The sequence below is a fragment of the Salmo trutta genome, chromosome 33, assembly GCF_901001165.1.
Source record: "Salmo trutta chromosome 33, fSalTru1.1, whole genome shotgun sequence".
Lineage (NCBI taxonomy): Eukaryota > Metazoa > Chordata > Actinopteri > Salmoniformes > Salmonidae > Salmo > Salmo trutta.
The window spans coordinates 12,221,876-12,364,418 of record NC_042989.1 but is presented as its reverse complement, the minus strand read 5'-3'; the positions used below and the strand labels follow the sequence as shown (position 1 = coordinate 12,364,418).

Below are 142,543 nucleotides of genomic sequence, written 5' to 3'. Positions count from 1 at the left end.
ATTAAAAAAATCCTCTCAGCTGGTGTGTGTCTGACACCCTGTACGTGTCAGTTCGGTCCCCTAGCTAGGCTTACACCTCTCCCCTCTCGTTTACAGTTGTAAATACCAAGGGTCCATACGGTTTGGAATAGTGCCACGTTAAAACAATTCAATGCTAGCTATTTGACTCATTGGGCACCACAGCCTGATATGTGCCCTCTGTACAGCTCATGCGTATTGTCTGCATTAACTGACGGGTCAATTCTCCCGACGACTCTTCTTTTTACAGATGAAGTGTGTATTTCTTCTTTTCTTTTTCCAGTTTCAGTTGTCATTATGTGTGTGCTCTGAGGTTTGTAGCAGGCCAGTGATGGGCCTGAGTTCTCTCTGTGCAGCAGGCCAGTGATGGGCCTGAGTTCTCTCTGTGCAGCAGGCCAGTGATGGGCCTGAGTTCTCTCTGTGCAGCAGGCCAGTGATGGGCCTGAGTTCTCTCTGTGCAGCAGGCCAGTGATGGGCCTGAGTTCTCTCTGTGCAGCAGGCCAGTGATGGGCCTGAGTTCTCTCTGTGCAGCAGGCCAGTGATGGGCCTGAGTTCTCTCTGTGCAGCAGGCCAGTGATGGGCCTGAGTTCTCTCTGTGCAGCAGGCCAGTGATGGGCCCGAGTTCTCTCTGTGCAGCAGGCCAGTGATGGGCCCGAGTTCTCTCTGTGCAGCAGGCCAGTGATGGGCCCGAGTTCTCTCTGTGCAGCAGGCCAGTGATGGGCCCGAGTTCTCTCTGTGCAGCAGGCCAGTGATGGGAGTGCTGCTCTGCTCTGCTCAGTGGAGAGACCGACGCTCTTGGCCCTGAATCTCCAACTGGAGAGGAGAGCAACGGATTGTTTAGAGCAACACAGTGCTCTGGAGAGGCTGGCAGCTCTCTCCTCCTGGCACACTCACTCCTTCATAACGGGGAAGGAGGGAGGGAGGCCGGGCACAACAAAAAGAGTGATCAATTTGGAGGCTATCAGCAGCAGCATGTTCTGTGTGCTGAATTAACACAACGCCAGGGAACTGTTCCTGTAGCCCACCACGGTCCACACACACACACAGCCTCCACCACACGCGCACACACACTCTCCACCACTGATAATGTGCTAACAAGCTCGCTTCTGGTGTCTCTTCACTGGCAATTTGTCCTCTTTCCTCCGAAAGCCGGGAGTTGAGCGCGGTGACAATGACATGCTCGGTAGGAGGCGGGGAGAAGCCAGGTGCATTTTTCCCTTGTTGCCTTTTTGCCTTTCATCCACAGGGAAAATGAGTTTCTGGTGATACACAAAAGCCCCCTTTCTTTTCCCCCTCTCTCCTCTCCTGCTCCACTCCCCACTCGAGAGACTGGAAGGCTGGAGAGAGAACCATGCACATTCTCTAAAGACACTTTTCTTCTTTAACAAGCTGTTAAAAGTAATGCCCATCAAATTCAATTCCAGTATATTTGTAGCCGGCCAGGGCATGTTTGATGGTTGAAAAGATGTGTAATGCAAAAATCTGTTTTTCTCTTCGCCTCGTTTTTTTTTTTTTTTTAAGACACAAAAGAGCATCTCAAGTCAACAGTGCAGAGGATTAGTTGTCGTGGTGATGGGTGGCATTAGTGACGCAACACCAGGGCGAGTTGGCGGACACACGCAGAGCAGGGACAGGCGAAGAGGAGAAAAGGAGGCTGAAATGATTACCATTAAATAACCCAGCAGTGGCGCTTCTACGGCTCACTCCTCTCAAAACTGAGGTCAGCCACAGCTACTGTTGTCAGACAATGCATGTTGGGCTACCTACATACAGGTCCCCCAACGCAGCACTTCACACAGTAACGTGTGTGCAGTGAATGAGGGTTATGTACAGTACTGATACTATACACTCAGACAGGCATGTGTCCTAAGAAACACAGGTTCTGCTACTGGGTTGGAACATACTTCATACAGTAACCTGCCTGGGTGTCGTTGAATGAATCAGGGTGATGCACTGATGTCAAGACCCAATTGACACGCGCGCACGCACACACACACACGCACTGATATGTTTTTCATTTCATTGGAGCGGTTAAACTGTAGAAAACCTGTTGACTTGATGAAGCACTGTGTTGCAGAATCTGCCTTTTCCCCTCCATCTCAGACATCCATCCAGAGAGGTGATTGGTTGTGTTGTTTTCCTCCCGGTGTTAGTGTGCCCTGGTGTCAGAGTGACGTGTTGGAGCCGTGTGGGGCGTCTTTGTCTCTAAGTGGCATGAAGAGGTGAGGTGTTGGCGTCTCATCTGGTGGCTGCTGGCTGACGTGCATTAACTTGTTCCTTCATTATTACTTTGACACACACACAGGCGCTCACACAGAACACACACCCTGCTCCAAGGCCTTCTCACAGCCCTGAGTGGCGTCTTTGATAGCTTTAACAGTGAGCAGGAAGTGGGGTGCTGGGAAAAGGCAGGTGGCAGATCCACTGGAGTGCTGTCCTCCCCCCGCTGTGCAGCCTATCACACTTTACCATGTTAGACGTCAAACTGTGTGTGTGTGACCGTTTAACAATGTTTTGCTGCTGTTCCTTGTGTCAGCGATCGCCAGGTGGCTCCTCACCCTGCGCAGTGAAACACTCGGCTGTTCCCAAAATATCCTCTCCTCTTCCTCACTCCAGCAGGAGAGGGTCCTCACCCTTTGTCTCTGTCACATGCGCTCTCTTTCTCTCTGGTTGTCTTTACCTCCCTCTCTCCACTTCTCTCTAGCCCCTCTGCCTGCTGTGTTCATGTGGGAAAGCCATATGCAACATCCTAACTAATCCAATTCAATCCATTAACAGAATACCATCATTTTTACTTAACTGGATAATAGAGACAGTAAAAAGGCCATTGTTGCCAAATGTCATGATATTGAAAAGCCAGTGTTGGGTTCCTAACACACTTTTGATATTCTGGGTTGGACGGAGATGGTTGTGACTTGTCTCTCTTTACCTAGGAGCTTCTAATGGCAGTGGATGGTTGTCATTATGAGCAGAGAGTCTCTGATTAGGGAGACTTATTTGGTTCACACACACGGGAAGAGAGGGTAAGATTTAATCACAACTCTGTAGAATAAGTATGTGGGTACAATGCTGCACAGGTAATGCAGTCCCGAAGGGCATTATTTACAACCTCATTTTTTCCTCCTGGTCAGTTTCACATTTTCTATGAGATTGTATCTCCCTTTTGTCTTCCATACTGAATGACCTTTGACCCTTGACCTGTGGACCAGCTATGAGGAGAGAGCCCGTTACCTGGAGACCATCGTCCAGCACCACCTGGAGCCAACCACCTTCGAGGACTACGCAGCGAGGGTCTTCTGCCCAGCCCCCTACCACCACCATCTCTCAGACCCCGGTATGACACACTCTCTACTCCCTCTACTCGGTCTGTAGCCCATCACAGTCCATCTTTCATATACTGCAACCAGTGGTGGAAAAGGTACCCAATTGTCATACTGTAGTAAAAGTAAAGATAACTTAATAGAAAATGAAAGTCACCCAGTAAAATACTACTTCAATAAAAGTCTTAAAGTATTTGGTTTTGAATATGCTTAAAGTATCAAAAGTAAAAGTATAAATAATTTCCGATTCTGTATATTAAGCAAACCAGACTGCCCAATTTCCGTGTTTTTATTTTTTTTATTTTACGGATAGCCAGGGACACACGCCAACACTCAGACATCATTTACAAGTGTGTGAATTGTACCATTTTCCTGTCCTGCTAAGCATTCAAAATGTAATGAGTACTTTTGGGTGTCAGGGAAAATGTATGGAGTAAAATTACATTATTTTCTTTGGGAATGTAGTGAAATAAAAGTTGTGAAAATATACATACTCTAAAAAACTAAGTAGTACTTTTAACGTGTTTTTACTTAAGTACTTTTGTAGTGTTAGTTAGCAGTAGAGAAGTTTGGCCTGTTTGAGAAATTATCCACAAATTCTTCTGTGTAGTTACGAGTTTTGGCGTTGAAAACCTCCTTCACTTACTGCAATAACCTTAACCACACTAGTTCTGTCTATGCACCTGTCGTTTCTTTATGTATTCTGTAACAATGCACACCAAGTGTTTCCCCTGGACAGACCCACCCTCCCCCCCACACACTCACACGGAGCAGTTAGCCACGTCTCACACTCCCCTCCATAGCGTAGTGCCCTCTCTCCCTCCACAGTTAGGGCCCCTCATGGAGTGATAAGTGCTCTGCCAGGACCTGGACTTGTTTGGCTGACACACCTGGTCTCATGGTCCAACATCACATTGATTCTCTCTCCAGCTTCATTGTCTCTGCTCGGTGGCGACAGGCTACATCACATTGATTCTCTCTCCAGCTTCATTGTCTCTGCTCGGTGGCGACAGGCTATATCACATGCATGCCGGAAATGAAAGGGTCAGTCAGCCGGAAGACTTGTTCTTATATCCAATCTTAAAGCAGAGCATTATACTGTGACACAGAGCAGTTCTCTCTGTCCTCTTCTTTCTAATGTTAGTCATGGATGTAAGGTGTGTGCTTATTAAAAGCAGTAGCTTACATTAAGACAGTAAAATAAATACAATATTGAATTTTTTTCAAAAATCCCTAAAGATTTTCAATCTGTCCATGACATTGCTTTTTGACAGTTTGAATTTGCGACCCTTTCATTTGTAAAAAGATGCATGTGTATTGTACATGGGTTTTTGTTCCGCACAGTGAGAAAAATAAGTATGTTTTGTGGCTGAAAAATACCCCAATATTATTCTGGTAATGTAATTATGTCATTGACCTGTGCTTTAACACACGTTAGTCTCCTAGTACAGAATGTGATGAGTGTCTTTCAGCCCTAAAACCTTGCCTTTGTGTTCATAACACCAGTCCACCACGGACTCTGTTCCTCTTAACCCCAAATGATCATATTTCTGTTTTGTTTCTTTGTTTTTTATTTTTATTCCCTTTCTTTTTTTTGGTTTTCCATTTTTATTTTTTTGTTTTATTTTCCTTTGTTTCCCCCTTTAGATCATAATCTATCACTTGTGTATATCTAAAGGTAAGACTCCTGGAAACCCCCGCTCCCTTCTGATTCACTTGTAACAATGTTATGAGCACCCTACTTTTCCCCATACCTATCTGTCTCTCTCTCTCTCTCCACTGACCAAATCTGCTGATCTCAATCGTTCCCTGTTTCTTGTTTCTTCTCCATCATGTTGTCAGATGAGTGTCTTAACTTTAACATTGAACCACAGACCTTGCATGCTTCCACCATAACAGGCTCAAGCCTTTTCTCGTGTTGTCCTCTGTTCATCATCACTCCCACTCTGAATCCTGTGTTTGATTCTAACCACTATCTTCCTCTGTGTGTTCCTGAGCATGAATTTACTGGAGCTCTGCTTTACCTTTATACACGTGTGTTCACTACATCTGAAATGTTCAGTAATTGTTAGGCAGTCAAGTCTGTTTTATGAGCGCAGTCAAGTCTGTTTTATGAGCCCAGTCAGAGCACAGTACAGTTGCTCTCTATACTCATGGACTGACAGACGCACACACGTTATGTAGCCATTGAAGATGGCTGGCCCTGAAGATCAATATTTAAACAGCGTAAACGTTGGTAAGTAAGTGGAATCATTGCATTAATGCGCCAGTCAACGTGTGTGTGTGTGTGATGATGTGTTTAGGTGGTGCTTCTGCTGTATTTGTTCTCTGTGCACCTTCTATTGATTCCCCCTCTGCTCACACCTCTTATCTTTTCTCTCTCCTGTTGTCTTCTTCTTTTTGCGTTTTTCCAATCCTTTCCTTGCTTGCTCTACCCCGCTGTACCGCTCCATCCCTGCCTACTCCTTCAAACTGCTTCATTACTTCCTCTTCCCTTTTCCTCTCCTTACCCATTTTCCAATTCACCTCTACTGACCTCTGTTGTCCTGTTGTCTCCTCTTCTACTTTCTTCTCCTCCCCTCTCCCTTGTGGCTTTGTGGCTTCTCTTCATCTTCCCCACCAAAGAGAGCTTGATATTTCTGCTCCTTCCCAAAACTCCACTAGAAAACATTGGGCTCGGCAAGGTAAAGGGCAAAGGCTTGAAACGGAAGGTCTTTCATGCTAGCTGTGAATGGTACGCTAAAACATGAACACGGCAAAGTACCTTTTTTTCTTGTTCCTTCTTACCCTGTTTCCTTCTTCTTTAGTGTCCTGTGTATTGTTCTCTGACGGTCTAGGTGTCATATCCCTGTGTTTTAATATTACCACCATAGTTGTTTGGATTCATTTCATGCACATTGATGCTTTGATTCATCACAGTTAAAAAGAGCTAACTGTATTCTCTGTATAATACAGTCACTAAAACACAAGTCAAAACAATGATTTTCAAAGAGATGTAACACCTCTACCACTACAGTAGAAATTAAAGTGCATGTACTGACTTTCCCCTGGCTTTCCTTAGACTAAGGCTAATATGAGCTGGGGACTAACCTCAGAAAGGCAGGGTGTAGACTAGAGGAGTATGATCCAGTAGTATTTGGCGGGGGGGGCAAGCAGCTGGCCCTGCTTTCAGCATTGCTGTTTTATTATTGACTGTAGTGGGTTGGCTGGGCAGGTACGGGGGGACTCTTAATGCCTGTGCTCTCCTTCCCTCCCTCTGTTTCTTCCCCTATCCTTCATCCCTCCCTCTCTCCTTCCACAGGCTCATGCCTCGAGAGTCAGGAGGGAGGAAGTCCAGCAGCAGTGCAGCTAGACGGGGCCGACCAGTTAGCCTCGCCAATGTCTCCTCGTACTAGCAAGAGCCGCATGTCCATGAAGCTCCGACGCTCCTCCGGCTCGGCCAATAAGACCTGATCGGACATTCCCTCCGCTGACCGTCCTCCACGCAACACCCTGCATGAGGTCACAGCCTTCACTCTCTGTACTGAACAGCTAGGACTGCACTGCAACTACCAGCCTTTACCTGCTAACAGTGCTGCATCGCATGTTATGTACCCCCACTATATGGACATGCCTGCCCTGCAGGGTCAGAATCAGCATCACCCCTACTGCACCACCCTTCCTAGATGCAGGATAAGGCCTTGAACAGAGCCAGACCCTCAGGGGCCAGCCCAGGGGCCCCCAGGACTTGTGCTAGCAGGGCCTCCAACAGAATAAACAAGTCCCCTGGGCAAGGTTAGCTAACTATGCTCACTACCACCTCAAACTTTACGCTAAATATAATATACTTGGATATATAAAAGAAGCAGCATCGGTTTGGTTTTGTACAGAAAGCATAAAGGCAACATTCATTGTAAGTCGCATTGTTGATGGTTGAAATCACTTGATATTAGACTGAGATGGTGAACTACAGTGTGGTCTTTCTCTGCTGTTGTAGCTGAGCAGAGTGGCTAATATCCTGTCCTCCTGGTTCTCTGGGCCCCTGGCTCTGGGCCCCTGGCTCTGGGCACCTGACTCTGCACCCACTAGGAAAGGGATTGTAAGAGTTTGTAAGAAAGGACAAAGAAACACAAAGTAAGAAAAGCTTATTTGTCATATTTGGTCACTGTGTCCACCGTGAGACAAATGTGTATATATATATTTGTACTATATTCTGTATATACAGGAGTTGTCACTTTCTTTACGCTTGGACTGAAGCAATGTCAGCCAGTGTTCAAAGATGAGATGAAAGTTTTGAAGTTGGAAGAAGTTTCTTTCTAGAATTGTGAGATGGAAATTGTTTGGTTAAAGTGAAGCACTTACGTTTTGGTTTTCACGCTGAATGACCAACTGAGTTTGACTTTCTGAGTATAATATTCACTACTGTTCTTTTGAGGGTCACATGTATTTTTTTTAATCGAGATTGTAAAATTGTTTTTCACCTGATAAAGAATGTTACTGATTATTTAGTTTTGTTCATATACAATGTGTTGTATTGAACCAGCCCTTTTTTCACTCATGATGACTTATTATATATATATATATATATATGAGAATACATATTTAAGGTGTGTAGTGTTGAGGACCATATCTGGTCTGTACATATTTGAATATAGCTGGCCAAAAAAAACTAAACGTCTATTACCTTCAAGATACGTAGACCAACGGTTGGATGTGTGATCAGGTCTTCTGCCTCGGACGTCATCACAAAGCTTGCCTGCTGAAGTTGGCCAATACAACACTGTACTGTAGCTTTGTCCACAGCTAGAAGAAAAAGCTCATTGCTGTTATGGTCGAGTGTCTGTCTGTGCAACAACACAAATGAGGATGGAAAGAGGACCATCTCCTATGTTATGGAGACATTCCCTCCTGTAATGTATTGGTATTAACACAGTATGTACTGTATAGGAGCTTAAACAACCATATACCGTTTCTTGACTCTCCAGCTCACTAATAATCACCTAAATTAAATCTAGACAGGAAGTATTGAAAATTAGCAAGACGATTGTCTATTTTTTGCAAATTTGGACTGCGAGGGAATATAACATGTTTTCAGTGTGGCCCTCTGGACCTCGTTGAAGACCGAATGCCGTCCCTGGGGCAAAATGAATTTGACGCCACTGTTATTTATTTGGGTTCTTCTGAAACTCCAGCTAGGGTCTGCAGGTGGGCTTCACAGCAAGCTAATGTGCTACCTGTCTAGAACACTTCTCTACTGTCCACTTCATGTATTGTAGCAGGTCTTAATCGTGGTCTTCCACCCTGGCCTGCTTCTCAAACAACACCTGTACCTGGGTCGTTCTTGAGTTCCGATCGTATTTTGGGAAGAAAAAAATATTTTTTCTGTATATTTTTTATTTAAATGTATTTGGGTACATCTTTCCATTCTAAATCAACTAATATGGCAGCTTAATGACTAAATAATGTTTACCATTATGATAACATTGTGCCACCAGTAGGAGGAGTAACACCGATGAGACATTTTAGGTTGAGGATTTTCTTGTAAGGTCATTAAAAATATAAATAATTTACTAAAGTGATATGATTAATAATTTTGCTCACAATGTAATTTCCCTTCATTTAAATTGAGTAACACCTGTTGGATTTAAACACCAAATTATCAATGGAATCCTCAAATTTATGACATACTAAAAGGGTGTGATTCGCTCAACATTTTCTTTAACATAGACCCCTCCCCCAATAGGTTTGCCACTGGAGGGAATGCTCAAGGTCGTTGTATATCTTTGCAATGAGTGATTATCCAGGCGGTAACACCACTGACATAAAACTGATGGACAGTTTGATCTATACCAGGGGTGGGCAAGTCCAGTCCTCGGGGGGCCTGATTGGTGTCAAACTTTTGCCCCCACCACAGCTAACACACCTGACTCCAATAATCAAAGAATCATGATCTTCAGTTTAGAATGCAATTAGTTTAATCAGCTGTGTTAGATATAGGGATGGGGGAAAAAGTGTGACAGCACTCCGGCCCCCGAGGACTGGAGTTGCCTATCGCTGATCTATACAATCTATTAAATACTTTTGTTCACTTTCTAGCATTCAAAATAATCGATCTCTAAATCCTCAAAACATGTCAATACAACTTTACATCACTACTGGAAAAAAGCCAATTTGCTTATCCTAAATGCATTAAACAATGCATAAACATAACGTTTTGCAGTATACAGGACTTAACATTGTTTTACTATTGATAAACCGTTCCCTATAAACAAAAACATGTATGATGTGTAACTATTTGTCATTTTAAAGTGTGTTTCGTGGTTGCGAAGGCAAGGGAGGCAAATCCCACTGCAATTCAAGAACGACCCACCCCTTTGTCACTCCAGTTGCCAACTGTGTCCAACTTTACGACACACTAGCAGAGCAAACACGCATTTTTATCTTTGAATTCTGCTATTATTTTGTGCTATACTTTATCTTTATTTGCTTTCAGCTATAGGTTCTCTCCTAGAGAGGAAAGGGATTGTAAATACCTGTTTTGGATCTTTTTGGTTGTAATATCTTTTAAAAACTGCTGCCATGTCTAAGGTCAAATCCATGTTCTTTTTGTGTTACGTTTGAATATATGAGCTTGAAGTCCGTTCCGATAGTTATTATTATAAGATGACCGAGGATAAGAACTTGCCAGAGAGAGTGAGGAAATCATGCTGCATTCTTACTTAAAGCTGAGGAGATTTGGATAAGATTGGTTTGCTCTCTCCCTACACTCAGATGTGACTGAAACTTGTACATAGTGTAAAGTAAAAAAAAAAAAGACTTGCTCATTTATGGAGTTATACTGTATGTTACTACTGACCAAATACTGCATGATGCCAGTAGGCCTACTAACTGCATGTGTTGGTATAACATCTACACACACGCGCGCACACAATCACACAAAATGAAATAGTATTGGCATACTTGTATCTATACATTTGTAATGGCTGTCCAGAAAGGGAGTGGGTGTGCAATGGAATTTGACAATAAAAAGTATTCTTACCACCTGCTTGTTATTGGAATAGCTCTGTGAAAATCTAATCAAATACTGTATAGTAGCCATCATTATTATGCACAGACTTGTGTTTATTGACAAAGTAAGTTTTGTTCATGTTCACTAGGCTACATATTGAAATACAACATAATTGTAACCATCGTCATCATGAAGGCATTTATTGAGCAATTACATTTTATAGAATAAATACATTTTTAAACTCACTAAAACAGTTTTATACTCTAACAGGTAAGCTTGATTTTCTGTATGAAAATACATCTTGATAGCCTTGCTGGTTTAGAAATAAATTCCACAACTATACTGAACAAGCACATTCAATTTCCATAGGAACTACATGTAAGATAAAGGTGGTGAGGTCTGATACTCTTGAGATGGCCCATTCACAGGACCACCCTCTTATTTTCATTACATGCTTAAAATGACAGCTCTTGGTTATTTAAAACATTGTATATACCCATTTTCAGTGTTAAATGTTTCAACAATCATTACACTGTAAATCAATCAATGTACATTAGTGAATAAAGGCCAAAAGCAAGTGTTAAAATGTGGTCCTAGTGGGCTGTCGGCTAATCTGTCATTGCAACAAACCAAAAAATACCATTTTGTAATGAAAATAGGCTATTGTTTTTGACCTGATCAGGTAGTATAATAAGTTACAATACAATCACATGGTGTACAAAGAAAACACATTCATACTTTCATATGTAGTAATGAATGAATCCACTTGTTGCTCATGGGTTACAGTAGACTAGGCTACTAGCAGCCTGGCCGGACTGCCATCTGTAGCAGCATCACCTGCCGGTTCTCTGTAGGGTGAGACTTGTTGATATGCCTCGTGAGCCCAGGAGAACTGAAGAAGGTAGAGGGGCAGTGCTTACAGGTGAATATCTGTTGATCTCCCTGTGTGAGGTCTGGTCTTATTAAGTCTGGTCTTACCAAGTCTGGTCTACCCGCAATCTTCCCTGGATTCATTAGAATGTCGTCTCTCATTGCATGCCAAACTCTGTGCTTGTCCCGAATTTCAACGGATGGGAAATGGGCACCGCACAAGTGACAGGGAAACGTGATTTGCCCACTCTCTATCTGGTTATAGGGCGAGACTTTGATTGTCTCGTGCGCCGCAAGATGTTTCCTCAGATACGCTTGTCTTCGGAACTTCTTGCTGCAATAGCGACATTCGTAAATCTCCTCAACTGTCCCGGAGTTCTGTAAGAAGGGAGAGGCAACGTCAGTCTCCGGACAATGCATTGTGCTTGAGCTGTCACCCACTCTGATGTGCAGGTCCATGCTTTTCTCTGTGACCCGGTAGCGCGGATCGAAGGGCGGCGGACTCTCCTGTGCCCTCCTGAGTAGCTGCTCTTGTCTGTGGGAGCTGTCCACCGTGATGGACCGCTGACAAATGGAGCTGTCCAGAGAGACGTGGTGCTGATTGTTAACTCTCAACTCGCTCGCATTCTCTTTCCCTTCCACGGATGTCCTCTCGTGCAACTGTGCCTCCGGTTGTGACTTTTTTGCGCTCTGTGCCTCTCCGTTGTTAACCGGACGAGGCTTATGCCACCTGCGATGAGAGGCCAGGTTGGCAGGACAGCTGAAAACTTTGTCGCACTCGGGACAGCGGTACTCTATGCGCACAATCCTGGAGCACTTGTGTTGTGCGAGGGAGAAAGGGTCAGGGTATTCCTCTTTGCAGAGCTGGCAGATGAATTCTCCCAACGGTTTCTTATTACCAGAAGATGCTGTTGCTGCTTTAAATTCAGGGGTCTCCTTCTTAATTCTCAGCCCAAGCACTGGTGAGGTGGAGATTTCATCCTCTAAACTGAGCTTCCTGATCACTTTAGGCTTTTTGGATGCTGGCTTGGTCTTGCGCTCCGGCTCCATGTACGTGCGTTTCATAGCATGATGGAGAGACGGGTAGAGGTGCACAGGTGGGTCGAATTTCATATCAGAGTGTCCAAAGGGCGCGTGATTTAGTAGAAGTCTCTCTATTGAGGACACGGGCGTGCTTATCGGGAACGGCTCTGTCACGGTTGGTGAACTCATACACCGGTCGAAGAAAGATTTTTCCAGCTCGGTGCCAACTGGTTTTATCGGGCTATAGGAGAGGTCAGCCCGGCCAGGAGATCCGTCATGGTCCGGTTCAGTGAGGGGATAGTTTAGGGGGTATTTCCCAAAGTCCTCCCTGATCTCCACCTTGTCTGCGCTCTCCGGCAGCTGAACCTGGTCCGCTTCAGCCGGGTCGCTGGTCCATGGCTCTCCAAATGTACCATCCTCGGATAACGGCACAATTGGGCACGCATTTGGCACACCAGTTCGCCCCTCCGGTGTATGCACAGGCATGTCCACTTTTGGAAGTTCGTTGTCATTACGAGTTCTGTAAGAAGCCGCTGAGCCGCGTTTGCTCCTCTTCACTAAAAATCCTCTGGGCATCTTAACGCCGGAACAGAACAGTTCCTGGGTCAACTTTGAAGTGCCGTTACGCGTGAAAGAGCACTCGCGGTCGCTTTCTGATAGGCGCGCGGGCGAGGTGACTACTGACAGGTGAAAGGGACAGAGGACACTGCCACATCGACGATCGTGGCTTGTTTTTTATCTTTGGGGTCGCCTTCTGTTTTTTTTGTGAAGTCACGGTTTGTGGCCAAGCCCTGTCCAATCAGCACGGACAGTGGAGTGGGCGACGCTCGAGCGTTTAAGAGACTATCCAGTTACAAAGGCATTACTAATGTGGAGTGGATTATTATAAATCAGTTACACACTTAACATTTTATCATCCCATTGGTTTTCCATGTTCTCCTTAATAATAACCCATCAATAACGTTACAACGTGCCTAGTGATTCACGATTTGCAAGATCGGATCAGAAGATGCCCTAAAATGTTAAATGAACGCTATCCATATTACATTGACATTAGTAATGTATAACAATAAAAAAACGGACCATGCAGTTATATGGTTTGTGATTTTTCAATGTTTTCTCTGTGATACCGAGATGCTTTGGACTATACTATCTCGTAGACAGTCAAGTTTCTGCAAATACATGAATGTCCTTTAGGAACAGTATGTGTTTAATAAACTAGCCAAATGCAAGAAAAAGCAGACTGACCTCCAGAATTTGATCAAATATTGTTGGAAATTACAAAATAAGAAATAGCTCATAACATTTTTGTTGAATCCTAATAATGTCATTGCATATGACTAATATTAATATTATGCCACAAATACAACAAGGATAGGTCGTTATTTCCTAAATCATGTTGATTATAATGGAGTGACTCCCTCTCTCCAAGCAAAGTGCGTAATGAATGAATGATTTGCTTCCTCACGCGCCTAACCTTTCTGGGAATTCTTTATTAGGATTTGAATTATCCTGCTGTTGATAAGCGACTAGCAATTAAGATGACATGATTGTTTTCGTTTTCTGTTCTGTTGGCATGCCGCGTAATTTATAGCATTTATGAGAAGTCTGTTGTCTTAATCTGTCCATTTGATGCACTTTACCTGCTTTCTCATTTGTTTTGTGGGGCTGCAAACTGTGCGCGCAGTAACGAATGTAACCGCGCGATTAAGCCGTTTAATTTGAGAGGCAGCTCTTCCAGATGCAATCTTTCAACAGCCATTAGTAGGACCTAACCTATGCCAACAATGTTACAGCAACATCCATTAGACTTACGAATGCTCCCGTTGAGTAGCCTATATACGTCTCCTTAACAGACATCTTCATGTTTTACATTTGTGCGTGATTTTACCAACTGTCATTAAAACTGGGTACAGTGACTCGGATTGGAGGAGCCCAATTAGGCCTATCAACAATAAAACACAGATGTTGTCCCTCCAAACCTTTTATCTGTCGCCTGAATGCAGATAGTTTTTATTCAAACAGATCCCCATATCAGAATGATATAGCCTAGGTAGTGCCTAAGGTGGTAAGTACACCTACGTTCATCGATAGCCCTGCCCTTCATGTTAATGTATTCAGCCTTTAGGTCTACTGTGTTTTTACAAATGGCCATCCTAATTTGTCAGCATTCAGAACCAGCCTATATAAACCTGTAGGCTATTTAATCAGTTAAGGTCATAAGATAATGAGATGTGCTATTGCTTTTTTCATTAGGGACGTAGCACCCTATCTGTCCTCTCTCTGTTGCGTTATCGATGGGAATATCTAACAGAATATCTCCGTGTCCGTGTTCCCTAGTGAGACCAACGCGCTATCTCCGCTGCAGAAGGTTAGGGATGCTCACGGCACTGACAAGAGAAGATAATTGGTGGCGGAGACCCAACCCACCGATAACCTGCCAGCGGGAAAGAGGGCATTTACGTTTCTCCTGCCCTCCTTGCGAAGCTGGGAACGCAGATAAGAGATCAGAGAAGCAAATACATTTTTATCCCGGGGGAGCGTATCGCTCTGGCCCGGGTGGTTTACAATATGCTGTGCCGAGTTGGTTCGTGGTTAGGGGGCGTCCCTGGAAATTAATCAAAGCGGATGAGCGTGAGAACCGGCACTTCCTTTTGACGTGCGCTTGACAAGGGCCACCTCGGGAATTAACATCCAATGCAAATTCAGTGGAAATCAAAATTAGGCTTTGCATCAAGTAGTATTAAAAACATCTAATATATTTTAATTGTGGGCCTACGTTTGCATTATTTATTATAGGCTATTTTAGCAGGCTATGTCATGCATAGTCTACGCCTTGTTTAATGAAAGGAATCTAATCAACATTAGGGAAACATTTACAACACTATTTGTTCATGACACTCATAGGCCTATGCTACTTCGTTCAGAAATTGAACTTTTGAAATATTTTTCATTGTCAAAATGTTTAAAAAAAATTGTTTAGACCTTGGCCGGATTTTTGAACGTTTCTTCTTGCTAGATAGACTTACTGCTTGACAAGATTAGCCCCGATGTCAGATTATTGAGATGTTATGTTTGATCAATGCCTTCCTCTAATCCCACAGACTGCTGAAAATGAATTTATTGATTTTTCTTTTTCATCCGTTTTAAGTATTACGTCTGGACTACAGCCTGGCATGTGGTCACAGTGGCCTATAATCGCTTAGTCCTTATAATAATATGCATTTTTTCTGATGCTCTTTGTTTTTATGTAATCGCTGTTGGGGACCTCGTACTACTAGCATTATATGATGTTTAAGTGTGTGTGTTGGATTCAGAGTCGGCTCTCTTGTTAGTGCGCGGTGCGGTGGACTTTCAGCACCGCGGGAGACGGACAGCTCCAGCCTCAGCTCCAGCCCTGCAAGATTTGGCAGCTCCCTGGCCGACAGATTGCTCAATAATTACATTTTTGATTGTTCTTAATTAGCACTCATGTTCTGCCCCGGCCCGTTAGAAAGACATGGACAGTCTTGTTTATGACTTAAACGGAAACATATTACGTTCTTTCTCTTTTTTCATTATTTCATTATTTCTCTCTGTCTACATGTAGTCCTACCTAGCTAGACTAATATAGGCCTACTGCTGTAAAGGTCGACTGTTAAATCAAAGTCTTCAGAACATGCATAGGCTTTTTTTCTTCTTCATGAACTAAAGGAATATGTCTGTCTTCTGTCGCCATCTTCTGGTGTCTTGTGATTAGTTCGTGCTTAAATTAGTGCATGTAGATGACATTTTTCACTTTATTTCAGAATGTCAGATCCTTATGTTTCTTGTGCTGTGCTTGAACTGAGAGGTTGCTGTTGTGTAGCTAGTGATATCTTTTCAACCCAATACATCACACGTATCCAAATCAGGTGTTTTCAGTCTGCCTTTAACCCTGTGTGACCCACAGTTGCATTTGTCCTAAACTGCATTCCGTACAGGTCCTAAACAACAGAATTATGTCAAACACTACATAGTGCATCTCTTCTGACCCAGATGTATCTCTTAGTAATATTTGTTGTGTCAATATGATTATTGTGGCATCAGTAGCCTCTGAAACATTAGAAACCTGTCCACCGGTCTGAGACCACACTGGTCCCAGACACAAGCATATGTTGTTAGCCATCCATGCCGAGTACATGCCTTAAAGAGATGGCTGAAGAGATGGAGAAACAAACATTCTGAGCTAGAGAGGTAGTTTCATAAGTGTTGTAAAAACGCATCATTGGGCTTAAAGGGTTGTCAAACTGAGACTTAAACTATGTTTCCATCCACAGTTTTTTTTTATGCGAGGAAAGTCATACCTGCATAAAAAAATGAAATGATGACATGATGAAAAAAATAACATTTCATTTCGGTAGAAGTTTATAAATGCAGACAGATAATTTGTTCATTTGACATGGTGGGACCATTTTGTGTTGGTAAAATTAATTATGCGAGAAATGGTGGTGGAACGCCTTTATGTGCAAATATTTATATAATAATCATCATATTGAAGTCAACTTGGAGTCCCGCGATGATATGGTGTGTGGTTCTCCAACTCGGGAAACCATGCTTAGGGTACAGATTAAATAACTTATGATGAACTTCACAGGGTGGAGAAAGTGTTGTGCTTGATGCTATACTTTACAATAAATATCAATGGTTTTATTCTGGTGACATAATAATCGACGCTTGACTGCCATTTTACAAATAAAAATATTATTGTCCAGAGGACATACTAATAAAAAAAACTAATATTTCCCTCATTATGTCGAGATCACGATTTATCTCATGATCACAAAGGTTGTTTTGTTCACAAGAACATTTTGTTGTGATCATGACATAACAAAAGTTGTTTTGTGGAGATCATGAGATAATCAAAAATAGGCTACCACGAATCATCCATTAATTTGTTCAGATGCACCATAACCACCTCATCATGGAGCCCTGTGGCTGCTGCTGCATTGAATGCAATGAGCTCGTGGGGCATTTAAGCCCTGAAAGATGCCTGCCTGACAGACAGCACTGTCTCCCAGGCTGCATGCCACCCCCAAGACCACAGCCATTCGCATACAAGGTACAACACAGCTAACTTGGCTAGTCTTGTGAGCTGTCTAATTAGCTAGGTAGTTTTGTTAACTATCTAGTTTGTTATCTATGCTGTTTGTTATCTTCCATAACTGATATGTGTATGGGGACACTACATGTTTTGTGGATAATATTAATATTTACAGTGGGTGAGCTGCATTCCTGACAGGCGGATGAGATTCAATTTCAGCCTTAGAGGCTCACCCACTCTGTACATTTAAATATTATCCATAAAACACAAAGTGTCCCTTACAATTATACACATATCAGTTATGCAAGCAGACAACCAGCACAGATAACAAGCTAGTTAGCTAGCTAACAATAATACCTAGTTAGCTATCTTGCTAACAAGACTAGCCAAGTTAGCTGTGTTGTTGCTTGCATGCGATTGGCTGTTTGTCTTGGGGGTGGCAACGATCAAATGCCCCACGAGGGCACAGATGCCCCAAAAGCTCTTAGCTCAAGGTACGGGACATTTAGCTTGTTAACATTGTGATTTATAAACTGATGAGCTCCAACCACAAATGAAAGCATGATGTTAGCATGAAATGTACCATCCCATAGTGTATCAATCATTAAAATGTGTGCGTGATCCACCATGTTCTCTGCCGCCTCAGCCATACTGTCAATCTATCATCAATACTTACACTCCTATTTAAAGATCTTGTGACCTCTACAAAACAAAATTTTTTTCTGTTGTGATTATGAGATAAAGAAGTTGTGATCTCGAGGGAAATCTCGGCAAACCGTAGTCTGGCTTTTTTTTATGGCGGTTTTGGAGCCATGGCTTCTTCCTTGCTGAGCGGCCTTTCAATTACGTCGATATAGGACTCGTTTTACTGTGGATATAGATACTTTTGTACCTGTTTCCTCCAGCATCTTCACAAGGTCCTTTGCTGTTGTTCTGGGATTTATTGGCACTTTTCGCACCAGGGTACGTTCATCTCTAGGAGACAGAACGCGTCTCCTTCCTGAACGGTATGATGGCTGCGTGGTCCCATGGTGTTTATACTTGCGTATGATTGTTTGCACAGATTAACGTGGTACCTTCAGGCGTCTGAACCACACTTGTGGAGGTCTACAATTTTTTTTCTGAGGTCTTGGCTGATTTATTTAGATTTTCCCATGATGTCAAGCAGAGGCAGTGAGTTTGAAGGTAGGCCTTGAAATACATCCACAGGTACACCTCCAATTGACTCAAATGATGTCAATTAGCCTATCAGAAGCTTCTAAAGCCATGACATCATATTGTCGAATTTCCAAGCTGTTTAAAGGCACAGTCAACTTTGTGTATGTAAACTTCTGAAAAACTGAGTTTAAATGTATTTGGCCAAGGTGTATGTAAACTTCCGACTTCAACTGTACAGGCGTCCTTCCTAACTCAGTTGCCGGAGAGTAAGGAAACCACTCAGGGATTTCACCATGAGCCCATTTGTGACTTTAAAACAGTTACATGGTTTAATGGCTACGATAGGAGAAAACTGAGGATGGATCAACAACATTTTAGTTACGCCACAATTCTAACCTAATTGACAGAGTGAAAAGAAGGAAGCCTGTACAGAATACAAATATTCCAAAACGTGCATCATGTTTGCAATAAAAAAAAAAAAATGTGGTAAAGCAATTCACTTTTTCTCCTTAATACAAAGTGTTATGTTTGGGGCAAATCCAATACAACACATTACTGTGTACCACTCTCCATATGTTCGACCATAGTGGTGGCTACATCATGTTATGGGTATGCTTGTAATCATTAAGGACTGGGGAGTTTTTCAGAATAAAAAAAGAAACAGAATGGAGTTAAGCACAGGCAAAATCCTATAGGAAAACCTGGTTCAGTCTGCTTTCCACCAGACACTGCAAGATTAATTCACCTTTCAGCAAATCTACACTGGAGTTGCTTACCAAGAAGACAGTGTATGTTCCTAAATGGCCGAGATACAGATTTGACTCAAATCTGCTTGAAAATCTATTCAAAGACCTGAAAATGTTTCTTTAGCAATGATGAACAACCAATTTCACAGAACTTAAAGAATAATGGGAAAATGTTGCACAATCCAGGTGTAGAAAGCTTAGAGACTTGCCCAGAAAGACTCACAGCTGTAATGGCTGCCAAAGGTGATTTAGGGAGTTGAATACTTATGTAATCAAGATATATTAGTGTTTTATTTTTTATGAATTTCTTACATTAGAATTTTTCTCCCACTTTGACCAGAGTATTTTGCATAGATCATTGACAAAAAATGAAAATTAAATCCAATATAATCCCACTTTGTAACACAACAAAATGTGGAAAAAGTCAAGGGGTATGAATACTTTCTGAAGGCACTGTATATATTTTGGTTATACTGTGCATATGTATGTTGTATTATACAGGGCACATTTGATAAAGAGACCTAGGTCTCAATATGTCCTCCCTATTAAAATAAAGGTTAATTAAGAAAATGAAGCATTTCCTTTTATTCCATGTTCGACTAGAGAGCTGATGGTATGAAAATGTTTGGTCACTGTTGTTAACATGCTACAATTATATCAGAAAGCAATGCAATCTGTAAATACAAAGTTCACACAAAATACACAGTCATCCATTTCCTAAACAGACTTTATTGTTTTGCAATGGGTTGCATTGGGTTAATGTTTGACAAGGCATCACACTCATCACTACTGTACAATTTGCTTGTGTTTTGATTCAGTAATTCACTAGTATTAACTATGAGTCACCATTCTTGTCTGCTCTTAGCCTTTGCTCAGTGTTTCAGAAACTCTTGTCCTGTGGAGTTTTAGATATTCCCATCAATGCCCACCCCCACCATTGTCCTCCTCTACCAGTGAGATGTAGATTATAGGTTCTTACCAATGATATGTATTCACTAGATGACTGACAGGGGGCACTGTTTGAAGACGCCTCCACCATTACGATACTCTTCATAAGGAACAACCTCCATAGGTTTCATGGGATTTTACAGAATATCAACATAATGTTTCAAGGACAAAAATACATGCATTTCTTTTGATCTAGTGGGGACTGCAACATAAGAACTCTTTTTTCCCTCTTTTTTGAGAAAGGATTGGTTTCTATTCAGCTCATACAATATTGGCTTCTATTCAGTTCATACAGTACTATGTATTGTTTAAGAAATGTATGTATTAGTGTCTGTAATGAATAAAAAAAAAATAATACATATTCATCTTCCAAAACCTGTACCTGTTGAAATGAAAACATGTAGCTCATCTCTATACACTACAAAGCAACACAATGTAGATTACTGTCATGTACAGCTGGAGAAGTTAATGCATTGTACCAAAATAATATGTTTTTAATACTGCTGACCAATTTAAGATCCATCGTGTTACTCCCCCATGAAGCCACACAATCTCCTCTGAACAGTTTGTATTTTTATTTATTTATCTGAAATTCCGTGGTATCTAATTGGTAGTTACAGTCCTGTCTCATTGCTGCAACTCCCATACGGACTCGGAAGAGGCGTGCATTCTCTGAAACACAAACAAGCCAAGCCTTGACACAATACTGCTTAACCCAGTAGCCAGCCGCACCAATGTGTCTGAAATTGTACAAGAAATTGAGATTTTACACCTGGCAACTGTGTCAGCGTGCATTGTGCCCGGCCCGCCACAGGAGTCGCCAGGGCGAGATGAGACAAGAACATCCCTGCTGGCCAAACCCTCCCCTAACCCGGACAATGCTGGGCCAATTGTGCGCCATCCCATGGGTCTCCCGGTTGCGACCGGCTGCGACAGAGCCTGGACTTGAACCAGGATCTCTAGTGGCACAGCTAGCCTTAGATCAGTTGATGTTGAGATGTGTCTGTTACTTGACCTCTGTGAAGCATTTATTTGGGCTGCAATCTGAGGTGCAGTTAACTCTAATTAACTTATCCTCTGCAGCAGAGATACAGTTGAAGTCGGAAGTTTACATACACTTAGTTTGGAGTCATTAAAACTCGTTTTTCAACCACTCCACAAATTTCTTGTTAACAAACTATAGTTTTGGCAAGTCGGTTAGGACATCTACTTTGTGCATGACACAAGTAATGTTTCCAAAAATTGTTCACAGACAGATTATTTCATTTTTATTCACTGTATCACAATTCCAGTGGGTCAGAAGTTTACATACACTAAGTTGAGTGTGCCTTTGAACATCTTGGAAAAATCCAGAAAATGATGTCATGGCTTTAGAGGCTTCTAAATGGCCTAATTGACATAATTTGAGTCAATTGGGGGTGTAGCTGTGGATGTATTTCAAGGCCTTCCTTCAAACTCAGTGCCTCTTTGCTTGACATCATGGGAAAATCTAAAGAAATCAGCCAAGACCTCAGAAAAAAATTGTAGACCTCCACAAGTCTGGTTCATCCTTGGGAGCAATTTCCAAACACCTGAAGGTACCAAGTTCATCTGTACAAACAATAGTACGCAAGTATAAACACCATGGGACAATTGCAGCCGTCATACCAATCAGGAAGGAGATGCGCGCTGTCTCCTAGAGATGAACGTACTTTGGTGCGAAAAGTGCAAATCAATCCCAGAACAACAGCAAAGGACCTTGTGAAGATGCTGGAGGAAACAGGTACAAAAGTATCTATATCCACAGTAAGACAAGTCCTATATCGACATAACCTGAAAGGCCGCTCAGCAAGGAAGAAGCCACTGCTCCAAAACCGCCATAAAAAAAGCATTAAAAAAGCATAAAAAAAGCCAGACTACGCTTATATCGTAGTTTTTGGAGAAATGTCCTCTGGTCTGATAAAAAAAAATAGAACTGTTTGGCCATAATGACCATCGTTATGTTTGGAGGAAAAAGGGGGAGGCTAGCAAGCCGAAGAACACCATCCCAACCGTGAAGCACTGGGGTGGCAGCATCATGTTGTGGGGTTGCTTTGCTGCAGGAGGGACTGGTGAACTTCACAAAATAGATGGCATCATGATGGAGGATATGTGGATATATTGAAGCAACATCTGAAGACATCAGTCAGGAAGTTGAAGCTTGGTCGCAAATGGGTCTTCCAAATGGACAATGACCCCAAGCATACTTCCGAAGTTGTGGAAAAATGGCTTAAGGACAACAAAGTCAAGGTATTGGAGTGGCCATCACAAAGCCCTGACCTCAATCCTATAGAAAATTTGTGGGCAGAACTGAAAAAGCATGTGCGAGCAAGGAGGCCTATAAACCTGACTCAATTACACCAGCTGTCAGGAGGAATGGGCCAAAATTCACCCAACTTATTGTGGGAAGCTTGTGGAAGGCTACCTGAAACGTTTGACCCAAGTTAAACAATTTAAAGGCAATGCTACCAAGTACTAATTGAGTGTATGTAAACTTCTGACCCACTGGGAATGTGATGAAAGCAATAAAAGCTGAAATAAATCATTCTCTCTACTATTATTCTTACATTTCACATTCTTAAAATAAAGTGGTGGTCCTAATTTTTACTTGGATTAAATGTCAGGAATTGTGAAAAACTGAGTTGAAATGTATTTGGCTTAGGTGTATGTAAACTTCCGACTTCAACTGTAACTCTGGGTCTTCCTTTCTTGTGGCGGTCCTCATGAGAGCCAGTTTTTTGCAACTGCTATTTAACTTTGAAAGTTTTTTTTTTACATTTTCCGTATTGATTGACCTTCATGTCTTAAAGTAATGATTGACTGTTGTTTCTCTTGGCTTATTTGCGCTGTTCTTGCCATAAAATGGACTTGGTCTTCTACCAAATAGGGCTATCTTTTGTATACCACCCCTACCTTGTCAAAACTGATTGGCTCAAATGCATTAAGTTAAGAAATTCCACAAATTAACTTTTAACAAGGCACATCTGTTAATTGAAATGCATTCCAGGTGACTTCCTCGTGAAGCTGGTTGAGAGAATGCCAAGTGTGTGCAAAGCTGCCATAAAGGCAAAAGATGGCTACTTTGAAGAGTCTCAAAAACTAAATATATTTTGATTTGTTTAACACCTTTCTGGTTACTACATGATTCCATATATCTTATTTCATCTTTTTTTAAGTCTTCCCTATTATTCTAAAATGTAGAAAATAGTAAAATAAAGAAAAACCCTTGAATGAGTAGGTGTGTCCAAACTTTTGACTGGTACTGTTGACTGGTACCTTGAATTGGTGCTGGCTGCATCCATAGGCTGCACATCGTGGCATTGTTGACTAAGTTGGCTATTTTTATGAAGGAGATATAGTTTTTCCCTGATTCACTCCCATTAATCAAAGCCAAGAGAAAAGAAGAGTATGATGGCTGCGTGGGTGTGTGCTAGGCCAGCGGTCAGCTATCCAGGGTTAATACACAGTATACAAAACATTAAGAACACCTGCTCTTTCCATGGCAGACTGACCAGGTGAATCCAGGTGAAAACTATGATCCTTTATTGATGTCACTTGTTAAATCCACTTCAAATCAGTAGATGACGGGGGAGACAGATTAAAGAAGGGTTTTTAAGCCTTGTGATAATTGAGATATGGATTGTCACTTCTGAAAAAAGATTGCAGTCAGAGTGCAGTATGCAGCAAATACTGCATCAAAAATAACACTTTTTTTGCAGTGTAACTGCAGTTAGAGTGCAGTATAATTACAGTTCAACTGCTGTACACTGCAGATAATCTGCAATTACTTCATCCAAAATACTACATTCAAGTGCAGTTACTGCACTTTTACTGCAGTTTCTAAACTGCAATAGTTTTTTGTAAGCGGTGTATGTGTGCCATTCAGAGGGTGAATGGGCACGACAAAAGATTTAAGTGCTTTTGAACGGGGTATGGTGGTAGATGCCATGCTGGGTTTTTCACACTCAACTGTTTCCCATGTGTATCAACAATGGTCCAAAGGACATCCAGCAAACTTGACTCAACTGTGGGAAGCGTTTTAGTCATCGGTCAGCATCTGTTGAATGCTTTCGACACCTTATAGAGTCCATGCCCCGACGAATTAACGCTGTTCTGAGGGCAAAAGGTGGTTGGGGTGGGGTGGGTGTTCCTAATGTTTGGTATATTAAGTGTACTGTATGTCATTGGTTCATACAAGGTTGAGTTTCCTCTGAAACTCCCATCCACCCATCACACATTCTACCTGCAGCAACACTTGTTGTTAAGTGTTTCTATTACAATGTCAGGTGAGACATTTTCTCTTGAAAATTAATATACTGCATTTCTTATACTTAGGCTGCAACGTGTGTGTGTGGGCACACTCATTAGTGCAACAAGAGAGTCTCCCACCCCCCTTGTTATTTACACACAGTTAGCTAGAGACAGACGTTCTTGTTGTTCCTCAAAAAGTACTCCATGTGCCGGGAGTTTCCTACCACGTCTGGTTCACCCAGTCATGTGTCTCAATAGAATATCTCAAGAGAACATTCCATACAAGGCCTCTCATAATAGATCAAAAACGTGATGGCCTCCCGAACCTAGACTTTCAAGTCAGATTTAACATACGGTCTTGTGTCACAGGGAAGTAAACATGACTTCTTTCCTTTATTGTAAATCAGGTATTTTTCTGCCACATCAAATGATTAGTTGTATTGTTATACTGGTTATTGATCAAATCATGGTTCAACCATAGTCAGACGGACAGACTCAAAAGCACCATTTATATCTGGTTGTGTCTTTTGTCCTGATCTTGTCGACATTCTGATTGTGCCCACGTTTTTAGACAGGTGTAGACAATCAAAAGGAACATTGTGATCTGATTGTGAAATGTTCATCCTGCCCACCTCTGGAGGTACAGTAGTCAGACACTCAATGTGTCTGGATATCTTACAAGTGTAGACAGAACTGAACAGAGAAAACAACATTTAAATGATCATTATTCGGTTCTCTAAAATCATTGACAGGTGACACCATTGACTGATAACATAAATGCGTCTTACAATAAATATAATTTATAAAGAATAGCTGTGAAATAATTTGCATAAAGGAATGGACCAGGACATCTGGTCACAATGCAGACACAGTGGATAGATAACAGACACATTTTAATACCATATGTAGACACATTTATGGAAATGTGGGCACGATCAGAATGTAGAGTAGATCGGGACACAGGACCCATGTTAGCACCAGGTATACACAGGCCTGGAATGTCAACAAATGGGTCTTCTTTTTTCCCCCAGTTCAGTTGGGTCCTATCAGAGGTATTAGTCATGTGTTGTCAGTCTATGAAGTCAGACGAACAGTGGTTACCACTAGAGTGCGTATGTTCCTGCCAGTGTGGTCTGGTAACATGGAGAAAGTTGCTATCTTTCTGTTGCTATGATTTGAAGAGAAATGTACCTTGATGTGTGTGATTGTGTTTCATCCCCTGTGTTATGCAAATAGAAATACCCCTAGAATACCCTGTGTTGTTCAGAACCGCACAATTTGAACAGTAAAGTAAATTGGCACCCAGGATAAATAAGCAAACACAGGACTTTCTCTTAGAACTAACTGCATTACAATTAGGAAATATTATGTCTGTCATTAGACATATCATTGCAGAGGGACAAAATATATATTTTTAATAAAAACATTTGATAGGTCTACTCAGCCAATAGGCTATGATCTATTCTGCTAGTAGCCTATAATCCCTATGCATAAAATCATATTTTGTTTTCTTTTAATTAATTTCATGAGTGAATTTATTTGTTTTGTTTTTCATTTAGACTAATCTTTGCTTTTATGTAGGATTATGCAAAAAAATATCCAAGCCCCTTTGCAGTGTTCTAACATAAACCTAATCTGTTGCCACAAGTATGAAAACGCAGAACTGAGATATGTGGGGCCCAAATTTCCCCATGGAGACCGTTTGGAGTCCTGCGTTCCGCCTGGAAATCCCCCACCCTGTGTTGACTCCTCCCCCTCTGGCACTACTGACAATTTAACGCTGGTGCATGTCAAGTTCCGAATTACAACCAGCACAGCAGCCAGTGTCAACAATGGACCTTCATCGAGCTAGTATCCTCAACCACATGGATTATAACACTGATGGTCGACATTCTAAGGATAGGAAAGTGCAATCTATCAACGAAGAGCGGCTGGACAGCGGCCTTGACTCTCTCAAAGACGAGGAATATGAAGTTGTCGCCACTGAGCTCGAGCGTCTTCGTGTGGATTGTCCCTCACCGCAGAGAGACGAATGCTGCAATGAACCCTGGAAGGAACACGTTTTAGAGGACGGAGACACGTATGTTGAGATACTATAATCAAATCAATAGACATTCAAGTTTTGTTTCCAGATTTACATTAAATCGACTGTTATTTCTAGGTTATATAATAAGCTCATTTTTGTAGTCGACTAATTATAGCGCAATTATGGTTGTCTTCCTGTGTGCAAAAGTTACGTTTGCATGCAAAGTAGCTGCAATCTAAACAATGCACAATGAAGGTATTGGGGGCGAGTGATTATGGCCATTGTGGGCTTTACATAAACAAACCTTTCAGAACGGAATGTACTATGGCTGGGGGTCAAAGAAGGCGGCGCCACCACTCAGCTGGTTGGGAAAGTCCCGGGCCTCGTGCCAGAAACGCTGCAACGTGCGCCAGTGCGTCAAGCCACCACTAGTAGAAATAGCTTGAGGGAAAGGTGTGACGACTATAAAGTGCTGCCTGTTTTTCATTCTAAGTTTTAACCATATGTCATATTCATGAATCATGTTCATTTATTTTTGAGTAGTCTGAGCAGTTAATAATTCCCCCTTCTTTTCTTCTATGCAGACTTCTCCACCTTGCCATTATCCATGAAGCCAAGGACTGTGCAAGGAAGTTGATAGAGCTGTCATGCAATGAGCCTTTCCTCAATCAACAGAACTACCAGAGACAGGTACATACAGTTAAAAACCTGCACAATTACAGTAAATGCTTAGATTGAATACAAGGTGTGTGTATGAGAGAGAAAAAGAAGTAGATACACAATAAAAGGTGTGTGTGAGAGAGATCGAGAGAGGGGCAGCGAGAGACTCATAATTCCAGTACCTAACCATACCCGCCCTGCTCCCCTATACAGACTCCGCTCCATCTGGCTGTGATCACAGAGCAGGCTGAGATAGTGGAGCGTCTGCTGAAGGCTGGCTGTGACCCAATGCTAGTGGACGACAGTGGCAATACAGCCCTCCACATCGCCTGTAGGAAGGGCTCTCTCACCTGCTTCAGTGTCCTCACCCAGACCCAGGGCTGCTCTACCCAGCTCCCAGCCATCATGGCCACACCAAACTACAGTGGTAAGACACTGAAAAACATATTGTTTATTTTCTGTTACTTGTTTCAGCTGGTGGGGAAACTGTGGCCATACTGGAACTAAGCAATTACAAAAATAATGTCTAACAACAATGTTACTGTAGTAATTGCACAGGTATAAGAGAAACTTAACGTAAAGTATTACCCTGTCCTCTGACCATTGGTCTTCCTCTGCTCTCTGTTTCAGGTCAGAACTGTTTGCACCTGGTCTCTATCCATGGCTTCCTCTCGCTTGTGGAGAACCTTGTTGCTCTCGGAGCTGACATCGATGCACAGGTAGGCTATGCAGCAAGTTAGCCTTTTTTAACCCCACCCTCACAATAGTCCATTTGATTATGTCATTCACATTTCCTAAAAAGCACCCAAATGTTGTGCATTTCCCAATTTACCACTTGTTTGGCATTCCAGGAGCAGTGTAATGGCCGCAGCCCTCTCCACCTGGCTGTGGACCGACAGAACCTGGACTTGGTACGGCTCCTGGTCAGTAACGGGGCTAACGTCAACAGCCTAACCTATGGAGGTCACACACCATACCACCTGACCTACGGTCGCCAGAACGCCGCCATCCAAAGGGAACTGTATGAGCTGACGGCTCAGGAGCTGAGAGAACTGCCAGACAGTGAGTCTGAGGACAGTGAGGAAGAGGGACAGTCTGATGAGGAAGAGGTGAGTGTGACTGGACTGTAGGTGTGTGTGAGGCATCTCTACTGTGTGTGATTGCTTATGCAGCGTAGGGTTTTTCCATAATATTCTCTGGTGAAACAGCTGTGAAAACGGTTCAGCATATCTAGCTGTATGTCATGAGTGAACCTAGCAGATTGGATGTTTTAGATAATTTAACTTTGGCTCTGACTAATCCACCTTTCCTTTCCTTTCACAGGTAACATGTTGGTATGATGACATTCAATGGAATATGCACAAGTAGGAAGTAGACCAAAGAACCTGTAGAAAACAGTAGTACAGACAGGGAGAAGCTCTGCTGCCCACAGGCTCTAGCTATGGTACAGTGGCATGCCCAGCAGTGGTGCCAACCTCAGAGGTTGAGGATGGCAGAAGGCTGGGGTATACCCTAGGACTGACATAGTGATGATGGACAGTGTGAACCAATGAGAAGATGCCAAATAAACTAAATGGATGCCAATAAATAATGGTCTTTATGGCTCTCTGAAAGATACTCATTATCACAAAGCTTACATCCAACCAACGATGTAATAGCATCTGCATGTATTATATTGTAAATGGCTGTGAATACAAATACATATTTTTTTATAACTGTAAATGTATAAAGTTTGACATTACTGTAAATGTTATCCATTGCGTGTGGAAAGGTAAAGCAAGCCACAACCTCCAGTAAATTAAAACATGACATTTAACTTCGCCTTGATTTCTGGTGTTTTTCCATCAGTGTGGGAGATAGTGATGAAAAAGATTAGCTTTTTTATTTTTCAAGTACTTGAAAGTGCAGGTAACATGCCCAATGGACTATTTGGAATGTGACCATATCTCTGAGACTGAATTATTTAATTATGTTAAATCAAACAGATCCTGAAAGGTCAGTGTTCAAGACAAACACATTATTATGAAGATAAAATGGCAAATCACGAATGCCTGAACAGAATAAGGGACTGAAGTGTAAAGATGCTGGTGATCAGGCTCAGGCTTGTGAATGAGTCGCAGGCATATGATGAGCTGTAAAATATATCCATATTATTATACCCAATTTGTAAGTCGCTCTGGATAAGAGCGTCTGATAAATGACGTAAATGTAAAATTATTATTATAGCTGAGTACACTGGAATTTCCTGTAAGGGAAGGGCCAAGACCGGCAGCGTTGAAAATTCCGCTGGGGAGTCATAGTTCCCAGACATGAGGAACTTCACGGAATTCCTCACTTAGTCAGAAGAAGGGATTCTCCAATGTAATTAAGGTCATGTGATGAGGAAGATACAGTATAGCTAACTGCGTGTTTGAACAAAGTCTGCTAGAAATCTGAGACTAGTGCCAGTGTGGTTGTACAACCTAAAAACCTCACGGCATTCTACCATAGCGCTACTAGTGTTTATACTACAAAGATGAGTAATTTTGCCCCCGTCGCTCTACTTTTCAGTGGTATATTCTCAAAGAAACCTCTGCGAGTGAAGGCAAATGATTTAGTCATAGCATGCTCCCTCAAAGCCCTAAGTGAGCAGGAAACACATAGGGGCAGTCAGGCAATTCAGAAAAGAGCCCCAATGGGGGATATGAGGGAATCATATGACTCAGCATGACAAGGAGAAATGACAAAGCCTTCGGATGGAAAATCCGGACTGTCTTCATGAAGGGGAATATATATACAGTATTCAGACCCCTTCTACTTTTTTCAACATTTTGTTGTTACAGCCTAAAATGTACAAGATAATGTTTTCCCTCAATCTACACACAATACCCCATAATGACAAAGAGAAAACAGGTTTTTAGAAATGTTTGCAAATGTATTAAAAATTAAAATAAATACCTTATTTACATAAGTATTCAGAACTTTGCTATGAGACTCAAATTATTATTATTATTATATATTTTATTTCACTTTTATTTAACCAGTTAGGCCAGTTGAGAACAACTGTGACCTGGCCAAGAAAAAGCAAAGCAGTGCGACAAACACAGAGTTACACATGGGATAAACAAACGTACAGTCAAAAACACAAAGAAAAATCTATATACAGTGTGTGCAAATGTAGTACCATTAGGGAGGTAAGGCCATAAATAGGCCATAGTGGCAAAATAATTACATGTTAGCAATTAAACACTGGAGTGATAGATGTGCAGAAGATGAATGTGCAAGTAGAGATACTGGGGTGCAAAGGAGCAAAAAAATAAATAACAATATGGGGATGAGGTAGGTGGGTGGGCTATTTTCAGATGGGCTGTGTACAGGTGCAATGATCGGTAAGCTGCTCTGACAGCTGATGCTTAAAGTTAGTGAGGGAGATATAAGACTCAAGCTTCAGTGATTTTTGCAATTCGTTCCAGTCATTGGCAGCAGAGAACTGGAAGGAAAGGCGGCCAAAGGAGGAGTTGGCTTTGGGGATGACCAGTGAAATATACCTGCTGGAGGGCGTGCTACGGGTGGGTGCTGCTATGGTGACCAGTGAGCTAAGATAAGGTGGGGCTTTACCTAGCAAAGACTTATAGATGATCTGGAGCCAGTGGGTTTGGCGATGAATATGAAGCGAGGGCCAGCCAACAAGAGCATGCAGGTCGCAGTTGTGGGTAGTATATGGGGCTTTGGTGACAAAACGGATGGCACCGTGATAGACTACATCCAATTTTCTGAGTAGAGTGCTAGAGGCTATTTTGTAAATGACATTGCCGAAGTCAAGGATCGGTAGGATAGTCAGTTTTACGAGGGTATGTTTGGAAGCATGAGTGAAAGAGGCTTTGTTGCGAAATAGGAAGCCGATTCTAGATTTAATTTTGGATTGGAGATGCTTAATGTGAGTCTGGAAGGAGAGTTTACAGTCTAACCAGACACCTAGGTATTTGTAGTTGTCCATATATTCTAAGTCAGAACCATCCAGAGTAGTGATGCTAGATGGGCGAGCGGGTGCAGGCAGCGATCGGTTGAAGAGCATGCATTTAGTTTTATTTGCATTTAAGAGCAGTTGGAGGCCACGGAAGGAGTGTTGTATGGCATTGAAGCTCGTCTGGAGGTTTGTTAACACAGTGTCCAAAGAAGGGCCAGAAGTATACAGAATGGTGTCGTCTGCGTAGATTTGGGGATCTGGGGAAGGGTACCAAAGGGTACCAAAAATGTCTGCAGCATTGAAGGTCCCCAAGAACAGAGTGGCCTCCATCATTCTTAAGTGGAAGAAGTTTGGAACCACCAAAACTCTTACTAGAGCTGGCTGCCTAGCCAAACTGAGCAATCGGGGAAGAAGAGCCTTAGTCAGGGAGGTGACCAGGAACCCGATGGTCACTCTGACAGTCTCAATGTCCTTGAGTGGCCCAGCCCGAGCCCGGACTTGAACCCGATCGAACATCTTCGGAGAGATCCATCCAACCTGACAGAGCTTGAGGGGATCTGCAGAGAAGAATGGGAGAAACTCCCAAAATACAGGTGTGCTAAACTTGTAGCGTCATACCCAATAAGACTCAAGGCTGTAATCACTGGCAAAGGTGCTTCAACAAAGTACTGAGTAAAGGGTCTGAATACGTACGTAAATGTGATATTATATTTTTATTTTTAATACATTTGCAAAAAATTCTAAACCTATTTTTGATAGTTTCATTATGGGGTATTGTGTTGATTGAGGGGGTAAAAAAATATTGAATGCATTTTAGAATAAGGCTGTAACGTAACAAAATGTGGAAAAGGTAAAGGGTTCTGATTACTTTCCGAATGCACTGTATCTTACATTAGTTATCTTTTGTTGGTCTTTCGTGCCAGCTTTCAGCTACCCTCAACCCCTCCCATCTATATCTGAAGACCATCCAGTCACAGTCTTCAGCTACCCTCAACCCCTCCCATCTATATCTGAAGACCATCCAGTCACAGCCTTCAGCTACCCTCAACCCCTCCCATCTACAGTTGAAGTCGGACGTTTACTTACAGTTAGGTTAGAGTCATTAAAACTCGTTTTTCAACCACTCCACAAATTTCTTGTTAACAAACTATAGTTTTGGCAAGTCGGTTAGGACATCTACTTTGTGCATGACACAAGTAATGTTTCCAAAAATTGTTCACAGACAGATCACAATTCCAGAGGGTCAGAATTTTACATACACTAAGTTGAGTGTGCCTTTAAACAGCTTGGAAAATTCCAGAAAATGATGTCATGGCTTTAGAAGCTTCTGATAGGCTAATTGACATAATTTGAGTCAATTGGAAGTGTACCTGTGGATGTATTGCAAGGCCTACCTTCAAATTCAGTGCCTCTTTGCTTGACATCATGGGAAAATCTAAAGAAATCAGCCAAGACCTCAGAAAAAAAAATGTAAACCTCCACAAGTCTGGTTCATCCTTGGGAGCAATTTCCAAACGCCTGAAGGTACCACGTTCATCTGTACAAACAATAGTACGCAAGTATAAACACCATTGGACCATGCAGCCATCTTACCAATCAGGAAGGAGATGCGTTCTGCCTCCTAGAGATGAACGTACTTTGGTGCGAAAAGTGCAAATCAATCCCAGAACAACAGCAAAGGACCTTGTGAATATGCGGAGGAAACAGGTACAAAATTATCTATACCCACAGTAAAACGAGTCCTATATCGACATAACCTGAAAGGCCACTCAGCAAGGAAGAAACCACCGCTCCAAAACCACCATAAAAAAAGCCAAACTACGGTTTGCAACTGCACATGGGGACAAAAGATCGTACTTTTTGGAGAAATGTCCTCTGGTCTGATGAAACAAAAATAGAACTGTTTGGCCATAATGACCATCGTTATGTTTGGAGGAAAAAGGGGGAGGCTTGCAAGCCAAAGAACACCATACCAACCGTGAAGCACAGGGGTGGCAGCATCATGTTGTGGGGGTGCTTTGCTGTAGAAGGGACTGGTGCACTTCACAAAATAGATGGCATCATGAGAAAGGAAAATGATGTGGATATATTGAAGCAACATCTCAAGACATCAGTCAGGAAGTTAAAGCTTGGTTGCAAATGGGTCTTCCAAATGGACAATGACCCCAAGCATACTTCCAAAGTTGTGGCAAAATGGCTTAAGGACAACAAAGTCAAGGTATTGGAGTGGCCATCACAAAGCCCTGACCTCAATCCTATAGAACATTTGTGGGCAGAACTGAAAAAGCTTGCGCGAGCAAGGAGGCCTACAAACCTGACTCAGTCACACCAGCTCTGTCAGGAGGAATGGGCCAAAATTCACCCAACTTATTGTGGGAAGCTTGTGGAAGTTTACCTGAAACATTTGACCCAAGTTAAACAATTTAAAGGCAATGTTACCAAATACTAATTGAGTGCATGTAAACTTCTGACCCACTGGGAATGTGATGAAAGAAATAAAAGCTGAAATAAATCAATCACTCTCTCAACTATTATTCTGACATTTCACATTCTTAAAATAAAGTGGTGATCCTAACTGACCGAAGACATGGAATTTTTACTCTGATTAAATGTCAGGAATTGTGAAAAACTGAGTTGAAATGTATTTGGCTAAGGTGTATGTAAACTTCCGACTTCAACTGTATATACGCATAGATTGCATTTGGATTACTGAAAATGTGTTATTTGGGATAACTGGATTTGTTCTGACATTTGTGATTTATTATTTGTGTACTTGTTTGCCATTTTTGCTGTACTGATAGGAGCTAGGAGCAATCAATTAATTCTAATATTCTTGTGTTGTTGCATCACTAATGTATTAAGCTCGTGAGTATCTCTCATGCTTAATACTAGAGTGGCCCACAATTTATTCCAGAAGAGCTGAAACCACATGTCTGTTAGTAAGTTAATTTAACCTTTATTTAACTAGGCAAGTCAGATAAGAACAATGACAATGATTTGTTTAACACTTATGGTTACTACATGATTCCATATGTGTTATTTCATAGTTTTGATGTCTTCACTATTAGTCTAGAATGTAGAAAATAGTAGAAATAAAGAAAAACCCTGGAATGAGTATGTGTGCCAAACTTCTGACTGGTACTGTATATCTTGAAACTTCTCAGCTACACCGGTGTTTTTTTTGACAATTGTGTAACACTTACAGAAACCAAGAGGTCTCATCTCAGCACTCTGTGTGTACACCTGAGAAATGTTAGCCATCCTCTTACACAGCATATCCACTGGGATTTCATAACCGTACTTGTACTTGCAGCCTCGTAACGAGACCTCCGGACTTGGGACTTGCTGTCAGCTGAACACAAATGAATCGGTCACGATTAGTCATTATTACAAACATTAACTAATACCTTTCATAAGGTTCATTTAGTGTGTATTGGATATTTCAACATTAACACGTTTCTTACCCGTCATTCCAGAAATGACACAGCCAATGTTTTCTGTGATTCTGAATAAGTGTGTGACTGTGGATGGCATCAACAAGCTTGTCCTATGGGAGAGATTGAAGAGTACATCTGATGACTGCATATAACATCACATAGGCATATTGATAACTGAGTACTGAAATAGTCATAAAGGGTGTTCTTACTGGAATTCTGTGTGATGACAACTGCACAGTCTTGTCCTCTGATAGCTACTGAGGTAAGGCCACCTTGGTTGATTGCCTTGAATGCATATTCTGGGAAAATAAACAGAACAGGGGAAAATTATGCATCACTCCAGACTTTTGTTAAGGTGAGAGATCAACAGCTTCAAAGCTGTCACTGCATGTCATGATGAAGGCTATTCATCACATTGACGGGCTCAGACCATGAACGCACCTGTGCCAATGACAACTCATTACTGAACAGCTAGTTGCTACTAAGTTAGCCTCCTATGGCCATGGTGTAATGGTCTACTTCTGTCAAATAACTTGACAGGAATAGCTAGTTCTAAAAGTTAGCTTGCTATAGTAACTGTTTCAAACTCAGCATGAATAGTGGCAGATTTGAATTTGATCAGCTTACAACGTTAGCCAGCCAATTTAGTTAATTTCTTAACTGCTGTAGTTAGCAAACATAATCAATAAGCTAGCTGTTAGAAATCTGACAATATTAACATACTTTATCCATTCACTGACATTATAAAGCAGCTAGTTAGCATTAATATTTTTAACTGAGCCAACGTTAGCTATGGCCAGGTTAGATAACATTAGCTACCTACTATAGTTGGCTACAATAATGGCTGGGCAAGTTGGTATTTTCATTTCTTCAGAACTATCCCATACTAACCGACTTTTTTAGAGTCTGCTCTCCGGAGAGAAGATGGTAATATGTTGGTCAAATCCTGCACTCGACCCTCGGGACATTGTGTTGGTAAACAAGTAAATGTGTATAAAAGTTGCAAACTGAAAACAGAACTACTGAGGAAAAAGCATGCAAGATAATGACCCCGGAATTGGTTTAGGAACAGTAGTTGAGGTCCGGGTCAATCCAACAAACGTTGTTTTAAGACACCTCTTGGTTTACTGAATGCATTTAAAAAATATATATTCTAGGACTACAAGAAAAGTACAAAACTTTTTTTCAGTCTTTTATTCTTTTTCACATGCTATAGTTTCATTAACGAACACTGTATTGACAGGTTTGTGAAGATCAAACAGTTCTAAGCGGGTCCTTATTTTGCTTTGGTGAGACACAGCCACTTCTGTGGAACTTCATAAGTGCATCTCTCTGCCCCATTCTCATCATAGGGGATGTGCCAGGAGCCTCCATTTGTCTGGACAATGGTGTCATAACTTAATATCCTCTGGAAAAGATGTACAGAACACAAGAATTGTAATAAACATACACACGCCATATTTATTTGTTTATCAATGTGCCTTTTAGGTCCTCATGTAGACAACAGATACTATACTATGCATTGATGTGTAATAAATAAGCAAGCTCCATCTCCCTGTTACTCTCACCTGGAATCGTACTCTCTTTCCCGGGGTGTAGCTGCTCAGCACCAGCTGGTGGCCTCTCTGCCACTTGAAGAAGAGGCGTCGGGTGGCACCGTCTGGCAGGCAGGCCTTGTGGTCCCTCATCAGGTCCCGGCTAACAAAGTTGCAGTGGTTCCCAGAGTGCAGTGTGGCATACAGCAGGAAAGGGTCATCTTCAGAACTGACAAACAACCAGAGGTGTCAACATCCAAACAAACCCAAAGAATCCTCATTGGTTACTTTATCCAATGTATTGCACAAAAACATTTTCTTTCAGCCTTTAGTTATCCTCAATGAGATAAAGTCTCACCTGTACTCTTATAATATGGATATGAATGACTTACCAGAAAGCTATGGTTTGTAAGACACATAGGGCTGAACTCACATGTTGTCAGTGAAGAAGCAGTGGGCCTTCTGCTGGACCAAGCTCATGTCATGTCTGTCCCAGCTGCGTGAGGGCCGCTGCATGTGCTTCCTCCCCAGGACCAGGATGACTAGGCCCTGGCGCTCCAGCTCCGACACCACCTCCAGGAGCTGCATAGAAACACCAACACGATTAGTCATCATCACATATAATGCATTCGGAAAGTATTCAGACGCCTTGACTTTATCCACATTACAGCCTTTTTCTAAAATTGATTAAATTGTTTTTGTTCCCCCTCATCAATCTACACACAATAAATACTTCATAATGACAAATTGAAAACAGGTTTTTAAACATTTTTGCAAATATATTAAAACTAAAATATAGAAATACCTTATTTACATAAGTATTCAGACCCTTTGCGATGACACTTGAAAAAGAGCTCAGGTGCATCCTGTTTCCATTGATCATCCTTGAGGATGTTTCTACAACTTCATTCGAGTCCACCTGTGGTAAATTAAATTGATAGGATATGAAAAGGCACACACCTGTCTATATAAGGTCCCACAGTTGACAGTGTGTCAGACCAAAAACCAAGCCATGAGGTCGAAGGAATTGTCCGTAGAGCTCCGAGACAGGATTGTGTCGATGCACAGATCTGGGGAAGGGTACTAAAACATTACTGCAGCATTGAAGGTCCCCAAGAACACAGTGGCCTCCATCATTCTTTATATGGAAGATGTTTGGAACCAGCAAGACTCTTCCTAGATCTGGCCGCACAGCCAAACTGAGCAATCGGGGGAGCAAAGCCTTGGTCAGGGAGGTGACCAAGAACCCGATTGTCACTCTGACAGAGCTCTAGAGTTCATCTGTGGAGATGGGAGAACCTTCCAGAATGACAACCATCTCTGCAGCACTCCACCAATCAGGCCTTTATGGTAGAGTGGCCAGACGGAAGCCACTCCTCAGTAAAAGGCACATGACAACCCGCTTGGAGTTTGGCAAAAGCCACCTAAAGACTCTAGGAACATGAGCAAAAAAGTTTCTCTGGTCTGATGAAACCAAGATTTAACTTTTTGGCCTGAAACCTGGCACCATCCCTACGGTGAAACATGGTGGTGGCAGCATCATAACGTGGGGATGTTTTTCTGTGGCAGGGACTGGGAGACTTGTCAGGATTGAGGGAAAGATGAACGGAGCAAAGACCAGAGAGATCCTTGATGAAAACCTGCTCCAGAGAGCTCAGGACCTCAGACTGGGGCGAAGGTTCACCTTCCAACAAGACAACGACCCTAAGCACACAGCGAAGACAACACAGGAGTGACTTCGGGACAAGTCTCTGAATGTCCTTGAGTGGCCCAGTCAGATCCCGGACTTGAACCCGATCGAACATCTCTGGAGAGAACTGAAAATAGCTGTGCAACAATGCTCCCCATCCAACCTGACAGAGCTTGAGGGGATCTGCAGAGCTCGGGAGAAACTCCCCAACTATAGGTTTGCCAAGCTTGTAGTGTCATACCCAAGAAGACTCAAGGCTGTAATCGCTGCCAAAGGAGCTTCAACAAAGTACTGAGTAAAGGGTCTGAATACTTAAGAAAATGTGATATTTACATTTTTTAAACATTTTTTATTTCACCTTTATTTAACCAGGTAGGCTAGTTGAGAACAAGTTCTCATTTACAACTGCGACCTAGCCTTGATAAAGCAAAGCAGTGCGACACAAACAACAACACAGAGTTACACATGGAATAAACAAACATACAGTCAATAATACAATAGAGAAACTCTATATACAGTGTGTGCAAATGAGGTAGGATAAGGGGGGTGAGGCAATAAATAGGCCATAGTGGCAAAATTATTACAGTATGGCAAATTAAACACTGGGGTGATAGATGTGTAGAAGATGAGTGTGCAAGTAGCCGTACTGGGGTGCAAAGGACCAAAATAAATAAAATAAATAACAATATGGTGATGAGGTAGTTGGATGGGCTATTTACAGAATGGCTATGTACAGGTGCAGTGATCTGTGAGCTGCTCTGACAGCTGGTGCTTAACTTCTCTAGGGTAGGGGGCAGTATTTTGACGTCCGGATGAAAGGCGTGCCAGTAGTAAACTGCCTGCTACTCAGGCTCAGAAGGTAGGATATGCATATTATTAGTAGATTTGGATAGAAAACACTCTGAGTAGTGAATGATGTCTGTGAGTATAACAGAACTCATATGGCAGGCAAAAACCTGAGAAAATCCAACCAGGAAGTGTGGAAATCTGAGGTTTGTAGTTTTTCAAGTGATTGCCAATACAGTATACAGTGACTTAGGGTTCATTTTGCACTTCCTAAGGCTTCCACTAGATGTCAACAGTCTTTAGAACCTTGTTTCATGCTTCTACTGTGACTGGGGAGAGAATAAGAGCTGACTCAACAAGTGGACTGCCTGAGGCCAATGAGTTGTTTACTGCGCAGTCACGCAGGCGCGCCGTTCCTTCTTTTTCCTCTGTAATGAATACGCTATTGTCCGGTTGGAATATTATCGAATATTTATGATAAAAAGACCCTAAGGATTGATTGATTGTAAACATCGTTTGACATGTTTCTACGAACGGTAATGGAACTTTTTGACTTTTCATCTAGGGTTTTACGCTCGCGCATTGTGCCTTTGGAATAGTGATCTGAACGCGCGAACAAAACGGAGGTATTTGGATATAAATATGGAGTTCATCGAACAAAACGAACATTTCTTGTGGAAGTGGGAGTCCTAGGAGTGCATTCCGACGAAGATCAGCAAAGGTAAGTGAAGATTTATAATACTATTTCTGAGTTTTGTTGACTCCATAACTTGGCGGGTAACTGTATAGCTTGCTTTGATGGCTGAGCTCTGTACTCAGAATATTGAACAATGTGCTTTCGCAGTAAAGCTATTTTGAAATCTGACACAGCGGTTGCATTAAGGACAAGTGTATCTATAATTCTTTCAATAACTGTTGTAAATGTTATCAACGTTTATGATGAGTATTTTTGTAAATTGATGTGCTCATTCACCGGAAGTTTTGGAGGCAAAACATTTTCTGAACATCACGCGCCAATGTAAAACGGGGTTTTTGGATATAAATATGAACTTTATCGAACAAAACATACATGTATTGTGTAACATTGAGTCCTGGGAGTGTCATCTGATGAAGATCGTCAAAGGTTAGTGATTAATTTTAGCTGTATTTCTGTTTTTTTTGACGCCTCTCCTTGCTTGGAAAATGGCTATGTGGTTTTTCTTGTCTCTGGGCTGTCCTAACATAATCTAATGTTATGCGTTCGCCTTAAAGCCTTTTTGAAATCGGACAATGTGGTTGGATTAACGAGAAGTATATCTTTAAAATGGGATATAATAGTTGTATGTTTGAGAAATTTGAATTATGAGATTTTTGTTGTTTTGAATTTGCCGCCCTGCTATTTCACTGGCTGTTGAATAGTGTGTCTCGCGGGTAGGACGCTAGCGTCCCACATACCCCAGAGAGGTAAAAGCTAGTGAGGGAGATATGAGTCTCCAGGTTCAGTGATTTTTGCAGTTCATTCCAGTCATTGGCAGCAGAGAACTGGAAGGAAAGGCGGCCGAAGGGGGAATTGGCTTTGGGGGTGACCAGTGAAATATACCTGCTGGAGCGCGTGCTGCGGGTGGGTGCTGCTATGGTGACCAGTGAGCTGAGATAAGGTGGGGCTTTACCTAGCAACGACTTATAGATGACCTGGAGCCAGTGGGTTTGGCGACGGATATGAAGTGAGGGCCAGCCAACAAGAGGATGCAGGTCGCAGTGGTGGGTAGTATATGGGGCTTTGGTGACAAAATGGATGGCACTGTGATAGACTACATCCAATTTGCTGAGTAGAGTGTTGGAGGCTATTTTGTAAATGACATTGCCGAAGTCAAGGATCGGAAGGATAGTCAGTTTTACGAGGGTATGTTTGGCAGCATGAGCGAAGGATGTTTTGCTGCGAAATAGGAAGCCGATTTTAGATTTAATTTTGGATTGGAGATGCTTAATGTGAGTCTGGAAGGAGTCAGTCTAACCAGTCTAACCAGACACCTAGGTATTTGTAGTTGTCCACATATTCTAAGTCAGAACCGTCCAGAGTAGTGATGCTGGACGGGTGGGTAGGTGTGGGCAACGATCGGTTGAAGAGCATGCATTTAGTGTTACTTGCATTTAAGAGCAGTTGGAGGCCATGGAAGGAGAGTTGTATGGCATTGAAGCTCGCCTGGAGGTTAGTTAACACAGTGTCCAAAGAAGGGCCAGAAGTATACAGAATGGTGTCATCTGCGTAGAGTTGGATTAGAGAATCACCAGCAGCAAGAGCGACATTGATGTATACAGAGAAAAGAGTCAGCCCGAGGATTGAACCCTGTTGCACCCCCATAGAGACTGTCAGAGGTCCGGACAACAGGCCCTCCGATTTGACACACTGAACTCTGTCAGAGAAGTAGTTGGCGAACCAGGCGAACCAGTCATTTGAGAAACCAAGGCTGTTGAGTCTGCCGATAAGAATGTGGTGATTGACAGAGTCGAAAGCCTTGGCCAGGTCGATGAATACAGCTGCACAGTATTGTCTTTTATCGATGGCGGTTATGATGTCGTTTAAGACCTTGAGCGTGGGTGCACCCATGACCAGCTCGGAAACCAGATTGCATAGCGGAGAAGGTACGGTGGGATTCGAAATGGTCGGTGATCTGTTTGTTAACTTGGCTTTCAAAGACCTTAGAAAGGCAGGGTAGGATAGATATAGGTCTGTAGAAGTTTTGGTCTAGTGTCTCCCCCTTTGAAGAGGGGGATGACTGCAGCAGCTTTCCAATCTTTGGGGATCTCGGACGATACGAAAGAGAGGTTGAACAAGCTAGTAATAGGGGTTGCAACAATTTCGGCGGATAATTTTAGAAAGAGAGAGTCCAGATTGTCTAGCCCTTTTGATTTGTAGGGGTCCAGATTTTGCAGCTCTTTCAGAACATCAGCTATCTGGATTTGGGTGAAGGAGAAATTTGCTAACATTTCTTAACACTTTTTGCTTTGTCATTATGAAATATTGTGTGTAGATTGATGAGGGACAAAAACAATTTAATACATTTAATTATAAGGCCGTAACGTAAGAAAATGTGGAAAAAGTCAAGGTGTCTGAATACTTTCCGAAGGCACTGTATATGGCATTATGTGGGCGAGCGGTTTGCTGCCTTCAACATTATGAACAAAGTGCCCTGTGGTGGCAGTGAGATTATGGTATGGGAAGGCATAAGCTACGGACAACGAACACAATTGCATTTTATCGATGTCAATTTGAATTCACGTCGCAAGGATCTGTACACAATTCCTGGAAGCTGAAAATGTCTCAGCTCTTCCATGGCCTGCATATGGGATGCTCTGGATCGACGTGTATGACAGCTTGTTCCAGACCCCGACAATATCCAGCAACATCGCACAGCCATTGAAAGGGAAAGGGTGATACCTAGTCAGTTGTACAACTGAATGCTTTCAAATGAAATGTGTCTTCCGCATTTAACACAACCCCTCTGAATCAGAGAGGTGCGGAGTCTGCCTTAATCGACATCCACGTCTTCGGCGCCCGGGGAACAGTGGGTTAACTGCCTTGCTCAGGAAGAGGAGTGGGACAACATTCCACAGGCCGCAGTCAACAGCCTGATCAACTCTATGCAAAGTAGATGTGTTGTGCTGCATGAGGCAAATGGTGGTCACACCAGATATTGACAGGTTTCTGATCCATGCCCCTGTGACAGCCGCACCACGAGCCACACAGTAAAAAACCCTGCCTAACAAATATCCCTTTCATTTTATGTACTCAGTTTGCACTATATACTGTATATGGCGATACATATAATATATAAATGATGACGTGACACATAGCTTGTTTCTTATATCCCATAAATAACTTTATTGCAGAAATACAGTTTGACATTTGCTATCATTGTTTCTATGTTGAGTGCATGATCCATAGTTTACGAGGTAACAGTCATTGGTATAATTTAACTCAATCATCTAACTTTATCATTTAACCATTCTCAAGAAAATAGTCACAGCTCAATGTAATGTCTTGTTTACCTCCGTGTCCCAGCAGTCTTAAAGGCGTTACATGGTCAATCTGACGTTTGCATTTATCGTGCAGCATTTACGGTGATATGGCCTCTGCAGAAGTCAGGGCATTCACACTTTGTGCGCTTCGCTGGGCAGTGCAGAGCTGTTGTGAAGGAAGTTGTCAAGGAAGTGAGTTTGTGTTTATACAGGACCTCCCACACTCACCTACCGTCAACCAATCATGTCAATGCGGAGCTATAGAAGCTCTCCACATTGTTACAACATTTAAGAGGCTCACAGCGATGCGGTACAGAGCTCGATTTGGCCTTTGCGCGCCTTCGGAGGCTCCGCAATTGCGTCACACCATCCACACGGCCTCCGACCACATTTTTGGATCAAACATAAATGGGCTTTTACAGCCTCATGTCTGCAGCATGGATGCCGCTGTGTTCTGGTAAAGGAGGCCCAAACGGAATCCCAGGCTTAAAATAGGGTTCCGGCGGGCGTTGGGAAGTGCCTACGCTCTGTTCACCCCGGAACCCCCCCCCCCCGAATTGTTTAAATAGTGAAGTACAGTTATACATTGATATCATTCTTGTCATAATGTAAACTTGATGGTTTGCAGACTCCCTTTGGACCAGAGAATGGAACTGGCCACTCTCCTTATAGTCTTTGTGGAACTTCCCTTCAGGTAGTTTATTTTTGGTTTGTGTACGTTCTGTTCCTGCACGTTGGATCAAAGTAATTTTTAAAGTTAAGACTGTATAGGACAGTCCGTTTTTCATTTCAAATAACGTATCCCTTTGTATATTTTAAAGCACTTTGGGTTTTTTTCCTTGACATAATTTGTATTTTCTAAGTTTTGAGAAATAAACCCTTTGTCAGTGGTGTGTATTCATGGATGCCAAGGGAAGCCAGGCTTCCCCAAAAAATGTGCCAATAAAAAAAACATACAATAATTTATCTTTCATCTCTCTGTGTTTCATAATTTTCCTTCAATCCGCAAGAGGCTTAATGTATCTCACCGGAGAAAGCATCTGAGCGAGCCAAACAGCGCCCCTCTGTCTCTTTATGTGTAGGCCATCTATCTGATGCGGTCTGGTCCAAATGAGTATGACCTTGTTGCTCCCAGTAGCACTGAATGGAATGCAAGGGAAGCCAGCGAGCATTTGTCCTCCCTTGTTAAAAAAAAGTATAAAAATGATCCAGCATTGAGCTAAACTGAGTGAGCTCAACTGTGAATGGTCCTGGTGCACCAAAAAAAAGTGACAAGGGAAGCCAGTTTGTATTTTGGCGTCACTCCTATGAAATCGCATTGAGAGCGTACGTCATTGAAATAAACAATTTGAATTGTTGCATCATGTTGTGTTGTTGTCCTCCGGTGACTAGCTAGCTAGCTAAAGTTGGCCCTTTCCTAAATTAGCCATGGATGGAGATAGGGATTTGGAATTTGGTTTTACTTAATTCTCCGTACTGGCCAATGATTATAACGGTGATTCTGATCCAACCATTAATTCATACATTGTTGTGCCCCTGGCCTGAGAGGATGGAAGTTCAATATGCACTGTAGCTAGATGTAGAAGGCTAATGTTAACTAGCTAATGTTGCCCATGAATGTAAGTTAGGCTAGTGAGCAAGCATTTTAGCCAGGCAGCCTAGGACAACAAAAAATAAAAGTGTGTACCTATTGACATTAAAATATTTTTCTTCTTGCACCCACCCACCCACCCACCCACACACAGAGAGAGAGAAATCAGAACCATGGCAGCCACATCATATTTAGCTTACGTTGATTGGGCTAAATAGTTTTTGGTATCTTTTAGTTGTCACTGTATTAGACTAAGCAGAGGTGATTTGATGATGTTGAAATGTTGAAGTGTAAATGGTGCTGGAATAGTGGAGGCAGCTCCTGTTTTCTTTGTGATCTGCGGTAACTCTCTGTGGTGCTAAATCAATAGTTTAGTAGTCCGAAAATGTCAGAAACATTAACTTGCTTGACCACGCTGTAGGTCATGTAACAGTCTGTTACTGTAAATGCAATATGCTTTGTGGACTAAACCAGACAGAGGTTGCTATCCGGTTTTGTGATAAAATAAAGGTATGGTTGAATTTATTCTGCCACTGTGTCTTCTTATTGTCTGCCTTTAGGCATATGAATTAACAGGTTATAGAGCAAACAACGCAATTATCACAACACAAATGTTATAATATGGCTTTTTTTCTGGCTTGCCCAGTGGATTTACCCACACACCGCTACTGACCCTTATATTGTTTGCACCCTAATAAGTTGTTTCTCATTGCCTGCTTGGTCATCGCGAACAGCCCTTTCCTTTCTTCTAAGGCATCTGTGGCCAATGATACATATCTGTATTCCCAGTCATGTGAAATACTGATTTCCTTATACGAACTGTACCTCAGTAAAATCTTTGAAATTGTTGCATGTTGCATTTATATTTTTGTTCAGTATAATAACTAAGTGCAAATATCTGTTGGTAGAGTCATAGTTTCACACACATGCAAAAACTCCGACATGTCTGATTGTATGTCTGTCTGATGTGGTTGAGAATGTAGACGAGTGGGTTGGGGAGATGTGACCTTTAGCTGTTAACTAGGACAGAAATCAGCACCACAAATACACAAATACTGATTTTAGTCATATTAAAATGGAAGAGAAATCCCCTCAATAAGGCATCAGAGTCTGTAGGTGTGCTGAAACAAAGCTACTTGTGCTGCATTTATACAAATACAGAACTGCTGTATTTGAAAGCTGGGAGCAGGTTATTCATATCTACTCTATGCAGTCAGTGCCCTGAGGCCACAGTCCCCCCTGCTCCTCACTAATGCTTAGCTCACCTGTCAGAGAAACAAGATGCTAAACAGCTGTGGGGAGGTGGAGGGATTATTCACACTGTGTGTGTGTGTGTGTTTGTGTGTGCATGGCAGACTGCTGGCCAGACTCTGTGGTGACTGAGGGTTCCGCTTACAGAGCACAGATATAATACTCTGTGGGTTTCTTCGGCTTTGAGCCCATGGTTATATAAATATACACAGCACTAAAAATATACCCATCTTTCCCACATGAAAAAGTGTTGTCATTTGTTAACAGCCTCCCGCAGCACCATGCAGCTGTGACAATGCCATCTCCTCTGTGTCTCAAGTGGGGGAAGCACATGGGTAACTTATGTGGACTGGAATGACAACTTATTCACTTCATTGGAATTCAAGACGGATATTTGTATTTGGCTCTTTCCGAGGGGTCAATACATGCTGGCGTGGCTGTGCTGTGCACTATATCATCCCCTAGTAGCAACCCGGAGAGAGGGAGCAGACATACCGTACATCCTGTCCAGAATTACTTAATTGTACTGAGTTACAAATACAAGATAGGCACCTTTTATATTCCGTTTCATCGGAATCCGTAATATTGACAGTGATTCCAGCCTTAGTCATCAGTGAGGGAAAAAGTCATTTTCTCCCACTGATTCAACCTAAGTCCGAGATGTTCGAGAGTATTTGCTTTCATGATGACGACTGATGCTCGACCATTCAAGTAGTAAAAAAGTTCCGATTTAGGAAACACATCCCCTGCATTGGGATATTGCTTTTGATTGACGCTGACTGTGGTTTGGTTAGTGTGGAAGACTGAGTAAGACTAACAGTGAGTCAGTATGAACCTAAACACACTGATGTGGAAGTGGTAGCACCAGCTGTGCATTATGTTCTAATAGCTACTGTAGATAGGTTGCAGGTCTAATTGCACTGCAGAAGCCACATCACTAGTAGTGCTGGGAATTGCCAGTGACCTCACAATATTATCACGTTACTTACGGGCCGATTCGATATGCATTGTGATTCTCACAATGCTATATAAACTCAGCAAAAAAAGAAACGTCCTCTCACTGTCAACTGCGTTAATTTTCAGCAAACTTAACATGTGTAAATATTTGTATGAACAGGATGAGCCTGCAGGAAGGGTATCACATGAGGGAGGAGGATGTGTTCCCTGTAACACACAGCGTTGAGATTGCCTACAGTGACAACAAGCTCAGTCCGATGATGCTGTGACACACCGCCCCAGACCATGACGGACCCTCCACCTCCAAATCGATCCCGCTCCAGAGTACAGGCCTCGGTGTAACGCTCATTCCTTCGACGATAAACGGAAATCCGACCATCATCCCTGGTGAGACAAAACCGCGACTCGTCAGTGAAGAGCACTTTTTGCCAGTCCTGTCTGGTCCAGCGACGGTGGGTTTGTGCCCATAGGTGACGTTGTTGCCGGTGATGTCTGGTGAGGACCTGCCTTACAACTAGCCTACAAGCCCTCAGTCCAGCCTCTCTCAGCCTATTGCGGACAATCTGAGTACTGATGGAGGTATTGTGCCAACCTGGTGTCACTCGGACAGTTGTTGTTGCCATCCAGTACCTGTCCTACCGTGATGTTCGGATGTACCGATCCTGTGCAGGTCTTGTTACACGTGGTCTGCCACTGTGAGGACAATCAGCTGTCCATTCTGTCTCCCTGTAGCGCTGTCTTAGGCGTCTCAGAGTACGGACATTGCAATTTATTGCCGTGGCCACATCTGCAGTCCTCATGCCTCCTTGCAGCATGCCTAAGTCACGTTCACGCAGATGAGCAGTGACCCTGGGCATCTTCCTTTTGGTGTTTTTCAGAGTCAGTAGAAAGTCCTCTTTAGTGTCCTAAGTTTCCATAACTGTGACCTTAATTGCCTACCGTCTGTAAGCTGTTAGTGTCTTGACGACTGTTCCATAGGTGCATGTTCATTAATTGTTTATGGTTCATTGAACAAGCACGGGAAACAGTGTTTAAACCCTTTACAATTAATATCTGTGAAATTATTTGGATTTTTACGAATTATCTTTGAAAGACAGGGTCCTGAAAAAGGGACGTTTATTTTTTTGCTGAGATATATATATATATAGTGATTTGGGGACAGTGATTTTATTGTGATTTGATGTTCTAAACATATTGCTCACCATATGTCTGCTGCAGAGGGACAATAGAGAGCCATGATAAATGGAATTTTGATCAGTCAAGAAAATAAAAGTGCTGAAAACGAATTGGCTCCCTATTTAAAAAGAAGATGGAGAATAAGCTATGAAGAAAAAATAGTGGAGTTTTGGTGCAGGTACAGCCAACTTCCGCAAAAATGATATTGTGATATCGTCAAAAATAATATCCTCGTCGGCCTCCCGAGTGGCGCAGTGGTCTAAGGCACTGCATCGCAGTTGCTAGCTCTGCCACTAGAGATCCTGGTTCAAGTCCAGGCTCTGTCACAGCAGGCCACGACCGGGAGACCCATGGGGCGGCACACAATTGGCCCAGCGTCGTCCGGGTTAGGGGAGGGTTTGGCCGGCAGAGATGTCCTTGTCCCATCGCGCTCTAGCGACTTCTGTGGCGGGCCGGGCGCATGCACTCTGACACGGTCGGTTCCTCCGACACATTGGTGTGGCTGGCTTCCGGGTTAAGCAAGCATTGTGTCAAGAAGCAGTGTGGCTTGGTTGAGTCGTGTTTCAGAGGACGCATGGCTCTCGACCTTTGCCTCTCCCGAGTCCGTACGGGAGATGCAGCGATCAGACAAGACTAATTGGAGACCACGAAATTGGGGAGAAAAATTGAAATAAAATAAAAAAATATCCCAAAATGTAACTATCGTCCCCCGCCCCATCACTAATCAATAGCACAACACCACATCCTTATGTGTCAGGCCTGTCCAGAATGTCGCTATTTCCTTATGTGCCAACCTAGGCTCAGAACATTTCATACCCTGGGATTGTTGTTCCAGTGAGTTTGGCAGGTCTGTTGCTTGCGAAAATAGGCAAAGCCTTGCCTTAACTCATGACACTGATGTATTCTGGACTCACATTCGCAGAGAACTCACCGTCTGCGACTGGTTCCCTTTGATGCCGATGTTGGCCACGTTGAGTCCATCTATGACCACGTCAAAGGCCGGCTTCCGCTTGACAAAGTTCTTGAAGCTCTCCAGCTCCTAGGAGAGGGAGAAACACTTGGTTACCCAAGCTACCGGTTTACATATGTGGTTAAATGTTTTATGCTTCCATTTGAAATGTTTGTGCATGTCAAGTCCATATTAAATGTAATCTTTTTCAAATGAAATGACTCACATGAAATGACTCAGGTGATCTATGAGGGAGTGGAAAATTCACATACTTATTCACAAAAAAAAACTTGAAAGTCTTGAGCACCAGCTCATGATGCATGCTGGTCTGTACACAACAAGGATGAACTTCAGTAGCAGGGTAAGATAAATCAAACATGGCATGGTCAATATTTACTTAACTCGACAGCCAGGACTTCCTTCTCGCTCTTGTTTTTCTTTCATTGTTTCCGTTTCAATGGGAACCTGGACTGGCTCCAGATATAAGTCTGGCAGTACACAGTACAGTGCAGAATTTCTGGATAGGCCACATGCCAACCCCAGGCCACACCTCCACGTGTCTGTCTGTCTATCATGTACATTCTACACTGCATGTATGCATTGGTCTCTCATGTTGCTGTCACTGCTGCTTAGTACATAGGAAATAGAGATCCACTGACACATGAACGTTATGAGTTTGGTAAATACTTTTTTTTAGATTGCGACATACACGGTCAGTCTTGTTGCCTTCTCAGGAAACATGGTGTATATATTAGCATCTATATGTGATGAAAAAAATGGGAAAAAATTGATTGCGACATACATAAAAATATATTTTTTTATTAATTTCATCACATATAGATGCTAATATATTCACCATGTTTCCTGGGAATGCAACAAGACAGACCAACTACAGCCTACAAACCAACAAATCATGTGGTATAAGTGTCCATTATACAATACTGTAGCCCATGGAACAGGCCAGTACTTTCACTTCTTTGTCTCTGCTAGCAAAGAGCCTGAAAAATCCCCTGACACACCCCCAATACAAACCTAAAAGTCCACCAGAACAACAGTAAAGTACTGTATACCCCTGAGAAAAATACTACTATAAAAAACTGTAGCAAATTTAGCTAAAGCTTTTGACTTTGTAAGCAACAGCATTACAATGAGACATCTGTATGGGACGGAAAGAGGAATGATATTTGGGGAATCCCTCTGTGGTGCCGAAGGGAGAACGAGTTCTGCAACTAAAGGACATTAAGTATTGAAGAAACGTTCAGGCCCTGTTTCAGGCCATAGACATTAATATACATCATTAGGCCTCTGGGATAAAGGCACGATGTTAACATCTCGTTAACCAATAGCCTGGGGAGGAGCTTACTTTCCCCTTTACTTCACCTCTACCTTATTAACACAGCTTGTTGTGTTACTATCTGCTCCCCTGCAGCACTAGCAGTTGTCATGGAGAGTTGAGGTACACAATAGGACTGGAAGAACTGGGAATTCCCAAAGGTTGTAGGGTCACGTGACTTTTTTTTTGGGGGGGGGGGGGGTTTCTCACCCCTTTTTTCTCCCCAATTTCGTGGTATCCAATTGGTAGTAGTTACAGTCTTGTCTCATCGCTGCAACTCCCGTACGGACTCGAGAGAGGCGAAGGTCGAGAGCCATGCGTCCTCCGAAACACAACCCAACCAAGCCGCACTGCTTCTTGACACAATGCCAATCCAACCCGGAAGCCAGCCGCACCAATGTGTCGGAGGAAACACCGTACACCTGGCGACCGTGTCAGCGTGCACTGCGCCCGGCCCGCCACAGGAGTCGCTAGTGTGCGATGAGACAAGGATATCCCTGCCGGCCAAACCCTCCCTAACCCAGACAACGCTGGGCCAATTGTACACCGCCCCATGGGCCTCCCGGTTGCGGCTGGCTGCGACAGAGCCTGGACTCGAACGCAGAATCTCTAGTGGCACAGCTAGCACTGCCTTATAGGCTGACCACACCGCTCGCATCGCAAAATATATTTAGAAATCTATGTTATTAAATTATTGCACCCACACTGCTCGCGCACACGAACGAGCGTCTGCGTTGCCAAGGGCTAAAATAGAAATCAGTTCTATTTCTGACGCAGATCATGCTGCAAGTCCTGCCTCTCCCATCTCCTCATTGGTTTATAGAAGCAGGTACCCATGTGCCATCTCCTCATTGGTTATACCCACGTGGGTGATTGAAAGACGAACTGTTGCCGGTTGTCGTGGTAATACTATGAAAGTTTAGATGCCAATCGCCATATAAGTTAAACGATGAAAAAGCCTGGAAGGAGTAGAGATGACTATAAACGATTCGGTTGACTGTTTTTATTTGTGGATTAATTGTCAGAGTAGAGGACCTTGTGCATTTCAGGTAAAATAACAACCTAATGTTTATATCCCAGGACAAATTAACTAGTAACAGCAAGCTAGCTAAATAGGACAAATTAGCTAGCAAGTGCAAGCTAACTAGCTAAATTGCCATAAATGTGTAATGCTTTTCGATCAGTCCCCAAATTAATGTCATTGGTTCAGAGTTTGTTTTGATATTTTAACCTGCGTGTCGTGATCGTGTTTGGTGTAGGGGGACAAAATAAATGTATGCAAGATGGCGCACGCGTGCAGCCGGTTTGGGTTCCGTGTTAGACCACTGCGCCACTCGGGAGGCCTTTCACGGAACCCAAACGGCTACGCACGTGCGCCATCGTGCTTAAATTTATTTTGTCCCCCTACACCAAACGTGATCACGACACGCAGGTTAAAATATCAAAACAAACTCTGAACCAATTACACTAATTTGGGAACAGGTCGGAAAGCATTAAACATTAATGGCAATTTAGCTCCCCAAACCCGGACGACGCTGGGCCAATTGTGTGCCGCCCTATGGGTCTTGCCGTCACGGGATCGAACCCAAGGCTGTAGTGGCACCTCAGTACTGCGATTTCACAGACATTTTCAATCTCTCCTTGTCCTAGTCTGTAATCTCAACATGCTTCAAACAGATCACCATTGTCCCAGTTCCCAAGAATTCCAAGGTAACCTGCCTAAAATACTGTAATCATCCTGGCACTCACATCTGTAATTATGAAGTGCTTTGAAAGGCTGGTCATGACACACATCAACACCATCATCCCAGACACCATGGACGCAGTCCAATTCGCATACCGCCCCAATAGATTGACAGATGACGCAAAATGGCAATTCACACTGCCCTCTCCCACCTGGACAAGAGGGGAAAAAACTATGTGAGAATGTTGTTCAGACTACAGCTCAGCGTTCAACACCATAGTCCCCTCCAAGCTCATCACCAAGTTGGGGACCTTGGGACTGAACACCTTCCTCTGCAACTGGGTCATGGACTTCCTGGCCCAAGGTGGTGAGGGTAGGCAATAACACCTCTGCCACGCTGACTCTCAACATGGGGGGCCCTCAGGGGTGTGTGCTTAGTCCACTCCTGTACTCCCTGTTCACCCAAGACTGTGTGGCCACGCACGACTACAACATCATTAAATTTGCTGGCAACACAACGGTGGTCGGCCTGATCACCGACGGCGATGAGACAGCCTACAGGGAGGTCAGAGACATAGCAGTGTGGTGCTAACCACCAGAGGACACCAACCTCTCCCTCAACGCCAGTAAGACCAAGGAGCTGATCGAGGACTACAGGAGAAAGAGGGGAGAGCACGCCCCCATCCACATCGATCGGGCTGTAGTGGAGCAGGTCGTGAGCTTCACGTTCCTTGGCTTCCACATCATTAAGGACTTAAAATGACCCACTCACACCCGCACAGTAGGGTGACCACATGTCCCAGATTGTGCAGGACAGTCTTGTATTTTGGTCCTTGGTCCCGTGTCCCACAACCAAACAATCATGTCCCACAAATAATCAACAAATTCAAACACTACTAATTTATAAAAAAAAAGGGGATGTCCAGCAAAATCATCCCGTTGTCCCGCATTTGGGTATTTTAAATGTGGTCAGCTTCTACCCCCAAGCCATAAGACTGCTAAATAGTTCATCAAATGGTTACCCGGACTATCTGCCCGGACCCTACTGTCTCTATGCAAACTCAAAAGACTATATATACACACACTACACTGACACTTTCACACAAAACGCATTCACATACACTACATAAGCACACAAACACAAACACACACAAAACAAACACACAAACATACACTTTTACACTATATGTTCCTGCTACTCTGTTCTCCATTTTACTCTTACTATTATATACTATTATATATCCAGATAATGTCACTTTACCCTGCTTCATGTACATACAGTGCATTCGGAAAGTATTCAGACCCCAACAACAAAAAATCCACATTTACATAAGTATTCAGACCCTTTACTCAGTACTTCGTTGAAGCACCTCTGGAGCGACTACAGCCTTGAGTCTTCTTGGGTATGACGCTACAATCTTGGCACGGTATTTGTGGAGTTCCTCCCATTCTTCTCTGCAGATCCTCTCAAGCTCTGGCCGGTTGGATGGGGACAGCTATTTTCAGGTCTCTCCAGAGATGTTCGATCAGGTTTTGGCAATGGCTGGGCCACTCAAGGACATTCAGAGACTTGTCCCGAAGCCACTTCTGCGTTGTCTTGGCTGTGTGCTTAGGGTTGTTGTCCTGTTGGAAGGTGAACCTTCGACCCCAGTCGGAGGTCCTGAGCAGATTTTCATCAAGGATCTCTCAGTACTTTACTCCGTTCATCTGTCCCTCCATCCTGACTAGTCTCCCAGTCCCTGCCGCTGAAAAACATCCCCACAGCATGATGCTGCCACCACCATGCTTTACTGTAGGGATGGTGCCAGGTTTCCTCCAGACATGACTCTTGGCATTCAGGCTTGGTTTCATCAGACCAGAGAATCTTGTTTTTCCATGGTCTGAGAGTCCTTTAGGTGCCTTTTCGCAAACTCCGAGTAGGCTGTCATGTTCCTTTTACTGAGGAGAGGCTTCAGACTGGCCACTCTACCATAAAGGCCTGATTGGTGGAGTGCTGCAGAGATGACTGTCCTTCTGGAAGTTTCTTGGGGACCTTCAATGCTGCAGAAATGTTTTGGTACCCTTCCCCAGATCTGTTCCTCAACACAAACCTGTCTCGGCGCTCTACGGACAATTCCTTCAATCTCATGGCTTGGTTTTTGCTCTGACATGCACTGTTTTAAAAACCTGTTTTCGCTTTGTCATTATGTGGTATTATTGTGTGTAAATTGATGAGGAGAAACGTTATTTAATCCATTTTAGAATAAGGTTGTAACGTAACAAAATGTGGAAAAGGGGAAGGGGTCTGAATACTTCAAAATGCACTGTATCTATCTGAAATACCTCATACAAGCAATAATTTCATGGTAAATTCTATACCTGTTGAATTTAGCACTTGACAAATAACATTTGCTTTGATATCTTAATAGCATTAGGCTATACAGTGACGTTCCACATAACTGTATTCAATCCAACCTCCCCAAACAAAAATTGTAGATAAAAATACATGTGGCTGTTCCACCGGTCTGTCATCTCCCTCTAGTCTAAAGCGCGAGGAACAGGTTGTTATGTTATGTTATGTTCTTTGGCTGGGCCTATATTCTAAAACCCTGCAAGCCAGGGTGTTCCCGGTCAACCTGCTGCAAAATGTTGCCCTTTATATCCTGGTTAGTTACAGAAGAACAATAAAATCTTCCTTCTCAGTGCAAGACTATGTTATGCCTATGCTAGGAATTCACCTCTGAAAGTATTAATTGGGACAGACAGAGAAATAGGCTAACATAAAGCAGTGCTGCACCGCAGACAAACCACAAAAAGTGGGTTCTAATTTTAATCTGTGAATCATAGACAAAACATTTTTTTTTTTTAAATGGTACCGTTGCTTTTCAATTTGTTCTAAACGCATTTTTCTTGCACTCTTTCATGTGATAGACTTTACAATGAAGTTGAACCTTGCAAAGAAAACACCAATGCTGCATAGGAGCAAAGCTCCAGCCCCAGCCCCAGCCCCAGGACTGAGGGCGTTAGTTTTCAGTGCCTCACACTGGTTTCACATCATAAACTACTCACTCATGTAACCATGGGGGGTTAGAGTCCGCGCAAGCACACACACACACACACACAAACAGGGACTTTCCAGGGTCACTCATGTGAGAGCCTGTTGAGGGTTGAAATGTGAAACTCTTTTGTGCAGCTTATATGACTGCAGCAGGCCAAAGAATGTCCAAACTATGCTCAGATATAAACAAGACTAGTGTTACCTAAAGCAAGTGAGGGATTACAGCTCAGAACAGGGATTTAACAATGTATTACAGTTCATCCTGACAGGCAATCGAGTAATCAAAGGAAATTGCATTTCCCAAAAACTGCCATGAAATAGCCTATCACTTTATTATACAATATACACTGAGTGTACAAAACATTAGGAACACCTGCTCTTTCCATGACGTACTGACCAGGTGAATCCAGATAATATATGATCCCTTATTGATGTCACTTGTTAAATCCACTTCAATCAGTGTAGATGAAGGGGGGAGACAATTGAGACATGGATTGTGTATGTGTGCCATTCAGACGGTGAATGGACAAGACAAAAGATTTAAGTGCCTTTGAACGGGGTATGGTAGAAGGTGCCAGGCGCTACCGGGTTTTTCACACTCAACAGTTTCCTGTGTGCATCAAGAATGGTCCACTATCCAAAGGACATCCAGCCAACTTGACACAACTGTGGAAAGTATTGGAGTCAACATGGGCCAGCATTGCTGTGGAACGCTTGACACCTTGTAGAGTCCATGCCCCGACAAAGTAAATCTGTTCTGAGGGCAAAAGGGGGTGCAACTCAATATTAAGAAGGTCTTCCTAATGCTTTGTACATCTGTACAAAAATGATATTTCCCATGCTACAGTATCTATAAAGGACAGTTCACATTGCGCTAACACCAGTTAGCATTGGATTGTGAAACTACCTCTAACTTCCTTCCTACTCGACAGAGACACAAAACATTCCTCCACGAGTTTATCTGACTCTGGGAAAGTAGATACAGGGCCAAATTGCCAAAATCCCGAAGTATCCCTTTAAGCCAAAACTGATTTAAGACAGTAGTTCTCAATGGTGGCAAAAGTACCCAATTGTCATACTTGAGCAAAAGTAAAGATACCTTAATAGAAAATGACTCAAGTAAAAGTGAGTCACCCAGTAAAATACTACTTGAGGAAAAGTCTAAAAGTACTGCACAACAACAACACTTTCTGTGGCAAACAGAAGCAGAAGGATCTGTGCACCCCATTTAATGAGAGTGCAACAGAGGTGGTTTGGTGATCCATGCATGTGATGAGCAACCTTGCCCGAGACCGGAATAAGCTTGACTGATGCACTTTCTAACCCAGGTATCCTGTGTGCCAGACAATGCAACTTTACAGGTCTCAGACAAGTTACTCATCACACAAACATGGTCACTGATCCACCTGTGCTACACTTCAACCCCTTTTGACCTACTCCTTGAAGACACACATCCAAGCCACAGGACCAATGCCTATTTAGCTCAACAGGCTAACACAGTCAGAAACATGTTAACCTTATAATGACTACCCTTGCCGGAGACTTAAAACGTACACGTCTAACACGTCTAACACAAACTAACACATGTCAAACTAACACGCCTTCAGGTCTCAGGCAAGGTTCTCATCACATAAGCATGGATCACCAAACCACGCTCTTTTGATGAGTAACCTAGCTGGATCTTGAATACTTGTATTAGTGTAGCAGATTGGGATCTGTGAAACTCGCTCCTCAGTCTGCGCAATTAAAGAAGGCCTCTCCATATGAGCTGAATCAGGGGGAAGCAGTACTCGCTAAGCAGTCAACGTGATGTCCTTTACAATGGTGCCACTGGACTTGGATCTACAGATGCGCTGGTTCAACAACTGGGGTCATTGTGGAGTGAGTTTAGGGGATGAATGTAGCAGATCGGGATCTGTGAAACTCACTCATAAGCCTGAAGCATCGCCCCTTGTGCAATTGAAGAAGGCCTTTTTAAATAGCACGGTGGGTTGGAACACTTCAGGAGGGCAGAGGTCCTGTGTTCGAGTCTCAGTATGAGCTGAATCAAGGGGATGCGGTACTCGTTAAGCAAGCAATGTTTCATCCTTTACATTAAACTCCTGAACAGATCCCTATAGGCTTAAGCTAAGTGGGCTAACACATAGAGCAGGGTAATATTGGTATAAATCCATATTGTGATAAACTGCATGAATTGATGTGATAACAATAAATAGAACGATATGTTTTTAACAATGTGCAACTGTTTTGTTTGTTATTATCTTTTAAACTACTACAACTCGTTTGATGGTTGTAGCCATCAATTGTCCCATTAACAATCAGCCACATTAACAAACGTATTTCATTTCAAACTTTACATTTCAATGGTATAGGCTACTTACCGCTGTACATAGCCCATCTGTAAATAGCCCACCCAATCTACCTACCTCATCCCCATATTGTTTTTATTTACTTTTCTGCTCTTTTGCACACCAGTATTTCTACTTGCACATCATCATCTGCTCATCTATCACTCCAGAGTCAATTTGCTAAATTGTAATTACTTCGCGACTATGGCCAATTTATTGCCTTACCTCCTCACGCCATTTGCACACACTGTATATAGACATTCATTTTTTTCTATTGTGTTATTGACTGTACGCTTGTTTATTCCATGTGTAACTGTGTTGTTTGTGTCGCACTGCTTTGCTTTATCTTGCCCAGGTCGCAGTTGTAAATGAGAACTTGTTCTCAACTAGCTTACCTAGTTAAATAAAGGTGAAATATTTTTATTTTTTATTTTTTTATTACCGTAATGAACGATATCAGCAAAAGGCCTGCAATAAGTGAAAGATATGGACGGTGTCGATCATTTTCGGTCTATCGTCCCAGCTCTACAAACAAAGTCTTGTGACATGCAAGAGCCCTGGTTCAAACCCAGTCAGTCACAAGAACAAGATTAAATAGGGAGTGGAACGGCTATCCTTAGAAGGGCTATGACAGGGCTATTCAACTATATTCTAATGTGGGCCAAATTGTTGACACTCCTAACAAGGCCTGTGATCATCATAGCGGGAAACAGAAGGCACGTCCACGTTCCAGACAGTCTTAACTTTCAGGAATGGGGTCATAATAGCTTATAGCCAAAACGGTTCAAATGCTACAGCCAAATTCATAGAAAGAAAATGCATTAAACATGCCACGTTGGCTTCAGAAACCACCAGAAACTTCTGTTGACCACAGTGAGCGTTTGATTCTGTCTGTTTTCCTCTACCTTTCCTGGCTGGCAAAGTACCAGGATGTTGTCTCTGGTTTTGAATCTGAAAACTGAATCTGAAAAGTCGATTATACAAAACTTTGATCAACTTGAAATTATAGTTTGTAAACTTGATACACAGACAATGAATGCAATATCTACCATATTGAAAATGAAAATATAAATATTGCTTTTGAATATTCAATTAAATTGAATTATAAAAGCTGAATGCAATATTCACTCAATTGTGTTTCAAATCATGAAATACAAGTTCAATTTATGAATACAATGATTCAATTTGTGCATTACAAATAAAAAAAATGCAATATCCTAATACAAATTTAAAATTATGGAATTCAAATACAATTTATGTTGGCACTGAAATCGCCCCATATATTTGGTTCAAAACATTCTCGAAGACCTTAACCTCAACTGGAGTTGTGTAGAAAGGGTGTGACCATTGGGTATGACCATTGAGCAAGTTGAGGAAGCTCCTAGGTATAACATTGGATGGTCAATTACCATGGTCAAGTCATACTGAAAAAGTTGTTGTGAAGATGGGGAGGGGTATGTCTGTTATTAAAAGATGTTCTGTCTTTTCTTTACATACAAATCAACTGTACTAGTTGTTCAGGCTCTGGTCTTGTCCCATCTAGATAATTGTCTGGTAATATGGTCAAGTGCAGCAAAGACAGACCTAGCAAAGCAGCAGCTGGCTCAAAATAGAGCAGCACGTCTTGCCCTTAACTGCACATACAGAACTAACATGAACAACATGCACGCCAGCCTTTCCTGGTTGAGGGTTGACGAGAGATGAACTGCTTCTCTTCTAGTTTTTATGAGAAGCATTACCGTAATGAAAATTCCTGATTGTCTGCGTAATTAAATAACATTCAGCTGAGACACCTATACCCAATAAGACATGCCACCAGAGGTCTCTTTACAGTCCACAAGTCCAAAACAAATTCACAGCAACGCACAATATTATACACAGCCAAATCGCATGAAACTCCCTTCCATCTCCAATTACTCAAGCAAACATTTAAACATTTTTTTTAACAACATCTCATGGAACGGCAGGGACTGTGAGGGGACACACACACACAAACAAATACATGCACACACACAATTTTTGTTGTTGTATTGTTGTGGTTGTATATAGTTGTATTTTACATTTGTGTGACTGTCCTTTGTTACTCATGTTTCCTGTTTTTTGTGGACCCCAGGAAGAATAGCTGCTGCCTCTGCAAAAGCTAATGGGGATTCAAATAAACAAATAATTGTATGTTTCCTACCATGCATCTGTAGATGTCTTATTGATGAAACATAAATGACCACATATAGGACAATGACAAATGGAGGTAAGCTAGTTACAGTACTTATTTTGACCTGAGAAGAGCCTACAAGCAGCTATCATCAAATACCCTTACAATGAGGTGAAACGGGTCTTCGCCAGTATAAGGTTAAAATGCATTTTTCCACTTACATATTGACCAGCCATTACCAATGTTTGAAATGTGTGGCTGTGCTGACTGACTCTAAGAGCGGGCTCAGTGCAGATGCAGAGAGAGAGAGACAGGGAGATAGATACATGTTCTGCAACTGGAAATCCCCATCATCTCATCTAATTGTGGAACAGGCCTGATCCCTTGGAGGACGACTTGCTATTTTAATCAGTAGACCCCCAAGCTCATACAACTGGCCCTCACGCAGCAAAATATCTTGTTTAATTCAGGAGATAAACCCCTAAACAACAGCAAACCTTAAGAGTAAAGCAAGATCAGCCCTGAACAACACTGAATCATGAAACACTGCATTTAATGGCTGAAAAGTTTGACCAATACTTAAAAAATGTAGCCCCAAAACATCCCGTACCAAAGGAATAGTTAAATCCAAAATAAAACTTTGCCAGAGGTTTTTCACATTTCTTGTGCAATTCTCAATGTGTGCATGTGGAGAAATCTGCATTGCTTGTTGTTGAATTCACATGTGCAGATTTGGTTTGATACGACACTAGCACTATCTAGTGGCCATTGTACGCAACTATTTTCTGCTGTCGAACTACACACTGAACAAAAATATAAAACGCAACATGTAAAGTGTCGGTCCCATGTTTCATGAGCTGAAATAAAAAATCCCAGAAATGTTCCATAAACACAAAAAGCTTATTTATCTCAAATTTTGTTCACAAATTTGTTAACATCCCTGTTATTGAGCATTTCTCATTTGCCAAGATAATCCCTCCACCTGACAAGTGTGCAGTGGTGGAAAAAGTACCAAATTGTCATACTTGAGTAAAAGTAAATATACCTTAATAGAAAATGACTCAAGTAAAAGTGAAAAAGTCACCCAGTAAAATACTACTTGAGTAAAAGTCCAAAAGTATCTGGTTTTATATATACTTAAATATCAGAAGTAAATGCAATTGCAAATATATACTAAAAATATACTAAAGTAAACGTACAAGTGTAAATCATTTCAAATTCCTTAAATTAAGCAAACCAGACGGCACAATTTTCTAGTTTTTAAAATGTATGGATAGACAGAGGCACACTCCAACAGTCGGACATCATTTACAAACAAAGCATTTGTGTTTAATGAGTCCTCCATATCAGAGACAGTATGGATGACCAGGGATGTTCTCTTGATAAGTGCGTGAATTTCGCCATTTTCCTGTGCTGCTAAGCATTCAAAATGTAACAAGTACTTTTGGGTGTCAGCGTAAAAAGTACATCATTTTGTTTAGGAATGTAGTGAAGTAAAAGTAGACAAAAATATGAATAGTAAATACAGATACCCCAGAAAACTACTTAAGTAGTACTTTAAAGTATTTTTACTTAAGTACTTTACACCACTGCAAGTGTGGCATATCAAGAAGCTCATTAAATGGCACGATCATTACACAGGTGTATCTTGTGCTGGGGACAATAAAAGGCCACTCTAAAATCTGCAGTTTTGTCACACAACACAATGCCACATATGTCTCAAGTTTTGAGGGAGGGGGAAATGGCATGCTGACTGCAGGAATATCCACCTGAGCTGTTGCCAGATAACTGATTGTTAATTTCTCTACCATAAGCCGCCTCCAACATCATTTTAGAGAATTTGGCAGTATGTCCAACTGGCTTCACACCCGCAGACCGTGTGTATGGCATCGTGTGGGCAAGTGGTTTGCTGATGTCAAAGTTGTGTCAACAGAGTGTCCATGGCGGTGGTGGGGTTATGGTATGGGCAGATATGAACTACGGACAACGAACGCAATTGCATTTTATCGATGGCAATTTGAATTCAGAGATACCGTGACGAGATCCTGAGGCCCATTGTCATGCCATTCATTCGCAGTCATCACTTCATGTTTCAGCATGATAATGCACGGCTCAATAGCTTCGCACAGCCATTAAGGAGGAGTGGGACAACATTCCACAGGCCACAATCAACAGCCTGATCAACTCTATGTGAAGGAGATATGTCGCACTGCATGAGGCAAATGGAGGTCACACCAGATACTGACTGGTTTTCTGATCCACACCCTTACCTTAAGGTAGCTGTGACCAACAGATGCATATCTGTATTCCCAGTCAAATCCATAGATTAGGCCCAAATTAATTTATTTCAATTGAGTGATTTCCTTATATGAACTGTAACTCAGTAAAATCTTGGAAATTGTTGCATGTTGCGTTTATATTACAACCAACTGTACTCAAAAGGATTGGCTGACCAATTACATAAAGCTGACCTGTAGTGTAGACAATTTGCATAATGTGTATGGACACTATCAATGCAGAGATAGAGGACAAGAGGGAGACAAACTAAGAAAAAGAGGTTCCCAAACCTCTGGAGTGGTCTTATTGAAGACGTCTCTGCCTTGGATCACGTCCCCCATCACCCTGTCTTTGAGCTGGGCGTACTCCTCCCGACTCAGCTGGATGGACTCCAGCTCTGCCTGGCAGCTCCGACACACTCCCCTGGTTAAAAAGGCAAAGGTAACAGGGTCAGAGGTTAATAAAGAATTTCCATTTTCCAGCCATCTAGATTTCGAATAGAAGTAGACGAAGTATAGAAGTAGTGGTGTATGAAGTGCTGATTCAAACTCTGAATTCATTAGGTCTAATGGTTTAATGAAGAAAATGAAAATAATGTTTATGTTGTTACCTGGGGTCTACGGTGGACCAGCTTCCAATCCACTTCTGTTCTGGAAGACTGGCAGGAGAAGATATCATAATCAAACCAAAATAGGCACAGCCCATGCTTTGTCCCAATAACATTGTGTGATTGTAGGCCTATTTAGTAACCTATATTCAGGACTTACCTATCAAACCAAGCTTTGATATCTTTAGCCAGAGTCTCCTCGGGATAGATCTGGTTGTCCCTCAAATGGAGCAGGATGGACTGCAGCCCGTCCTCGTGGCCCTGATGAGAGAGACCACACTGGAACAGGGCCTGCCATGTGTCCTGGTTGGGAATGAGGCCCTTCTCCATCAGCTCAGCATACAGGGCCCAGGCAGTGTCACCGTCACCATGCAGCACCGCCCCAGCGATGGTATCGCCGTAGTTACGCGGTGATGGCGTGATAGCCCTCTTGATGTTCTCCAGGATGGTCAGCGCCTCCTTCCAGCGTTCTGTCCTGCTGAAGCCTTTTATGAACAGGCTGGAGGCTCCAGTGTCTAATGTCCTGAACCGGCTCCTCATGATATCATACATGTCAAACACCTCAGAGTGGTGGCCGCTGCCGACACACAGGGTGAGGTACCGCAGTAGCAGCTCGTAAGACAGCGTACCGGTATCCATGGCAACATAGGCCAGCAGGGACTTGGCCACGTTGATGTCTGTCCCATCGGCCAGCATTGATGACATCATCCGGACGTCAAAGCGATCAGGATTCGGTGAAGTCAATTTTAGGCTCTTCCATTCTGAGGCAGTGAGAGGGTGGTCTGGGGGTTCCACTCTCTTGTTCTTTCTGGGGAAGTCTGGTTCCTCCTCAGCCCTCTTCTTTTGGTACTCAGCAGTTCTCTTGGCTGTCCCAGCAGCAAACACTGACTTGGGAAAAGGGAGCCTCTCTCTGATATTGAATTCCCTCTGTCTGTCCTCTTTCCTATTGTTACCTGCATGTCTACTCCCTCCTTTAGTGCATAAAAGTCTGGAACTAACTGATAGTTTGCTAATCACATTATTCAGGGGAGTAAAGCCAGCAGTGCTTGGATTAAAGAGTGGGCTAATGTATTTCAGACATATTCTTGTTTTTAATATCAGGAGGGAGCTCATAGTTAGTAACAATATACTACTACTGTACACTGTCAGATGTGCTGTCTCATGTCTGTGTTGAACAAAAAAAACAGTCAAGTGAAGTCAGGGATACTTTAAGAAACGAGGTTCAAACTAATTAGCTAGCTAGAGACTTTAATTGACATTGCCTATAAACAACCAACCAGCTTGCCGGTTTTATTATTTCGATAAGGAGTCAGGAGACCCAATATCTACATGCACTTGTTTTGGATGATAATTTGGCTAAATAAATGTAGCTAAATAACACTTTACGGAGTATTCACCTGCAGAAGAAGGCATGCCTGTGATCAGAAAGTCGCATATCATGACGTCACAATCATGTGACATTGCAGTTCAGAGGTCACGTCGATAGCCGACCAATCCCAAGCGAGCTACGATTGTTTAGAGATTTTAGAGACGCTGGAGTTAGATGTTATCATGACTTTGGTTTGCTAGTTTTCATGTTATTACGAACAAACAGAAGTAAAATGTCAAACGATAAGTTAGTGCACTGGAAAGAGCTTTTGAAAATAAGATTGGCATCCTCCATGAATGGTTTGCTGCATCCATATATTGGTTGTGTTTATTTAACTAGCTAGCTAGGCAAATTTCATAGAAACCTGAATAGCTAGTTAACGTTACTTCTTTATTTTTGAGTAAGAAGTAGCTATCCAGCTAGATAACTAACTACCGGTAGCCACACTAGCCATCTACCCACGTATTTCAATGATTGAACCTTCACACAGCCTTATTGTGTCAACATGTTACGTTGACTTATCAATTTCTGTTCAGATGAGAGGACTGAGGAGAAGAAAGTAGACGAGACAATACTCTTTACTAAAGAGCACAGAACTACAAGAACATTCCACGCTTCTACTACAGGGCAAGCAATTGCATTTTCTGACAATCTCTAACATTCTAACTAAACATTTTAACTAATCAACCATTTTTGAACAGCTTTATAGCCTAAAATAATTATGATATTATTGACGTTTTCTATCATTAGCCTGCTTCTGTTTTACTTTTTTGAGGGGCTGAAAGGATCATGTTTAATGAAGTCTTTTATCTTTGTGACCCATATAGCTTCCTGCAGAGGATGAAGTTCTCTGACAGAATCTGCTAGAGGAGTCCAGAGCCATCTTTCTGCAGAGGAAGAGCCTGGAGCTCCTGAACAAATGAGGAGTTACAGGTGAGACTAACATCTGGCAGAATCAAACAAATGTTTATTAAAATAGAAAGCTTTACAAGCACCGGAAAAGTGCATAAGTCTATTCAAGTAATCAAACCTAATTATTTTACCAAAATCTTCTTTCTGTTATGTAGATCCTGTGGTTTCTGCTGGACAAACACCAAGTGTCATCCATGACAGGAGATGAGGCGATGATAAGCTATGACTGTTTTCTGAAGTTTGGAGACAAAGCAGGAGTAAAGTGCAAGTGAGTACTCTGCATATTAGTCGTTTTGGAGCCACAAAGTTTTGTGCTAATCTTGAACAGAATTACCTCTGTGTACATTCACATTAGCCCAAAAGCATGTTTTTAGCTGGTGTTAAAAGGCGACATGAATGCCGTGATGATGAGACATAGTGTATTTGTAAGCTAGGGGTTTATTCAACATGATGTAAAGGCTGTTGAGTTCCATTTCATTATTAAACGGAAGATGTAGTTCATGGGCCTTTCGCTCTGCTTCAAAAGAATTAACTACAACTAAACAGAATTCAACAGCTTTTACATCACGTTGCAGAGCGTTTAGAGCAGGTCTGGGCAATTCCAGTCCTCGGGGGCCTGATTGGTGTCACACTTTTCCCCCATCCCTAGCAAACACAGCTAGGGCTGAGTCTCCATGACATGGCCGGACAGGGCTACCTCTGCGAGTCTGTAAGCTCTCTACCTACTACTATACTTTCAGACCAAAAGCTTGTGTTGGTGGCTCCTTACTGAAAAAGGGATATCCCTTCCCTCCTTACTTTCTCATGATTCCAATTGAGGTTGCCCATTTGTGCCTTTCAGAGATGTGAAAGATATGTACTATGACCTTGAGGCAGGAACCACCCTCTTGTGAAGTATCTCTGGTTACAGTAAATGGTTTTCTTATTCACTGTGACATCATGTTTTTCTCAGTGACCCTTTTACCTTTGGATAACCATTCTGTATTGCTGTCTTTTCCAGCAAAGAGACAAATGTTATGACTTTTGGGGTGTAAATTGTCCAAGTAGCCCCAGATTTGTGCACCTCTATCACTTGGTTGCGTAGTTGCCATTGTTATCATTTTACAGACACTGCAGCCATGTTGATGCCCAAAAGTAGAATGGGAGCTAATGAATATTTGCCTAGATTACATTAGTGACTTAGAAATAAGATGAGATGACATTGCTGAAGTAGGCAAATATTTTGTAGGAAAAAACTTTGCCATCATCATGTTGTTAAATTTACTTTAGACAGATGGCAATGTTGTCATTAACTAGCAAAGCTCCTCAAAAATAGCTTGCAATGCTAACGTTAGTGCGCAAAAAATTTGGTGGTCTCCCCTCAATCCTAGCTAGCTACCTAACGTTATACTGCAAATAAAGTCAATCTGGCGACATCAAAATGATGACCAAAGGATTTCCTAGTAATAATTTGCCTTCTTTTAGAAATGTCATTGTGTTTTCAAGGTTTGGTAATGCATTAGACCAAATCTTCATCATCGCCCATTGAGGATGCATTGAGTAGAATGTTCAGTTGGCCATCAGTCCTAAAATGAACGTTCTAAACGATATTGTGACAATGTGCAACCCATAAATAGGTTGAACACCAGGCTGTTTGGAATTCAGGTTGGATTGAGTTGGTATGTGTGTGTGTTGTCTTGTTATGTGACAGGACGTGAAAAACTACATTTTAAAACTCAGATCGCTAGATGGCCTGGAGACGTCCTTCTATTCCTTCTATGTCTGCACCGCTGTCCGCAAGTTCTTCTTCCTAGATTCTTTACGGACTGGTTAGTTAATGATAACTAACCAGAAACACTAGTCAAATGTGCAGATTTATACATGTATAAGGTTTACATGTGAGGTTTTGAATTCCTATCTGTAAGATTCCGATGATTGATCTTCATGCCTACAACTTGTTTGCCTGTGCCCACTCTTACAAACATCTTGCTCCATTTATTTATGTTAATTTCCAGGGAAATTTAAGATTCAAGACATTTTGGCCTGCAGTTTTTTTGGATGATCTACTTAAGCTGAGAGATGAAGAGCTTTCCAAGGAGAGCCAGGAATCCAACTGGTTCTCTGCACCCTCTTCTCTTCGAGTTTATTGTAAGCAGCAGCTAATTGATTTCAACATTTTGCCTAATAGACATCGGACTAATCTGAAGCCGGTAATACCTGAATGTTAAAATAAAAAAAGGTACTCTAGATGTGTTTGTTTTGTCTTGGTAAGATGGTCGATCCTCTGTTTCCTCTTGCAGGTCAATACCTGAATCTGGACAAGGACCACAACGGCATGCTCAGTAAGGAGGAGCTGTCTCGCTACGGCACTGGTACTCTGACCAGCGTCTTTCTGGACTACGTATACCGGGAGTGCCTCACCTACTATGGAGAAATTGTAAAAACCTTATCTGCTTGGGGTCTTCCCTTGGGAGTTTTTTTTGTTAAACTATGGTAAGGTCACTTCTGCTGACTTTTTTAAAGGACATTCTACTCAAATTCATGAAAATTCAATTATGTTCTCTTCCTTTGAAACTCATCTCAAAATTGAGGACAGTTTAATTTTATGTCTTGATCTCAATGACATCATAGCCAATTCTATATTAACTCCAAAAATGTTTTTGCTAGTGTAACATTACTGTATTTTAGCTAACAATTATTACATACAGTACATCTATTAATAGGGTTGGCTACACTTCCAGGATTACAAGCTAGCTAGATAGTTACCTTGGAGATTTCTCTGACAATCATGAGAATCTGAGGAAGATATGTAACTTGTCACTCTTACCTTAAAATTATTATTATTTATTTTTATAATTTTTTTTGGAGTGGCGGCAACGATATAGCAGCCGCTGCTAAATTAATATAGGGGTTAACACTGGACCTGATTTAATACTAAATCTGGTCTTGACTTTGTGTGCATCTCTCCCAGGACTATAAGACGTACGTGGACTTTGTTCTGGCTCTGGAGAACAGGAAGAAGCCTGCAGCGCGCAGTACATCTTCATGCTGCTGGACATGGAAAACTAGGGTTACCTCAATGTCTTCGCTCTCAATTACTTCTTCAGGGTGAGACGGACATCTGACAGAACATGCCACATTGGGCCAGAGATAATAGAAGTCAATGGAGACAGCAGGACTCCTGCTCACTGTATAAAAAGTGTTGTCATCTATTATGTAAAAAAAAAATTCCACCAGGCCATTCAGGGGTTGATGAAAATCCATGGGCAGGAGACGATATTCTTCCAGGATGTCAAGGTAAATAGACTTTGTCCCCTGTTACCATATTCACCATGGATGAAGTAACTGAAGTGTACTACTGGTTACTGTAAAATGAGCTGGAAGTATCCAGAAATAAGTCTCATCCAGAAATGTTGTGGAGGGATTAGGTTGTGGTAGTCAAGGATTTTTATGGAGTTAACCATAAGTCATAGTGCTCAGTAGGTATTGTGCTGCTGCTTTTGTTTCCCCAAGATCTAATCTGAGTTTGCTGATACAATATTTAATGCTAGCTAGGTTTCCCTCCAATTGGTGACAGATTTTCATGCGAATATACAAAAATGTGCATAAAGAAAATGTTTATTTTCCCACCAGTGGTGTGTTTCCATCAAATAGACTTCAGTGCATGAGATGGAGTACACAAAATGTACTTTTCGTGTACATTTTCATGTACTGAATACAAATCTAAAGTTCAATGTGTTTCCACCGCATTTTCAACTCTACCGAGAGCTTTGTTACAAAAATTGTAGCAAATGTGCCTACTCTGGTCTTGGCACATGCGCTCTAGCCAAAAGCTCGCAGACACAGTGCCGGTAGGCTGTGCGTGTCGGCATTTTTAATGCTGCGGGAGGCAGCACATGGTCAGACAGACAACTTTGGGATGAGGATATTTCTTTGGTCCTGTAAATTATTTGGAAACGATCTGCTTTGTAGGCATTATCCTACCTATTGTATTAAAAGCACCTCTTTGCCGCATTATTCACACACTCAGTATTTGCTGCTTAAATTTCAGTAGCCTACCTCTCCTCTCCTAGTTGGGTGTGCGAGATCAAGTGTGCCTAGTATGTGTGGTCTAAATATGTACTACAGTGAGTCATAATACCCATAAACCCTAGCGGTCAAACAGGGAAATGGTTCCAATCGTTTTTCCATCATTCATTTTACCATGGGGGATTTTAGAAACTCTTAAAATAAGGGCTGTTTCATGTAGGCTTACCCTGGCGTGACGTTTTGATAACTGTGTAAACCTCTCTAGGACAAGGTGACTTATCAATATATTCGCTATGGTGAATGCACCAATTTGTAAGTCGCTCTGGATAAGAGCGTCTGCTAAATGACTTAAATGTAAATGTGGTTACCCCCCAACAATGAAATGCTAATTAGCTGCTAATGTGGCTATCATAAAGAACTATAAATGCAATAATGATCTGGTTGAGACTGCCAAATAGAGGCAAAAGTAAGAATCTCTGGATTAACTATCTAATGCTAGTTAAATGTAGTAATGAATAAATTGGCAAAATGTCTTTAAAATGTACAATTCTGTGAACTGTGTTGTGCAAGTTTAAAATTGACACTACCTATTAGCGAAGTTGCCAGCTTGAGATAACATACTGGAGCTTGCAGGGATTTGTGGTCTTGCATGATGTCCACTTCGATGCTAATTAGCATTTTTGAATCTGAGAGTAAATAGAGCCGAATATAATATATTGTATCGCAAGAGAGAGAGTTACACGGTTCTGAAAACATCACACTAGGGTTAGCCTACACAAAACAGAGCCCTTAATTTAAGTCTTTCTAAAATACCCAATGGGAAAAATGAATGGCGGAAAAACGATTGGAAACATTTCTGTTTGACCGCTAGGTTTTATGGGTATTATGACACCTCCACTGTGGGGCTCTATGAAATAAGTAAATTAACTTAAATATGAATAGGCTAGTTTACTACAGTGTCTGTAAATTAATATTGATAATGGAAAGAAGTGGAGGGCGCTCAACTAACATGAGTCGAGGTGCAATCAAAAAATTAGGTCGCTATTGAAAAGGTCAACGCGCTTATTGGCTACCATGGTGAGCGAGTATTGCACCTTTTTTATTTTCAATAAATATTGATTACCCATTTAATTGTCTTTGCTGGCAAATTGTCCTCCTAAAAGGTAGGCTATATGCAAAACGACTGTAGCTCAAGAGAAATATCAAGTGTTCGCTCTCATCATTCTTGCTGCTTCAAGTTCAGTAGATCGGTGCAAGATCAGGTGAGTGTGTGGTAGGCTAGCCTATGCATGGGCGGAGAAGCATGGGGCAGTTATCTTTCTAAGGAAATGAACTTCTTAAATATGAACAGGCTATAGTTTACTACATTGCCTAGAAATACACATTGATCACCCATATTTGTCTCTGTCTGAAAATCGTCCCACTCTTAAAAAGTAGGCTATCAAACGTAGCTCAAGAGAACGTGCAAGTGTCTGCTCTCGCTCCAAACTCTGCTCTCTTCAAACTACATCTAGCCGATTGGCTGATATAGCCCAGTAATGCCAGATGTCCACCAGATACATATGCATTTTGTTTTGCCGAATGTCTAGGCCGTATTTTCCATACTGAGACGTGCTTCGGTTTTCAAGTAGCTAAAAGCTAGCTACGCTGAAGAAAAATATAAACGCAACTATAAACGATTTTACAGAGTTACAGTTCATATAAGGAAGTCAGTTAATTGACTTAAATTCATTAGGCCCTAATATATGGATTTCACATGACTGGGCAGGGGCACACCCATGGGTGGGCCTGGGAAGGCATAGACCCACCCACTTGGAACCCAGGCCCAGCCAATTAGAATGAGATTTTCCCCACAAAAGGGCATTATTACAGACAGAAATACTCACAATTACTGCGGTTGGGTTCGGGACCAGTTTTTGCGGTAGTGGGTGGGAGTTGGACAGCAAGCAAGCAAGCGGGTGCGGGTTGAAGAAATCAGTCTCGTGCAGACCTCTACATCAAGGTCATCACTGTTCACTTTCACCACCCTGTGAAGTTTGTATGACTTTACTCACATAACTGTGGATGAAAACGTAGTTAGTAGCTAGGTTTCCATCCATTTGGCGACAGATTTTCATGCGAATGGCCTATTCTACAATCCGCATAAAAACAATATGTGCATTTCCCATCAGAAGCTATCCAATTGGTGACAGATTTTCATGCAAATATATATTTTTAAATTAGCATAAAAACAATATGCACATTTCCCCACCGGAGTTTCCATCAAATTGACATGTTGCGGATAAAAGACAGTGTGTGATGACAGTGCATCATAAAAATAATTTTGGGATTAAATTCCCAGGTATCAAATAAAAACGTTAAATGGGTTTCCATCTCATTTAACTCTACTGATGGTTTTGTCAACAACATAAAATTGCGTTGTATAGCGAATGTGCCCACTCTGGTCTTGGCACGTGGGCTCTAGCCAACAGCTCAGATACAGTGCAGGTAGCCTATTACATGATATTATTATGGACAAAGGGAGAAAATATTTGTATTTGTCAAACAGCAGCCAAGCATCGATGATCACCAGAATAAGACCCACCATATTTGGAAAGGAGCATCACATCTCTTCGCCATGCACTTTCACCACCATGCACTTTTACCACCCTGTGAAGTTAATCATCATTTTTTAAATCTGTAGTCTAATAAACTTTATGCTTTCCCAAGTCGTAGTGGGACATGCCACAACATGCCATCGCATGACTTCAAGTTTACTTCGATATGATGGTCATTATTTAAATATTTGCGCATTTAAAGCGTTTCCACCGACATTTGTCGTATAAATAATTTGACCGACACAAAAAGAGCCCACCTTGTCTAGCGTATTTTGTTTTGTCGACATTTGGAAAGTTTACCAACAAATTTTTCAATAGGACCTGTCATAAAAAAAAAAATGTCGTGCGGACAGGTCATTTGTTCATTCGACACGGTGGGATCTTTTGTTTCGACAGAATTAATTATGTGAGAAATATGCGCAAATATTTATATAATAACCATCCTATTGAAGTAAACTTGGAGTCACGTGTGTGGTCCTGACTCCCACTACGATTAGGGAAACCATGCAGTTTATTAAGTTACAGATTAAATCAATTATGATGAACTTCACAGGGTGGTGAAAGTGCACAGTGATATTGATGCTCATTTCCAATAAATATCGAGGGCCATATTCTGGTGACATGATGATTGATGCTTGACTGCCGTTTGACAAATAAAAATATTCTCGCTCTTATCCATAATAGTCTCGTCATGTAGACTAGCCTACCCGCACAGTATCTGCGAGCTGTTGACTAGAGTGCAAGTGCAAAGATGAGAGTAGTCATATTTGCTGTTTGTGACAACTATCGATAGAGCTGAAAATGCGATGGAAACACATTGAACACTGGTTTTTTTTATTTGGTACATGAAAACTTAAGAAAAAAAGTATATTTTGTGTGCACTACATCATCACACACAGATGTTTATCTTCAAGTCAGTTTGGTGGAAACACCACTGGTGGGAAAATGTGCATATTTTCTTTATGTGGATTTTAGAATATTCCCATGAAAATCTGTAGGGGGAGAAGGGCCTTGGTCAGGGAGGTGATGAAGATCCCAATGGCCACTCTGACAGAGCTCCAGAGCTCTGTGGAGATGGGAGAACCTTCCAGAAGGACAACCATCTCTGCAGCACTCAACCAATCTGGCCTTTATGGTAGAGTGGCCAGATGGAAGCCACTCCTCAGTAAAAGGCACATGACCGCTCGCTTTGAGTTTGCCAAAAGGCACCAAGATTGAACTCTGGCCTGAATGCCAAGCGTCATGTCTGGAGGAAACCTGGCACAATCCCTACGGTGAAGCATGGTGGCGGCATCATGCTGTGGGGAAGTTTTTCAGCTGCAGGGACTGGGAGACTAATCAGGATTGAGGGAATGCTGAACGGAGCAAAGTATAGAGATCCTTAATGAAAACCTGCTCCAGAGCACTCAGGACCTCTGACTGAGGCGAAGGTTCACCTTCCAACAGGACAACGACCCTAAGCACACAGCCGAGTCAATGTAGGAGTGGCTTTGGGACAAGTCTCTGAATGTCATCGAGTGGCCCAGCCAGAGCCCGATCTAACATCTCTGGAGAGACCTGAAAATAGTTGTGCAGCGACACTCCCCATCCAACCTGTCAGAGCTTGAGAGGATCTGCAGAAAAAAATGGAACTCCCCAAATACAGGTGTGCCAAGCTTATAGCGTCATACCCAATAAGACTCAAGGCTGCGATCACTGCCAAAGGTGCTTTAACAAAGTACTGAGTAAAGTTTACATTTTTTATTTTAATTTGATACATTTGTAAACATTTCTAAAGATCTGTTTTTGCTTTGTCATTGTGGGGTATTGTGTGTAGATTGAGGAATGTAAAAAAAAAAAAAATCAATTTCAGAATAAGGCTGTAACGTTAAAAAAAAGTGGGAAAGTCAAGGGGTCTGAATACTTCCCGAATGTACTGTATGTTAGTTGAAGATTCTTGACACACACTCCTGTGGACTAGGCAAGACAGTTGTATGTAATTTAAATGTTTATTAATGTACAGTTCATATAGAAAGAAAATATATATTTTACTCAAATTATTTTACATTTACATTTGTCATTTAGCAGACGCTCTTATCCAGAGCAACTTACAGTAGTGAATGCATACATTTCATGCATTTCTTTGTATTTTTATAAAAAGCTTTCAAATGAAACAAGCAATTTTACACACGGTAAAAAGTAGTTATCTTGACAATACTGCGTTCCAAAAGAGTAGCAGATTTTAACATTAAACATGTTTGGCTTTACCTTAGGCATCCCTCTCAAGCCCTGTACACTGAGAAGGGACAATAGCAGATAAGGTCAGCTCTAGCAGAGTTACAGTGAGCTCAAAGTATTGGGACAGTGTGTTTTGTTTTGGCTATGTACTCCAGCACTTTTGATACAGAAGGTCAGCTTTAATTTGAAGGTATTTTCATCCATATGAGCCGTTTAGAAATGACAGCACTTTTTGTACATGGACTCTTCCTCCCCCCCATTTTAGGGGCCCAAAAGTATTGTGACAAGTTCACTTATGTGTATCAAAAGTTTATTTGGTCCCATATTCTTAGCACACAATGATTACATCAAGCATTGGATTCATTTGCTGTTTTGTGTTTCAGATTATTTTGTGCCCAATTTGTGTTAGGAATATCGGACCAAATACATTGGTGAATTTGTTCCAATACTTTTAGTTCCCCCATTTTAGGGGACCATGTACAAAAAGTCTGTCGTTTCAAATTCAAAGTGCTGGATTACAGAGCCAAAACAAATGGTCACTGTCCCAATACTTTTGGAGCTCACTGTATTTCTAAATATACGGCCCTGGACGACAGGTTTAAGAAATGTCTTTGATTGGACAACAGTAATGTCTAAAGTGTTCGCACAGATGCCAATGAGCAACGTGTGAAGTTATTACATTAAAGGCCTGGGGACAGATCCCAACATTAAATTGATGGACTCTGAAAAGCACTGTGCATAACTTCTCATAGTAACACAGTAACATTTGTGGTCATTCTGAAATGAAAATATATTTATGGTTGGCCATGGAATATAAATAATTTTCAGTTCAAATAAATCTTTACTATTCCTATAACATTGTGCACATCTGGAATAGTTTTAGAAAAAGGTAACTTATCTCGCCGCTAACTGGCTGAAAATAGCTGCTGACTTATTGTATAACAATGTTATGTACCTGAAAAAATAAATCAAAGACATTTCTTAAACCTGCAAATAGTTAAAATCAGAATCAGATATCATCCCTGTGTTCATTCATTGTCACTGACACACAGCAATGTTCATTGCACACAAAAGTTCATGCATATTTACAACGCAGCATGATCGATTAGGCAAAAATAAGAAAACTACACGATAGAAAAAAATGTTGAGGATTCATCATTAAATCAATATGATAATAAGAATTCTATGCTACAGCAAAAAAAGGCTACATCGTGAAATGAGAAATGGAAACACCTATTTAAATGAACTGTTAGGTGGGGATGGGGGCAGGACATCTGTTGGCATCAGGTGTGGGATCTTGATCCAGCTCGAAGCTGACGTTGACGAAGGAGGCTTTGCCCTCCGGCTGCTCCATGGCTGGCTGCTGGATCTCCTGGTTGTGCTCCTCCTCAAAATGACGTTCTGCCTCCTCAGACAGCCGGTTCTCCTCCTCCTCCTCATCCTCCTGTCAGTCACAACATGAATGAAAAACAGGGATATTACAAACTACATCATGGAGTAGTAACAAAGTAGAAGTAATGAAGCATTCCAAGGTCTGTAAATAGATGCTTTCCACAAAGACAAGACAACAACAAACCTCCTTTTTCATTCTGTAGTACTCGTCAATAGCATACTGGTACTTGGGTGAGGTAATTCCGAACAATGAGGCCATTCTCTCCCCAAGATAGTCACAAACTGAAAGTAAAAAGCACAAGGCAGAGGCACAGTATTACTAACACACAGAGCACTCAATTTATATAGGCTACATTTTAAGTCACTCATCATACATGTTTATCTTTAGAGTGTAGTATACAAAATACCACATTTACCTGAAATAGTGGAGGTTGCCACTCTCCACATGTGAAACCAAAAGTATGGACCCCAATTCAACTTGGACTGTATCAAAAACATGACACAATAAGAAAACAAAGTTAACAAAATGTGGGAATTATTAATTCTATTCAAGTGCATGTCATGGAGTAAAGTCCAGAGAAACCAACCGGGTCAGCTGAGGTCTTAACAGCGATAGAAACTTGCACTTCCTCATCTTCATCTGTGCTGTATTCCTCCATGGTCTCGCCACTGGCAAAGTAAATCGTCCTACGGGGCACCTTCTGCTTCTTCATCCCCATGTCTCCCAGCTCCACACTCTCAAACTCCTTCACCATATTGGAGCTCTGTCAATCATCATAACAACAGTTCATTCTCCAGACGTGTTTGGTTACATACAGCTGGTAGAAACGGAATTTTACTATCATAATTTAACTACTAGAAAGATTAGCAGCTACATTAGGATTGTTGACATTTGTCACACATTTGAATGAAAACATTCCAACGCAGCATGTTTATTCAAGCAGTTTCTGTGAGTGTTTAATTCGTACCGTAGCTAATGAGAGTGCTAGTGGCTGTTACTATGGTAGCTAGCTAGCTATGTATGTCGTATAAATGTACAATTGTGAACGAATTGGCTACAGAATGCACACATTTATACCTGTTCGAGACAGCTTGCTACTAGCTAGATAGCTACTAGCCAGCTGCTAGCTGCTGAGGCTAACGTTACAGTACAATGAAGTTGCTAGCTAGCTAGCTAGCTAAAAAAACACACACACATTCGTTTTTTGGTTGGCTAAACTCATGAGAACAGGTATAACATTTGAATAATCACACCTTTTCAGTGTCCATTGCTTGCCCCAAAGAGATGATGACATTAGAGAGATACAGCGACGCCGGTCTTATGCCGCGTTCAGATCAACTCGGAAGTGTCCTACTTCCAACTTTTGTTTGTTCAAGACAACTGAACTTGGAAAAAAACGAACTCCGACTGGAAAACATATTTTGAACGGTAATCCAACTCGAAATTCACATGTGGACTCGGGCCTCTTTCTAGAGCTCCGACTTTCCGACCTGAAGATCACAGATGTCGTATTTTTTCGAGGTCCCAGTTATTTTGAACGCACCATTATTAGCTCAGTGATCACACTTCTCTGCGGGGCTTCAGGAGTTACCACCGCCACAAAATCAGAAGGCTCGCCTACCCGACCAATCAGATGAGGGAGTGTGATGGCGCGTATTCTGCTTCGCGGAGAACACCTCATTTTCGAAATGGTATTTTTGGTATTTTATTAGGGTCCCAATTAGCTTTTGCAAAGGCAACTATTCTTCGTGGTGTCCACACATAACATGACAAAGTACAGAACATCAATAGACAAGAACTACATACATTTTAAGCAGAACATCATTGGCATATCTCGACTTCAAGTTTGAGAACTAAATAATTAAATACATTCGGCAACAAGAATTGGCAACGTAACTAAAATTCGTAACATTTACAAAAGGACAAAAGTTTTGGGCGAAAAGGTAAATATATTTTCATGTTTATTTTTCCCCATTAAAACACATATCTGTCTAGGTTGAAACTGTTGCTGTTAAAATACAATAAATAATTTCATTCTGAACTGGAATAAACAGATTGATCACATCACACCGATGTAATACAGAACACACACACACACACACACAGGCTTTTTGATCGTGCAACCCTAAGTAACAGTACAGATAAATTCTGGCCTACTGTAATTCTTACTGTATAAATTATTGTTGATAGAAAGTCTAGGTTGGAACTGTTGCTGTTAAAATACATATTTTTTATTCTGAACTGGAATAAACTGATTGATCACATCACACAGATGTAGACCAGAAAACACAATCCTAATGAGAGGTGTGTGGCTGGTTGAAGTTTTCAACAAGCATGTCTATTCTGGGCTCAGTTTTTGATAGTGCAACACTGAGGTCATGCTCAGCATTGACACCGTTTCTGTACTTGAGAACCCTGACTTGTATAGGTATGTGGTGCAAAACTGGATCAGAACATCTACTGCTTTCTCAGTCAGGCAGGAGACTGCTTCCTGCTGCAGATGAGCAACCCAGAACTGTGTGAGTGTTTGCCTCATAAAGCATCTTGCTTCAATCAGTTTATTCCAGTTCAGAATAAAAATTACTTGTATTTTAACAGCAACAGTTCCAATCTAGACTTGTTTTCAACAATTATTTTTACATTTAAATGTACAGTAGGCCTGAATTCTTTTTATCTCCATCTGTACTGTTTCTTAGGGTTGCACTATCAGTAGCTAGTTAGCTTGCTTTGGCTAACGTTAGCTATTCGCTGTGTAAAGTTACAAGGCCAGTGGATTGTTTGAAAGAGAAACTCACATTTACTACTATGAGAGATAGTACTCCCTTATTTCTGCATATCATCACCTGTTATAAAATTACAACAATGCCTTGCTAGTTGACTTACTTTTCCACTTTTGAAGCACTGTTTCCTGAAGCATTCTGCCCTGTTCTGAAAGAACTCCCTGGGTTTACCGTCATGTTGTGCCTGGATGTTTGGTCGTGTCGTTATTAATTTGCACTTCCCCACACAAAACACATTGTGGGCGCTCCTCGTTATTTCTCAAAGTTTGTATGAAAGAGACAAAAAGTAATCACTGTATTTGCGTTTCATGACGATTGAGCTCAGTCAGAACTTGTGGCCAGCATGAGTCCATTTCATGATGGCGACTGGGAATAACAAGTCAGTGGCTTGAACCACAGCGCTGCAGCGTGTGGGTCGCGGAGTGATCCTCAACCAAACTGCAGAAAAAAGATCTGGTAAACCGAGAAGCACACGGGCATCTCCCTCTCCCACTCGCGCAGCTGCCAAACTGAGCAGAGAGCGCACTGAACCGAGAGCGCAGTTGCACTTGGCCAAATAAATTCCAGTAATTAATTAAATAATTATACATTTACGTCGCGACCCACCATTAACAGGTCCGCGGCGACCCACTCTTTAAGAAATGCTGCTGTAATTTAGACCATACACTTTTACAACATTCATTTCATTTTGATAGTGTTGAAGTACTAACTAACAATGGAATGTTCCTCAATAAAATTGAAGATGGGACTTTTAATGGGTGTCCCAACTCTATGGTCACTGAAGAACCGAGGTAAAGTTGGTTTCATATTTGCACATTCGAACATTCAACAGACATTCGCCAAAAGCTATTTACAAATGTAAAAATCAATAACTAATTAATCGTTTGTCACATAATCATCAAACTAGATATGATTTATTCTATACACGTCTAACATACTTTTACAACCTTTGTTTTGAATACAAATTCCAGTTTTGATTTTACAGAAATATGTAAATATATTTTATGTATTTCTATAAAATTAAAACCTGCAATTTTCCCGCAAAACAAAGGTTGTAAAAGTATGCTAGACATTTATAGAAAAATCATACCTAGTTTGATGTTTCTGTGACAAACGGTGAATTAGTTATTGATTTATACTTCTTTAAATGTCATTTTATAGATTTGATGTATTTCTATCAAATCAGAACTGGAATGTTTACTCAAGGCAAAGGTTGTAAAAGTATACTAGAAATGTATAGAATAAATCATACCTAGTTTGATGATTCTGTGACAAACGGTGAATTAATTATTGACTTATACAGTTTAAAATTGCATTTTATAGATTTTATGTATTTCTATAAAACAACTGGAATTTGTATTCAAAACAAAGGTTGTAAAAGTATGCTAGACATTTATAGAATAAATCATACCTAGTTAGATTTTTCTGTCATAATCAGTGAAAACGTTATTGATTTATTTAGCTTTAAATGGCATTTTATAGATGTTATGTATTTCCATCAAAACTGGATTTTGTATTCAAAACAAAGGTTGTAAAAGTGTGCTAGACATTTATAAAATAAACTATATCTATTTTTATGTTTCTGTGACAATGAGTTAGTTATTGATTTTTACAATTTTAAATGTGTAACGGCTGTCGTCTGAAGAAGTGGACCAAGGTGCAGCGGAGTTAGTGTTCATTATTAGAATTTAATATAATCAACGTGAACACTATACAAAACAAGAAATGAGCAAACCGACAGCAAACAGTCCTGTCTGGAACAAAATACTGACAGAAACAATTACCCACAAACCCAAAGGAAAAAACATGCTCCTTATGTGTGACTCCCAATCAGCAGCAACGAGCTTCAGCTGTGCCTGATTGGGAGCCACACTCACGGCCCAAAACAAAGAAATACAAAAACATAGAAAAAGGAACATAGAACGCCCACCCAATGTAACACCCTGGCCTAACCAAAATAAAGAACAAAAACCCCTCTCTATGGCCAGGGCGTTACAGTACCCCCCCCCAAAGGTGCGGACTCCGGCCGCAAAACCTGACTCTGAAGGGGAGGGTCCGGGTGGGCCCTCTTACGGCGGCGGCTCAGGTGCGGGACGTGGCCTCTGCTCCACCCTTGACGTCGCCCTCTTCGGTGGCGCACCTGGCCGCGCCGAAGGTCTGGTGGGCGACACTGACTGCGCCCGGCTGGCGGCCGGCGATGGTTGCGCCCGGCTGGCGGGCGGCGATGGTTGCGCCCGGCTGGCGGGCGGCGATGGTTGCGCCCGGCTGGCGGGCGGCGATGGTTGCGCCCGGCTGGCGGGCGGCGATGGTTGCGCCCGGCTGGCGGGCGGCGATGGTTGCGCCTGGCTGGCGGGCGACCCTGGCTGCTCTGACGGCACTGACCCAGGATTCACCAGGCTGGGGAAACATGACAGAGGCCTGTCCCTAGGCGTAGGCACCGGACTCACCGGGCTGGCGGGCGTCCCTGGCCACTCCGGCAGTTCAGGGCAGTCTGGCCACTCGGGCAGGTCAGGGCAGTCTGGCCACTCGGGCAGGTCAGGGCAGTCTGGCCACTCGGGCAGGTCAGGGCAGTCTGGCCACTCGGGCAGGTCAGGGCAGTCTGGCCACTCGGGCAGGTCAGGGCAGTCTGGCCACTCGGGCAGGTCAGGGCAGTCTGGCCACTCGGGCAGGTCAGGGCAGTCTGGCCACTCGGGCAGGTCAGGGCAGTCTGGCCACTCGGGCAGGTCAGGGCAGTCTGGCCACTCGGGCAGGTCAGGGCAGTCTGGCCACTCGGGCAGGTCAGGGCAGTCTGGCCACTCGGGCAGGTCAGGGCAGTCTGGCCACTCGGGCAGGTCAGGGCAGTCTGGCCACTCGGGCAGGTCAGGGCAGTCTGGCCACTCGGGCAGGTCAGCGCAGTCTGGCCACTCGGGCAGGTCAGCGCAGTCTGGCCACTCCGGCAGTTCAGCGCAGTCTGGCCACTCCGGCAGTTCAGCGCAGTCTGGCCACTCCGGCAGTTCAGCGCAGTCTGGCCACTCCGGCAGTTCAGCGCAGTCTGGCCACTCCGGCAGTTCAGCGCAGTCTGGCCACTCCGGCAGTTCAGCGCAGTCTGACCTCTCTGGCGACTGTTGACTGGCGGGCAGCTCTGACGACTGTTGACTGGCGGGCAGCTCTGACGACTGTTGACTGGCGGGCAGCTCTGACGACTGTTGACTGGCGGGCAGCTCTGACGACTGTTGACTGGCGGGCAGCTCTGACGACTGTTGACTGGCGGGCAGCTCTGACGACTGTTGACTGGCGGGCAGCTCTGACGACTGTTGACTGGCAGGGCTGGGGACACGCACCTTGGGCTTGGTGCGGGGAGCAGGGACGGGCCGGACAGGACTGTGGACACGCACCTTGGGCCTGGTGCGGGGAGCAGGGACGGACCGGACAGGACTGGGAACATGCACTGTGGACTTGGTGCGGGGAGCAGGGACGGGCCAGACAGGACTGTGAACACGCACTGGTGAACTGAAGCGTGGAGCCGGTTTTGCCACTCGTCCTGGCTGGATGCCCTTCCTAGCACGGCATGTGCTGGGCATGTCCACCGGACGCACCGGGCTGTGCGGACGCACTGGCGACACAGCGCGCAACTCCGCATACCAAGGCTCCTCCAGATCATCCATCTGCAGGTCCTCAATCAACTGCCTCATCATCTTCCTCTCTTCCTCTGCCGTTATCCCCCACGAGAGCAGTGGTCTGGGCTCCTCCTCTGCCCTTCCGGACCACCCCATTAGCCCCCCCCCAAAATTTTCTTGGGGGTGTCTTCCGGGCTTCCTCGACCGACGCCAGCGACCCCGTCTGCTGGCCGGCGTCTCCTCCATTGACCGAACCTCCCTCTTCCGCTGCTTGGTCCCTTGGTGGTGGGTAATTCTGTAACGGCTGTCGTCTGAAGAAGTGGACCAAGGTGCAGCGGAGTTAGTGTTCATTATTTGAATTTAATGTAAACAACATGAACACTATACAAAACAAGAAAAGAGTGAACCGACAGCAAACAGTCCTGTCTGGTACAAAACACTGACAGAAACAATTACCCACAAACCCAAAGGAAAAAACATGCTCCTTATGTGTGACTCCCAATCAGCAGCAACGAGCTTCAGCTGTGCCTGATTGGGAGCCACACTCACGGCCCAAAACAAAGAAATACAAAAACATAGAAAAAGGAACATAGAACGCCCACCCAATGTAACACCCTGGCCTAACCAAAATAAAGAACAAAAACCCCTCTCTATGGCCAGGGCGTTACAAAATGGCTTTTGGCGAATGTCTGTTGAATGTCTGTTGAATGTGTGAATATAAAAAGTGCCTTTTGGCAAACTCCAAGCAGGCTGTAATGTGCTTTTTACTGAGGAGTGGCTTCCATCTGGCCACTCTACCATAAAGGCCTGATTGGTGGAGTGCTGCAGAGATGGTTGTCCTTCTGGAAGGTTCTCCCATCGCCACAGAGGAACTTTGTAGCTCTGTTAGAGTGACCACCGGGTTCTTGGTCACATCCCTGACCAAGGACCTTCTCCCCCGATTGCTCAGTTTGGCCAAGCGGCCAGCTCTAGGAAGACTCTTGGTGGTTCAAAACTTCTTCCACATAAGAATGATGGAGGCCACTGTGTTCTTGGGGATCTTCAATGCTGCAGAAATGTTTTGGTATACTTCCTCAGATCTGTGCCTCGACACAATCCTGTCTCGGCGCTCTACGGAGAATTCCTTCGACCTCATGGCTTGGTTTTTGCTCTGACATGCACAGTCAACTGTGGGACCTTATATAGGCAGGTGTGTGCCATTCCAAATCATGTCCAGTCAATTGAATTTAGCACAGGTGGACTCCAAGTTGTAAAAACATCTCAAGGATGATCAATGGAAACAGGATGCACCTGAGCTCAATTTCGAGTCTCATAAAGGGTCTGAATACTTACAGTATGAAAATAAGGTATTTAGGTTTTTGCTTTGTCATTATGGGGTATTGTGTGTAGATTGATGAGAAAACATTTTAATACATTTTTAGAATAAACCTGTAACGGTAACAAAAGGTGACATAATTCAAAAAAATACAACCGACAAATTTTCTTCCATCCACCATGCAGGTCAAGTGATGGGCACTAACCACACCTGTGATTCTTGTCGCAAGGTTTTCCTGTTTCCATTGACAACCCAGAGATGACTCCCTGAACAGGTGCCCTGCCCCTATTCTGGTGTTTGAAGCATGATACTTCGGGTGATTCGATTCTTGTGAGGCCCACTGCTCTGTTCCTCAGACACACAATTAATCAGGGACAAGCCCACGCCTGGTCACTCTGATTTGATTTTACTTTTCCTAACATAGGCTACGATTCACCGTCTTCGAGACGCCAAACTGATTTCCCAGATAATCACCCTTTTCAAAAAATCGCATCCCAACAAGAAACAAATCCTTGTCTCATATACTATCATCCCCTTCAATTATCGACACTTATTTTTCATTCCGTTCTTCACCACTACTTTTGTCCATTCTTCTTCGGTATTGGGTTGGCGGATCGCAACCAACTTTTACGGGAATACACTGCTACCTACTGTACTGGAATGTGAGGCCAGTCACGGCCTACCTACATTAACTTCCGGTAATACAAAATTGGGAAAAGGGAACATTACCCTGCCAACTATTAACCCTCACTAAAAAACTCACCACCCCATTCCATTATTTAATCCTACTCCAGGTCAATGGTCTGGGAGGACAGAACACAACACTCAACACTCCCTGCGAGTCTTCTGCAGTACAACCTCACAATCCTAAGTACTTCTCTGCAGCTGCCACCACCACCTTTATTTTCTGTGACTTATGTTCCATTTCTACAGTACAGATGACAACCATGGCTATGAATGCTAAGAAACCCACCTTACTGAAGCACATGTTATTCCCATCCCTCTCTATTGGTCTCTGCCTACTCACAGGAATCCCATCAGGATCTCTCACCCTGTACCCATCATTCTCTACAACTTTCTTCACTGCTTCAGCATATGACACTTTCTGTACTACTCTGACGCCTGGAGTACTACTCTGACACCGGACACCTCCGATCTCCAGCGCCATGGGCACCCCCACAGTTTACACACACAACTTTCTCCACCAATACTACACATTCCTTAATCTCATGCCCTCCTGCACACTTCTCACATCTAGGAATCTCCCTCCTACACACTGCTGCGACATGACCATAAGCTTGGCACCTATAACACTGTAGTATTTTCGGAACAGAAACTCTCACGGGATAACTAACACATCCTAACTTGACCTTGTGCAAAGACTCTGCATCAAAACTCAGCAGAACAGCCAATGTCTTCTCCATTTCACCACGCTCTCCACCGGGTCTGCATCGCACCAAACGGTTGGCCTCACAGACACCAGGAATCTTCCATTTCAGCTGATCTTCCGCAATACTTAATGCCACCCACATTATCACGCCTTTCAACAGCGCCCTGCTCCGAAGAGCAAAGCAAGTCACAGTTCTTGTCCCTAATCGCATGGTCCGGAGCGCCCTCTCCCTCTGGATGGAAGAAACATAATAAATCACTGTTGAGTTACTTTCACCAACTCAACAGTCTCCAAACCTCTTTTTCCATCCAACCTGAAACCACATATGGATCAGCCAGAATACAAGTATCCATTCTCTCCACAAATCTCACTCCCACTGGGCCAGAATCATCCTTGTCATCATCGGGACGAGGCTCCAACTCGGCGCTCTTCACCGCAGGTACTTCATCCTCACTCTCGTTACATTCAATTTTCTTCTGTAGCTCTTCCGAAAGTTCTGTATGATCCTCTTTTCCATATTCACTCAAAACATGTTCCACTTTTCTCTTTTTTCCTTGTCCAACATTTTCTCCCTCATCAGATCTTGCAGGCTTGTGCAATCCCCCACTCCATATTTACTCATGTTCCACTTTCCTCATTTTTTTCCCGGTCCTCTTTCTTACAGGCCATCCAGCCCAAAGATGCCATTTTTGCCTCTCCTTCTCTACATGATGCACTTCTCATTTCAAACTCGGCATTCAATTACACCATGATTCCTGCCTCGACTTGATTGGTTCTTTTTTCCCATTCCATCAATTTACAGATAAGAAATTGTTGGATGCAACCAAATATGTGTATATGGCATTCAATCAAATACCCCTAAATGTGATGAAGGTATCTGCTATTGGATATTGTCCGTGAAAAATAATTCCTTTTACATTTCTACAGCATTGGCTGTGCTAGTTAGGTCAATAATATGGTAGCCTACACTATAACGGCAAAGAGAAAACGAGGTGGTCTTGTCGTGGGCAAAGAATTCAATAAAATGCCATCTTATGTGGAGGACTCAACTGCAGTAAAAGTTCTCCCCCTTGCGCACTTGAGAGGTATGGCAAAAATAAGTAATTGGGCCAAACCACTACTGCAAATGGTTTGATAAAATAACTATATTTGCAGGTGACAACTAAATGAACAACATATTCTACAGAAAATGAAAGTATATCAAACATATGAATATATAAGTTAAACATAAATTATGATCAAACATATGAATATGTAACTTAAACATAAATGATGTCGGCCTGTTTTCAAAAAGTGGAACGTTGCAGAATATTGTTTTCATCCCCACGTAGTCATAAGTGGTATAATCCAATAGTATTGAACGCAAATCTGCTGGATGTTTAGTTTTAAGGAGAGCGAGTACCGGAACTGGACTGTTGTCTCACAATCTTACAACGGTTATATTTACACTTTCTGTCCGCGATTAATACCGTAGTTTAGTGGTCTGCGCCATGGCTTTGTACGGGGGTGTCGGAGCCATGGCTTTACCTAGCGAGCTTATCGTCCATATATTTTCATTCTTGTCCGACAGTGACAAGCTTCGGGCCTCGTCCGTGTGCTCTCGCTGGAGGGAGTGTCTGTTTTACCCATCGCTTTGGACGGAGCTGAAGTTGCGTGTCGGAGGTGGTGCAAACCGGGGAGGCTCTGGCTCCGAACAGACCCCAAGATTAGAATTTCTCATGAGGAAGTTTGGCTCCTTCGTGCGCGAGCTACATCTCGAGGTTTCCCCTGTGGACGGATATCTAAACCCACTGAGCGGAGTGGAGGGCAGGGTAGAACCTGTAGAACGCGACCCTCAATTGCTTGATCGCTGGAAAGACGCAAGGATCACCTATTTGGAACAGGTGTTGTGTGTGCTCGGATGTATTCGAAATAACAGGTAGTTGGATAGTTACTACAATTATTCAATACATGTTTAAAGCAAATTGAGTCAGCAACTCCATACGTGTCAATTTGAGTGTTTGTTGGGTCGTAGTCAGCTAACGTTAAGTAGCTAGCCTAGCTATAAACAAACTATCATTACGTAATCGGGTCATGTCGTTACTCTACCGATTTCTGCTTAACGTTATGCTACTTGTGTGGTTTTCAGTCTGTTGAAGCTATAATCTAACTACTTGGAAAAGGCATGTCAGTTTGAAGTCTGTTTTTCTGCTTGCTGTGCAAAGAATGTTGCAAGGAGTTTTTTCAATGACATTTGAACAACAATGCAGCAGCAGTGGTGGTCATGCTCAGGGAATCTAGCTAGGCTCAACCACTGAGGTCAACAATGACATTGGCAGCATGTTGTCATTCAGGGTTGGGTGGGTTACTTTCTAAATGTAATCTGTTACTACTTACCTGTCCAAAATAGTAATCAGTAACGTAACTTTTGGATTGTCCAAACTCGGTAACGTAATCTGATTACATGAAGTTACTTTTAGATGACTTCCCCTTAAGATGCATATGAAGAATGCAAAAATGTATGTTACCAATTGAACGATATCTATTGCAGCATAAATACATGTTAAAGTTTACATAGCTGGCCTTATATGGATGCTACATTTTACTTTATGTGTTGGTTATTTAGGGTTCTTCTAACCCATCGCTTTCTACTACATATAATAATACGATTTAATTATATCTTTACATTAATAACCGAAGTCTATCAGAATTCCAGTCATTCCAATTATACTACGTGATCTTCAAGAATAGGACTTGGAAGTATAGATTAGCCAAATTGTTTTACTTGAGCATAACCCCAAAACTAAGGATTTATTAGCCATCCCTACTGTTTATGATTTTGTTGTCATGGAGGATTGATTGGGCTCATTGATTCGAGTTGAAAAATAAATGCTGCGCTCATGGAATGGTATGCTTTGAGCACTATTGAAAAGTGCTATTTACATGTGAAAAATGAATGCCATATGCTGCATTTGCTATAGGCCTATTGTTTACTTTTTTGTTGGCGACACTTTGATATATTGATAATATGCAGTTGTGTTAAAGGGCAAATCCACAGATGAAACAATAACAAAACGGTCGCCCCACCTCTGTTTTTGGTAAAAAGCTGAGCGATGGGCCTGGAGAAATGTAACCACTCCCAGATTAGTAGACAGAGCTATTGATGCAAGGACTGACCATCCATGATATCAAAATTATTGTTTTATCCAGTGTTTGTTTAAATTTCCAATGTTAACAAACATTGGTGAAAAACAAGCTTATATTTTTGGGTTCTCATGGAGTGTGACAGATGAACTAAGCTGATGAGGCATTTAAATTATATTCTTCAATAATCAATGGATATACACTACCGGCCAAAAGTTTTAGAACACCTACTCATTCAAGGATTTATTTTTACTATTTTCTACATTGTAGAATAATAGTGAAGACATCTAAACTATGAAATAACACATATGGAATCATGTAGTAACCAAAAAAGTGTTAAACAAAGCAAAATATATTTGAGATTCTTCAAAGCATCCACCCTTAGCCTTGATGACAGCTTTGCACACTCTTGCCATTCTCTCAACCAGCTTCACCTGGAATGCTTTTCCAACAGTCTTGAACGAATTCCCACATATGCTGAGAACTTGTTGGCTGATTTTTCCTTCACTCTGCGGTTCGACTCATCCCAAACCATTTCAATTTGGTTGAGGTCGGGGTATTGTGGAAGCCAAGTCATCTGATGCAGCACTAAATCACTCTCCTCCTTGATCAAACAGCATTCCTAACCTAGCCCACAATGTCTGCTGTGTGAATCTATTTTGAAGTTTCAAAGGAAGATAACAGGAAGGCCATATGCAACGTTTGTGCTGCTATTATTTCCCAAGGGGAGAAAGTGAAATCGTTCAATACCACAAACCTAATTAGTCATTTGAAAGTGCATCACCCCCAGACATTCAGCAACTACTTAGAACAAAAGCAGAAAAAAACTAAGCGCACACTTCCAACAACTAAACAAGTTCAAGTCCAGCAGTCATTTGAAAGAGTAAGAACATTTCAGCGAGACAACTCAAAGGCGAAACCCATTAAAGCCAAGATAATGGAATTGATTGCCCTTGACAATCAACCGTTCTCGGTCGTGGGGGATGTTGGCTTTCGCCGACTGGTCGAGCACCTCGAGCCCCGGTGCACACTACCAAGTAGGCGCTATTGTCTAGTTTGAGAAACAGACGCCTCACAAGTCCTCAACTGGCAGCTTCATTAAATAATACCGGCAAAACACCAGTCTCAACAGCAACAGTGAAGAGGCAACTCCGGGATGCTGGCCTTCTAGGCATGGAAGACATAGCTTGGACTGTAGCCTACAAAAGCATATTCCTGCTGTTTTCCCGCGATCCATCAAATACATTTGGTTTGTCATCATAGTGGTCTCTGACTTACGGTCAGACTTTCACACGTTGAATAAATTTAAACTTGCACCCTTTTCATTGCTGATTTGAATGTCATTGAGAACAGAAGTGTCAAAGATCATTTCTGAATTTAAAAGTAATCCTTAAAGTAATCTAGTTTTTCGAAAGTATCTGTAATCTGATTACAATATTTTTGCTGGTAATGGATGACAGTTCGTTTTTTTTGTAATCACTTGCATGTAACGGACTACATGTAATCCATTACTCCCCAACCCTGGTGATATGCAACTCTGCCTTTTCAAACATGTACTTTCAATATGCTAATATCTTTTAGACACATTTATGTCCTGAAAAGTTACACTTGCACTGCCACAGAGATGGCTTAAAAGTGTCTTGAGGCATTTCTTTGTTGATAACTAATTCCAGTGTTCATTCAATTACAGCACACTTGTGTAAGAGAGTTCGGGAGATTTAGTGGCACAATCAAATGCGGGAAGCTGGGTTTGTGGTAATGTACCAAACTCCGTTCAATGGTGAAGGAAGTCACCATGGAGTGGAATTTAGTCCGCTATGTTTGTGGTGTCTAGCTGCTAGGTTTGTGGTGGACACCAGTGTGTGATGTTGAAAGGGATTTATTGTCAGAGGCTTTCTGGCAAATTGGTGACAACATGTATACTGTTTGATTGTCTTTGTTGCAGACCACAATTAGAACATACTATCACTGACCTCCACTATGGCTGATTTGTGTCCGGTTTTGACTAAAGCTCATATCTCTCTCTCCCCGCCCCCCACCCACCTCTCGCTCTCTCTCGCTCCTTCTCTCAGAAATCTCCAGAAGCTGAGTCTGTATGGGGATACATGCATTCAGGATGAGGGCATTCTGGACAGTGCCTATCTCCAGCAGGTTGACCAAGGAGGCAAGAAAATCAAAGAGTGAGTAGCTTTTAGGCAAGGCTACATCTTACCCAGGGCGACAAAAGGGCATACAGCAGGGCTCTACACTAACCTTTTTTACAAGGAACATGTGTGCGCCTAAATTGAAAAATGTCAGCACACATAAAGAAATTTAGGAACACAATGAAAATTATTTGAGTTAATAAAGCTAGGATCCTGATTGTTCTTCGAGGTCGCACAGCAAAATACTTAGGTTCACAATCATTCAAAATCACAGTACAAACTGTTCTAAGTTGAAATTCTGCCTCATAGAATTACATAGAACACATAGGTCATTTTAATAGGATCTCTGTTCTGCCCATACAGGTTTTGTTTTATGTATTCATTGTCAGTGAGTAGGCCTTTATTTGCAGAAATGGAACAGAGAAAAATGTCAAAAGTTTTCAAACTTTCTGTGTTTCCTCTGGGCTGGGGTAGGATCCAACAGCTGTTAGTGGAGGTTCTGTCTAACAGCAGGAAGATAAAGTGGCTGTCCTCCGCCTTCATGCTGGGTGTGGTGACCCCATGCTCCCTGGCCTCTCTGTCCAACCCCAGTGCAGGCTCCCTGGAGCACCTTGGCTTGCTGGACAACCAGCTGTCTTGCCTGGTCTCCCCTGTGGAGCTGGAGCGGCTGGTCCACCTGCGTTCCCTGGCCCTCGACTTCTGTGACTTCACCTCTGAGTTGAGCCACCTACTGGCTGGAGGAGACCGTGCTCCGCTACACCGCCTCTCCCTGATGCTCAACGGCGCTGCTCTGAAGGCTAAGCCGCTCGATGGCACCGCCAGTGAGGACGACTGGAAGGCCCTGGTCCAACGCAGCGCTAACCTGCGGGTCTACGTGATGGCACTGGATGTGTGCAGCCAGGACCTGCTGAGGGTGCTAAAACCAAGCCTGCCCCTGGAGAGGATCCACCTGGACAGCTACTCCACCTTGGTCACAGACGGAACCCTGGAGCTCATTGCCCAGCAGTACAACAAGACCCTGAGCCACTTCGTCCTGATGAGGGATGACACCGGCTTCCCTGACCTTGGCATCAACCGAAACGAGGACCCGCTGGTCCTACTGGCCTGGCGCTGTGTACACCTCTCTGTATTGGTCATCCACGGTGAGCCTGGTCCAGATGTTAGCATTACATAGCTCACCACTCTTTTAGTGTAGCCTAACATTTTAATGGAAATGATTGATTTCCAATGGCATGGGTTCTACAAGATGTTCTGATATAAATATTTATTGCTGGTTATTTCTGGGAGTAATGTTATGTGGGGCGGCAGGTAGCCTAGTGGTTAGAGCGTTGGACTAGTAACCGAAAGGTTGCTAGATCGAATCCCCGAGCTGACAAGATGAAAATATGTCGTTCTGCCCCTGAACAAGGCAGTTGGATGTTCCTAAGCCGTCATTGAAAATAAGAATTTGTTCTTAACTGACTTGCCTAGTTAAATAAAGGTAAAATAAAAAATACAAATAAAATGTCTGGTAGGGCTGACCCCATTTAGTCGACTGGTTGATTGATTGTTTTGGGTGATAGGCTGCTGGTCGACCGAGTAGCAACAACAACAAAAAAATCATGGTGTACAAGACATCTGTCTGAGTGGACTGATCCATTGTGGAAGCCGTAGGGATGACACAGTCCAGCAGTCTAAAATGTGCTACTGAAACTGTATATGGTTATATTATGTAAGAACAATGGTGCAGCACAAATCAAATGTTTTTAACAACTGCGCCCTCTCACACTTTGGATAGTAGTCACTGTCCGCAGTTCTGAAACACATCAGTACACTGTTGAATTGGCGTCTTTTACTAGACCATGTTGCTAAGTGCGTAATAGTTAACCAGCATGGTGTTGAGAACAATGCTGTGGAGGTAGCAGCGAAGTTAGGAGAGATGAGAAAACAGACTTTGCCTTAATTGTCCAAGAAAATTAAGAGTGGAAACCCCAACTTAATTAGGTATATAGGCCTAACTGCTAATGTGCCTGACTTTATAAATCATCCATAAGCCTCCCAACTGGTGCAGCGGTCTAAGGCACTGCATTGCTGTGCTTGAGGTGTCACTACAGACTCGGGTTCGATCCCAGGCTGTGTCACAACCGGCTGTGACCGGGAGTCCCATAGGGCGGCGCACAATTGGCCCTTTTTCCTTGATCTCCTTGTTATTATTATGATGATGATGATAATAATAAGTAATTTCATTCTCATTAGTCGGCTTAGTATAGCAGCCTTGTATAACCACCATTGAGCTGTAGGTCTAAGAGTGCATCCTGTTTAGTATAAATACCGTAACTTGGGCCTATATTTCAGTACTTACAGTTCATTCGGAAAGTGTTCAGACCACTTTACTTTTTCCACATTTTGTTACGTTACAGCCTTATTCTGAAATGGATTCAATAAAACATTTTCCTCATCAAGCTACACACTACCCCATAATGAAAAAGTGAAAACAGGTTTTTAGAAATCTTTGCAAATGTATTAAAAACAGATGGCTTATCTACATAATTATTCAGACCCTTTGCTATGAGACTTGAAATTGAGCAAGTGTGGGACCTTTATATAAACAGGTGTGACAAAGGGTCTGAATACTTACGTAAATAAGGTATTTCGTTGTTTTTTTGAGGGGGGGGGCAAACATTTCTAAGAACCTGTTTTCGCTTTGTCTTTTTGGGCTGTTGTGAGTAGATTCCTGAGCAAATGTTTTTATTTAATCTATTTTAGAATACAACTGTAACGTAACGGGGGATAAAGTCAAGGGCACTGTAAATAGGCTACTGCATGAATCAATAATTTATTAATTCATGTCATTCATGATTTGAAATGCAATCAAGCGTTTAAGTTTTTAAGAATTTTCAACCAACTCTCTGGTCCACTTATAATTTATTTTGTGTAGTTTACATTGTTCCAAACGGTCAGAGAAATTATATTGTAATCTAACAGCACCTGTTTGGCACACATAATATGCTTGCAGCGCTTGCTCCTTACCTCATTTTTCTTGATCTTCAGTATTTTCCACAACTAGTCAAATTTATTCCACACATCTGACTTCCCCTTTACCAGTAAGCAACAAGTAAACATTATCCTGTTTCGAGTTTACTTGTCAAGTCCTCTGCATCCGATTTGCTGTTACGTGTTCAGAGTTTCTAACCAATTTATTGATGTTATTATGATATGCTGTAGGTCAAGCCCTATTGGTCACCTAAAGAGAGCAAGGGTTGAGGGAATATTTTTCCTAAACAAATTAGGGATTTCGGTAACACAATTTTTCAGTCAGAAATGGCAATTTATGTTGCAGCTTCTGCAACACGGACAGCGCACTGTTGATGTTCTGTGGTGTCGATGCAGCAGTGAGGAGAGCGAGACAACAGGAGCTAGTCAGTCACTCGCTGTCTTATTTTTCTTTCTTTTTTTACACAGCGCAGCATGTCTGAGCCAGGTCCGGCACAATCAAATCAATTGCGGTCAAACTCCCTCTAGTCATTTGCCTTAATTATTTCAACAAACGGGTTGCTTAAAGCATCAGACAAGCTCAGTGCATATAGTTGATTTGATTAAAACTCATAGGATGTGTCAGTATATGGAAAAATACATGTTTTAAAATTGACCTATCGATTGGTTGAAAGAACAGTATCTTGGTCGACTAATAAAAATTAGGGGACAGCCCTAATGTCTAGTGTGTGTGTATTATAGAGGTCATATTGGCAGCATGTTCATATGTATAGAACAGATCAAATGGAGTTGTTTTACATTCAGTATCCAGTATGTTCTTTCGACAGTGGCGTTCAATGTGATTCTCCTCTGTCTGAACACTACAGGCTACACTGTGTGGTCCCATAACCTGGTGGCCATCTCCCGTCTGCGTGGCTCCAGCCTCAAGGTCCTGGCTGTGTCCGAGGAGAGCATCGACTTCGACCCAGACCAGAGGGTCTTCATGGAAGGTGACCCCATCCACAACCTGGTGAAGGAGGTGTCCCTGGGCCTGGGGCGCGTCTGGCACCCTTCTATGGACTCCAACTTGGTCCTCAGCGAGCCCACCCAGCACTTCCACAGGGAGATGCAGAGCTTCAGCTTGGGCATGTAGGCTAGAGCTGCAGCTGCCAGACCGGGCAGCCATCTGGGTCGTGTTCATTAGGCATCAAACAAAAGAAAACAAGACCTAAACAGGAGGGACCCCACTTCACCAATAAGCAATGCACATTTTCTGTTACAAAGTTTTCCATTGAATGACCTAATGAACACAACCCTGGTCTGATCTTGCCTGCTGCACATGCTGAGTGTTTGTCTTGATGATCTAATCACCTTATAGGTCCCATCTCATTTACATACTTTATCTTTTATTTGTGTTTATTTTCTTCTCTGTAGCATGAACTTATCCTCTATGTGCCGTGTTTATCAATATTAGCTCTATATTTATATCTATCTATATATATCCTGCTTATGATTAGGAGAGTATAGTCAAATATTTGTTTAGTAGCTAAATGAGCAATTGGTGTTGCAAGGGGGCTTTTCTACACAGCTAGTTTAGTTAGTTGTATTGCAAGTTTTTTTTATTTTTTTTATTTTTTGCTTTGTGTTTTATCTTAGCAAGTGCTGAGTTATCAGTTAATCCACCTTGGCTTTTTGCAATGATGGAATCCTGTGTACTTGTTTGTGCACTTTTTTTTAAAATGGGAGATTAGTCTAGTAGTCTTTCGGTAGAGGGAGGGACCGTGCTGATGGAGTGTGTGGTTAGGCCCCCCTCAGCCTAGCAAGATCCTGTCTGCTCTTTACTTTTGTGTTTTGGAGATGATGTTGTTGCTATGTTACGGGACTAAGATCCTGCTGGTTCTTCTCAACCCAGAGGTGGGATATGATTGGTTTCCACACTGAGTTTCCTACGTTCTGCTGCAGTACTTAAGTCAGGGGTTAGCATTGCGAGTCGTACGCTGCAGTTTGTTCTCAGAAGAATCCTCTGTGTCTCAGGTGGGCAAAACATGATTATATGAAGATGGTGATGATGAGGATGTATATACTATGAAACAATCAGTTAGTCTGTCAGTCTAATACAGTTTTCTTCACATTTGCCTTGGAAAACCCTTTGTTTTCTAGTATCAATAGTTTTTGCCATCCAATCTGCCCCTTTTACCATGGGGTAAACAAACTTAGTCGTACATTTGTTTTAAGATTTAAGGTGTTTAAAGAATGGCAAAAAGCTACTCCTTGCACATGTTTCTCTTGTTCACAGCTATGTTGGCTGATTCCAGGGCCACAGTGTTTCACCATCTGAATGTTGGATGGAGGGAAGTATGTGCTTGCTTGTTCCAAATCTCAGGATTTTTGCACTTTCAGTAAATTTGTCCATTGAAGGCTTTCTTTTAATATAAAGCTTTCTGTTGATCTGCGGGCCAGTGTGCGTGGTGGTGTGACTGGATACTAATACTGTGGAAAGAGCTCTTCCAACACTACGCACACCAGAGGTTGTTGGTTTTATTTTTCTAGATGCGCCTTCTCGTTTCCTCTTAACCTTTTTAAAAGTTAACATCCTTGATGTGCGTCTGTGAAAATACTTTTAATGGCGTTTTCTATCGTGTATTTGATGTTTTTTAGAGCTCAGAGTAGCAGAGAGAATCTGAGGTTGATTGCTCAGTGGTAGAATGTAAATATGAAGCTAACAACCTTTTTTAATGTGTAAAGTTGTCTGCTATCCAGAATTCCCCTTATATATGCATATCTTTTTTTGTTGCTTGTAAAGCTCCGGGAGCCAGTCTTGACTGATAACGCAGTAGTGCTTGGAATAGGTGACCTGTGGTTGTTCTGTGCTGCTGAGACGTTGGAACATTCCGGAAAAGAGGTTTCTCTTGATCTTGTGTGACTTGTGAAGCTGTCGGTCGGCTATTACTATTTGTTGTGTTCCTCCGTGCCCGTAACTTTCATTGGTACTACCAAAGCCAGCCATTTTAGTCAAGGAAGAGAAACACTGTATGCAAAGTTCTGTATATTGAGAAAAAAAAAGTTTGCCTAGAAACAGCTGGCATCGGTTCAAACAATGTAATGATCAGCCTATGGGATCCACTGCTAACCTGTTTAGTTGTGGCAGTAAGATATGAGCCTGCATGCAAGGTTCAACTTAGTCTATCTACGGTTGATCCATGAGAAGTGATAACATGTATATCGTTTCAATATTCCTTTAACAGAGGGATTCTTACCTTTGTTTTTAGTACCACACCAAAAAGGATGTAGATAATATTCTATATTTGGAGTTAACTTGTTTGTGCTGTGCAGGGGTAGTGTAAGACCTTGTTAGAGGATGACAAATGCCAGTCAATTGTTACAATGTGTAAAACATCCTAATGCTGTGCCTAAATCCAGTGTAGCTTTCGCTCTTTTGTTGTTGTTCATTTCCAGTTCACCATTCATTGTCTAGTATAGCATTTGACTACCGTTAAAGCATATCTCATTTCCGCATTGGGGGGCGGGTGTGTGTGTGTGTGTGTGTGTGTGTGTGTGTGTGTGTGTGTAAAGTTTCAAAAGTGCATACATCAAAGAAGGGGGTGTATGGTGTGCCCCTTTCTCACCAGTGAGCAGGAAACAACCTTTCTCAGGGTTACTGTCAGTTGAGGAGGAGAGGTGTTCCATGCCTAAAAAAAATAAATGATGAAAGTTAGGAAGAATCTTTTTTCCAACATGTCACTGGATTAAACAAAATGGTCTGTCAGCGTGTCTGCATCAGCTGCCAAAGATAACTGTGTGAAACGACCCTTATGAAGTGCCCACGTGCTGGCATAGGGCAGGGCCAATGGCTGATCAGCCAAAATGTACTACTATGACTGCTCCTCCACAAATACTACTAGAAATATACCTACTGAATATTGGGTGAAGTTGGACCACATGTGGTGCACAGCTATGCTGTGGCTTGGTCAACAACAGAGCTCTCGCTCACCAGTTTCATTGTGAAAAGTGAATGTCATTTAAGTATAGATAAAATCAAGTTTGGTTGATTCATTCAGCCCTGTACGCTGCTATGAGACGTGTAAGGAACATTCCACTGGGGAGTTAAAAACCAACTGAAAATGGCCGTATAAAATGTATTTTCAAAAATATTTTCTTTAGGGGTAATTGGATCCAGTAAATGATGCACAATTGGTCTTTGATGAAAACATGGTTTGCTGTGTGAAGTCATATAGAAGTGGTTGTGCAGCCCAGTCTCACTCTGCATGTTAAGTCATAGTAGTGGAGGTATTTTCTTTATATACTCTGTAGAAAAATACCAGTTGGGTTATTACAGCTTCCAAATCAGTTGGATCTCATTTATTTTTTTTTTTTTTGTTCTTGACATTTTATATGCAATCACAATCCACATCTCTTGTTGAAAAGGAGGAAGCTATATAGCGACAGTGAGCTGCTTGAGGGCAGGTCCATCTCAGAGAGTTACCTGTAGAACCTCATTGTGCTGCGAAAGCTACGGCTAAATGACCTCATACCAGCCTTATTAAGAGTGTAAACGCTTGAAGTCAAGAGACCTGAGTGAGGAGAATTCTGTTTTGTTTTATTCCGTTATTAAAAACCTGCACCACTATCATACAACAGGTTCACTGTTGTGGGGGTCAGGAGGGAGGTGAGCTTAAAACAAGGCACATCTCTTAATGGCTGACTTGCATTACAGCCAAGTCAAACGCATATATTCCAGTGGCTTTTATTTTTCTGTCACTTACAAATGGAAATAACAATGTGATTGTTTTAAGATCTTGACTCTTCGGAAGCCAAACTGTTTCAAAGGCTACCGTGGGTTACAGACATGGTCTCTATGAGACTGGCCAGCGGGCCCCAGTTTTAAGTGGTATGAATGTTGTGCATTTGTTTAAAATCAGGATATTTTATTGCAAAATAAGTCATGCATTACAGGTGGCCACCATGGGGCACGAGCAGTGCGAACACCTAGGCTGTGTCCTTATAAGCTTTCGGGGGAAAAAAATAACTGCGTATTTGTATATATCAATACATTAATGTATACTCTTATGCAACATATGTCCGGGTTCTATTTATGAACATTTGTAAGCTTTAAGATGGTTTTACCACTTTTGCTAAATGTTAAAATATTTGGACAGGTGTGTTCTGTCAACTTTGTCTCAAGTGAGCGCATAGCATTGGATACGTACAGTACATCTGCAAATGGGAAATCCACTGGTGCAGGTATGAACATTTTTGATTCGAAAAAGTGATAACTAAAGAAGGAAAAGCCTAAGTGACATATTGGGTAAACCAGCTGAATGTTGAATGGTTCTTTTTAAACCAGTGAATAAAAGCATTACAAAAGACAAACATGGTCTTTGTGTTATTCATGGTGGCTTAATTTGAATTGCAATAATCCTGTGCTGATCCTAGTTTATGGCAGTGCTTTACCTTTGGTGTAATTTTACCTCCCATTAACCCAGTGTACAGGTACAGTTGAAGTCGGAAGTTTACTTACATTTACGTCATTTAGCAGACGCTCTTATCCAGAGCGACTTACAAACAGGTTGGAGTCATTAACTCGTTTTTTAACCACTCCACAAATTGTTAAACTATAGTTTCGGCAAGTCGGTTAGGACATCTTCTTTGTGCATGACAAGTCATTTTTCCAACAATTGTTTACAGATTATTTCACTTATAATTCACTGTATCACAATTCCAGTGGGTCAGAAGTTTACATACACTAAGTTGACTGTGCCTATAAAGAGCGTGGAAAATTCCAGAAAATGTCATGGCTTTAGAAGCTTCTGATAGGCTAATTGACATCATTTGAGTCAATTGGAGGTGTACCTGTGGATGTATTCCAAGGCCTACCTTCAAACTCAGTGCCTTTTTGCTTGACATTATGGGAAAATCAAAAGAAATCAGCCAAGACCTCAGAAAAAACGTTGTAGACCACAAGTCTGGTTCATCCTTGGGAGCAATTTCCAAACGCTTGAAGGTACCACGTTCATCTGTACAAACAATAGTACGCAAGTATAAACACCCCAGTACCACGTAGCCGTCATACCGCTCAGGAAGGAAACGCATTCTGTCTCCTAGAAATGAACGTACTTTGGTGCGAAGTGCAAATCAATCCCAGTACAACAGCAAATCAATCCCAGTACAACAGCAAAGGACCTTGTGAAGATACTGGAGGAAACGGGTACAAAAGTATCTATATTCACAGTAAAACGAGTCCTATATCGATATAACTTCAAAGGCCGCTCAGCAAGGAAGAAGCCATTGCTCCAAAACCGCCATAAAAAAAGCCAGACTACGGTTTGCAACTGCACATGGGGACAAAGATCATACTTTTTGGAGAAATGTCCTCTGGTCTGATGAAACAAAAATAGAACTGTTTGGCCAAAATGACCATTGTTATGTTTGGAGGAAAAAGGGGGAGGCTTGCAAGCCAAAGAACACCATCCCAACCGTGAAGCACGGGGGTGGCAGCAACATGTTGTGGGGGTGCTTTGCTGCAGGAGGGACTGGTGCACTTCACAAAATAGAGGGCATCATGAGGGAGGGAAATTATGTGGATATATTGAAGCAACATCTCAAGACGTTAGGAAGTTAAAGCTTGGTTGCAAATGGGTCTTCCAAATGGACAATGACCCCAAGCATACTTCCAAAGTTGTGGCAAAATGGCTTAAGTAAAGTCAAGGTATTGGAGTGGCCATCACAAAGCCATGACTTCAATCCTATAGAAAATGTGTGGGCAGAACTGAAAAAGCGTGTGCGAGCAAGGAGGCCTACAAACCTGACTCAGGTACACCAGCTCTGTCAGGAGGAATGGACCAAAATTCACCCAACTAATTGTGGGAAGCTTGTGGAAAGCTACCCGAAACATTTGACCCAAGTTCAACAATTTAAAGGCAATGCTACCAAATACTAATTGAGTGTATGTAAACTTCTGACCCACTGGGAATGTGATGAAAGAAAAGCTGGAATTAATCTATTATTCTGACATTTCACATTCTTAAAATAATGTGGTGATCCTAACTGACCTAAGACAGGGAATTTTTACTAGGATTAAATGTCAGGAATTGTGAAAAACCGAGTTTAAACGTATTTGGCTAAGGTGTATGTAAACTTCCGACTTCAACTGTACATGTCAGAGCTAGACGTTGTGTCATGGCACAGCTGATACGGTCCTTTTCAGGTCATGTAAGGGTTAGTTCTACCTGAAGAGGACCAATATGGCATGCCATTTGTAAATACGAATTGAGCAGAAAAGTGAGCTGCCATTCATTTATTTATAATATTTTGTGATTCCATCCTTATCCCCTAAATCATTTGATCTATGAAAATGTAAGACAACTGTAAACACTTGAGCATAATTTAAGACTTTTACAAGATCTCATATTCCCTCAAAGCTAACAGTACTGTAATTTTGACATCTTGACATTTAATGATCAAACAATGGACGGTCAAGAACTCACAGCTAAAAGGTAATGAACATCTTTCAGGTCAATTGACAGAAAATGTGAATGGACTAAGGGTGGTATACACACACACACACACACACACACACTTCCTTCTAAACAATATTGACAATTTCTCTTAATATATACACCTGGCAAGAACGCAAGGGACTTATTTCAAAGTAAAATTAAAAAGCCTTTGACATTGCAAGAAAACACAGCCTTCTCAAATTTGCCCAAGTCACAACTCAGAAAAAGGCAGTCTCACAGGCAGTTTACCATCAGCAGATTCACATAACTATGGAACTTCAAAAAGACACTGCATTCAACACCAGAAATACACATAGCAACAGTGATGATCACTCAGTTCCAGTTGTGTAAAATTTATGATGGTATTGTATTCTCGCAACAGTCCTAAGCCACTAATCTATTTTTTTGTGTGTGTGACAGACTGTGGGGAAACAATTCCACTGTCAGCCTCTAAAAAAGGGAAAGACAGTCAAATGACTCTAGGTTACACTTCATGAAACAGTCCTTGAGCACACCCTAAGTCGCTCACTACCAGCACAACAGGAAGTGAAGTGCCACACAGGAAGCAGGCGGAGAGAGAGTTTCTCCCCCAGAGGGAAGGGGAGAGATGGCTCAGATGACATCATGTGGAGAAGGGGACTGGTCAGGAGGCTGTTCGCTGTCTGGTGGGGAGGGCCTTGGAGGGGGTCCAGGGGGAAAACTGTCTGGGTGGGGCCTCATGGGAGGGTAGCCCATATGCAGCAGAGGTGGAAATCGCCCAAACATTCCCGGGGGAGGTGGTCCTCGCACTTCAGGGGAAAACAAGGGGGAAAGCTTTACGTTTAGTCAGTCTAACAGTATACATGCAGAGTCATTTAACCTGCAAGATGTAGTGACTGTGGTATAAAATGATATTCCTCATCCCATCCATAGCTTGTTAATAGAACCAAATTATTACATAAAAACCTTCAGTTATAAATGCATTATAAGTACAAAGCACATATGAGCCTATAATATGTAAGGGATACAGAGAATAATACTTACTGCCTACGGGGGGCCCTGCTGGACCTCGTGGGGGGAAGAAGTCTGGGGGTCCGTAAGGGCCTGGGGGGCCTCTGCGTGCAAAGTAAGGGTCCATTGGGGGGAGGGGACCCATCCTCATGTCTCTCAGATCTCCAGGTGCTGACATGTGGGACTGCGGAAACATTTTAAATATAGATGAAGGATCTTCATTTGATCACCCTGTTGCAGGAAAAATGTCAGGGAAAAAAATGTATACTAATAATTTTAGTTACTCAGTCAGGGTCTGAATAGTCAAATACAAATGCAATTTCAAAATGTGGTAGAATGTGTAGAATTGCAGAAAATCTGAAACTGCTAATTTTTCTCTCCACCCCATGGCAAATAAGTAGAATTGCAGCAAAGCGCTGTTTTTCTCTCTGGGGGGGATTTCTTTCACCCAGGGCCCCTAAAAGGCTAGGGCCGGCTCTGACAATGTGTGGGTATGAATGTGGGTACGCAGACCCGTGAGCCACTGGGCCATGATGACAAACTCAGATTTTTTGTAATCCCACACCCCCATCAAAGTTAACCATCCCCGTAATAGAACATTTTATTATCCCCAATGGGAAATTGTTTTTTCAGCAAAAAATGCACCTATGGACAGAGAGAGAGAGTACATGAATGGGCCAATGTATTGTTAATATAAGGGTTAGAATACTTACATCTCTTTCATTTTCACCAGGACCCATGCTGTTTTCCATAAATGAGTCTGCAAGAACACAAGACAAAAAAACACAGTAAGAACCTAGCTATATCCACTTCAATCTTTAGTGGGTTTATTTCATTCAATCCTTAAGAACTTGATGAAAAGAGGGTTCATTCATGCTCTTTAATGCTATCAGCTCAACTCTGTCAAAACAAGGGAGTTTCCACATTGGGCACAGTGTTCTGATTAATATGTATTGCTTGAAAAAGCAATACATTACATATTACTGTGTACGGAAAGTAACTTATTACTTTGAGTTACTTTCGTGGGGGAAAATCTCAAACTCAGTTTGTTTGACTGTCAGAGGGAGCAAGGCGAGCCGCGCACGCACTACCAAAGATAGTAAGTAGCCTTACTCAAGTTTGATCACAAGATTCTCCTTTCATCTGTGGAGCTGCTTTCCTGTGCTAGTCTACAAAAGCTGAGCTATCATATGGGCTGCTTACACACACACACCCCCCCCCCCCAATTCGGAAAGTATTCAGACCCCTTGACTTTTTCCCACATTGTTACCTTAGTCTAATCCTAAAACAGATGTTTTTTATCCCCTTATCTAAACACAATAACAAAGCAAAAACAGGTTTTCAGAAATGCTTGTCAAAAATAAATAAATACTGAAATATCACATTTCCACAAGTTTCCAGACCCTTCGGTAGCGATTACAGCCTCCAGTCTTCTTGGGTATGATGCTACAAGCTTGGCAAACCTATATTTGGAGTTTCTCCCCTTCTCTGCAGATCCTCTCAAGCTCTGTCAAGTTGGATGGGGAGTGTCACTGCACAGCTATTTTCAGGTCTCTCCAGAGATGTTTGATCGGGTTCAAGTCTGGGCTCTGGCTGGGCCACTCAAGGACATTGAGATCTGCAGCCACTCCTGCATTGTCTTGGCTGTGTGCGTAGGGTCATTATCCTCTCTGAGCAAGGCCCTTCTCCCCCGATTGCGCAGTTTAGCCAAGCGACCAGTTCTAGAAAGTGTCTGGGTGGTTCCAAACTTATTCCATTTAAGAATGAAAGAGGCCACTGTGTTCTTGGGGACCTTCAATGCTGCAGACATTTTTTGGTACCCTTCCCCAGATCTGTGACTCCATACAACCGTCTTTGAGCCCTCTTTCTTGGACCTCATGGATTGGTTTTTGCTCTGACATGCACTGTCAACTATGGGACCTTATATAGACAGGTGTGTGGCTTTCCAAATCATGTCCAATCAATTGAATTTACCACAGGTGGACCCCAATCAAGTTGTAGAAGCATCTTAAAGATGATCAATGTAAACAGGATGCACCTGAGCTCAATTTCGAGTCTCAGTTCTGTTATTTTTTTTAAATTAGCAAACATTTCTAAAAAAACGTTTTTCACTTTGTCATTATGGGGTATTGTGTGTAGATTGATGAGGAAAATGTTTTATTTAATACATTTCACAATAATGCTGTAATGTAAAATGTGGAAAAACGGGTCTGAATACTTTCCAAATGCACTGTACACTGTAAAAAGATCTGTGCAGATATTTGGCTCTCTTTTCATTCAAAATCTCTGGTTCTGGTTATAGATCGCATGTACACGAACCCTATAGAGGGCACACTTGCCACTAGATGGGAAAGCCCTTTACGGGGTTTTGCTATCAAAGAAGCAATCAATGTGATATGAAGCTGAAAGTAACGCACACGTTAGTTGACAAAGTATGTTATAATGTGTGTTCCTGTCTGTCTGTGTATGTGTGTCCAGTTGGCCAGTGTGTTCCTGTCTGTCTGTGTATGTGTGTCCAGTTGGCCAGTGTGTACCTGTATGTGTGTGTGTGTGTCTGTGTGTCTAGTGGGCCAGTGTGTTCCTGTCTGTCTGTGTATGTGTGTCCAGTTGGCCAGTGTGTACATGTTGGTGTGTCCAGTGGGCCAGTGTGTACCTGTGCGTGTCCAGTGGGCAGGTGTGTGCCTGCCTCTCTCTGTGTGTGTGTGTGTGTGTGTGTGTGTGTGTCCAGTGGGCCAGTGTGTGCCTGTGTGTCCAGTGGGCCAGTGTGTGTCTGCCTGTGTGTGAGAGTATGTCCAGTGGGCCAGTGTGTGCCTGTGTGTGTCCAGTGGGCCAGTGTGTGCCTGTCTGTGTGTGTGTGTGTGTGTGTGTCGGTCTGTGTGTTTGTGTGTGTGTTTCCAGTGGGCCAGTGTGTGCCAGTGTGTGCCTGTGTGTGTGTCGGTCTGTGTGTTTGTGTGTGTGTGTCCAGTGGGCCAGTGTGTGCCTGTGTGTGTGTCGGTCTGTGTGTTTGTGTGTGTGTTTCCAGTGGACCAGTGTGTGCCGGCCTGTGTGTGTGTGTGTGTGTGTGTGTGTGTGTGTCCAGTGGGACAGTGAGTGCCTGTCTGTGTGTTTGTGTGTGTGTTTCCAGTGGGCCAGTGTGTGCCTGTCTGTGTGTGTGTCCCCAGTGGGCCAGTGTGTGCCTGCGTGTGTGTCCCCAGTGGGCCAGTGTGTGCCTGCGTGTGTGTGTGTGTGAGTGTCCAGTGTGTGCCTGCGTGTGTGCCTGCGTGTGTGCCTGCGTGTGTGCCTGCGTGTGTGCCTGCGTGTGCCTGCGTGTGCCTGCGTGTGCCTGCGTGTGCCTGCGTGTGCCTGCGTGTGTCCAGTGTGTGCCTGCGTGTGTCCAGTGTGTCCAGTGTGTGCCTGCGTGTGTCTGCGTGTGTCCAGTGTGTGCCTGCGTGTGTCCAGTGTGTGCCTGCGTGTGTCCAGTGTGTCCAGTGTGTGCCCAGTGTGTCCAGTGTGTGTCCAGTGTGTGCCTGCGTGTGTCTGCGTGTGTCCAGTGTGTGCCTGCGTGTGTCCAGTGTGTCCAGTGTGTGCCTGCGTGTGTCCAGTGTGTGCCTGCGTGTGTCCAGTGTGTGCCTACGTGTGTCCAGTGTGTGCCTACGTGTGTCCAGTGTGTGCCTGCGTGTGTCCAGTGTGTGCCTGCGTGTGTCCAGTGTGTGCCTGCGTGTGTCCAGTTGGCCAGTGTGTCCAGTTGGCCAGTGTGTCCAGTTGGCCAGTGTGTGCCTGTGTGTGTCCAGTGGGCCAGTGTGTACCTGTCGGTCTATGTCTCTCTCTGTGTGTGTGTGTGTGTGTCCGTCCATCCAGTGGGCTAGTGTGTGTGTGTGTGTGTGTGTGTGACCAGCATGATCACCCAATTTAAAAAATGTACTTGTTACTTTACTCCGTTACTCATAAAAGTAATCTGATTACGTAATGAGTTACCCAACACTGGGCAAAATATCCTGCTCATTCTCTACCTAACATATTGTTCTTCAGAGGTATACTAATCTACACTTCTACAATTCAGTGTGCTGCTGACAAAGGAGCTTGGTCTGAATCACATCAGCATTAAAAAGATCCTGTCCTGAAATGTATTTCATCACTTCAGTTACATACTCCAAGAACTAAACATCCTTTTGAAGTTTATTTGACCGAGTGGCTATGGTGCAAGATATACAGTATCAATCACTTTTTTTAAAAACTAATTATACAGCGCTGTAATACAGAGAGAGAAAAGGATAAAAAGGAGGGTTCTCACCAGATTTATCTCCAGGGTGGGGCCCAAAACTGTGGGGCTCAGCAGGACCGGGCCCCCTGGGTGGGGGGGGGCCCATAGGCCCGAGGGGAAAGGCTCCGGGCAGGGGTCTCTTGTAGGGAAGGCCTGGGTCTGGATACATATACCCTTTATGAGCAGAGAGAGAGAGCACCGTTTCATCAGCCTTATTCAGACCAGCTGCACTGAGGATGGGGATCAGAACAGAAATGTCCAAATCAAAACAACCAGTGTGCTGTCCAAAGGGGACTGGAGCCAAAAGCAGAAGCCTCTTTGCAGGTCACAACAAAAAGAAACAAGCATAAAATCATGATGCATTTACTTAGTACACAACAAAACAGTGACAGTAGTAGAATGGGTATGATGGAATTGTCGTTGACTAATCAAAATACAGTGATGCCACACGCTAAATCGCTCCCCCATGATAACTTAACTAAATGGTTAAAAAGTTCCTAGTTCCAGGGCCTCCTGAGTGGCGCAGCGGTCTAAGACACTGCATCGCAGTGCTAGCTGTGCCACTAGAGATCCTGGTTCGAGTCGACACAAACCAGTGGCAGCTCAGGCTCCTCAATACATTAGTGAGGTTGGGCAATTAGGCCTGGCTCGCAGTTGGCATTCCAATTCATCTCAAAGGTGTTCAATGGGGTTGAGGTCAGGGCTTTGTGCAGGCCAGTCAAGTACTTCCACACCGATCTCGACAAACCATTGTGCACAGGGGCATTGTCATGCTGAAACAGGAAAGGGCCTTCCCCAAACTGTTGCCACAAAGTTGGAAGCACAGAATCATCTATCATTGTATGCTGTAGCGTTAAGATTTCCCTTCACTTGAACTAAGGGGCCTAGCCCGAGCCATGAAAAACAGCCATAGACCATTATTCCTCCTCCACCAAACTTTGCAGTTGGCACTATGCAGTCGGGCAGGTAGCATTGTAAAAAACCAATTTCATGAAGCTCCTGACAAACAGTTCTTGTGCTGAAGTTCCTTCCAGAGGCTGTTTGGAAAATCGGTGTTGCAACAGAGGACAGACAGTTTTTACACACTACAGCACTTGGCGGTCCCGTTTTGTGAGCTTGTGTGGCCTACCACTTCGCGGCTGAGCCGTTGTTGCTCCTAGACGTTTTCCACTTCACAATAACAGCACTTACAGTTGAGCGGGGCAGCTCTAGCAGGGCAGAAATTTGACAAACTGACTTGTTGGAAAGGTGGCCACATTGAAAGTCATTGAGTTCTTCAGTAAGGCTAAGGCTGTGTGCTCAATTGTATACACCTGTCAGCAAAGGGTGTGTCTGAATCCACTAATTTGAAGGGGTGTCCACATACTTTTGTATATATGGAGTAGTCATACACTCACTGGCCACGACTAGGTCTGCACCTCACAGACTGACAACAGTGATTTGAACCAATAAAGAGAATCTCAAACCTCTAACAGGGCCGGCTGACCACAACAGTAACCAACTGAGGGGAATTGTTTAGCTGTGAAATAATCTGACAGTCGATTAACAAATATAACTCACTCTCACCCTATAACTAATTATATGTCTCTCCAACCCAAAAGAAATTCCGGACATCTTTACATAGCAAAAGATGGTAAAACATACTGACGTAAATAAATAACGAACACACACCCTTTAGGGCTGATACTGAATGCAAATGAGTATTTTTCACACACACAATATAACACAATATAGTAGACTAGAAGATTAGAATAGAATAACTGTCTGTAGTGATTGGAGGGAGGGGCTGCTGAGATCAAAGGGGGGGGGGGGGCGATAGCGGGTGGTCATTGCTGTACCTGGAGGGGGTATAGGTGGGCCCCTGCGATCCCTCTCCCAAGTGGGAGATATCGAGCCACTGTCAGAGTGAGGACCACCACTCCGATCAGAGTCCACCCCACCAGGGGGGTCTACTAGGCCTCGGGATACTGGTTATGAGAGAGAGATGTGGGAGTGGTAGGTGAGCAAGAAAGAGAGACAGCATAATGTCAATGAGTTCATGAAGCAAGGATGACAGGACCAGAACAATACGTCATGTGCAAAGACAATGCTCCCTCTGTACGTGATACAGCTGCACATCATTCCCCTTTTTGCTGGTGCATGCTCACCACCAAGGCAATTCAACTATAAAGATAAGCATCTCTGTAACAGATGTATCAACCTTCCAGCAAATTAAGATTCAGCATGTATTTGTATCAGTTGATTAAGAACAGATTTCAGTTTTGCTTTACTCAATAACTTAATTGACAGGATATTAAGTAATAATCAAAACTGAATTAAATAATAAGCTATTTATCCTGCTTTCTTAATGGTACTTTCACCATGTCATGGCACATCAGTTGGTACTAAATAGAAAACGTAAATAGAATCCTAATTATAAACTCATGACATGCCAACGATTAGAACATGATACTCTGCGATGCTTAAAGGACACACGTCTCAAGCCATGTACATTTGGCTGCGGTGCAATGCCACATGATGCACTGAAGAGGGGGTTTGGACTGGAGAAGTCACCTCTGCCTCCCGGTCCCATTGGAGGGAAGTTTGGTGAGAGGTGTGGCGGGCCATCCATCAGAGTGGGCGGAGACAGGAAGGCTCTGTTCTCAGAGGTAGGGTGACCCAGGGGGGAGGGGCCATACGGTGACCTTTCACCTGCAGGACAGGGAGACAGAAAGTTCAAATATCAGAATAATGACCTATTAAACACCTAGTCCCTAGTCCACGATAGACACTCCTGTAGATCTGAGAGGATTGGATGGATATATTGTAAGTAGTTCTGTTAATAACTTCATCTTGCCTTTCGGATTGTCACCATATTGCTTTCACCTATCCAATCCTCTCAATGTAGGGAGTAGGAGCTACGGGCGAGTTGGCATTCAGCACAGGATATGATTATAGTTAGGGTGAAAGGAGGGCTATTGTAGACTCACCTCTGAATGGAGGTCTGCCCATGTTGTCCAGAGCATAGGGGTCTTTCTCCACCAGATCTAGCTTGAACTGAGAATCAGTCAATCTGCATGGAGACACACCACAGCTGGAGAATACTTTCCACATCGAAGGGAAATACTATTTTGTAGCAACACGTCCGGTGAAACTGACTGTATTCTTTAGTACTTACTTTTGCCTGAGGTGTGCATTCTCTCTTTTAATGTCAGCCAGGTCACGGTCGGCAGCTCGTGCTGCTAGCTACAATGCAGACAACAGAGATTACAGATGAGTCGCCAAGCTGAAGAAATCCCATTTAAGCACCAATTCCACGTTTCTGCTGCTCATCAAGAAAAATGTGATGTGGGTCTTGGGGGTGTGGCTTGATGTGGGTGTGTCATGTTTGTAGATCGTACCATGGCAGTTACTGTTGTATGTTCCTCTTGAGACACCGTGGCAACAACATAGCCACTATCACTTCCTCAAAATAGTCAGAATTGATCTAAGGTCTTAGCTAAATGTAAAATTATGTGACTAAGGTGTTTGGTGCAGTATTTCTCAACTAAAAAAAAGACATGTGGGTGTGTTATGTTCATATATATTGTACCCTGGCAAGTTACTGTTGTTTGTCCCTCTTGAGACACCGTGGCAACAACATAGCCACTATCGCTTTCTAAAAATTGTCAGAACTGATCTAAGGAGGTCTAAGTCACACAATTTTACATCTAGCTAAGGTGTTTGGTGCAGTATTTCTCAAGTAAAAAATAAATAAAATAAAAACTTTTAAAAAACTAGTCAGTGCACTGCAGAGTGTATGAGTACTGAGTCAGCTGCTGCTGGCTGCACTCAGGACTGATTTCAGAGAACATGTCTACAACATCATCAGCAAGCTGTCAAACTATCTTAAATAAAGCAAAAGCTTCACGCTGTTTATCAGTGCCCAAACATCACTAGCTAGCTAAGTTCCATGTAGTAGTAGCTAGCAGGCACATTGAGCAGGCAGGCCACGTTAGCTAAATCAGCTTATCAAGTCACTGGCGAGTGCCGTTTATTTTATTTTTTTTTACAATCTATTACCAGAGTTTGAATCTGTCTTGCAGTGTTTGGGCAAGTTTGTCTCACTGCCTGGAGGTTCTGCGATTGGATAGAGCGCAATCAGTGCAGATTTTTGGCGTTACCGTCTCGTGTTAGTGGGCATGGTTGCAATCCAAACCCAGCCCTTATGTAAATTGTGATGACCTCAGTTAAACACATCTCACAAAACTCCGTTTTGGAATATACTGACCTTATGACCAAAATTATCCTACTTACGCTTTAGTCAATTTTGGCACTGGAATAAACATTTCTAATATCGATGCCACATAGGCTGTTTTCAACCAGAAATGCATTCAGTTGCTCTTTAACATGACTATGAGCTGAGGTGTGCTCCATAGTAGTAACATACATACACACACTATGTACTTACCCAGTTATTGTGTGCCTTCTTTTCCTGGGAGGTTATCTGAAAAATGGAGGGAGAATGGACATTTGTTATTGGCCATACATCAGATAATTGCATGTGGTTTATGTTTCCCCCCCTCTTCCAGTCTCTTATGACATGCTGTCAGATCTCCCACCTGGATCTTGTAGGCCTGGTTGGTCTTCTCCAGCTCATCCTCCAGGTCTTGTGCTCTTTGCCTTTGTGTGGAAACAAAACAGCACCTTGATGCAAGCACTCGCAATACAAAACGCCATGCGAAAAATTTTGACATGTGCAACTCTATATTTCACAAAATGAATTAGATGTCATTCGATTGACAGCAAGTGTAGTGAAAGTATACCTTTAAATTTCAGGCCTGTATGAAAACACCGTAAACAAGAGATTTGCAGGGTAGGTTTGGAGTAAGGTGATATCTGGAGTCAGGGATGGTTTATTTGTGTGTGTGTGTGTGTGTGTGTGTATGTCCAGTAGCCGACCTGTAGCTGCTGAGCTCCTCCACGGCCAGGCTGATACTCCTGTCAGCCTTGGTCAGCTTCTCCTCCTTCTGCAGACGCTCCCTCTCCTCCACCGTCAGCATCCTGACACCAGGGAGAACACCCATTATATGTATACCACAGAGTGGAACAGCCATGATCAGACAAACATTACCAGGCCATGTGTGGTCCAGTGCATCTCAGTTGGTAGAGCATGGCGCATGCAATGCCACAGATCGTGGGTTCGATTCCCATTGGACCCTTACATAAAAAAGGTATGCACGCATGACTAAGTTGCTTTGCATAAGTGTCTGCTAAATTACATATATTATTATATTACCAGGCATGCAGCAGTTCAATAGTCCCACTTATTGAATATAGTTATTATGAAGTGTAACCAAACTTTCATAAATCAGCCATTATAAAAGCTTATAAATCCTTCATACATTTTTTGTTGTTGTTATGATCAGCCTGTATAAAATTACATAATGTTCACAGATGAAGCTGTGCATTTGGGTCAGCCTTAGAGGGCTCCTGTACAGTACCTGTGTAGTTTGAGCTCATTCTCCTGGTACATCTCCGTCATGATCTGCAGTTTCTGTTGTAGTTTCTGCACCTGGCCGGTGTACTTCTCACTCTCGGTCTGCAGAGAGTCCTTCTCATTCTCAAGTTTCTTAATCCCCTCTGCAACCCAAGAGTCAACCTGGTGTTAAAAACTAGACATGGTTTTCATTAAATGTCAGAGGTTTACAGCAGTTTAGGACGGTTTCCCGGACACTGACGCATGTCCTTTTTAGTCCAGGAGGACAAGGCTTAATAAGGCTAAAACCCTTTGTGTCTGTTGTATCATGAAAACAGCAACTGAAGCTCATTTCAATATAAACCTACAGACATTTTATGTACATTATAAAATTAACTTTGTTATATTCTTGTTTTGCTATCCACCGTGATAAGTTACTACTGAACAGCATAATACTCTGCTTACCTTGGAGATCCTCCATGGCCTTGACTTCATCTGCTAGCTTGGCAAACACCCTGTCCTTGTCTTCATCCACCGACTTCAAGTCTGCATTCATCTAAAAAGAAAAAAAAACAAGTCTCATTTTCCATCTATTGCTGACAAGAGTTTTGTTTGTAAAACAGAATTTCATTTAAGTGAAGACATACCTTGGCTGCATGAATGAGTTTCTGTATTCTTTGTCGTTGATGGTTATCTGTGTATAAAAAAAAAAGAAACAAAAAAGTTAAAATCTGGGAAGACACAGATATCCCACTTCCTCAATATCCTGACACAAATGTTTTTTGTTTTTTTAAATCCCATCGATGACCTTGCATAATAATACGAAGAGACGGTGAGCGAAAGCCAGTTGATCATACTTACTGGCGGTTATAGCCTTATCTACCGGAACCTCACCTGGCCCCTCTCCACTTTCCGCCCCTCGAGTCCCATATCTCTCCTCTCCGTTGGCTCCGTCCTCCAGCACTGCGTCCCAGTCCTTTATCTTCAACAGGCAGTCTGTCAGGGACTAATGGAGAGAGAGAGCGAGAAGGCTTTACCATTCAAATAACTATAGTTTTTCCCCCAAGGAAACTTATTTTATTGAGTGGTACATACAAAACATAGTATATACCATTTATAATAATTAACAGGCAATAGAGGATGATCATTTTGACCATAGCCTCAAACAGGTTGCGCCACTTAGGGTGTTAACTAATTGTTAGTTGACACTAGGGCTGTGGTGGTCACAACATTTCATCAGCCGGTGATTGTCAAGCAAATAAACTGTCGGTCTCACGGTAATTGACCGTTAATTAATATAAACACATTTAGCATCTCCTGGCTTCCACACATTTTTTATTTATTTAACTAGGCAACTCAGTTAAGAACAAATTCTTATTTACAATGACGGCCTAGGAACAGTGGGTTAACGGCCTTGCTCAGGGGCAGAACGACAGATTTTTACCTTGTCAGCTCAGGGATTCGATCTAGCAACCTTTCGGTTACTAGTCCAATGCTCTAACCACTAGGCTACCTGCCGCCTACAAGCCATTTTAAAAAGTCTAATAAATCCATGTAATATAGCCTACACCTTCACAATAAATCCATTATTTATTGTAGACAGGTCTAAAGAAGCATGATATGAAGAAAATGTAGTCTATTTCAGAAGAAAATAATACTCAGATGTCCTTATGTTAGGTCCTGATGTGGCTGTGCCAAATGGCTGTGGGCTACACTAGTTCATTTAGCAGACAGGATTTGCTTATAATTCCCTGGCATTATTTTATATTATAGTTTGAAGAATACAAATGAACAAAGCTGAATAAATATAAATATTTCTCCAAATGAGTTGAGGGAGTGCACACATGCGGCTATTCTGTGTTGAGCGGTTAACAAAGAAATAGGTACTCCTATATGCTTAATTTAGAGTTATTAATGTAACTTAAGTTCTACAAATGTTGGGCTATATGTTTTGATTTGAAAAAAGTCGCTTGAAAGGCATGAGCTCTGCTTTGTTTGTTTTGCGCAGGCTGTACACACAAATAGTCTCTCATTGACAATTTGACAAGCACTTGATCATTCCTCAAATTTCATGGCCGCAACCCCTTTGCGGCCGTAATGCGACCCCAAAAAATCCATGCCTTTTGCGGCCAGAGTGCTGCTTTGTGCCCTTCTCCTGGTGTGTGCTGTGCAATCCGAAGCGTCTCTCACTCACACCGCTTTCCGTCACGTGATCGTTTTAATTTTTAATTTTTTAATTATTATTATTACATTTTATTTTTTTATTATTTTTAAAATCGGTCTTTCTCACAGGCTACAAGTTAAGACAGAATCATCAGGGACGCAACGGCGCACGTCCTTATCCAATTCCGAGGTGCGTATTGAAGATATTTTTTTGTCAGCCAACAAGATGTGTTGGCCTAACAAACAACAAAAGCACTAGCCTATGTCAATCTACTATCCCCCACAATACAAAAGTCGACCTATTCTACTCTGTGCCAGAAATAACTATTCCAAACAGTCAGAGTTGTGGGATGCGATAGATCCCAAATGATTCGGCTATTTCTTCACATTATAAGCACAGCAATGCGCACATGGTAGTGGGCTATAGGTGCGAATGTTTCAAAACACCATTATCAAAAGTGACAGTAAATGCAATTATGCATGTAATGCTTTTATTATAAAAGGTACATTTTTAATGGTGAAAATGATCTTCCCCAATCTTGAAACTCACTCGCTGCTTATATATGCCAGTTAGGGTCTACACCCCTTGTAAAGCAGATCAATGTGCTTAATTTTAAGAAGTTATTTGGCCACTTCAGTTGTGATACAAACCTTAAAACATATAGGCCTATGGGCTAGGCTACATGAGGTGTGTGACTATGATTCGAACAAGTCGCAAAAAAAAGGCATCGTTTCTGATGATGGGCATCATTCACAAATGATAATATATTATTCACAAGTGATAGGCTAATATTGTCACCCATCAGACTATTCTTGATTTAATCTTGTCTTTACATATACAAAAAAAAATATGTGTGACATTTGTTTTGATTTCGAATGGACCATTATCATGCACCTGCAAACGGAGGATGCTTTTCCCCGTGGTTTATTTTCATGCCAGCCAGGTAGGCTATACTCCTGTTGTAAATATAAGCAATGTGCTTAACATTTGGAAAGTTGAGAAATAAATAAATAAATATAGTAGGCCTAGCCTATAGAAAGCTGATGGGATCCTCCTCTTTTTATTAGCGGCCATCACTCTGTTTTCTCCCGCAATTGCATAGCCTATAGATATGTTGCGCAACATGAGCTCCTACGAAGTGTTTGATTCGATTTTCGAAGACATTTACATTCATGTCAGAGTGATTAGAGGGACAATAGAGAACTGAGTACCAGGCAGTTAGCAAGTTTGGTAGGCTACTAATGACCAGCAGCAGCATCAGACCTTGGAGAAGCTTAATTACCGTGACTAAACAGTCACCTGAAATTTGACTGCCTTCATGACTGCCGGTGTGTCGGTAATACGGTCACCACCGCAACAGTCCTAGTTGACACCCTCAGTAATCTTCAAAGTGTGTGGTGATTGGTTTTTCCCAGTACAGGGAAGAATATGCAAATGTTTGTTATAGGCACACACTTAGCTGCATGTGGTTTTTGCCAGTGCAGTAATATGAATGCAAACCTTGATGCTCTCGTCTTTGGTGGCAGCATCCTGCACCATTCCAGTGTAGGAGCTCTCACACATCCTCATCTCCTCCTCCAGTTCACTCATCCGCTCCCCCCAGCCCTCTGCTTCCTGGACCAGCTGTGGGAAGAGGGGGAGAGGGTGAGGACCCCACCAGAATATAGGACACTTTCCGCTTTCTCTTCAGCACAACCCATGCAGGTTATTTGTATAAACGGCAACCAAGCCTGATATGGAACTGGAGTATAAAACACTATTAGTGAATCAGAGCCATTGATATCTGTATGTATGGCTCTGATTCGTGGGTACTGTTTAGCTGTAAATTGACATCTTATATGTCAGGTTACATACCTGTGCATTTTTCTCCTGGAGCAAGGCCTTCTCTTCTTTTGCTGCCTCCAGATTATTCTGATTCCTCTCACTGTTCATGTCATATATTTTCAGGGTTGTCTGTGCCTGAAAAGAGAGCAAAATGTGTTACATCTATCCTGGCTCTAAGTGTGTGGACATGACTAACATGCCGAACAGGAAGAAATGACAATTAACATGTTGTTCATGATATATAACACTAATGCGGACATGTGTCAGCATCATACTTTACCTGCTCTGTCTGGGACTTGAGGTCCCTGGTTTCTTCTTCTACAGTTTTCAAGGTTTCCTGCATATCTGCAATCTGTAAAATCACACAAATCACCACATCTTAAAAATAAATGAACTGTGAAATATGAGAGCAAAGAGTGAAACTGAAAAAATAAAAGATGTCAATGCATAAACATCAAAACGCAGGAAAAGGTGAAAAAATATCCAGTCTGAAGTCAAACTCACTGTCTTCTCCTGCTGCAACCTCCTCGCTCTCTGGATATTTAGGTCCTCCTTTAACTTTTCTATATCATCTCCAAGCTGTGTATTTGACTGTTTCAGCCTCTGGAACATCACCTGAAGAGGAGACCATTATAGGTTTACTTGAAAGTCACACGCTTACCAAGTCCTTTTATACCATTTGCCAGTGTATTTAGAGGTGAAATATTAGAATGTTTATTCAGTATTGAGAACAATCATACTGTGTAATTTGTGTGTCTTACCTCCAGATTCTCCCTCTCTGCGGCCTGAGCCAAAACGCCACTATTCCGCAGGGCACATTCCAGTTTTTCATACTAAAAAAGGTACATAAATAAACATAAACAAACAGTAGGAAAGGTATTCATAACACATAGGTCTATGCAAAACATGTAATTTCCGAGGGCATTGCATTGAATAGTTTGCGAATCCAGTCAGACACACATAATGCATTCTTTGACATAGGACTCACTTTTTGTTGAACCTCACTCAAAGTCTTAAGTACTTTGCACTTTTCATCTAATAGTTGAGCCACCTTCAGGCCCATCCGCCTCTCTTTGCCAGAATATAGTCTGCTCTTTATCTGGAAACAAAAACAATTTTGTGAGCTTGGTCACTCCCCGATCAAAAGAAAGAATGCTGTTGTTCATCTCTATACTTGCATGCTGGTATAAATATCAGACAGTCAACTTACACATTGGTAGAACCTGCAGGTGAACAATAGGAGGGTGCCCAACCCCAGTAACGCAGTGACGATGACAGCTTCCCATGGTAGTCCATACAGGTCAGGACCTGGCCTTACATCATCAGGAAGGGATGACACAACCTGGGTAGAAAATCAGATAAATTACTTACAATAAAAAAAACTTGCTATAGTATTTTTATTCAGGTTTCAGGTCCTGGATTGTGGGTATGTGACAGTCAAAATGCAAACGTCCAACTTCCTCTAAACACAGACACACAGCTAGTTATTGTGAGTGATTGAAAAGTAAAGCGATTGTCATTGCAACAAGGAGCCACAACAAGCTCGCATACAACACCATTGTCAACTCCAAGCTTAGGACTCTGGGTCTGAACACTTCCCTCTGCAACTGGATCCTGGACTCCTGACGGGCCGACCGCAGGTGGTGAGGGTAGGCAACATTACCGCCGCCACGCTGACCCTCAACACAGGGTTGTGTGCTTAGTCCCCTCCTGTACTCGCTGTTCAACCACAAATGAGTGGCCACGCACAACTCCAACACAATCATCAAGTTTGCTGACAACACAACGGTGGTAGGTCGGATCACCGGCAACGATGAGTCACCCTACAGGGAGGCGATCAGTGACCTGGCAGTGTGGCGCCAGAACAACAACCTATCCCTCAACGTCAGTAAGACCAAGGAGCCGATCGTAGACTACAGGAAACAGGAGGAGTGAGCACGCCCCATCCACATCGACAGGGAGGCAGTGGAGCAGTTCGAGAGCTTCAAGTTCCTTGGTGTCCAAATCACGAAAGACTTAATATGGTCCAAACACAAGCGCACAGTGATGAAGAAGGTGCAATAGCATGGGCCCTCAAAAATCCTCAAAAAGTTCTACAGCTGTACCATTGAGAGCATTTTGACTGGCTGCATCACTGCCTGGTATGGCAATAGCACCGCCCTCGATTGCATGGCACAGAGGGTGGTGCGGACAGCCCAGTACTTCACTGGGGCAGAGCTCCCTGTCATCTATATCAGGCGGTGTGGTAGGAAGGCCCGGAAAATCATTGAAGACTCCAACATCCCAAGCCATAGACTATTCTCTCTGCTTCTGCACAGCAAGTGATACCAGTGAATCAAGTCTGGCACCAACAGCCTCTTGAACAGCTTCTATCCCCAAGCAATAAGACTCATAAATAGCTACTACTCTGTTTATCTTATATCCTGATGCCTAGACACCTTACCCGTATACATATCTACCGCCATCACTCCAGTATCTCTGCACATTGTAAATATGGTATTGTAACTGACCTTGTATACAGTATGTTTACTTATTGTGTTTGTCATATTTCTTGGGTGTTTATTTGTATAACATTGTTATTGATTATTGCATTGTTGGGTTTTGAGTTTGCAAGAACTGTATTTCACTGTACATGTGACATTAAAACCTCAAATTTGAAACTAACTAGCCAGCTATCTAGCTACTTAGGGTGTTTTCACACTTGGTCTATTTCAGGCAATTTTTGTGAACTCAGTGCGGTTGGCTTACTTTTTTGTTTTGAGATCGGTTTGCATGAATTCTGCGGTAATGTGAACAGAAAGCTTCCCAGGTTCTCTTGTCAGTATTTCCGCACCACACACACTATTTAGGCATTTCTGCGCATCCTTGACAATCGTTAATCAATATCTAAAAACAGCACGTTTTTCCCCGCGAATCTCCACATCTTCTCTGTTTTGTTGTACCAATGTGAGGGTTTATGGTAGAGGGACAGGTGTTGCAGTAGTCTAGTGTGTGGTACAGGAATAATTACAAGCGAACCTGGGGAGTTTTGTGTTCACAATACCCTAAAAAGGGAACCGTACCTCTGAATTCAAGCGAACCGAACTCAGACCACCTCTCGAGAGGGTATCGGTTCGCTTCGGGGGCTCTTTTGAGGGGTCTGAGTTCTTTTGGCGTGTTCACACTGCAACAAAAAAAATTAAGCGACCCGCACTGAGTTCACATAAATTGACTGAAAGGGACAAAGTGTGAACACACTTACATTAGGATACAACAGATAGCTAACGTTAGTTAGCTGGCTAAATTAGCTAACATGTCATTAGTTTACGTTACATTATCTTACCAGGAAACAGTGTTCTCGTGGACAGCAAGACAAGACACTAGCTAGCTAGTTAACTAAACAATGTAGATAAGCCATATTTGACAGTCCTACGCAATGAATCATTGAATTCACACAAATTACAAAGTTGGGTTACTTTAGCTAGCTACACCATTTGATGTTTTTAGCATTGACTAGTCCAAGCTAGCTATCTAGCATGCTAACTGGATTTGACACTCACATCTCTCACTTTCTCCACGGCTAGAGTGTAATAGGTCCTTGCTGTCATTTTAAAATCAGCCAATTGGGTAGCAACTGCCTCACCACTTGTTTGATCTTCCATTTGTCGAATATTTCATTGAAATATTATTTCCATGATTATATTAACATTGAAAAAACGAATGCCAAGCTGTCATCCTGAAGTATCAGTGGCAACATGAAACTAGAGAGTTGGGACACGTATGACGCTCAAACGTGCGCAGATTGATGCTATTTTATGCACCCAGAACTCGCTAAAACGACTCACTTTCGTTTATATTGTCCTAAAACGAATATTGGTTGATTTGTATAATTCTAATCCTACACAATAATGTGTTTTATTTGACCTTTCACTCAAAGGGAGTATTAGTAAATGTTACAACGCCCCCACTTCCTGCTTTAATGTTGAGTTGGTATATTCTCAACGTCACCAATTGAATCCTACAGACGAAGAACCGTATATGTGACATTTTTCAAAAAAAAGAGATATACATGAAAAATCATTATTGGACATCCTTTTTCTATAGTGAACCGGTTTCACAAGCTTTCCACGCGCTAATTAACAATATTTTTTAATTTAAAGATAGGCTCTCGTGGAATAACCGTTTATGTGCACCACTCAGAATGGACGGACAAGCGCACAACTTTTCTGTTGCTGATGAAAATCGCCGAAATGTGGGAAAGAAACGTAAAACAAAACTAAACGAATGGAAAGACAGCCAAAGGAAGATCTTACGGGATGCGGGAAAACCCCTATACAAATCGTAAGGGTCAAGAAAACACTGGGAAAAGCTGTCCAAGAGGTATGTGGAAGAACCGTATATCAAACAATCAAGCTAGCTAGCTATAGAGTACAGTAACTAACATGTATGTTCTGGGTTGTCTCATTTGTAACTATAGAGAAAACATATTAGCTAAAGTTCGTTGGCTACTAACTTCTACATTATCGTTACAAATGTTATTGCTAGATTATAGAAGAAACATAGCTAGCTACTTTTTGTCCATCCACCGGATGATTCGACATGGCTACAGTAGCTAGCTAGTTATATGTAACGTTACACTGTATCCTGCAGGGAAGAGCGTGTTCCACAACGTGCAGAAAGGATTGTGGAAAGTTGACTGATGAGCGCAAGCTGCATCTGTTCAACAGTTTCTACACTGTCCCAAACGAGAAACAACAAGCGTTGATTCCCTCCGGCTTAGAACAGGTTAGAAATAGGACAAAACTTATATTATTATAATAGCTATATTGAACACTTGCATAGTTTAACTTTGACAGTAATGATACGTACATTAACGTTAACTCTAAAAGTGCAGTGTTACACAATGGTGCAATACAAACTCATTCTGTGTATAGGTTGGGAGTGTGTGTGAAAGATGGGGGTCCTGATCAAGCAATACCCTGAATGTGCTACAGTATATGTTTTACTATCAATAAATGTATATGTTCTACAAAGAGAAGAATACCACATCAACTGCAAAATTCTGGGTTTATAGGGACATTTCCGAACAGCAGAGTCTCAATTTCGGCCAACCCAGGAGTGACACCTGTGGCAAATGTGACGCATTCTTCACTAAGATGTCAGCAGCAACATCTGAAGAGGACAAGAGGAAGATTGCAGTTGAAAGTGAGTTGCACCATCGAAAAGCCGAAAAGGCCTCTACACACAGCTTCAAAGTGACACTGAGTGGGCTAAAGCCAATGCTGACTGCCATGTCATTTCTGTGGATCTATAGGGGGTGATGTACACCCCTAATCTGACCCACTCCAATGTCTACTATCAGCGGCAGCTGTCAAATTTTAACCTTTGCATCCAGGAACTTGGAAAAGAAGATCCTGCATACATGTGTGTTTGGCATGAGGGGATTGCACACCGAGGGTCCATTGAGGTAGCAAGCTGCATATTGAAGTGGGTGAAGACAAAATTCACACCACTCACCAAACCAGAGGTGCACAAGTTGATCATCTTCAGTGACAGATGCTGTGGGCAGAATAACAACTGGCGGATGCTCAATCTGATGTCGATGCTCGTCTCTATGGGTTACTTTACCCAAGTTGAGCAGAAGTTCATGGTCTCTGGTCATTCTTTTCTTCCTTGTGATCGATCTGTTGCCACCATCGAGAAGAGGTGCAAGGAGTCAGTCCTTCATACACCTGATGATGTTTCAAAGATGATACTTGAAGCACAACCAGCAAAACCATTCAAGGTGATGAGGATGCAATGTGAAGACTTCAGGCACCTTCCAGATTCTGTCCTCAAGCGACCAGCTGGACTACAGATCACCTCAGTGAGGTGGTTAAAAGTCACAGGTATTGCACAGAAAATAGTTTACTAACATCCCATCAACATGTAACATGTTGTTCTAACAATAAAATATCCTAATGATTCCCTTTTTTTATTCATTACAATATACAGTATTTCTCTCTGTTACCACATTTAGCATTAACTCTAAGCAGTTAATACTTATTTACTGCCGTCACCTCAGTACAGAAGGACATTTCTTGCCTTTAGCATGGGTTTAACGCAATTCAAAACTTAATTGCTGATCATAGTGTTAAAGGCAAAGAGAATGGTTTTCTGAACGTTTTGTAATATTGACCTTAGGGACCTGGATAATGGACATGCATATTGGCACATCACATTGATCCATATTTGATATGTACAAGTTGTGCTTCTTTTGATTGAATTAATTTAATTGTATTCTATTTTTGTAGTTATTCTATGGTATGTTCACATTGAGGGCTTCATTTTAAATGAGACTAAGATTTCATGACTCAACTTTTAAGAAAAGTAATCAGTTCTAAAGTTGATAGACCACCTTTAAATGAACCTCCATACAAATTAATTAACTACATATTGCATTTAAGTTATTTACATGAAGGGCATCTGTACTTGAAAGTACTTAAAACATCATATCAGGTGTTAAAAAAGGACATTTTACAAGTGTCATGCAAAATGTCACATATACTGTTCTTCCACAAACTGAAATCATCGCTGGAGATATACTGTTCTTCCACATTCTAAAAATGAAAACAGCAATAAAATAAGTATTTTTTGAAATAACAAAAAAAGATCAATTGTTGTTGGAAGATATGAGTATGGTGAATTATTTGTCAACCATAAAACACCTAATGTGGTACACACAATTAATAATATAAAAATAACTGATTATCTTAAAATGGAAAAATTGTCACATATATGGTTCTTCGTCTGTAGGATTCAATTGTAGAACTATCCATGCTGTCTTGCATCATTAGGACGCCCCTACCCCATGATGTTGTCATTTAAAAATGGTTGAAGTTACAGTTAGGTTAGAGTTGAGGTTAAGGTTGGGGTTAATATTTAGTCTAGGGAAGGCCAAAGGATTCCAAATAGCCCAAAATCTGTCCACGAAAATAATCCACGAAGTGAGGAATTTTTGTATGGAGGTCAATGAGAGTGTCTAATTTGGTGAACAACAAAATCTAATTGCTAATTTGCTATGTGAGTCTTATTTGATCGAATATAAGTTTCGTAATGGTTAGTTTGTTACAAATGCACTGTTATAAGGGAAGGCACGTGGCATCTTTGAAAAAAATACTTTATATCGGAAGTTGTCATACAGATAGAGGACCCATCAAATAAAATGTTATTGGTCATACACCTTTTGCAGATGTTATTGTAGGTGCTTATGATGGATATAATCAGTTTTAGCATGGACATAACCCCTTTTAGCATGGGGAAAGGGGGATACCTTGCCAGTTATACAATTCTGCATTTAACCCAACCCCTCTGAATCAGAGAGGTGCCAGGGCTGCCTTGATAGACATCCACATCATCACCCGGGGTACTGTAGGTTAACTACCTTGCTCAGAGGCAGAACGTCAGATTTTTACCTTGTCAGCTCGGAGATTTGATCTAGCAACCTTTCGGTTACTGGCCCAACACTCCCATTGAGGGTTCCACCATTTTAAAGTAGTCAACTGAATGGGGATTCCTATGAATTGGGAGCAATTAGCCAATGAAGAAGAAGAACATTGAATACTTTAAAATGGAGATAGCCTCAATGGCACTGCCCATGCTGTCACCGATGCTATAGTGGCACAGATACAAGAGTCCTCTATCTATCTCTATAGACTTTTGTTCACATGCATATCTACCTTATCATTGGCTAAAATGGTCCCACCTGATCTCGCCTCTTTCCATCTTACAGGAAATGTATTTCCATTGTTAGAGCGGTTCACTTTACATTCTTGTCAATATAATAGACAATCCTTGCTGACACTCAAGCTGATGAAACGTGGATGAAACAAATGCAAATTATGGTACTCTACAAAATGTTTTGAAAACAACACATATTCAACCTCTATACCTATTCTCAAATAATCTATGAACATGGAATAAGTGACCATTTCCCTCCAGCTGAGACCAATTGTCCCCAAAGTCCCTCCACTGCCACCTGCCCTGCCCTTTAGGAGTAGGCCCAGAAGTTGTTGTTGGTTGGGTGTTTACCTTTCAGCTAACTTCTCAGTGCATGTCCAAAACACTACCTCTCACTCACCTGGTCAACATCCTGAACCTCCATCTCTATTCTCTATTTAAAATGCTCATGTTATTGCACTACCACAGTGCAGTGAATAGCCTAGTCACCAAAGCCAACTCCTCAGAGTGTTGGATGATGACAGTGATAGATGATATATTGCATACCAGAGAAACATACCAGAGGTTTTAAAGTACCAGCTTCTTCAGCTATCGGGCCAATTAAAAGTGTATCGGGCTGTTATGTCTAATTCAAATGCCACAACCAAAGTTCCCTCTTGGAAGAATTAAGCTATTCTATTATATTGATGATGAAGAGGGGGTATTCATATTGACACATGCATTGTGCAGTCCAATCCTTTTAAATTAGATCTCATTACATCTCAATAGATGACCTCAATAGATCATATCTGTCGGAAAGATATCAGTTTGTCTCTGTGAATGGTTTGTCCTCTGACAAATCAACTGTATATTTCGGTGTTCCTCAAGGTTCCATTTTAGGACCACTATTGTTTTCACGATATATTTTACCTCTTGGGGATGTCATTCGAAAACATAATGTTAAATTTCACTGCTATGCGGATGACACACAGCTGTACATTTCAATGAAACATTATGAAGCCCCAAAATTGCCCTCGCTGGAAGCCTGTGTTTCAGACATAAGGAAGTGGATGGCTGCAAACTTTCTACTTTTAAACTCGGACAAAACAGAGATGCTTGTTCTAGGTCCCAAGAAACAAAGAGATCTTCTGTTGAATCTGACAATTAATCTTGATGGTTGTACAGTCGTCTCAAATAAAACTGTGAAGGACCTCGGCATTACTCTGGACCCTGATCTCTCTTTTGACGAACATATCAAGATTGTTTCAAGGACAGCTTTTTTCCGTCTACGTAACATTGCAGAAATCAGAAATGTTCTGTCCAAAATTGATGCAGAAAAATGAATCCATGCTTTTGTTACTTCTAGGTTAGACTACTGCAATGCTCTACTTTCCGGCTACCCGGATAAAGCACTAAATAAACTTTAGTTAGTGCTAAATACGGCTGCTAGAATCCTGACTAGAACCCAAAAATGTGATCATATTACTCCAGTGCTAGCCTCCCTACACTGGCTTCCTGTTAAGGCAAGGGCTGATTTCAAGGTTTTACTGCTAACCTACAAAGCATTACATGGGTTTGCTCCTACCTATCTTTCCGATTTGGTCCTGCCGAACATACCTACACATACGCTACGGTCACAAGACGCAGGCCTCCTAATTGTCCCTAGAATTTCTAAGCAAACAGCTGGAGGCAGGGCTTTCTCCTATAGAGCTCCATTTTTATGGAATGGTCTGCCTACCCATGTGAGAGACGTAGACTCGGTCTCAACCTTTAAGTCTTTATTGAAGACTCATCTCTTCAGTAGGCCCTATGATTGAGTGTAGTCTGGCCCAGGAGTGTGAAGGTGAACGGAAAGGCACTGGAGCAAAGAACCGCCCTTGCTGTCTCTGCCTAGCCGGTTCCCCTCTCTCCACTTCTCTGCCTCTAACCCTATTACAGGGGCTGAGTCACTGGCTTACTGGTGCTCTTCCATGCCGTCCCTAGGAGGGGTGCGTCACTTGAGTGGGTTGAGTCACTGACGTGGTCTTCTTGTTTGGGTTGGCGCCCCCCCTTGGGTTGTGCTGTGGCGGAGATCTTTGTGGGCTATACTCGGCCTTGTCTCAGGATGGTAGGTTGGTGATTGAAGATATCCCTCTAGTCGTGTGGGGGCTGTGCTTTGGCAAAGTGGGTGGGGTTATATCCTGCCTGTTTGGCCCTATCATCGGATGGGGCCACAGTGTCTCCTGACCCCTCCTGTCTCAGCCTCCAGTATTTATGCTGCAGTAGTTTACGTGTCAGGGGGCTAGGGTCAGTCTTTTATATCTGGAGTATTTCTCCTGTCTTATCCGGTGTCCTGTGTGAATTTAAGTATGCTCTCTCTAATTCTCTCTTTCTTTCTCTCTCTCTTTCGGAGGACCTGAGCCCTAGGACCATGCCTCAGGACTACCTGGCATGATGACTCCTTGTTGTCCCCAGTCCACCTGGCCGTGCTGCTGCTCCAGGTTCAACTGTTTTGCCTGCGGCTATGGAACCCTGACCTGTTCACTGTGATTACTATTATTTGATCATGCTGGTCATTTATGAACATTTTAACATCTTGGCCATGTTCTGTTATAATCTCCACCCGGCACAGCCAGAAGAGGACTGGCCACCCCTCATAGCCTGGTTCCTCTCTAGGTTTCTTCCTAGGTTTTGGCCTTTCTAGGGAGTTTTTCCTAGCCACCGTGCTTCTACACCTGCATTGCTGGCTGTTTGGGGTTTTAGGCTGGGTTTCTGTACAGCACTTTGATATATCAGCTGATGTAAGAAGGGCTATATAAATACATTTGATTTGATTTGATTTGATGACAAAGGGGTATATTTAAAGCAGTCATTTAAACATTCTTACCTGTACAGTGAGCCATTTCAGAAGCACCTCAGCCATCAGCATATAAGCAATAGTATCACTAGTGACTTGACGTGTAGAAGTCAAAAGATATTCCACCACTGCTTATCTTTAACTCCCTCCCTGGTTTGCCCATCCAGCTACCAGTCTGAATGCCCCCCCCCTCAGTAGAGATATATTTTCTTTTCAGGTTGGTTAGGTCTTCGTTTTCCTTGCGAGTAAAACAATCATCATTGATGCAGTTTGTCTTGTCTGTATCTGCAGGAGAACCTATTGTATTATGACACCAATTCATTCTTAAAACATGAAGACATTGTCAATAAATGGTGTTCAGATTTAGCACACTTCTAACAATGACCGAATGACAAAAACTTTGACAAAATATGCTAACCTTTCCAATGTTGACATGCAAGAGACATGCAAACACTGGTAGGAATCTTTTTGTTATGTTTGACAAGAGTATTTCTAGTTTTTGTAGTGACACACATTTTGTGGATTTGTCTTCATCCTCCAGAAACCCACCAGATGGAGTTTTTGTCTCATCCATGTAATACTGCAGGAGCCTCTCAAAGTCTGATATTATAGCAAGGTCCTTATCACCATCTTGGCCCTCATTCAAAGTCTCTGAGCGTCTTAGACTGTAGTCAAGCCACAGGAGTATGTGCTTCCCAAACAAGTCCAACAAAGTAGTTCTCACCTGCACTTAGGTGCTTTTGGATATTCTTGTATTCTTTCAAAAATGTTGTCGCTCTGTCAGAGTCCTCTACTGAAGGTGACTGAGACTGTGGTTCTGGTTCATGGAGGTCCAAGTCAGGAATAACAGGTAGGGGTTCTTGTTATTCTTCTTCTCATCCCTTTAGTTCTGATAATTCTTGATAATTAGAACAACTATCTAAAAGGAAATTCTCACCTGAATACAATGTATCATGGTCTACTGTTCTCTCTGACAGAGTAATGACATCATTAGCTTCATCAGTGGGGGAAAGCTGATTGACTGCTGGTAAATTATCAAAGCTAATTCGCCCATCATCGGTTTCGCTATCCTGTTGGCCTAATTCTTGTGCTCGCTCCTTCTCAAGACTGATCTTATTATGCAATCCTTTGGTCCTTTTTAAAAGTATTTCCTTGCTACTGACTCTTAGATGTGATTACTGTCATCCATCTGATTCCTGTTTTCTTGTGGCAGATTTTTGTCCTCAATTGCTGTCGTCTGGCCATTCATCATCCTGGATCTATCCTTCAGGACGTTTTCCTCGTCACTGTCTTTTTTAGATTCATTGACTTCCCGTGGTCATGAATGAAATCTTCCACTGACAACTTTTCTGTATCTGCCTCCTCAAGAATTGCTGTCTGTCTTTCTTAATTTCCTGTTACTGTCTCAGGGGGAACTAGCTCTGAGCTATCAGGATAACTTTTGATTTTAGCATCATGTCTGGAACGGCTCTGTGTTTCATCATTCTCAAAGACATTGTCTCGCTCAACTTCAACTATTTTCCCTGGTTCTATCCACTCTGTCTCAGTAACTTCAATATTTGAACCCTCTCCCTCTTCCTCTATCTCAGATGCTTTGCCCACTATATTACTTTCCCTACCATCATTGGCTTTTTCAGATAAAAGTGTGTTACTTGTAGTGTCATCATTTAGTATAGTTGAGTCTAACATTGGGTCATGGGTTATGTTTATCAACCCTACTTTATCTATGGGATCAGCCTCAATGTGCCACTCCTTGGAATGATCAGAGGAGAGAAATTCTTCTTGATCAACAACTTACATTACATTGGAATTACTTTCCTCATAGTTAGAAGAGAACGAGTGTTTCAGAGAAAATGAATCTTTGTTGATTTCTTCAACATGAACATTCTTATCTGGTGCATTGAATGCATTCTCATTCTTGTCCTTACTTTCCACCTCCTCACTTTAGGTAATCAAATGATGTCCTTCCTGTCCTGAGACATTTTCAGTGACAGGTTCAGCTAGGGACAGATTCAGAATAGGTTCAGCTTTGTCAGCATTATGCAGATAGGGGTCAGGTGTCTGTGTGATCTCCTCCAGCACTGAAGCATCATCTGTAGCTGGCGTGTTTGTCTGATTATCACTGTCCTCTTCTGCTGGGCACTGAGCCACTAGAATACTGTCCTCTCCTGTCAGATTGGATGAGACCACTTTAATGCCTGTAGGGTCAATGTCAATGTCTTCCACCTCAGCATACATCAGGTAGCTCCTCTGTTAATATTTCTGATTTTGTCTGAATAAGAGTCAAATCAGATAGATTTGAAATCCCTGAGCCTTCTAAAATGTCCCGACCAACTGAATGATCAGTCTCAAAATCATCCAGGCTATTTTCAGAGAGGTCAGCAGCAGGACTCTCTTGATGGTGATTAGAGACATCTTCATCACTTGAATGCATAAGCCCATTGAGGAGCACAGTTTATTTTTGCATGTCCTCATTGTCCAACACCAATTAGTTTGGCTCTACATCTCCACGAGAATGGAAAGGTTCATTAGTGGTGGTGACATCTAACTCTAATCTACCTGCAGAGTTATGCTCATCATTTTCACTGATCTCAGCGGTAGCTTTTTCAGGATCAACTTCAAGATTCAGTATGCCAGTTGTGTTCTTTAATTGAGGGTCGTGGGACAATGAAATATTCTTGCTAGTGTCAAGTAGCTTTTTGAATGCCTCCTGTATTTCATTAGCACTCTGAACCTTACCTATATCTAATGGAGGGGGATGTGGAGCCTCATTGCTGTCATTACCATCATATGGGATAGCCGTCTGAGGAGTAGCGGAGATCTCTCTATTGGCATCTGCGGCTGCCGGTTTTATATCTGTTACCTCATCATTTTGAGCATTTTTATAATCAGTATCTGCCTGAAATTGTGATGCCAGAGTGTCAAACATGGATGAGAACACAGACTGAGACTCTGTTTCTGACTGAAGGCTTATATTTTTATACTCTTTATCCTTGTCTATAACTATATCCTCCTCTTCCTCATTATCCTGTTCCCCATAAAGGCCTGCAATATTGTTATAGATGCTGCCATACCACCCTGCATCTTCCTCTTTTCTAAATTCACCATCTTTGGTGATTTCTTCCTGACGGTCTTCTTGACCGTCGTCATAATCCCCAACAGGTTTTGAGGGGTGTGTGTCTGTTCTCTCTGTCTCCTTACCAGTGTCATCATCTCTGTGGTGCTCTGTTTCTTTTATTTGCTCCACTGTAGCATTATGATGAGACTGACTTAAGTCAAGGTCCTGTGGGTCTGTTGTACCTGTCATTTCATCTGGATCAATGTTTTCCTCTCTGCCTGCTGCTGGTAGTCTCTCTTCAACTTTATCCTGATAAGACTGACAAAATGTAAGACATCTCTATTGCCAATATTCAACCAGGAGTTAGAAGGTGGGGGTTGCTCTTCCACTTCCTTTTCAATGGGCTTCTCCTCCTCTGGAGCTTTTTCATCAAAACCGAAGGCACTAGTCAGTCCATCTCCAAACCAGACAGACATTTCAGTTTGCTCCGTCTCTTCCTCCAATTGGTTCCCATCAATGTCCAAAGCACGTTTCCTGCTCCTGAAAGACTGTTCTGGGTTGTCTTCTTTGGGATCATCAGGGCTTTCCCCACCTAAACCAAGCCATCCAGTTACCGTAGTGTCAATCCACTGAGAACCACATTGTTCGCTAGGTGCAGGTTTGGTATCCTTGGAGAAGTCTTCCATTCCGGCCTGATTGGCATCTTTGTTCTTGTTACATCACTGCTCTGTGACGAAGGTTTGGACACAAAGACATCTTTGGAAGTTTTAGATTCTGGAGCATTATTGGTGGTGATCTCTTGAAATTCTGAACCAATATAAACTTCATAGTTCCACTCACTGGAGTCATTATCAATTAATGTGCCATACTCATCAATGCAGAATAAGTCATGTTTCTGGAAGGAACAGAAGAATAGCTTTAACAGAATGTCTTTAATAGAAAGGTTTAAAGCACTGATTATTCACCCTTTAATACACATACTTTCAGTACACATATACATTCCCAAAACTGAAATGCATAGAGCACTGCAAAGATTACCTGTGTGGCTACTTCTTTCTCTGTGATATGCATTAACTTCCTCAATTTTCACTGCATATTTTAGAAAATACCAATATCGTGTGTCAATCTGAAATACAGTTTAGGGCACAAACATTATTGCATATTTCACATTCAACAAAATATATGTAATTGATCGTAATTTTAGTTGTATTGCAGTACTTTTCTGTTATGGGTTGTAATGAAAAACGCTAACACTTCCTGTCCAGAGATCATCTCCTTTACCACTGAGTTTGTTGTAAACAAATATCACATCCCCTATTTTGAAGTTAAGGAATCTAGTCCTCTCCCTGATGATCTCTTGTGGCCCTGACCAGACTCAGAAAGCCTATGAAAAGTCACATAAGGTCATAATAGGAATTTTTACTTTAGAGGAAAGGATAGAAAAAACGAATTTCTTTAATGAGATGCATATTTCTTTCTTCTCTTGTTGTGTACTTACTTTCATAATCCCCAAGTTAGAGTTGGAAAAATGCAAATAGTAAATGTCCAAAAGTATATCGTTGAAATAGCCATATTGATGTTGGAAAGTCCAGTTATGTAAAATGGTCCAGATACTAAAACCTGACTAAAGTAGTCCTTGAGGTGAACAGTCAGGATGCATTGAACTACATTGTGTCAAATTGACATTGCCTTCAAGCTGTTGATGTCACATCTCAACAAGTATGGACGTGTCAATAGCTAAATGAGGGATTCAAGATACAATGTAACTGAGGGGTAATGATTAACTTCGTGCGCTTGTAACAAGATATCAATTATATTTTATTAAGAGCTGATCAATAAGAAACACAAACAACCAATGATTAGGTAAGTATCTCCCTTCAGGTGATTTAAACTAATTGTATAGTCATTATGGCGTAGTAGATTTTGTTAGAAAAAAATATGTGGAACATTCTATTTTCGACTTCGACCTGTGGAACTTAGAACGCAAAATACCCCGTCTTCTTTGAATCGCCATGGCAACGGGTGCATTCTTTATGCGTCATGATTGATTCGAAAGTCGAACAAGATGGCGACAACGTTTGTTTTGACGTGGGATTTGTGTCGTTATCCAACAAAACAACCTTTATAATGTGATATTTTAAGAAGTACAATAGTAAGTGCAACGGTCATTGGTTAATTTAACATTATATCAGTCTGACACTGACCATATAGTTTGCAGCATCAGCATGAAATCTGACGTGGAGGAACTGATGCCCAGGCTTCTGCCTGTGGAAACATGCGGCATTGAAACTGGGGAAGACTTCAATCTTAACGAGCCTCCAAGAAATCCCCAGGAATATCTGAGGCAGGTTCAGTAAGTCCCTCAGCTCTGTCTTTTGATATTTTTTTCAAGCATATGATCAGGAAACACGCATTCACGTAAGTAAAAACAACACTGCCTTTCTCATTTTCAGATTAGAGGCGTCTCTCTGTCCAGATGTTGTGGTGGCTAAAATTGATCCAAAGAAATTGAGAAAGAAACAGACAGTGAATGTGTCGGTAAGTTTCACCACACTACCACAAATTAAATGTAGCCTACTGTCTTGATTTTCCCCAGCCAACACATATTTTTTGGGCTCCTGAGGGGCGCCGCGGTCTAAGGCACTGCATCTCAGTGCTAGAGCCGTCACTACAGACACCCTGGTTCGAATCCAGGCCGTATCACAACCGGCCGTGATTGGGAGTCCCATAGGGAGGCACAATTGGCCCAGCATCGTTCAGGTTTGGCCAGTGTAGGCCGTCATTGTAAATAAGAATTTGTTCTTAACTGACTTGCCTAGTTAAATAAATAAATAAAAAATGTATAAAGGGGAGAGAGAGCGAGAGAGTCTGTCTGTATAATTTCCTGTTAAATCTTCTATTTGGTAGCTCACGGGTTGCCAAGCTGCTCCACAAGGATTTTCACCGAGTTTAAAATGGCAGCAGCAGCAAGTCAGCAACTTCTCAGAAATAAGACGGGTAACTATAGATTTGACTACCCTTTCGAGTTGTTTGTCACTTTGTTTTGAAGTGACTTATTCTGATAATGTTTTACTACTTGCAGAGTATCAGTAAGCACAGACTACACTGGAGTGGTCAAGCTTTAGATGACAATGTGTTAATGGTAAGTATGTGGATGATTGTTGTTGTTGGTAAAAGTGAATTGTAAAATACAGCAACTTTAAAGTATGTGTTCTGTCTGTATCTAGCCAAAACAGGATGCAGAGGAACAATGGAAAAAGTTCTGCCTGGGTGAAAATGTTTATTTGAACTCTCCTCCAACTGACCCTGTTACTGAAGATCCAGGCCTTGATTATGTTAAGGTAACTGTATATAGACCACAGAGGAAATATTTAAGTGATGCATCTTGCAAGATTTCTGTGTAAAAATGGACATTAATAATGTTTGATATTTACCCACCTGTTTCACCAGGTTGGTTTTCCACCTTTCCTTAGCATAGTGAGCAGGTTAAATCAGGTGAGTGTTTTCACAGCATTGGCATGATACTTACTACACATATTTTTCATCAATTGATGCTTTCTTTCATTACCTCAATGACAATACTTGTGTTTGACACTCTCTAAATGATTCTTTCCTTCTAGGCCACAGTCTCTGCAGTTTTGGAGTACTTGATAAACTGGTTTGAAGAGCGAGAGTTTGTCCCACAGTTAGTAAGTTCAGTTTCTTTAATATTATCAATACAGAGTTTGTGCCTTTTTTAATGCTTTCATGGCTAAAATGTGCTCAACTTCTCTAGGGAAGATGGCAGTATGCACTGCTGGCTTGCCTTGAGAAACCTCTCCTCCCTGAAGCACATTCTCTAATAAGACAGCTGGCCAGACGGAGTTCTGAAGTGCGGACCAATCTGGTAGGGTGATATAGTGGCTTGTATTAATGTTGAGATGAAAGGTTGCAAACCAACTTCCTTATGGAGAATTAAAATGTAACTACATTAATGTTAGATGCTCAAATGTTTGCATGATAATATTAGATAATGATGAACAGAGTATATTGTAGTCATTTTGTTTTTCTTTCTTTCCCATTACAGGAACACCAAGAAGATGAAAGGTTGTCTCCTCTCAACTTGATGATCTGCCTTGTTGCTAGGTAAGTTTATTTGACTTCACAAACTCATAGCCAGGAAACCGTGTCATTTGATTGCTCATGTTTTATTTTTTACATAGGTACTTTGATCAAAACGACTTGGCCGATAAGGAGGACTAAATGGGTTGATGAAATCCACGATGAGGCTGAAACTCATCACCCCATGAGCTGTAGCTCTGAACCCATCACCATGCTCAGATTTGGGATCCACAGGGAGTTGTACTGTGGCAATTTGAAGCCTTTAGATAAAGCAACTATTGAGTCTTATGGAGAACATTTGACCCAGTACATTTGGCATTTAGAAAACACTCTTATCCAGAGTGACTTACAGAAGCAATTAGGTTTAAGTACCTTGCTTAAGGGCACATCAGCATATTTTTAACTTAGTCTGCTCAGAATTCAAACCAGTGACTTTTGGTTACTGGTCCAATGCTCTTAACTGATAGGCTACCTGGTGCAATTAGACAGTTTCTTTTTTTCTATTACAGTTTGTGTTCACTTTCTGGTATTGCTGGAATTAAATAAAATGTTTGCTTTCACAATTGTTGTGGCTTCCATCTCTACAAGCACTGCTATGCACCATCAAGAAAAACTGTATGCCATAAAGACATTGGACATCCTTTATTCTGAATTAGTGTTTTAGTGACTGTTACCAGATATTTTAGGCTCCACTGTTCTGTGGTGTAACTCTAGGACCAAAACAACCAAATTACAAATGATTTGTCATTATCAGAATCATTCATTGATGAACAAACTAATGGAGGTGTTGACTGGAGAAAGCTTACAATTTATGGCCGTGTGCGTTTAGATAACGAAGTTGCCGATTGGGCTTTTGAGTTGTCAATCAAGATAGTGAAACGCGCTTATCACCCAGTGATGCTTTGCGACGAGCGACCAACACTTAGCTAGCGTGCCCGTGAGGAAATGTAGTTACTGTAGCTAAGATGGCGGTGGCAGTGGGATCTTTGCAAGCCCAGCTTGAGAAAGCGAAAGAGAGTTTGAAAAATGTAGACGATAATATTCGTAAATTAACTGGTCGGGATCCTAATGAATTGAGGTATGACAAAAAGGCATTTTAAAACGTAAATTGTATTAACATTTTCAGCATTCGTTCGTCCTCTAGCTAACTATGCTGAATAGCTAGCAACAAATGCCAATCCCACGACAAAAATGGCATCTCCCATTCTCGTGCATAACCAGCTAGCCGCTTGGTTGCGTGCCTGTGCTGTCGACTGGAATCGGCCGTGTGCTAGTTGGCTAGCTAGCTTCAAGTACAAATACTTATGCAATTACTATAATTAGGTAACTAACGTTACTGTTTTTACTTAGCTAACGTTATGTCCATACATTATTGTTCAACTGGTAAAGTTAGCAAGTTGGCTAGCTACTCGGTTGTTGTTCGCTAGTGTCCTCTGGCTGGCTCGTTTCGATTCAGTTTCATGTTGACTAGTCAGAGTAACTAACGTTACTTGAAGTAACAGTAGTTAGCTATGCCATATTGATATTTTTGGTCTTTATTCTTTTTTTTTTATTTTATACCCCCCCCCCATGTAACGTTGGCTACGTTTTTCTAAAAAATAATGACAGTTACAGTTAGCTCTGGTCGATCTATGTTGACGTTACATCTAAATGTAATGGAGCAGGTCTCGAACCCTCGACCTTCATGGCCTAAGACCAGCGCGCTATCGACTGTGCCGCAAAAGCATGCTCGTACGGCAGAGTCGATTTCCGCGCTTATAAACCCAGGGTCGTTACACTACTCCCTCCTTTCAAAGGGCGCGTCCTCGCGGCTCTACGTCTTACAGGAACGCGCTCACCGCCAAGCACACGCACTGTCGTGGATGCAAGGTCCAATCCCACTTCTGACACCAATGTAATGAAACAGCGGGGAGGGAGCAGGTCTCGAACCCTGGATCTTCTAGCCCAAGGTCCGGCGTGCTATCGACTGTGCTGCAAAAGCATGCTCAAGTGGCAGAGTCGATTTCCGCACTTAAAAACCCAGGGTCGTTACAGTTATTTCACTGTTTTCCTTACAGACCGGGCCAAGTTAGACGGCCAACCATCCCAGGTGTTGGAGGAGGTAGGGGGCGAGGAATCAACTTGTTGAGGTAAAACACATTTCATATTTAGGCTTTCTCTCCAACAGTATGTGTGATGTTTGTATTTCATTGAGCTTTATGTCATATTTGTATTTGTCTGCAGACGTGGACTCTCCGACATCAGCGGTGGACCAGGAGGACCCCCAGTGAAACAGAGGGATATTGAAGGGGCCCTCCTGAGGTAAGCGTAATCTGTAGATCTTGCCCATTTCTAGATGTAGTGGAGATGAGTCCCTAGCCATGGGAAGTAGGGGTGTTACAACACCCCCTGAAAATCGGAATAAAAATGTATATAAAAACAATTCTCAATGGGCCTTCCTGTGTTAGGAATCCAGGCTGTAGGGAGTCCCATAAGGCGGCGCACAATTGGCCCAGCATTGTCCGGGTTTGACCGTTATAGGCCGTCATTCTTAATAAGAATTTGTTCTGAACTGACTTGCCTAGTTAAATAAAGGTTACATTTAAAAAGTAGTAGTTTATTATTATTATTATTAACTGACTGATATAGCAGTCTGCAGCACAGGGATTTATTTCTCTCACAAAAGTAATGTTAGTGCGCTGGGCCTTTACTACTGCTGTATTAGTGTATCGATACAGCCATCTGCAGCACAGGGAGAAATGTTTTTATTTATTTTTTTATAAAATAGTAGACAAATTAAAACATTGCGTTGTCAGAACATATAATTATTAAAAGTAAATATCCTCTATAAATCACACTGGATATGCAGGGAGGTTGGTTCAAGTTGTCTTTCAATTGCATAATCTCCTTACTCTGTCTTGAGCTTGCTCTTTCGGTTGCAACAATTGATCAACTGGTACTGGCTCGCAGTGTGTTAGGACGTTTTAGGGATTAATCCAGCAAAATAAAATGTACAGATCTCATACATGTCCTCTAAAGAGATTAAGTATTTTGAAGATGAAGTAATTTTTGCTTCCCTCATCCTCTAATGCCTGGTTGAGTCGTTAACAAAAAAATCTAAAACCAGTGCAAATCCGCTAGCTACTAGTTACCGTACACAGGATGGATGCACAGACAAGTGAAACTAATAGACACTGAGGATATTGACAAGGCAGATAGCCAAAGGGAGACGTATATTGCGCAAGAACCCAACTTTCACTTGGTAGGATGTCATTCTTTGTTGCATGATTATTGCAGTCACTTCCATATGGTGTCACTTAATCGGCAGTGGGCACTCCTAAAAAGGTATTGCCCTACACCTGGTGGCATTCAAATGGGTTTCTATTTGATGTGGCCTGTAAATCACACATTTGTATTGCTCATGTCTTTGTTGTATAGGCTGGCCGGTGACCAGAGAGGGAGGAGAGATTCACGCCATGACAGCGACGCTGAAGATGATGACGATGTCAAAAAGGTAGACCATCATTATACACTCACTGTCTGAATGAATCTTTTACCTTGATGTTTTAAAAGTCCAACTCTCCACTTGCCTTTGTCCAAACACAGCCAGTGTTGCAGTCATCAGTAGTAGCTACCTCCAAGGAGCGTACACGTCGAGACCTGATCCAGGATCAGACCATGGATGAGAGGGGAAAACAAAGGTAACATGTCATTGTACATGCGTAGGGAAATAATGGTCTTTAGTTTGTATCTCCAAGAAATCATGTAAATGTTATTCTTTGTTTTGTCCTTTTTCCCTATAGGAATCGACGCATGTTTGGCCTGTTGATGGGAACATTACAGAAATTCAAGCAGGAATCTAATGTGGCAACGGATAGGGTAGGAATATTGTTTACTCTAACACTGGTGAACTAGTACTCTAATACAGTAAATGCATGAAAAGTCACCATACAGAATTAAGCCTTTGAGCTAGCTTGGTGAAAATTATTCCAACCGTTATGCTATAGTTTGGAATATTTGCTAATGGGGAAATTGTATGTATGTATGTATGTATGTGTATATATATATATATATATGTGTGTATGTATATATATATGAATGTATGTATATATATATAATATATATATGTATGTATATATGTATATATATATATATATGTATGTATATGTATGTATATATATATATATATATGTGTGTGTGTGGAGATATAGTAAAAAAAAAAAAAAAACATCTCTTCTCAGCAAAAGAAACGCATTGAGATTGAACAAAAATTGGAAGTTCAAGCTGAACAAGAGCGCAAAAAAGTAGAGGGCGAAAGACGAGAGCTCTTTGAGGAGAGACGTGCCAAGCAGACAGAGCTGAGACTGTTGGAACAGAAAGTGGAGCTTGCTCAGTTGGTAAAGACTTTTCTTGAAACTTGAAAGCAATATTCAACCTCATTGGTTGTGCTGGTGCTAAAAATATATATATTTTTGATCTGTAATAACATTGCACTAAGGTGAAATGAAACCTTTGTGTGTGGGTGACCGTTTTCCCCATATGTAGATGGGACGATTGAATGCTCATTAACTTTTTTGTATTCTAGCAAGAGGAGTGGAATGTGCACAACACAAAAATTGTCAAGTACATCCGCACAAAGACCAAGCCACCCATCTTCTTTCTGCCTGGGAGGATGTGCTCAGCCACTCAGAAGCTCTTAGATGAGTCTCAGAAAAAAATGAATAGTAAGCAATTGTGCAATTAGCCAAATTATTCTGCCCTCCAACAAGTAGCCATAATACACTTCCTATCCTTGGTGTGCATTGTGGTGTTACTGAATCTGTTTTTTATTTATCCCTGTTTCCAGTTATGTTTGAGGAGAGACGCGAGGCATTTGCTGAGCATCTGAATAAGATGGAGGCTCGGCCTCGGCGCCAGTCTCAGAGGGACACCGCTCTTGGTAAGGACCTGAAGAAAGAAGATCGAGAGGAGGGTAAGCCCACGGGTCAGGTAGTCAAAGTGACAGGTAACCGGTTTGATGTGGAGATGGAGGAGGAAGATGAGGCAACAATAGAGGAGGAAAAGAAGGAAGAGAGGGATGAGGGTGTAAAGCGTAAGGAGGACAGAAAGAAAAAGCCAGTAGAGAAAGTCGGGGAGCAGGAGTCTAAGAAGGGGGGGACTAAAGCAGATGAGATGGAGGAGGCTGAGGAAGACAGTCAAGACACTAGAATAGTGGAGTTCAGAGATGTGGGGGAGCAGATGGAGGCTACTGCAGTAGTGAGGGAGGCTGAAGGGCAGGCCAGGGATGGGGATCAGAAGATGGAGGATAGTCCAGTGGAGGTAGGTAATGAGAAAGGCGTAGAAGAGCAGCAACCGGTTAAGGTAGAAAAGGAGCCCCTTCACGGTCAGGACCTCACAGCTGTGTCAGACGACCAGGAGAAGAGCATTGAAATGCAACCAAGCGAAGATGAAGAGCCACGTACAGAAGTGGCCACACCCCTGCTCTCAGAGTGCAACCCTAGTGTGGAAGTCTCTGATGTAGTAACATCTATGGCTCCTGAGGTTCAGATCCCCCTACTGGAGGCTGGAACGGAGCCAGAGCCACTCACAACCGAGCAGAGCCAAGAGGCTGATCAAGTTGCCATAAAGCAGACCACTAATGCCCAGCCGGCCCAGGATGATGCTGCGGCTCCCAAGGAGCTGGCGCCCCCGAGCAAGGAAGCCAGCAGGGGACGTAAAAAGTCAAAGGACAAGAAGGGAGGCGGTGGTGGGAGAAGCAGCAGTAGCTCATCTAGCAGCTCCTCCGGCTCCTCGTCCAGTGGGAGCTCCGGCTCCTCCTCTAGTGGCTCCTCCAGCAGGAGCAGCTCCTCCAGTGGCAGCTCCTCCAGCTCTTCTAGCAGGAGCCGCAGCCGAGGGAGGAAGGACAAGAAGCGTAGGAGGAGGCCATCCGAGAGGGACAGGGAGAGGAAGAAGGCAGTAGTTGAGAGGAGCCACAAGTCGTCCAAGGGCAGTGGTCGTGAATCCAAAGGTTCCAAAGATAAGATCTCCAAGTCTGACAGGAAGAGGACCACCTCTGAAGGCAGCCGGTCAGGGAAGAGGTCCTCTCGCGGTGACAGGGATCGCAAGTCAGATAGGAAGGAAAAGAGGCGTTAAAGTTGAGTGAGTTCTGCTGTCATGTCATGCTTAGTTTTGTTTCTACTTTTGATAAATACATTTTCGTAACTGAAATGTTGTGGATTTCCTTAAATGCAATTCACCAGAAGAGGGAAGCTAAACTGCCTCCGTGTATTTTCTTGGAATAATGTGGGTTTTTAATCATCAAAGCTTTTTCTTTAGTCACCAGTCAGTTTTGACATGGTCTTGCCGCTTTGGTTTCTGGACTTCTTTTACCTTGATTTTTATTTTATTAGACTTTTGTATTGTCTGCTTTTACTGTAATTGATGCATCAAGTTTACATTTTCTCCCCCATCAATGTCTTTAATTTTCTATAGCATAGGAGCAATGAGAAGAGGGTGGGTTGCATACTGGTGTATTCTCTGAATCCAGTGTTGTAAAGGTGGTAGTTGTGCATTTTCAGTTGTATAATGTTGAACACTTGTAACCTACAGCTTTTGATCCATATAAAGCCAGTCTGACCATGCACAATGTCTAGCTATGCATTGTGGAAGACTCATGTTTTGGAAAGTAATGTTAATCTTTTTTTTGTCCAAATGAAACCTAAGCATCTTCAATAAAAACAAAAACACGATGACTTGTCTGAAATGGCTCCATGTCAATGTTCCAAGATATTTTTGTATTTTCCGTGCTAACAGCCTCATAGTCATTAAATGCCACTTTCAAATTAGGATGCTGAACTCCTGACTCCGTGTATTTTGGAATGTCGCTTTAGGATGTTTTTAGATGAATAACTGATGACGCATGTTTCATAGAATTCATGGACAGACTAGGACTTTTTATTTTAACATTGAACGTCTGTGTTATATCAATCTGTAATATGTCATTCATTGCCATAGTTCCCAGCCTTCATACGCTGTGCAAAGTGACTTGATTGAAGATAGTCCTATTTGAACATGGTGCAGGCAAAGAGCAATGTGTTTCTCTAATGCTAATGATATATTATTTAGATCAAGTGACTTGGATGAGTCCAGTACTAAATGTACAGATGGACAATTTAAGTTTGTAGATGACTGACCACCCTCTTCATAACTGGCATATAAATGGAAATATTAACACAAGGTTATTGGTTAGTGTGACTGGATACAAATGTAGTTAAACTGTACAAATCACACTGGACGCAAAGGCATTAACAATGTCTCTGAAATGTAAATTCCCAGAAAGTTGAGACGTTTAGATTTTATAGATGTTTAGTGCAGTCAGTCCTTAATTCTGGTTATACCAGAGGTGCAGTACTTGTAATGTCCACTTGGTGTCAGTAGTGCCTCAGTGAGTTTCTGTTGCTGACTCACTGGCTGCGTTTACACAGGTAGCCCAATTCAGATTTCTTTACACTAATTGATCTTTGGAACAATTGGATTGGCTTATGCCAATAATTGGGCAAAAGATCAGAATTGTGCTCCCTGTGTAAATGCAGACACAGTACTCGTGGACAAACAATATGAATGCTCTTGGTTATTAAAAAAAAAATGTAACCTTTATTTAACTAGGCAAGTCTGTTAAGAAGAAATTCTTATTTACAATGACGGCCTACCCCAGCCAAACCTGGGCCAATTGTGCACCGCCCTATGGGACTCACAATCACGGCCGGATGTGATACAGCCTGGATTCGAACCAGGAACTATGGTGATGCTTCTTGCAGTGCCTTGGCTGTGCCACTCAGGCGTCCACATAATCAATTGCAATGTTGTTCATTATAATCTTTAAGTGTATAGACTATTTACTTTTGATTTGGGGTCAGTGCAAGGATAAAGTTTTTTTACTAGGCCTGCTAGTAGATAGTGAGGTCCAGCTGTGTCCCCAAGATCTCTCCCTGAATCCCTGTAGCCAGGCAGATGCCCCTAACCCTTTGCTCTGAGTTGTTCTTGTTGAAACCATATACTGTGTTGCCATGTCTATAATACAATATATCTAAGCAAGACTCTAATATAACTAACTTTGTTTCTCCTCCATTGCCCACTCATCCCCTTCACGCCGGCTTGTGCATTGGGCAGCAACAAAGGCATTCTATTTTGTCTGTTTCTGGCCATCTTCTCCACCATGCCCCAGCTCTGCTGATGTTGTTGGACCTCGGTCTTGATTGTTCTCCACCACATTGTCTTGGGCCTCCACCTCTTAGTGCCTTCAAAAAGTATTTGCACCCATTTACTTTATCCACATTTTGTTGCATTACAGCCTGAATTTAACATTGATTAAATTACAATGTCAAAGTTGAATCATGTTTTTAGACTTTTTTTTAAATTAAAAATTAAAAGCTGAAATGTCTTGAGTCAAAAAGTATTCAACCCCATCGTTATGGCAAGCCTAAATAAGTTCAGTAGTAAAAATGGGATTAAGTCACGTAAGACTCACTTCCTGTGCAATAATAGTGTTTAACATGATTTTTGAATGACTACCTCATCTCTGTACCCCACACATACAATGATCTCTAAGGTCACTCATTCGAGCAGTGAATTTCAACCACAGATTCAACCACAAAGACCAGGAACGTTTTTCAATGCCTCGCAAAGAAGGGTGCCTATTGGTCGATGGGTAAAAATAAAAAGGCACACATTGAATATACGGAGAAAGAAAATGAATGAAATGTATGCATTCACTACTGTAAGTCGCTCTGGATAAGAGCGTCTGCTAAATGACTAAAATGTAAATATCCCTTTTAGCATGGTGAAGTTATTAATTACACTTTCGATGGTGTATCAATACACCCAGTCAGTACAAACATACATGCGTCCTTACTAACTAATTTGCCAGCGAGGAAGGAAACCGCTCAGGGATTTCAACATGAGGCAAATGGTGACTTTAAAACAGTTTAATGGCTTTGATAGGAGAAAACTGAGGATGGATCAACAACATTGTAGTTACTCTGTCTATTAGGTTCGTGTTGTGGAGTAAAGGAGGAAGCCTGCACAGAATAAAAATATTTCAAAACAAGCATCCTGTTTGCAATAAGGCACTAAATTAAAACTGCAAAAAATGTGGCAAAGAAATTAACTTCATGTACGGAGTACAACGTGTTATGTTTGGTGCAAATCTAATGCATCACTGTATGACTCTTCATATTTTTAAGCGTGGTGGCTGCGTCATGTTATGGGTATGCTTGTCATCGGCAAGGACTAGGGAGTTTTTTAGGATACAAATAAACAGTATAGAGCTAAGCACAGGCAAATCCTATAGGAAAACCTGGTTCAGTCTGCTTTCCAACAGACACTGGGAGACAAATTCACCTTCAGCAGAACAATAATCTAAAACACAAGGCCAAATATACACGAGTTGCTTACCAAGACGACATTGAATGTTCCTGATTGGCCTAGAGACAGTATTGACTTAAATCGTCTTGAGAATCTATAGCAAGACTTGAAATGGCTGTCCAGCAATGATCAACAACTGACTTGACAGAGCTTGAAGAATGTAAAAAAAAATATTATGTGCAAATATTGTATAATCCAGGTGTGTAAAGCTCTTAGATATTTACCCAGAAAGACTCACAGCTATAATCGCTGCCAAAGGTGATTCTAACATGTATTGGTGTCTCAGGGGTTTGAATACTTATGTAAATTATATATTTCTATATTTCATTTTCAAGCAATTTGCAAAACTTTCTAAAAACATGTTTTCACTTTCATTATGGTGTAGCTGGGTGAGATTTTTTTTTTTTTTTATCAAATCCATTTTGAATTCAACAAAATGTGGAATAAATCAAGGGTATGAATACTTTCTGAAGGCACTGTACATCTGCCCTCTGGAGTCCAATGGACAGCTATTCTTGGGATGGAGTCTGCACTCTTTCTCAGGACCTGTCCAATCCAGCAGGGTCTCTTGAGTATGGCATCCATGGCTTCCTGCTTTGTTTGTCTAAGGAGGTTGGTGTTTGATATTGTGTTTGGCCAGAAGATGTGCATGATTCTCTGGAGAAGACCGGGGGTGTGTACAGGACAAAAGTGAGTAGTCAGCTGTTCTTTCTCCCGGCTCATTAGCGTCCTGCGTCTCTGATGAGGCCGGATAATGTAGCCCTTCTATTGATCCTCATCCTCCCTCCCTCCCTCCACCCAACAGCCAACTGACTGACCCACCGGAAGAAAACTGCTGGATAAACAGTACCAGACCTGGGTTCAAATACTATTTGAGCTTGCCTTGCACAATGGAACCAATAAAATAGTGTTAAAACTGAACCCCCTGGCACTCCAGGCTGGCGTGAGAAAACGGTCAAAATATTTGAAATATTTTCAGATCTCAATATTACAGAAGTGGAGTAAGGGAGTGCTGGGTAGGGGAGGGACAGTGAGTGACCAGCATGATAAACAGATGTGGAGTAATAGGCTAGTGACAAGGCAAAAAAGAGTACTGTGTAGTTCCAGTAGGTAACTACAGAGCAAAATAGTAATGAAGTACAGAAAACAATACCTAGATTTGAATTAAGTTCAACTACAATGAAGCTACTGCAAAATGTAGTTCACTTCTCCCCAACACAGAGATACATAGTTTTGATGTCTTCACTATTATTCTACGATGCAGAAAATAGTAAAAATAAAGAAAAACCCTTGAATGAGTAGGTGTGTCTATACTTTTGACTGGTAAGGTAAATTGCCCTGGTTTATTTTGTATTGTGTTATTCTGTCTTTAAAATGGTTTCATACGGCTCTTGTTATAACTAGGACTATGAGCACTGCCATGCCTCTGTTGTGTTTGATTAGCTGAAGCCAACTACCTTTTCAATGTGTTAATCCTTTTCATGACACAAGGATATAGACTGTGTTTAGACAATTCTGTAAATTTTTTCACTAATTGGTATTTTGACCAATCAGATCAGCTCTGAAAAAAATCTGATGTGATTGGTCAAAAGACCAATTTGTGGAAAAAATATCAGAATTGGTTTGCCTGTGTAAAGGTAGCCATAGTAGCATAACCAAATTGCAGGAAAGGAACCTTTAATACAACAGTCAGCCACTAT

The 142,543-nt window shown here is 42.2% G+C and overlaps 9 protein-coding genes, 2 long non-coding RNA genes and 1 pseudogene across 25 annotated transcripts in view; 6 read left to right on the top strand and 6 right to left on the bottom strand.

The window, feature by feature from the left end:
* ralgapa1 (Ral GTPase activating protein catalytic subunit alpha 1) overlaps positions 1-10,358 on the top strand; it is a 75,261-nt gene extending 64,903 nt beyond the window's left edge. For 4 of the 8 annotated variants that reach the window (XM_029729816.1, XM_029729815.1, XM_029729820.1 and 1 more), the window contains 2 exons: positions 3,228-3,352; positions 6,640-10,358. In XM_029729816.1, the coding sequence (XP_029585676.1) occupies positions 3,228-3,352; positions 6,640-6,791 (277 nt within the window). In that variant the 3' untranslated portion in view covers positions 6,792-10,358. Of the gene's footprint in view, positions 1-3,227; positions 3,353-4,985; positions 6,303-6,639 lie in introns of those variants that run through there. The other 4 variants (XM_029729818.1, XM_029729822.1, XM_029729817.1 and 1 more) reach the window with 4 other exon arrangements.
* A 127-nt stretch (positions 10,359-10,485) lies between these two features.
* Positions 10,486-12,933, bottom strand: insm2 (insulinoma-associated 2). The gene has a single exon (XM_029729824.1). It carries the CDS (start codon positions 12,793-12,795, stop codon positions 11,125-11,127), a length of 1,671 nt encoding a protein of 556 aa, XP_029585684.1. The 5' UTR covers positions 12,796-12,933; the 3' UTR covers positions 10,486-11,124.
* Positions 12,934-26,174: 13,241 nt separating this feature from the next.
* On the top strand, positions 26,175-28,908 carry LOC115172401 (NF-kappa-B inhibitor alpha). The gene is made up of 6 exons (XM_029729814.1): positions 26,175-26,482; positions 27,013-27,118; positions 27,302-27,515; positions 27,719-27,807; positions 27,940-28,197; positions 28,412-28,908. The coding sequence occupies exons 1-6, from the start codon at positions 26,190-26,192 to the stop codon at positions 28,454-28,456; spliced, it is 1,005 nt and encodes a 334-aa protein (XP_029585674.1). The 5' UTR covers positions 26,175-26,189; the 3' UTR covers positions 28,457-28,908.
* Positions 28,909-34,209: 5,301 nt separating this feature from the next.
* Positions 34,210-34,660, bottom strand: LOC115172400 (uncharacterized). The gene is made up of 2 exons (XR_003871432.1): positions 34,499-34,660; positions 34,210-34,386 (listed from the first exon to the last, which is right to left on the bottom strand). It is a non-coding gene; the product is annotated as an uncharacterized LOC115172400 (long non-coding RNA).
* A 990-nt stretch (positions 34,661-35,650) lies between these two features.
* Positions 35,651-63,299, bottom strand: prorp (protein only RNase P catalytic subunit). Of its 2 annotated transcripts, XM_029729809.1 has the most exons (8): positions 63,241-63,299; positions 62,004-63,008; positions 61,847-61,894; positions 61,527-61,659; positions 48,388-48,495; positions 36,440-36,588; positions 36,040-36,235; positions 35,651-35,879 (listed from the first exon to the last, which is right to left on the bottom strand). In XM_029729809.1, the coding sequence occupies exons 1-8, from the start codon at positions 63,276-63,278 to the stop codon at positions 35,748-35,750; spliced, it is 1,809 nt and encodes a 602-aa protein (XP_029585669.1). In that variant the 5' UTR covers positions 63,279-63,299; the 3' UTR covers positions 35,651-35,747. The 2 variants fall into 2 exon arrangements, with proteins under 2 accessions (XP_029585669.1, XP_029585670.1); XM_029729810.1 differs by having other exon boundaries at positions 62,004-63,259.
* A 20-nt stretch (positions 63,300-63,319) lies between these two features.
* On the top strand, positions 63,320-68,120 carry LOC115172067 (serine/threonine-protein phosphatase 2A regulatory subunit B'' subunit gamma-like; annotated as a pseudogene).
* Positions 68,121-72,701: 4,581 nt separating this feature from the next.
* Positions 72,702-77,635, bottom strand: LOC115172399 (protein FAM177A1). 2 transcript variants are annotated; one of them, XM_029729813.1, is made up of 5 exons: positions 77,223-77,635; positions 74,926-75,102; positions 74,755-74,821; positions 74,523-74,620; positions 72,702-74,390 (listed from the first exon to the last, which is right to left on the bottom strand). In XM_029729813.1, exons 2-5 carry the CDS (start codon positions 75,091-75,093, stop codon positions 74,196-74,198), a joined length of 528 nt encoding a protein of 175 aa, XP_029585673.1. In that variant the 5' UTR covers positions 75,094-75,102; positions 77,223-77,635; the 3' UTR covers positions 72,702-74,195. The 2 variants fall into 2 exon arrangements, with proteins under 2 accessions (XP_029585673.1, XP_029585672.1); XM_029729812.1 differs by lacking the exon at positions 77,223-77,635 and adding an exon at positions 75,593-76,288.
* Positions 77,636-84,774: 7,139 nt separating this feature from the next.
* LOC115172398 (F-box only protein 33) lies at positions 84,775-97,009 on the top strand. Its single transcript, XM_029729811.1, has 4 exons — positions 84,775-85,338; positions 88,616-88,723; positions 89,162-89,829; positions 92,527-97,009. Exons 1-4 carry the CDS (start codon positions 84,911-84,913, stop codon positions 92,790-92,792), a joined length of 1,470 nt encoding a protein of 489 aa, XP_029585671.1. The 5' UTR covers positions 84,775-84,910; the 3' UTR covers positions 92,793-97,009.
* Positions 97,010-98,918: 1,909 nt separating this feature from the next.
* On the bottom strand, positions 98,919-127,601 carry LOC115172392 (melanoma inhibitory activity protein 2). 5 transcript variants are annotated; one of them, XM_029729802.1, is made up of 23 exons: positions 127,505-127,601; positions 115,001-115,132; positions 114,779-114,889; positions 114,552-114,623; positions 114,295-114,405; positions 114,071-114,142; positions 113,821-113,925; positions 113,467-113,589; positions 110,697-110,808; positions 110,450-110,496; positions 110,268-110,358; positions 109,828-109,966; positions 109,286-109,387; positions 108,946-109,006; positions 108,795-108,830; positions 107,523-107,590; positions 107,335-107,417; positions 106,919-107,056; positions 106,204-106,332; positions 104,396-104,539; positions 100,839-100,885; positions 100,159-100,309; positions 98,919-99,923 (listed from the first exon to the last, which is right to left on the bottom strand). In XM_029729802.1, exons 1-23 carry the CDS (start codon positions 127,514-127,516, stop codon positions 99,748-99,750), a joined length of 2,262 nt encoding a protein of 753 aa, XP_029585662.1. In that variant the 5' UTR covers positions 127,517-127,601; the 3' UTR covers positions 98,919-99,747. The 5 variants fall into 5 exon arrangements, with proteins under 5 accessions (XP_029585662.1, XP_029585661.1, XP_029585660.1 ...); XM_029729801.1 differs by lacking the exon at positions 127,505-127,601 and adding an exon at positions 124,334-126,794; XM_029729800.1 differs by lacking the exon at positions 127,505-127,601 and adding an exon at positions 117,330-117,674.
* Positions 127,602-128,085: 484 nt separating this feature from the next.
* LOC115172396 (uncharacterized) lies at positions 128,086-129,179 on the bottom strand. The gene is made up of 3 exons (XR_003871431.1): positions 128,860-129,179; positions 128,400-128,487; positions 128,086-128,256 (listed from the first exon to the last, which is right to left on the bottom strand). It is a non-coding gene; the product is annotated as an uncharacterized LOC115172396 (long non-coding RNA).
* Positions 129,180-129,394: 215 nt separating this feature from the next.
* On the top strand, positions 129,395-132,025 carry LOC115172395 (gem-associated protein 2). Of its 2 annotated transcripts, none has more exons than XM_029729807.1 (10): positions 129,395-129,705; positions 129,815-129,899; positions 130,269-130,358; positions 130,444-130,503; positions 130,589-130,702; positions 130,812-130,856; positions 130,982-131,050; positions 131,137-131,247; positions 131,428-131,486; positions 131,564-132,025. In XM_029729807.1, exons 1-10 carry the CDS (start codon positions 129,587-129,589, stop codon positions 131,601-131,603), a joined length of 792 nt encoding a protein of 263 aa, XP_029585667.1. In that variant the 5' UTR covers positions 129,395-129,586; the 3' UTR covers positions 131,604-132,025. The 2 variants fall into 2 exon arrangements, with proteins under 2 accessions (XP_029585667.1, XP_029585666.1); XM_029729806.1 differs by having other exon boundaries at positions 129,396-129,714.
* Positions 132,026-132,383: 358 nt separating this feature from the next.
* Positions 132,384-138,172, top strand: pnn (pinin, desmosome associated protein). The gene is made up of 9 exons (XM_029729805.1): positions 132,384-132,540; positions 133,520-133,591; positions 133,686-133,763; positions 134,880-134,955; positions 135,048-135,142; positions 135,245-135,320; positions 135,683-135,838; positions 136,027-136,165; positions 136,288-138,172. The coding sequence occupies exons 1-9, from the start codon at positions 132,428-132,430 to the stop codon at positions 137,571-137,573; spliced, it is 2,091 nt and encodes a 696-aa protein (XP_029585665.1). The 5' UTR covers positions 132,384-132,427; the 3' UTR covers positions 137,574-138,172.
* The last annotated feature ends 4,371 nt before the right edge of the window (positions 138,173-142,543 follow it).

Coding starts and splice junctions, on each gene's coding strand:
- prorp (XM_029729809.1), bottom strand. CDS start 63,278: ATGCGACTTTCTGATCACAGGCATGCCTTCTTCTGCAG. Junction 36,236..36,439: donor TGCTTCTTCACTGACAACAT/GTGAGTTCAGCC, acceptor GTTGTTTGTCAG/TTCTGAAGATGACCCTTTCC. Junction 35,880..36,039: donor GAAAGAGAGTACGATTCCAG/GTGAGAGTAACA, acceptor CATCTTTTCCAG/AGGATATTAAGTTATGACAC.
- LOC115172392 (XM_029729800.1), bottom strand. CDS start 117,431: ATGGAAGATCAAACAAGTGGTGAGGCAGTTGCTACCCAATTGGCTGAT. Junction 114,143..114,294: donor GGTTGCAGCAGGAGAAGACA/GTGAGTTTGACT, acceptor GTGATTTTACAG/ATTGCAGATATGCAGGAAAC. Junction 110,809..113,466: donor CCAAAGACGAGAGCATCAAG/GTTTGCATTCAT, acceptor TCTCTCCATTAG/TCCCTGACAGACTGCCTGTT.
- pnn (XM_029729805.1), top strand. CDS start 132,428: ATGGCGGTGGCAGTGGGATCTTTGCAAGCCCAGCTTGAGAAAGCGAAA. Junction 135,143..135,244: donor GATGAGAGGGGAAAACAAAG/GTAACATGTCAT, acceptor TTTTCCCTATAG/GAATCGACGCATGTTTGGCC. Junction 135,839..136,026: donor AAGTGGAGCTTGCTCAGTTG/GTAAAGACTTTT, acceptor TTTGTATTCTAG/CAAGAGGAGTGGAATGTGCA.
- insm2 (XM_029729824.1), bottom strand. CDS start 12,795: ATGCCCAGAGGATTTTTAGTGAAGAGGAGCAAACGCGGCTCAGCGGCT.
- LOC115172399 (XM_029729812.1), bottom strand. Junction 74,621..74,754: donor GGCAACCTCCACTATTTCAG/GTAAATGTGGTA, acceptor TTTTACTTTCAG/TTTGTGACTATCTTGGGGAG. Junction 74,391..74,522: donor ACTACAGAATGAAAAAGGAG/GTTTGTTGTTGT, acceptor TGTGACTGACAG/GAGGATGAGGAGGAGGAGGA.
- LOC115172401 (XM_029729814.1), top strand. CDS start 26,190: ATGTCAAGTTCCGAATTACAACCAGCACAGCAGCCAGTGTCAACAATG. Junction 26,483..27,012: donor GTTTTAGAGGACGGAGACAC/GTATGTTGAGAT, acceptor TCTTCTATGCAG/ACTTCTCCACCTTGCCATTA. Junction 27,119..27,301: donor AACAGAACTACCAGAGACAG/GTACATACAGTT, acceptor TCCCCTATACAG/ACTCCGCTCCATCTGGCTGT.
- LOC115172398 (XM_029729811.1), top strand. CDS start 84,911: ATGGCTTTGTACGGGGGTGTCGGAGCCATGGCTTTACCTAGCGAGCTT. Junction 85,339..88,615: donor GGATGTATTCGAAATAACAG/GTAGTTGGATAG, acceptor TCCTTCTCTCAG/AAATCTCCAGAAGCTGAGTC. Junction 88,724..89,161: donor GGAGGCAAGAAAATCAAAGA/GTGAGTAGCTTT, acceptor GGGCTGGGGTAG/GATCCAACAGCTGTTAGTGG.
- LOC115172395 (XM_029729806.1), top strand. CDS start 129,587: ATGAAATCTGACGTGGAGGAACTGATGCCCAGGCTTCTGCCTGTGGAA. Junction 129,900..130,268: donor AACAGACAGTGAATGTGTCG/GTAAGTTTCACC, acceptor TCTATTTGGTAG/CTCACGGGTTGCCAAGCTGC. Junction 131,487..131,563: donor ATGATCTGCCTTGTTGCTAG/GTAAGTTTATTT, acceptor TTTTTTACATAG/GTACTTTGATCAAAACGACT.